The 144,179-nt window shown below is 43.2% G+C and overlaps 2 protein-coding genes and 3 pseudogenes across 2 annotated transcripts; 1 reads left to right on the top strand and 4 right to left on the bottom strand.

Moving 5' to 3' along the window:
- Positions 1-29,636: 29,636 nt before the first annotated feature.
- Positions 29,637-99,747, bottom strand: LOC147641396 (5'-adenylylsulfate reductase-like 3). The gene is made up of 4 exons (XM_086820996.1): positions 99,258-99,747; positions 98,954-99,141; positions 30,633-30,757; positions 29,637-30,555 (listed from the first exon to the last, which is right to left on the bottom strand). Exons 1-4 carry the CDS (start codon positions 99,528-99,530, stop codon positions 30,059-30,061), a joined length of 1,083 nt encoding a protein of 360 aa, XP_086677122.1. The 5' UTR covers positions 99,531-99,747; the 3' UTR covers positions 29,637-30,058.
- Positions 41,593-42,411, bottom strand: LOC147641400 (uncharacterized). Its single transcript, XM_086821022.1, has 2 exons — positions 42,067-42,411; positions 41,593-41,953 (listed from the first exon to the last, which is right to left on the bottom strand). Exons 1-2 carry the CDS (start codon positions 42,176-42,178, stop codon positions 41,742-41,744), a joined length of 324 nt encoding a protein of 107 aa, XP_086677148.1. The 5' UTR covers positions 42,179-42,411; the 3' UTR covers positions 41,593-41,741.
- LOC147641399 (phytosulfokine receptor 1 pseudogene) lies at positions 54,402-55,754 on the bottom strand (annotated as a pseudogene).
- LOC147641398 (uncharacterized) lies at positions 60,016-61,425 on the top strand (annotated as a pseudogene).
- Positions 62,134-64,635, bottom strand: LOC147641397 (uncharacterized; annotated as a pseudogene).
- Positions 99,748-144,179: the final 44,432 nt, after the last annotated feature.

Genomic DNA, 144,179 nt, shown 5'->3' with positions numbered 1-144,179 from the left:
ACCAGTGCCTCAAGTCCCTAAACTCCATAGTCCTTGACACTCTCTCTCTCAATGTGTCCAAGGCTACTATAAGTGCCCGCGACCTTGACTAAAGTGCTCACACATACATCTACCACGTGGCCTACATCATCGGTGGCTCAGAGGTGGTTTTACTTTGTTGGGGCAGGTTACATTGGGTTGTGGGGTCTCTCTCTCGCTCTCTCTCAGAAAAGATGATCCGACTCCACTTCCCTTGGAGCCTCCATGAAGTTTGCCGATGTCGTTCCTTCTTCACTGGGTTTGCTGTAGCAGTCTCTCGCCATGTGTCCTGGCTTTCCACATTTGTGGCAAGTGAAGGTCCTCCCTCCTACTCTGCCTCTTCCTCGTCCTCGTCCTCGAGAGAATCCTCCTCGGGTGAAGAATGCTTTTTCCTCTCCTGCTGTTGAGTCGAGCCCTTTCTTCTCTTTGCCTCTGCTCTCTTGCTCTAGTAGAGCTGCTTCTATCTCGTGTATCTTCAGTTCAGGTACATTCTTTAGTGTTGCTACAATGTTTTCATAATCTCCTTTGTCCACACTCTTCAAAAGTACAGCTAATGCTTCATCATCTTCTACCTTTTTGCCAATAGCTGCTTAATGCTTTTATATTTGTTCAAGTGTGTGATTAAAGGTTCACTTTCCTTCATGTCCAATTTGTAGAATTGCCTTAACAGATTTATCTTGGAATTTTTTGCTTGTGTACCAAATAATTTATTGAGTTCATCCCATGCATCTTTTCCCCAATGTATCCCTGTGATATGATGAATGATTTCATCATTTAAACTGAGTGCAATAAGTCCCAATGCTTTTTCATTCCTACTCTTCCACTCATTTTCTCCTCTCTCTGGGCATTCATCTCTCCCTTCAACTAATCCCCACAGATTTTTCCTCATCAGCAAATACATGGTTTTTGTCTGCCATGTATAAAACTGTTCCCCATTAAATTTGGCTATTTCCTGTGCTGAATTCATGGTGATGTGAAGGGGGTCTTACCTCTTGATCCAAATTCAAGATTCAAGGGCAGTGTCTACCCTTTTACAACTCAATCTGGTGTTTAATAGATGATTACAACAATTTTATCAGCATAAAATCACCAGAAATTACATTAAATTGAGGGTAACCAATTTGTACGGGATGGTTGGAGTATCAAACCAACTCCGATTTGAAATCTGAAGTTATAGGGATCTGTATCAGATACCTAATGGTTAATTTGAACCCTCAATTGCACCAAAGTACAGTGATTAGCATTGATTAATCATTGATTAGCAAATTAATGCTCTGGTTTGTGTGCAGAAAACAGAGTATGCGAGGAGCCCAGATCTGGTGCCTTCCACTTCAAATGAGCTCAAATGCTTTCAAAGGCATCAATAGCAATGAGTCTAGTAGAGGATTAAGCCAAGAAACACAAGATTTGACCAAATAATGAAAGCTTAATCTCTGTTTTACCAAAGTCACCTGCAGATTTGATGAAGAGCTTGGATCTCACTGTAGACTTGATGAAACTCAATTCTGTCTTCACCAGCTTGTAGAGCATGCTTGATTACCCCTTGGGCTAGGAGGAATTGAATCAATTTGAACTGATGAAATGGAGATCTGTAATTTACTCAGAAAAATCAGCGCTGGAAAAAACGTGAAGTTCTCCTGAACCCGCCCCGGCGGTTTGTTGCGTTTTCTTGATGGGCTTGAAGCCAAGGATGTTAGCTAGCTATGGTTAGAAGCTTTTGCCCTAATTTGATGTGTGCATGGTGCTAGAGATCCTCCACTGGCTGGGGGTGAAGGGGAAGATGAAAAACTCACTAAAAATTGAATTTTTTTGCTAATTACCTACTAATCCTAATTAATTCACTAATGGGCTCATAAATCTGATTGATTCTAGGCATGGCTCTAATACCATGTTGAAATTTGAGCATAATGATGAGCTATGGTGGATCAAACACTAGAATCAACATAATTAACAAAGTGATTAAGAAATGATTAAGATATAATTAGTGAATAATTAGCAAATAGATTAATGTAGGCATGGATACTCAAAAACCAGCAAATTCTTATTAGGGCTATGCCTCAATTTATAGAGTTTACATCAAGCATCAAATCCCATTGATTTCTCCATGATTCACTCCCAGAATATCTCCACCTTTTGCCTGATTCTCTCCACCTCTTCTCTTTTCCCTGAATATCTCCCAGAATATCTCCACACTCCTAAATTCTCTCATGCTACCCTTTATTCTCTCCCAGTAGATTCTTCTCACCTTTTCACAGGTTCTTTCACAATTACATCTTCTCTTTTACAGCCTCTATCCAAGAGCTTGTTCCCACACACACCCTATTCACTTGTATATTTCAACACTTATGTCCTTTCCTTAGCCTTATTTTTCCTAATGGAGTGTTGGAATTAGGGTTAGGGTTGCAACAATGCACACACACAAGATAGAGAAGCTTGAGAGCACACAAACTCACTAGATTAGAATGAACAAATGTGGCCAGCTGCAAGATAAGTACACATCCCAAAATGAGTAGATAAGAGGTGTACATAGGCACGAGGGAAAAAATCTCCTAGTGAGGGAAAAAGTGCCCCGACGGTCCTAAGTTTGCTCATCTCTTTACATCACATCACATTCTTTCACATACACATCTATATCCATTCTTTCACATACATCCACATCCATTCTTTCACATACTCATTCACATCCATTCTTCTCATACACATTCCTCACATCTCATATCGTTCATTTACATTCCTCACATCTCATATTGTTCATTTACATTCTGATTCACATGACATCACATCTCATCCATTCATTCACATTTATCTGATTCACATTACATCTCATCACATCTATTCACATCACATCTCATAACCTCTATTCACCTCACATCTCATCACCTCTATTCACATCCATCCATCCATTCATTCCCATCTATCTGATTCACATCACATCTCATCATATCTATTCACCTCACATTCTCATCATCTCTATTCACATCACATCCATCCATTCATTTATTCCCATCTATCTAATTCACATCACATCTCACATCTATTCACCTCACATCTCATCACCTCTATTCACATCACATCCATCCATCCATTCACATCTATCTAATTCACATCACATCTATTTACCTCTCATCTCATCACCTCTATTCACATCACACCCATCCATCCATTCATTCACATCTATCTAATTCACATCACATCCATCCATCCATCCAATCATCATGTATCTGATTCACATCTTTTCTCACATCACATCTATTCACCTCATATTCTCATCACTTCTATTCACATCACATCTATCCAATCATCTATCTGATTCACATCTTATCTCATCACATCTATTCACCTCACATCTCATCAACCTCTATTCACATCACACCCATCCCCATCCAATCATCTATTTTATTAACATCTTATCTCATCACAGCTATTCGCCTCACATCTCATCACCTCTATTCACATCACACCCATCCATCCAATCATCTATCTGATTCACATCTTATCTCATCACATCTATTTGTCTCATATTCTCATCACTTCTTTTCACATCACATCTATCCAATCATCTATCTGATTCACATCTATTCACCTCACATTCTCATCACTCCTATTCATAGAATTTAAACATAGAATTTAAGAGGATTCTAATTTTTTATATAAAGATTCTTTACGCATCTATTTATGCATAATTCAATTTTAAGGAAAATAACACTTTTAAAATAAAAATAAATCCTTTATGCATCTTTCTATGCATAAATTTAATTTTAATGAGAATAACTCTTTTGAAATAAAAATAAATCTTTTATGCATCTTCCTATACATAAATTCAATTTTAATGAGAATGATACTTTTGAAATAAAAATAAATCTTTTATACATCTTCCTATGCATAAATTTAATTTTAATGAGAATAGAATGTTTTATATAAAAATAAATCTTTTAGAATGCACAAACGGAGGGAATTACTCTTTTAAAATAACCTAATGATAAACTTTAGTTCTATAAAATTTAAGAAAATTTTACCATAACCTCCTTTGTATGGCTGACCATTTCTCAATTTTATCATTCAATTTATGACTTGAATTAATCCAATTTGAATTCTAATATCTCTAATCTACTCCATTTTCTAAAAATCAAGAGAGTAAACAATGAAAAGAGTTTAATCAATCTTTTAATTAAACTTTCTAGGATTGAGAAGGGCTGAATTGTAAAGAAGAGAAGGGGGTGGCCTTTTCATCAAGACACAGCATCAGATTTTAATTCAACATTTACAAATTATAAAATTTGAGAAAACCATAGATTTAAAAATTCACAATAAGTAAGAATTAAGCTTACATGGAGCTTGTAAGCTTTCCTTTGGCTTGAGGGATTGAGGGTTCTACTCTTGTTTGCAGAGCAAGAGTGGCCACCAAATTTACTTGGAAAGGATTAGGGCAATAAAACAATTGAATTATCAAGAAATTCAATGTTAAATGGCTCAAGACGACAGAAGAAGTAGAGTAACAGTGCATAAACACCATTAAGCTTTTACATAGGGGGAGGCTTCTATTTATAGGAAAAAGTGAGCCTCTGACCAAGCAAACCGATTCTAGAATTTTCCAGATCAATTTGGTCACTTTTTGACCATTTTTAGGTCAGTTTAGCTTACTTTTTGGATCTAGTTGAAAAAGGAGAGAAGAGAGATGAAAATATCTCATTATTTGTGAGTTTAAAACTCATCCACACATGTGAAATAGGTGCCTCCTTCATGAGGGGAATTCCCCACACTGAGGTGTCAAAAATGCATCATTTCCTCTAAATATCTCTTCTTTTTTAACTAATAACCTTGTCCTTAGTCAACTCTTCATCTTATGTGAGTATTTACTCATTTTTGGGAGATTTTCTTTTATTCTTCAATTTATCTCCTCCCTACATTTGGATTAATCTTATTGGTCCATAGGAACCTTAATCCAAAATTTTCAGAAAATCTGGACCCTCAAGATAAGGTCCTTTTACCTATTTTCAATTAATTCCAATTGCACATTGGAAAGTTCTTTTTGAATTTTTGTTTTAGAGAAAATCATTTTAAACAATAGGAGGATTTTTATATCCAAAAATAACTCAATTTTGAATTACCTTTCTCTAGACATTTTCTCTCTCTAGGCCAAAATAGGGTAAAACAGGATCTTTCTTTTATTTCAGAGAGGGGAATAATTATAAGATAAAAAGAGGAGGTTCTTACACCTTTACACCTCAAAAGTTGGAGGGAGGAATCTTACATCCTATCCCACTTAAAAAATGTGAGATGTCCTCATCTTTCAAAATTAGAGGATAACTCTTTTCCTTAAGATCCAACTGATTCTAGGATTCCTTATAGTCTGGTGAACCCAACAAAATCCTGGGATAAAGATCCCTTATATAGAACTCATTTCATTAGATAACAATTTACTCAGATTATAACATTCAAATCCTTATCACAATAATGGTCCATTAGACCGAACTTTCTATCTAAACAGTCCTCCATGGGAATTTTTAATTATACAAATTTTTAATTTGACATCCCTTAACTTGATCTACTGGGTCAAGTGTTAACAGCAACAATCTGTCAGCACAATCCACTAATCTCATAGTGATTTGCTAAAGTCATTAACGTCATTCCAGTTATGAACATCATCACAGGGACTCGTCCCATTCATCCTCATTATGGTTTTGCTCAGCTTATTACATTTCAATCAAAATTCAGGAATCATTATTTTTCAATCAGAATCCAAATCAACTTATCAGTTCTCAACCAAAATTTAAAAATCATATCAATTACATTCGAATTCATCATCTGGATAGCATTTATGCTTATAATTTCAAGTCTTAGATTTACTCGTATATACTGCCAGTAAAGAGCTGCAGTTATACCCTTGGTATATATGGGTAATCACAATCCTTGGAATTATAAGGTAAATACCATCATGTCTAGGCCTCAAGCAAGTCAGGGATTCCATGCAATTGCGGTACTTCCATTTGAAGACCAAATTACTAATTTATGAATTTCAGTCTGAATAACAATTTGTATGAATTTTATCACGCAATTACAATCTTTTACTGCTTCATAAATTTTTGACATTTTTGGCATCTCGGTTGATTCTCATTAGCCAATTCGCTCTGATACCAACTGTGAGATCCCTATCCCCACCGTGCAACGAATTCAGGGATGCTAGCACCGAACGTAGCACTTCTTGCGCGGGGCAGGGTCCCACACTCGAGGCCTCGCCCACCACACAGATACCTAGACAAGAGACTAATCCATCGGTTCTTCCAAAATTGAACTCAGAAAAACTTCCCTTGCCCGGAAAGCATGGGCGATTCCTCCAGGATAAATTTATCTCTAACGTAGTCAAAAGCCTTAACTTACTGAACTGATCTGACCGAACCCGTAAGTCCCATAGTTAGATCAGGAAAAAGATTGCACTTGGATCATAGAGACCAACGCTTTTTCCTCATTGAGAGGCACATCCATTGATTCTTTTCCATAGAACAATTTTTGTCCGAGATTTACTTCATCTATCGTACCATAACATAATTGAGTCTCAATTTAGGGATCCATCAGTCCAGCCTAATCCCATCCAGTCCCGTGGGTTAGCCAACCATCCAACCACTGTAGTGATGGGATCCAATTAAGAATTTGGTTAGGTTTTATCTCGGGTACTAGGGAAAAGAGTTCCCAGACCCCCTAGCCAGATATTCATGCAAACTTAAAACTAGTCATACCACTTACACACCCAATATGAAATTGCCTTTTTCACAGAATCAGCTATATTTAAAAAATAATCTTTTAATGAAACCATTGTGTCACTGATCATAATCCTCAAAATCTTCGGTTGAATCCTTATTTCTAATCATTCCTTCATCGGTGTACCTATGGCATCATTGGCAACCATCTTCCTATGCATAAATTCAATTTTAATGAGAATGACACTTTTGAAATAAAAATAAATCTTTTATGCATCTTCCTATGCATAAATTCAATTTTAATGAGAATGACACTTTTGAAAAAAAATCTTTTATGCATCTTCCTATGCATAAATTCAATTTTAATGAGAATAGAACTTTTGATATAAAAATAAATCTTTTAGAATGCACAAACGGAGGAAATTACTCTTTTAGAATAACGTAATGATAAACTTTAGTTCTACAAAATTTAAGAAAATTTTGCCATAACCTCCTTTGTATGGCTGACCATTTCTCAATTTTATCATTCAATTTATGACTTTGAATTAATCCAATTTGAATTCTAATATCTCTAATCTACTCCATTTTCCAAAAATCAAGAGAGTAAACAATGAAAAGAGTTTAATCAATCTTTTAATTGAACTTTCTAGGATTGAGAAGGGCTGAATTGTAAAGAAGAGAAGGGGGTGGCCTTTCCATCAAGGCATAGCATCAGATTTTAATTCAACATTTACAAAGCATACATCAAGGCATAGCATCAGATTTTAATTCAACATTTACAAAGCATAAAATTTGAGAAAACCATAGATTTAAAAATTCACAAGTAAGAATTAAGCTTACATGGAGCTTGTAAGCTTTCCTTTGGCTTGAGGGATTGAGGGTTCTACTCTTGTTTGCAGCAAGAGTGGCCACCAAATTCACTTGGAGAGGATTAGGGCAAAAAAACAATTGAATTATCAAGAAATTCAATGTTAAATGGCTTAGGAGGAGACGATAGAAGCAAAGTAACAGTGCATAAACACCATTAAGCTTTTACATAGGGGGAGGATTCTATTTATAGAAAAAAGTGAGCCTCTAACCAAGCAAACTGATTCTAGAATTTGCCACATTAGTTTGGTCGCTTTTTGACCATTTTTTAGGTCAGTTTAGCTTACTTTTTGGATCTAGTTGAAACAGGAGAGAGAAGAGATGAAAATATCTCATTATTTGTGAGTTTAAAACTCATCCACACATGTGAAATAGGTGCCTCCTTCATGAGGGAAATTTCCCACACTGAGGTGTCAAAAATGCATCATTTCCTCTAAATATCTCTTCTTTTTTAACTAATAACCTTGTCCTTAGTCAACTCTTCATCTTATGTGAGTATTTACTCATTTTTGGGAGATTATCTTTTATTCTTCAATTTATCTCCTCCCTACATTTGGATTAATCTTATTGGTCCATAGGAACCTTAATCCAAAATTTTCAAAAAATCTGGATCCTCAAGATAAGGTTCTTTTTACCTATTTTCAATTAATTCCAATTGTACATTGGAAAGTTCTTTTTGAATTTCTGTTTCAAGGAAAATCATTTTAAACACTAGGAGGATTTTTATATCCAAAAATATCTCAATTTTGAATTACCTCCCTCTAGACATTTTCTCTCTCTAGGCCAAAATAGGGTAAAACAGGATCTTTCTTTTATTTCAGAGAGGGGAATAATTATAAGATCAAAAGGGGAGATTCTTACACCTGTACACCTCAAAAGCTAGAAGGAGGAATCTTATAGTAGATGATGCTGCACAGCCCAAGCACCCAAAATTGAGCAGAACCAATCCAAAATGACGCCTCTATAGAGAACGTATGTAGAAACTTTGTGGGTGTTGAAAACGTGCCCGAATCGTGTCCGATGTAAGGTTACCCCTTCTAAAATAGGAGAAACACTTAAGATAGTCCACTAAGTCTTAACTTGGAGAAAATTTCCTATTTATCGACACCTTAACCATGTAGAGATTCAAGGATACGATTCATAGGTAAGACCTAGTCCTATCCCACAGGGGAAGTGTGATCTTCTAAAAGTCAAATCACCCATAGGGTAATTTATCATAAATTGGGTAGCTACTAGACTTGATTTTTAGAGGCAACGCTTTTTTCCTCATCCATGCAAGGCACAGCCGCCGTGCTGACCTAGTCTTCTAGAATAGAGTTACCCAAGAACCTAATTATCTAGCGTAGGGATTTCACTTAATCTATTGGAAAGCTACCCGACTAATCGGGTCCACCTGTCCGTAGGATGGTGCCATCGGGGCATTCTATCCTCCCACTTTCTACCCTACTCACGTGTCAATTTGTTTTCTAATTAATCCTATCACACTGTTTGACATAAATAAACATGTTCCTTAATTACGGCCCTTTTCACAAGGTTTGTTAAAACAACCTTTTTACACAATACAATCATGCCAAAGACAAGATATATATATAAAAGTTTATACATGAATCAATTCCATACAAGCCAAACCGGCTCTCTTATTCTTTTTCCTTTATTCTGCCGATGATCTAGAATTCGGCCTTCCAGCCTCTACATGCTAGGCAAAACCCTACGGGACCATACACCTCATCGTCGGCACCGGCGAGGACTCAAGCCGCGTCCTGTCGCCCTCTCAGGCTCCATCGCTCGATCCTCCCGCCCCTTAGAGGGATGTCTGCACACTAGGGTGGGCTTATTTACCGCACTAGCCTGGGCCCTCAAAACTAGGCAGCATCATAACCTCTCATCTCAATCGGTGAACCTTATTCTCCCAATGGTACGAGGGATACCTTGGGCCATTCTCGAGCTTTACTAACGACGACGCCCGGCTACACAAGCACGAAACGGAGTTAGCGTTGAAGCCAGGAAAACTTGCACTCTTTAAAGATAACAATTTCAATGCAATTTATTGAATACAGCATCACACAATTCGTAACTTCATACAATTTTATGTCATTATTTCAAAAAGAAAAAGATACACATTTATTAGCAATATATAAAAAAAACTTTTCTTTAAAATATAACCAAGCTAACCTGGCCACCATTTCCTTGAGGAGCTTGAAGAGGGAGGGTTGGAGCCGCATCGGGAGCATCTTCCCTAATTTCATTGTTGCGTGCTCCTCTCGGGGCAATATTCTGACGTTTTCGGGATGGGGCCATCTTGGACGTCGACTTGTAGGGCTCGCTGTCGCGGTCGGAACGCTTCAGTCGGATCTCAATTCTGAGATCGTTTGCTCACCGTATGAGCAAAAGACTATAGCATATGAACCTTTTCTAAAGGCAAAAATCCCTTATTAAAGTCTACGCAAATGGGGGGGGATTGTGAGATGTCCTTAAGACAAAAACGTTTTGCAAAAAGGGGAGAAGGGCTGAGGGCTGCTGTAAGTCTATTCACACAGAGGGGGAGAAGGGCTGAGGGCTGCTGTAAGTCTATTCACACAGGGGGGGGAGAAGAGTTGACACTGCCTCCTAGCAAGAGAAGGATGGAGATTGGCTTATCTGAAAAGAGGCAAATGAGGGGGTGTGAGAGGGGTGGCTGTACTACAGCAAGTACACTGCATAGGGACGGACGGCGGTACGGACGACGATACAACAAGGCATACGCTGCACAGAAATGCGTGCTGCCTGTGGAGCACCCCGGGGGTTTATATAGTTGAGGGGTAAGGGTACAAGTGCTGCGCAAAGCAAGGACGAAAGGACGGTGTACCAACAAAGGCTATGGATCAGTGGCCTGCATGGGTCTAGGGGAAAGGTACGGTGTCAGTTGCCAGCGAAAGGGGTGGTACGCATGTACCTTATCTGGTCTGGGACAGCATGGGTGTCCACGTAGGGGTACGTGTGGACCACACAGTGGACGGCCATCCTTTGATTCTTGTGTGGCCATCATACGAGCGCCCTAGTAAGTGTAGGGCCCAAATTTTGGGGTGGGGTCCTCAAATTTGGGACGCCCACCTCGATTTACATGCCGGACCGCCCCGAGGGCGAAAATTTTTTTGTCCGGGAGGTTCTCCTGGTCGTTGGGGTTCAGACCGTTCGTCAATCGGACGCCCGATCATGCATTTATTAAGGTTTAAAGGTCATCGCTTTTTAACTAAAATGACTGAAATTTGCATATAAGCTTGATCCGGTGTCCGTTTTGGATGCTGTAAAATCCTATATTATGGTAAAATTGTGCACAGATTCTAAATTTAGGCTTAGATTTTGAAGATTCTAAGTAGAAATGACTAAAATAATAAAATCATTATTTTTATACCATAAAAACTCATAAATTTATCTATTACATGAACATTTCTTTATTAGTGAAGATGGGTATGTTACATCCTTCCCCCCTTAAAGAAATCGAGATGTCCTCATCTTGTCATGAATTGGGGATAATCCTTTAAGATGTAGCTTCATCTTCCCAAGTTGCATCCTCTTCAGGGTAATCTTTTCACTGTACTAGATGTTCTACAAGAGTTCTATTTCGGAGTTGCCTTTCCCTAGAATCTATGATGCTACTGGGCTGTAATTCAAGGACTCCTTGAGTAGGGATTACAACTTGTTCATCATCAAGAATATGATCGAGACTGGGTACATATGGTTTTAACAAACTTACATGAAATACATTGTGGACTTTGATATGGGCTGGGAGCTGGAGTTTATAGGCACTTTTACCTAGATACTTGATAACTGTATAGGGAACACAATACCTAGGGCTGAGTTTCTTATATTTCCCAAGTGATAGAGAACTTCGTTTGGGTCACACTCGTAGAAGAACTCTGTCTCCTTCCTTGAAGATCCTTTCAGACCTCTTGGTGTCAGCATAATGCTTTTGTCGATCTTGGGCAGCTTTAATATCCTTTTGGATTACCTTGGTTTGTTCCTCCATCTCTTCGAGCATTTTCCTGGATACCTCAACTCTTATGGTCAGATCAGAGAAATTTAGAGGAGACAAGCATCAAGAATATGATCGAGACAAACTTACATGAAATACATTGTGGACTTTGATATGGGCTGGGAGCTGGAGTTTATAGGCACTTTTACCTAGACACTTGATAACTGTATAGGGACCACAATACCTAGGGCTGAGTTTCTTATATTTCCCAAGTGATAGAGAACTTCGTTTGGGTCACACTCGTAGAAGAACTCTGTCTCCTTTCTTGAAGATCCTTTCAGACCTCTTGGTGTCAGCATAATGCTTTTGTCGATCTTGGGCAGCTTTAATATCCTTTTGGATTACCTTGGTTTGTTCCTCCATCTCTTCGAGTATTTTCCTAGATGCCTCAACTCTTATGGTCGGATCAGAGAAATTTAGAGGAGACAAGCATTCTTGCCCATAGAGTGCTTTGATGAATGGTGACATTCCTATGCTCTGATGATAAGATGTATTGTAGGCAAATTCTACCAGAGGAAGGTATTGAATCCACCTTCTTGGTTCCCATCCACAATATGCTTTGAGAATGTCTTCAATTACTTGATTGACTCTCTCAGTCTGGCCATCGGTCTCTGGATGACAAAGTTGAGTTCCCAAGGCTTGAAATAAGGACTGCCAAAACTTTGAAGTGAAAATCTGGATCATGAGATGAGACTTCTTCCACCTTGACCAGTATGGGGTTATTTGGCATTGAAATTGCACTCAAGAAAAATTTGCGGCCAAGTGCATCTGCTACCACATTATCTTTCCCAGGGCGGAATTTGATGTCGAAGTCATATTCTTGTAGAATTTCAATCCATCTCCTTTGCCGCATGTTGAGGTTAGGCTGGGTGAAGATCCACTTTAGACTTTTGTGGTCAGTTACAAGCTGGAATTTGCCCCCCAAGAGATAATGTCTCCATAATTTGATGCAATGATAAGAGCTCCAAATCATGGGTGGCATAATTTGCTTCATATTGCTTCAGCTTGCGGGAAGTATAAGCGACTGGTCTTCCTTCTTGGCCTAAGACACCACCAAGTGCTCTACTAGCATCAGTAACTACTTTAAATACCTTGGCAAAATCAGGAAGTTTCAGGACTGGGGCAGAAGTAATAATGACCTTGAGCTAATCAAAACTGTTTTGATGGATTGGCAGTCACACTGTTTTGCAATCCTTCTTAAGAAGATCCGTCAAAGGTACAGCTACCAAGGCATAATCTTTGATAAAAATCCTATACCATCCCATGATTCCCAAAAACCCACGAACTTCACGAACTGATTTAGGGGGTGGCCACTCCAGAATATCCTTGACCTTGGCGGGGTCTACTGAAATGCCATCTTTGGAGACGATGAATCCAAGATACTCAATTTGATGAGTAAAAAGGTACATTTGCTCTTCTTGGCATAGAGTTTGTGTTTGCGCAATAATTGCAGAACTCTATGCACATGCTCCTCATGCTCTTCCATTGATTTGGAGTAGATTAAGATGTCATCAAAGAAAACAAGCACAAATTCATCCAAGTAAGGACGGAATATATCTTGCATTAGGTTGCAGGAGTATTGGTTAACTCGAATGACATTACAGTAAACTCATAGTGGCCATAACGGGTATTGAAGGCTGTCTTAGGTATATCTGCTTCCTTGACTTTGATCTGATAGTAACCAGACCTCAAATCTATTTTTGAGAAGATTTTGGTACCATGAAGCTTGTCAAGAAGTTCGTCGATGTGAGGGATAGGATACTTATTCTTGACAGAGACTTGATTTAGTCCTCGATAATCTATGCAGAGGCGGAGAGTTCCGTCCTTCTTTTTTTGGAAAAGAACAGGTGCCCCCCAAGGAGAGCTACTGGGGCGTATAAATCCTTGCTCAATGAGTTGGGAAAGTTGCTCTTTAAGTTCAATGGCTTTAGGAAGGGACATTTTATAGGGCATTTTTGAGACGGGTTGAGCTCCAGGGATCACCTCAATTTCATGATCAACTTCTCGAGGAGGCGGTAGCCCTGTAAGCTCGTCAGGGAAGATGTCAAAGAATTCTTGGAGCCAAGAGGGTTCTGTCTCCATACTAGGTTCAATGGCTTTGTTGAGCTTGACTAAGAAAACTTGCTGACCCTTACGTGTTCCCTTGAGAAGATGTTTTGCCTTAACTACCCTAGGTTTAGGTTTTCCTGTTGTCCCCTGAACAGATATTACTTGGCCATGCTCATTTTCAAAAGTGATACTCCCCTGCTGGTTACAATGAATGCTAGCTTTGTTTGCAATTAACCAATCCATCCCAAGGATTCCATCATAAATTCCTAATGGCAAGACTCTAAAGTGGCCATGAGTTTGCTCATTACCTAGCTCAAAATCAAGGTTTTCTATAGAGTGGCAAGATACTACTTCTTTCCCACTGGCTAACTCTACAGTCATTCTTCTAGCTGTTTTTTGACTCAAGTTTAATTTTTGCAAGCACCTAGGAGAAAGAAATGAATGGGTACTGCCACAATCAATCAAAAACTGAAATGGCTTACCGTGATGGGAGTGGCTAGGGTTTGGATTACACCAAATTGTTTATTCGGACCTTAGTGTTCTAATGCCACATGGACGGTGGCGTGCTCTTCTTCAGCCATTTCCAAGGTTGATTCTTCACTTATAATACAGGCGGTTCTAGCAACTGCTCCTCTGCGGCCTCTGCCACGTCCACCACCGCCTCTTGCACCTTGGTGGATATGGGCTCCACGGCCTTGATTTCCTTTGTTACCTTAGGGAAATGATGTTGCCATCTTGGGACAGTTGGCTCTAAAGTGTTCCAGCTCATTGCACTCAAAACACAGAGGGCCTTCTCTGGAAGAAGTAGCATACGAGTGGGGGACAAAAGAGTTGCCTTGTCGCCCTCTGTTGTAGTAGGGAAAATTCTGTTGGGGTTTCTTGTAGGTTTGATCTTTAGGATTTGCCTCAGGGTGGTAAGATCTCTTTTTATGCTTAGGTTTGTCAGTCTTCATTTCTTTCACAAGGGACTTTGCTCGTATGAGAGCATCCTGTGATGTGCTTGGCCTCATTGCTTCAAGGCGGGAATCTAAGGGTTCATTTAACCCTTGGCAGAGACGAGCCACTTGCTAGGAAGTAGTCATAGCTGGGGCATACTTCCGAAGAGTGATAAATTTGGAATAGTAGTCCTCAAGAGTTAAGCTGCACTGCCTAAGACTAAAAAACTCATTCATCTTTATGGATTCATGGGATGGGGGAAGATATATTTCCTTTACTGCCTACTTGATGTCTTCCCACGTTTGAGAATGCTCGGTGACTTCCTTGTCACGGCACCACTGTTTCCACCAGAGTTTAGCATCTCCAATGAGGCAAAACTGTGTAAGCATAGATTGATTTGCTACTCTAGTGCCGACGGCGACAAGAAATAATCGTCCATCGCCTCAATCTAGACCTTCTCAACCTTTGAACCTTCTCCTTTAAAGGAGGGAGGTTGCATTTGCTTGAGCAGGAGCTTCTTCTCCTGGGTATCAGTGTAAAGCGCATTGGGAAGTGGAGGGTGATCGTCCTGGCCATCATTGTAAAAACAATTTTAAGATTACAAGATTCATAATTGCACATCGCTTATTTTTGGAGAGTAAAACATTGAAATTATTTTATTTCCAAATATTTACAAGAACAAGTTCTATTACAAAGATCTGAGACTAATATAATTAGTCTTATTTGCCATCAAGGAAAATTCCTAAGCTTGACTATGACATAAGGGTAGAGCGGTCCACATAGGTGAAATATGGGGGTTCCACTGTAGTTTCTAAGACTCTAAAAACTGATGGTAAGGGTGGTAGACTCTAGATTGGGGTAGATCCCAACACAGCTACTCTATCAGCAACAACAGGTAAGATCTGCATCACTTAGTCATACACCCAGCGATCCTGAGGTATGCGAATCCCATCTATAGTCACAGAGGTGTCAGCCCTGGGGGTACCGACGAACAAAAATAAACGGATCATCTTCAACTTTTCAATCCAACAAATCCGCTTTAGGTCGGTGGTGAGGTTTCCAATTCGATCTGCTCAGATGAAGAAATATCTCGGCCCACGACTCCAGAAATCTCTACCCCATCCTCTTTCAATACGAGAGAAATGAGGGAGGGACATCTTCTCTAGTATCTGCACCATGGTGTCACGAAACTCAAAATTTGAGGAGTGACTAGTAGTCTCGAAGATGCATTGGAAGACTAGAAACTTCGAGTAGGCATCTTCCTCTTCCTACAATCATTCAAACATCAATTCAACTTGTTTGTTTTAGTAGGATGTTTTTTATTAATTAGCATTATGTTAGATAAAATATTCATTACAAAACAGTCCTTAAATGGCAATTCCTAGGAGCCAACTTGGCTCTGATACCAATTGTAAGGTTCCCCCTTCTAAAATAGGAGAAACACTTAAGATAGTCCACTAAGTCTTAACTTGGAGAAAATTTCCTATTTATCGACACCTTGACCATGTAGAGATTCAAGGATACGATTCATAGGTAAGACCTAGTCCTATCCCATAGGGGAAGCGTGATCTTCTAAAAGTCAAATCACCCATAGGGTAATTTATCATAAATTGGGCAACTACTAGATTTGATTTCTAGAGGCAACGCTTTTTTCCTCATTTATCCATGCAAGGCACAGCCGCCCCGCCGCGCTGACCTAGTCTTCTAGAATAGAGTTGCCCAAGAACCTAATTGTCTAGCGTAGGGCTTTCACTTAATCTGTTGGAAAGCTACCCGACTAATCAGGTCCACCCGTCCGTAGGATGGTGCCATCGGGGCATTCCATCCTCCCACTTTCCACCCTACTCACGCGTCAATTTGTTTTCTAATTAATCCTACCACACTGTTTGACATAAATAAACATGTTTCTTAATTATGGCCCTTTTCACAAGGTTTGTTAAAACAGTCTTTTTACACAATACAATCATACCAAAGACAAGATATATATATAAAAGTTGATACATGAATCAATTCCATACAAGCCAAACCGGCTCTCTTATTCTTTTTTCTTTATTCTGCCGATGATCTAGAATTCAGTCTTCCTGCCTCTACATGCTGGGCAAAACCCTACGAGACCATACACCTCATCGTCTAGCGAGGACTCAAGTCGCGGCCTGTCGCCCTCTCAGGCTCCATCGCTCGATCCTCTCGCCCCTCAGAGGGATGTCTGCAACTAGGGTGGGCTTATTTACCGCACTAGCCTAGGCCCTCAGAACTAGGCAGCGTCATAACCTCTCGCCTCAATCGGCGAACCTTATTCTCCCAATGGTACAAGGGATACCTTGGGCCATTCCCGGGCTTTGCTAACGACGTCGCCGCCTGGCTACACAAACATGGAACGGAGTTAGCGTTGAAGCCAGGAAAACTTGCACTCTTTAAAGATAACAATTTCAATGCAATTTATTGAATACAGCATCACACAATTCGTAACTTCATACAATTTTATGTCATTATTTCAAAAAGAAAAAGATACACATTTATTAGCAATATATAAAAAAACTTTTCTTTAAAATATAACCAAGCTAACTTGGCCACCATTTCCTTGAGGAGCTTGAAGAGGGAGGGTTGGAGCTGCATTGGAAGCATCTTCCCTAATTTCGTTGTTGCGTGCTCCTCTCGGGGCAATATTCTGACGTTTTCGGGATGGGGCCATCTTGGACGTCGACTTGTAGGGCTCACTGCCGCGGTCAGAATGCTTCAGTCGGATCTCAATTCTGAGATCGTTTGCTCACCGTATGAGCAAAAGACTATAGCGTATGAACCCTTTCTAAAGGCAAAAATCCCTTATTAAAGTCTACGCAAATGGGGGGGATTGTGAGATGTCCTTAAGACAAAAACGTTTTGCAAAAAGGAGAGAAGGACTGAGGGCTATTGTAAGTCTATTCACACGAGGGGGGGGAGAAGAGTTAAGGACACTGCCTCCTAGCAAGAGGGGGATGGAGAAAAATTGGCTTATCTAAAAAGAGGCAAATGAGGGGGTGTGAGAGGGGTGGCTGCAAGGGGCGGCTGTACTACAGCAAGTACACTGCACAGGGATGAACGGTGGTACGGACGACGGTACAACAGGGCATACACTGCACAAAAATGCGTGCTGCCTGTGGAGCACCCCGGGTTTATATAGCTGAGAGGTAAGGATACGGGCGCTGCGCAAAGCAAGGATGAAAGGACGGTGTACCAGCAAAGGCTATGGATCAGTGGCCTGCATGGATCTATGCATGGGTCTAGGGGAAAGGTACGGTGTCAGTTGCCAGGGAAAGGGGTGGTACACATGTACCTTATCTGGTCTGGGACAGCATGGGTGTCCACATAGGGGTACGTGTGGACCACACAATGGGCGGCCGTCCTTTGATTCTTGTGTGGCCATCGTACGGGAGCCCTAGTAAGTGTGTACGGCCCAAATTTTAGGGTGGGGTTCCCAAATTTGGGATGCCCGCCCTCGATTTGCGTGACAGACTGCCCCGGGGGTGAAATGTTTTTTATCCGAGAGATTCTCCTGGTCGTTGGGGTTCAGACCGTTCGTCAATCGGACGCCCGGTCGTGCATTTATTAAGGTTTAAAGGTCGTCTCGCTAAAATGACTGAAATTTGCATATAAGCTTGATCTGGTGTCCGTTTTGGATGCTGTAAATTCCTATATTAGGGCAAAATCATGCGTAGATTCTAAATTTGGGCTCAGAATTTGAAGATTCTAAGTAGAAATTACTCAAATAATAAAATCATTGATTTTTATACCATAAAAACTCATAAATTTATCTATTACATGAACATTTCTTTATTAGTGAAGATGGGTATGTTACATCCGCGGACCCCAAGAATGTTGTATACTTCATATATAGCACCCTACAGTATATACCTTCTTGTCCTAAGAGGGTATCTCAATCGAAGACAGAAAAACAGGGTTGTGAGGAGGGAGGCAGACTACTAGATCAAGTGTCAACAAGGAAGCTAGCTCTAATACTAATTGTTGGAATTAGGGTTAGGTTTGTAACAATGCACACACACAAGATAGAGAAGCTTGAGAGGACACAAACTCACTAGATTAGAATGAAAAAATGTGTGCCATATACAAAAGATAAGTACACACCCCAAAATGAGTAGATAAGAGGCTGTACATATGCATGGGAGAAAAAACCTCCTAGTGAGGCAAAAAGTACCCTGGCAGTCCTAAGTATGTTTACACACATCACTACCATATAATGCTACATTGAGCAGCTCAAAGAAATCATGCTATGATACTAGTTGTAATACCCCTGATATGGTAAGATCCCTACCCAATTCATTTCATTATTATTATTGGCAGTGGAATATACTTTAGAGGGGTAGAGTATCTTACTCGAGGCCTTTCTTAGCATTTTCTTGACAAATAGCTATGGCTATTAGCATTTTTGGAAAAATCCTTGTCAAGCAAGTAAGAAGATTCCTCCAATTTATTCATAATTTTCCTTAAATTTTTTGATCTATTTGTTGGTCTTGGAGAGCATGATTCCAGTAGTTTTCATCTTCATTAGATCTCATAAGAAAATTCATCATCACTGGCTTCATGAGGCGCAACTTAAGGAGTTGTACTCCTTGTTTAATACAATTAACTACTATTGATTTCCTACGTCCTTATATTATAACTAGGCTATTCCCCATTTTCATAAACGATCTCACTTTTTAGGATCTTGACTCAGCCCATTCGACACCATGGGCTAGCCTACCTCCCGTCATTGAATCTTAAATTCTTCAAGTACTCACCCATCCATAGTTGATAATTCAATTTTACTTTTAAGCGTGCGCGCACAGACACACACCGAAAATAGATTTCAAACATTCTATAAAGAAAACAGTCCTTCAAAGATCAATTTACTTTCCATAGCTTCCAAATTCTAAAAATATCATGCGTAACCAAAAACCAAGTCCCATGGACCTTACATGGCATATCTTATAGATGATATGCTAGCCTCTTAATGGCACCCTTTATCTAGTTTGGGACTTGTAGAGTAGGAGAACCATCAAGAATTTAAAAAAAGAGCACATTGTATAGTCGATGGTAGCGTCTTAATGGTACCCCATGAGATGGGCATAACCATTAGGAATAAAAAGCACATTGTATAGTCGATGGGCAGCCTCTCAATGGTATGCCATGATGGGCATGACCATTAGGAATAATATCTCCCTCCACTAGGATATTTGATGGGAACACCCACCTTTGAGTCACTTCTTCTCGCTAGGCATTTAGCATATGGAGCACAATACACTCCAGAGGGTGCTTTACACACCCTTCCCATAGTCACACTAGGAGCAGACCCTTACCTTGCTTGTTTTTGAGGTGGGTCCCGACCTCATAAGGTAACTCCTCCAAGGCACCATGTGGATAACCATGGAGGGTCAATCTCAGTGGGCTACACTACCCCAGTGCACTAATCTTAATTGCCACTTTTTTTTTGGGATCTCCATGCATAATGAAGAAATGACCTATGGTCCTCACAATGCTTCGGTGTATTAAAAAATCCATTTTATTGATCAAAGGTAATTCTTTCTCAAACACATTTTTAACAACACTTCTCATATGAAACCATTCACTTAGAACTTAAACATGAATTCTTAACTTGAAATTTATAATGGAGTTTGTTTGTTGATTCAAGGATGTATTTATCTTAATTTAATCTTGAAATAAAGATCATTTCTTTACATAAACTCTTATCCCGTGTGAAGGTATTATAGGGATGCTTTGCACCACCCGAGGAGTACTCACTCACACGAGGACGAGGAAGAGGAAGAGGCAGGGGAGGAGGAAGGACCTTCACTTGCCACAACTGTGGGAAGCTAGAACACATGGCTAGAGACTTGCCACAACTGTGGGAAGCCAAGACACATGGCTAGAGACTGCTACAGCAAACCAAATGAAGAAGGATTGACATCGGCAAACTTCATGGAGACTCCTAATAAGGAAGAGGAGTCAGGACATCTTTTCTGTGAGAGAAAGAGAGAGAAACCCCACAACCTAATGTAACCTACCCCAATAGAGTAAAACCACCTTTGAGACACCGATGATGTAGTCCATGTGGTAGATATATGTGTGAGCACTTTAGTCAAGGTTACGGGCACTTGCAGTAGCCTTGGACACATAGAGAGAGTGTGTCAAGGACTATGAGTTCGGGACTTGAGGCACTAGTCGCGGGCTACCAAGTAAGAGGGAAACTTGGTATAGGGTCCAGGTGTGCTAGAGTTATTCACTTGAGAGGAGGTGTTAAAATATGCAAGTGAATGCGTGTGTGCGGGAACAAGCCCTTAGCAAGAGACTATAAAAGGGAGTCTATAATTGACTGGGTAGCAATGAAAAGGTGAGAGGAATCTACTGATGAGAGAATCAAGGATAGAATGAGTGAATATAGGGGTGTGGAAAGATTCTAGGAAAAGGTGCCCCCAGATGTAGGGGAGGTGACACAAATCAAGGAGAAATCAATGGGATTAGATGCTTGGCATCTTGTGATGTAAAACCTATAAATTGAGGCATTGGCCTAATGAGAAGTTGCTGGTTTTTGAGTATCCATGCTTACATTATCCTATTAGATTAATTGCTCACTAATCTCATCTTAATCATCATCTAGTCACTTGCTAGTTATGTTGATTCTTGCATTTGATCCACCATAGCCCACTCTTGCTTGCATTTCAACAACCCACACTTGTTGACTTAGTGGAGTTCTTTGATGAGGAACTCGCATAGGCTTTTGTGGACAGTGTTGTGGAGTACTTTTCTTTTTCCTTGGCCTTTGAGTGCTGCATTGAGAACCTTTAATTTAACCTTGGTTTCGATAGTTTGGTGTTCCTTGGTTTTCCTGGGTTTAGAAGGTTTTGTTTTCTCTTCTAGTTTCTGCTTTAAGACATGTTCTTCCCCATTTCGAAGTGTTATCTTTTGTATTCTTTTTCACACTCTCTTGTGCCTTGGCTTGTAAGCGTTTAAGCACATTCAAGGGTACCATGGACAATTTCCCGTTTTGTACACTTAAGATGTTAAGAGTTGTATTTTTTGTGAGACAAGCTACATTGAAGCAACTCATCTTGGGCAATCTTGGAACATGTGATCAATGCCACATCGTTCACACATGGATTGCAAAGTGTCAGTGGCTATGGGCATGGAAGTATTCCAAACTATGCAATCTACCACCTTGTGAGGTCCACGACAATAGAAACACTGAAGTGTTCGATTCACTGCCTCTTGAGCGGTTTCTACCCTTTTGGACTATTTCTCTTTGGTGCACGGGAGATGGGATTTTAAGTTATTTGTTGAGAATTGGGACACTTTGTAGTATCATGACTAAAGGATTTACAATATATGCAATACAGAAAAATAGGTGCCTTGTATGCACAATGGGGATTGGGATGGTCATAGTGATTGCACTTAACACAAGGCATTTCACTCCTCACATTAAGGATGTTTGACTTTGAAGGATTTCATCCTCACTAGAGATGTCATTGAAAGCTTTTAAGTAAGACTGCATAGAATTCTGGGCATGACAATTCCAAGATTGATCTTTCTTTTACCATTGCTTTGCTTGGTTTAGATGAGGAACATCTCGTAGCATGATCATCTTCCATTATGTTGTCATCTAAACGTACTGCTTCTTTATAACATTGATCGAATGTTTCCGGGTTGGATACACTAATCAAGTTGTGTAAGCTGTTATTCTTTGAGCCCATCATAAAACATCTCTTCAATTGAGAATCGTTTAATTTTTCCCATGACTCGCATCATGAGTCCAAGAGTTTTATCTGTTAGGATAACTCTTGGACTCACATCATGAGTCCAAGAGTTTTATCCGTTAGGATAACGTCTCTAATGGTTTCGTTTGGTTTACGCTCAATTGAATAGAGTTCTTTTGCTACACTCCACCGATCACCTTGTCTTGAAAAACTATGGATAAAGGTTGTTTTCAAGGTTCTAAATTTGGTTTTGATCGTCGGCATCAATGTGATGAACCATCGACTAGATTTTTCCTCTAAGAATAAGTTCAACACATGTACTTTGGTGGGGCAAATTGGATTTCCAAAGGCCTCACATCGCTATTCAAACATTTATATATGAATTGAACACGATCTATCGTTCCGTCGTATTTGCCTATAATTCTGGAAATCTGTACGGTCGTATTTCTGTATGTCACTGAGGCCGTATGTGAGTGCTTTTGTGGTGGGTAGGGACTCACTGAGTCCTTGGGCAACCCCCCTTCCTAGACTAGTCAGTATGTCTAAGGTGTGGGCATCCATGAGTTGCAAAAGGGTTAGTACCTATAAGATTGGTGGGAACGTTAGGTAAAGAACCAAAGGCCGGTGAGATTGAAGTGACAGGGGGTGTAAAACCCAATGACATGCTTGTTGTAGGCATGCCCAATGGTATTGGGAGGTGTATTTGGGGCATAGATCTCAATGGCTCGAAGATGTTAGCCATTGGGTTCAGTCCTTGTGTGATCCCTGGCAATCCCTCTATCGTTACCATGTCTGATTGCCTAATGTCTCCTTAATGAGCAAGCACACATGTGCGTGTTTTTTTTTCAATAATTTCTCACAGCTCATTAGAGCCTCAAGAGGTTTGTCATACTCTTCGTTGGGTCAAACGAGTTTTTGTTTGCCCTAATTAACTTAGGTGCTAAATGCATGTGAACAACCTTAGGGATATTTTTCTAGAAAAAGTGCATGCTAGTAACTTCCTAAATGGAAGAGGAGGTCCTAAAACCTATTTTCCATCATTGTCTCAACATGAAAAAAATTTCTGAAAATTTTTCCCCTGCTTTCGTAACATTTTTTAGGGTGTTCCAAAAGAAGTTTGGAAAAACTCTATATGAGAGAGTTGTAGTATTCTTGGAGAACTACAACTTTGTCTACCTGAATCGTTTAGACTCTCAAAAAGTAGCTCGAGTATGGTTTAAAGTCATTTTCATGCTGTTTTTTACGATTTTTCGTGCTTTTCGAGCTGTTTTTGCCTCGATTTTCAAGTCGAATTGAGGGTGCTAGTCAAAGGCCAAAACGATTGATTTTGACTTCTGACAACTGAGACCAAAGTTGAAGAGCTCGATGTCAGCTTTGCGTGAACCTTTAGGTCGTTAAACCTTAAGGCGTGAGTGCAGAAAATGGTTCATGCCGTGAACCGGACTTCACAGTAAAAATTAAATCTATTTTTTTTGCGTGAATCTTTAGACCGTGAAACCTTAAGGCGCGTGAAAGTGCAGAAAATGGTTCAAGCGTGAACCTTTTTTTTTAATTCTAGTGGAAAATACGAATTTCCTTATTTGGGAGGATATTTTTTGAATTTAAAATTAAGGAGATATTGGCATTTTCCCTAAAAGATAAGTGGGAATCAAAAAAGTCAACCTTTTTATGACACCCCTTATACCCTTCATAAATGACCCCCAAAATAGACAATTTGACAACTCATGAGCATCTACTCATTGAATGCTCATTAGTCTTAATGAGTTATGTAAAAAAATATAATTAAGAATTAATTAAAGATTAATCTTTTCACTAATCTTTCTCTAATCAAGAACTCTAATCTTTTTCTCTTGTACACTAATCAAAGACTCTAATTAACCACTAATCTATAATTAATTCACACAATTGAGCACATCATTGGATAGAGCAAAGGAATGCTAATCTATATGCATCAACAAATGTGTAAATTAATCTAAAATAGGAGATTAATTAGACTCTTAATTTTGGTCTCTTCTGTTAAGACAAAATTAAGCAAAGAGAGTCAAATTCCTCCAATCGATGAAGAAATTGATGTAATTAGGTGTTTTGATATATCTCAATGCTCTCAAAACACTTAAAAACACTAATTTCAACTACTCACATGATCAATTTAGACTCCAAATAATATATTTTTTAAAATTTTTGGTCTCTTGAAGTGGATTAATTACTCTTAATGATAAAAATCAATCCATTAAGAGAAATTAGTCGAATTCAATGATTTTTTATGGTTTTGAGAAATTTTTTAAATGATTAAGCTACTCCTAATGCTTGCTAACAATCTAATGATTAAGCTACTCCTAATGCTTGCTAACAATCTAATGCAAAATATTTCAACAAAAAATATAAATTAAGCTAAAATTAATGATTTTAATTCTATGTTTAACACTTAAAGAGAGCTAACATTCACTAACAATTGCATTAATAAGAACAAGTGCGCTAAGGAAATTTCTCACTTCCATGTATGCATCCTCTTCCAAACCAAAGGCAACCATAGGCAAGACATTGTAAAACTCTTCCTCAAAGTCTAATAATGCATTTTTTAAGGCAATGCAGCTACTCCTCCTTTTATCACTTTGACATAAAAATCAAACTCTATAAAGATTTGGTTCCATTTGACAAACCTTCCACAAGGGAACCCCCCTAGAATTCTCCTTTTCAAAGCACCATTTTCTACCAATAGTATAGTGAATGGTCTTCCCAACAAATAGTGTCTAAATTTCCTTTTAGGCCAAAGACTAATGAGTAACCTAGCTTTTCTTCCTCTTCATACTTAGTTTATGTGGTGAGCATCAACCTAGAGGTGAAGGAAATGGGAAACATTATGTTTTTCTCACCTTTTTCCAATAAGATTCCTACAAGTGCAACCTACATTTAAATAGAACCTTTCATGCCACTTTGGATTCCTCAAAATTGGTACACTAGTTAATGCTTATTTTAAGATTCAAAGATAAACTGACACTCTTCTCGTCGCCACGCCAATAGAGTTCATTGTTTTTGTGAAGGATTAATATGAGAGGTCTAGAGATATATACAAAGTTAAAAACAAATGTGTGGTAATATCATGCTAATCCAAGAAAGCCTCTTACCACACATTGTGAGGTGGACTCCACACCTGGATCTTTGCACTCTTCTATTTATCAATCTTTATACCGCTTTTTGAGATGATATGACCAATCATTTTTCCTTTCTCTATAGAAATCTTGTATCATTCAAGCATCCCCATGCATCATTCATCTTGGTAAAGCCAACTTTCACTCTTTCTAAGTGTTCCTTTTTGGAAACTATAAATTAGAAAATCATCCATATAAACCCATATAAAGATACCCAAGTATGGTGCAAAGATATTTCCCATAACATTAGAAAATCATCCATATAAACCCATATAAAGATACCCAAGTATGGTGCAAAGATATTTCCCATAACATTTGAAAAGGTAGATGGTGCATTAGTAAGGCCAAAAGGTGTAACTTTAAAATCAAAAGTACCCCAAGGAGTGGTGAAAGTGGTTTTTTTTACATGTTCATGAGCTACCTTCACCTGGTAGTATCCTAAATATCCATCACAAAAGGTGAACATTTCATTACCTGTTATTTTATCCAAGATCGCATCTTGAAAAGGAATAGGGTAATGATTCTTCTTTGTTGCCTTGTTGCTCACCTTCTTAAAGTCTATGCAGACCCTTCTTGAAAAGGAATAGGGTAATGCTTCTTCTTTGATGCCTTGCTCAACTTCTAAGTCTATACAAACCCTTTATTTACCAATTTTATTTGGTGTCACCACTACAAGAGATACCCATTATAGGAACAATAAATCCTACCCTACAAAGTTTTATCACCTCCTCTTGTAATACTTGTTTGAAGAGGCTTTAACCATCTTAGCTTTTGAACCACTGCTTTGTAACCATCTTCTAGTTCTATCTTATGTTATACACCATGAATTTGCTTCAATTCTTTGTAAGAAGTGGCAAATAATTGTGGGAACCCTACTAGCATATCCTCATACTCACATGATTCTTTCTTGGGGGGTTAAAGTTTTATCAAGCATGAGATTGCTTGAGGGAGAGGATTTATCTTTTCATGACTAATTGGATTCTCCATACAAATTGTGTAAACCTCTACATCTACATCACTAAAATCACTTTCTTGAGACGTGTCCTCAAAAAATAAATAATTCAAGAGGTGCATGCTAATCTATCCATGTCAGGGAAAATGCCATGTGGCCATGATATCTTGTTAACAAAGAGATGCAGGGAATTTGAAGATGATTCCTTATGTGCCAGACAAGGCAACAAGATTAGACTAGGATTTGACTATGACTTTCAATAATTGGAATCATGGGATGGAAGATGATACTCATAGCATAACCACCTTTGCAAGCACATAATGTAGAAAAGGACCCAATGAGTTATAATCTCTTTGACCACCAACACCTGACAATATTCACGAAAAATCATATACTTGTTTGCAAGAATTCAATATTTGGAGACATTCAAGATGCGAGCCTTTGAGAAGATATTATTTTAGAGTTCATTCTCTCTGCTACAATTTTGTTTGTATTCACACCGTAATAATGGAAAACCACTCTAATATGCAAAGGTAGTGTAACACTTCCACATGATGCGGTCTCATTCGTGAAGATCCTCACATCGATGTACCCATCATCTTTCATAGTTTTTGAGGTAGAAGTAGGTCTAGATAAGGGATTGTTAACTCTTTTCCATACACCCAAAATTTCCACCTCTACCCTAAGATGTATTCATATTATATATAGGCAATGGACCAATAATGTATAAAAAGCCAATCATAGCCTCCACAAGCCTTGTATATATGGGTAGAGATAAGAACTGGGCATCCACTTAAGTTTTCTAGTGGGGTAAGAGTAGAGGAAGGTCTTAAACACGAGGGATTGACACACCTCTTAGCCTGTCCAATAGGGACTTCCATGATCCAAAACAAGTGGTCTAACAACTAGCACTATGGTTCCTTGCTAGAGAGCAAGAAGGTTCTTAGCATGAACAATCATTATTGTGGGCTTATGATTAATCACTTGTGCTTAATCTTAATCTCCAATAAGAACTTCCATGATCCAAGACCAATGATCTAACAACTAGCACTATGGTTCCTTGCTAGAGAGCAAGAAGGTTCTTAACATGAATAATCATTATGATGGGCTTATGATTAATCACTTATGCTTAACCTTAATCTCTTTGCTTCATTAGTCATCATGCTTAAACCTCATGATTAGTCTCTTGTTTAAGCCACCATGAATTTCTAACAACACTTGGTTCTACTTGTCACTTTTTTTATCATCCTTAATGCCTTTTTTGTATATAGATCTTATTGTTATGAGGACAATCATCTACCTTTTTATCATCCTTCATGCTTTTTTGTGTATATAGATCTTGTTGTTATGAGAACAATCATCTAACTTTAGAATTCCCAAACTCTCATTACCAAGAAATTTTTATTGGGCTTCAAGCAATTTTTCACATACCCACAAAACTTAAGAGTACGAGATTGTGGACCCCTAAAACTTATGGTTGAGCTTAACTCTCCATGCTTAGTTACTAGATTTAAGTCAAATAGTGTGATGAGATTTTAAATTTCTTTGACATTATTTTCTTTGATTGAAGAAGAGAATAAGGGGTTATCTAATGATAAGATTTGGTTAGGTGCAAAAGGTAAGGGGACTTATTGAGGTAAAGTGGCTATATGACAATTCCAACTTACTAGCCATTGTTTGAACAGTTACCAATTATTCATCCTAGTGGATGTTGAATTTCTTCCCATCCACCGTCTTACCTCATATTTCTGTTGTGGATGGGTGAAGAAGAGTAAGGGGTTATCTAATATTAGGTAGAAAAGTTGTGGGGACTCATTGAGGCAAAGAGGCCATATGACACTTCCACCTTACTAGCCATTGTTTGATTGCTCCTAGTGGATGTGGAATGTCTTTCCATCCACCCTCTTACCATAAGTAAATCTTCATTCATCATTCTACCATCATGACAGAGAATTTACCTTTCGACGAGGTTAATTTTAATGTGGAAAGAAAGAGTTACATAACCCTTCATCTCCATAGTCATGGCATTAAAGGATATGGCTCATAAACCCTTAATCTCCATAGTCTTGGCATTAAAGCATACAGCACATGCCTTTGTGCCCATTAGCTGAGGTTTTACTACCTTACACTAGATCCAAAAGACATGAGGATGTGACTAGCTTTTGTGTCTCAAAGACAAAGAGGACTTGTCTTTGTGTGTGTGCCCGCGTGCATGCGTGCGTGCGTGCGTGCATGAGAGAGAGAGAGAGAGAGAGAGAGAGAGAGAGAGAGAGAGAGAATATATATATATATTATATTGCCATCTTCAAAAGATCCAAAGGGTCTATGAGACCAAAATGATGTATACACAGTGTCCCTGAAATCTCGTCGTGGAAAAAAGAAGAAAAAGCAACAATAAACTAAAACTGAAAGCTAAGATCTCAAACTCTAGATTATACAAGATGCCAAGCATAAGATACAATAAGTGATGGGATACGGGAGAGCTGAATAAACACAATCAATCAACCCTGTGTGTTGGGTCCTTTATGTTGGGCAATAGCCCATCCTCATACTAGAGAGAGAGAGAAGAGAGAAGAAGAAGAAGAAGATTTAATTAACATATTACACATGTTTAAGGTCTACAAGCCCTAAAAAGATGCTATGCATGATCCACATGTACACTAGCAGTTTGAACACAAAAAAGAAAAAGACAAGGCCTACAAATCACATAGGCTCCTGTGTGAACAATAATATGAATAAAGCTCTAACTTCCTGGCAGAGTAGAGCACGAGATGTCCTCTCTCCTGGCAGCACCTCCCTATGAGAGAGAGAGAGAGAGAGAGAGAGAGAGAGAGAGAGGTTGATTTTTAGTAATGTAATCTCTTGTTTGGGAACGATAAGAAATGGGAGAAAATACACAAGATTTTCTAGTGTTGTGTTAGACAAGATTACAAAATATCACCAAGGCTTGCAAAGGCAATAACCAAAAAAAAAAAAGTATTCATGAAAATCACCTCGCTAAAACAGCACAACACTTGAATTGGACTAGGTATTGTGCCATCGATTAAATGCCGTCAATGTAAATCAGAGGCTTGAATTGCTGTAAGGCACCTTTGATCATGTTTACTTAATCTCTTTCAGCTGTGCAGTCGATTAGTAGATCAGTGCACAATTAATTGCAATACTACATCACATTGAGAAAGTTCTTTGAGAAGCAATACATCACGCCACCATAATCAGAATTGAACAAGCATGTACGAGTGTCACCACCATAATTCAATTTCAAATAGCAAAAGTAACATAAAATCAAACTGCAACCCACCCAAAAAAACCAAAAAAACCCCCCCAAAAAAAAAAGTTGACATATTCCATACAACCAACATGCTTTTGATCATAGCAGGGCCTTTCCACATGCCTCAGCCTATCATGCTACTGTAATCTACACTATAGGTATGTACCACCTGGTGCTTGTCAGCTCTTGATAAAACAACCCATGAGTCCATCAGACTCAAGCTACTGGATGAATCCATGGCATATCAGGATACACTCCACGAAAAAGTTGAAATTTAAGATAGTTGTTTCACCCCATCCTCCCCCCACCCACCCCCGAACCAAAGAAAAAAAAAAACTGATATTGCAGAGAAAAGGAAAGGCAGACATAAGGCATCTACGCAACATCAGCCCCAAAGGTGGCTTCTGAAAGCTTGTCCATTTTCACGAGCATCATCCATACCTCCAGTTCTGCTTGAGCTGCCTTCTGCAAGTGTAACAGCAGCAAGGGAGGAGGATGACCATCCAGGTACAGATAATACTCCTTTCCTTTTCCTCGGACCATTACCTTCAAAGGTTTTGCTAGAACTGCTGATATCCAGGTCTTGCTCCCGCAAAAGCACTCTTCTCAACAAACCTTTGTGAGCTTCCAAAGAGGTTTCCTTCTGAATCCAATAATACTTGACACTGGTCAACAATCTAGGCATCAGGTATATCAAAACCCTCAAAACTAGAAAAATTGTCGCTAGTGTTAGATACATGTCATCATGCAGCCACTTCTCTGGAGACTTTGCCCAGGGATAAGGACAATTGACCTTGCTTTGGACCACCCCCTTTATGGAAAGCTTTTCAATGAAGGCTATTCCATCACTATCTCTTTTGCTATGATTGATGGGCCCGATACCTGCCAGAAGCACAGTTACAGAAACCGAAGAAGAGAAAAAGATTGGAGTTTAGAGAAAGTGATCTATGGAAACAGACCTGTGATGTCCTTATAAAATCCACCAATTGCTTCGTCTGTACGAGGACCTTGGTAACGTAATTTCACTGTCTTGTTTTGTATAAATAGGACCGGAAAACTGTGAACACCATATTGAGAAAGGGCACTGCAATTATAGACACCAATATTCTTAGATGCTAACCACAGTTTATTCCTAACAAAGGGGAATAAAATGGTATTAGAGTAAACACCCTACTGGTACAAGCATCATGGGAAACGTGACGGAACTGCTTGTCACCAGCTCACCTCTTTGGGTGGGCGACTACCTCTCTAGGCCTTTCTTGATCTAGGCCATGCGTATGCATGCATAGAAGAAGGGAGAGGAGTTAGAACCTAAAAAGAGGTGTGAGAAGGTGAAGCTATGGCTGTTTTCGTAAAAAAACAAAAAAGCAGGCCAATATTTTGTTAAGCAGGCAGTACCTTGTTTTTTCCCTCTATTCATCAATGCAGTGTTACAGCCATGTGTAGTATAGTCTATACGACTGGAACAGAGGAGGCCGTATGACGGCTGCTAGCAACCTGGCCGTACAGGTGTCACAAGCGGAAGAACTGCCTACGCGTCTTAAGAAGAGTACAAAACACAAATATGAACAGAGAAAAGAGAGAGAGATGTTGCTGTAACAGTGTTTTCTGTATATATGTATCCATATGCACATAGATCCTAGCCAACATGGCCTCCAAAAGGAAACACCTAAGCCTATGCCAAGATAGTAGTGTAAAGGCCAGCCTTGAAATCTGAAATTTCTTCTTCACAAGTCCCTGTTATGAGCATGTCATCTACATACAAGATGACAATGAGAATCTGGCACTAGTTTTCTTCACATACTCGGACAGTCCTTGGCCATATGACTGGATTGTGAACACTAAAAACACTCTCCGTTCCTCTTTGCTTCTGCTACCAAGCCGCTTTTTTGGTTGCCCCCTTCCCAAGTTGTCGGATGAGCTTTTATGGGATCTCTTGTTACCTGATGCCTCTTGGGGTAAACATGGATACTGCATGTTGCCAGTCCACTTCGCACAGCGATAAGGAGTCCTTAGATTCTTGGACAAACCTATCAAAGGTTTTGCCTTTTACGTACAAATCATAGTTAAAAGAAATGCTAGAAACGGCACTATGCCTGAGCTGAAAAGTCGTTCCGGGCATGGAACGTGCCAGAAATGCATTTCTAGAGCTGAAACGTCTCCAGGAAATAGAAACGGCCCGTTTCCAGTGTTTCTCGCCGGTGAGAAATGTTTAGAAACTTTTCTTACCATAGCCTCTGCACATTCTCCCCTTTTCTTTTTTTCGTGTTTGCCCCTTTTCTTTTCCATCCCCATTCTTGTAGGCATTTCTTTTTTTTCTCTCTCATGGCATCTAGGTAGCCACATCTTGAGAAATGAAATGAAATGAAATGAAATGATATATTAACGTCTTCAAAAGGCCAAAATGACCTATGAGACCAAAAAGGTTACAACAATTGGTGGATCTGATACAATGTCTGTGTAAGGAAAGCTAAAAACAATTAAACAACTAACTGAAACTGAAACAACTATGAGGAAAAGTACGGTACCAGGAGCTCCTAATGGATAACATGTGGGAGGAAAACTCCAGCAACAAAGGTAAGCATCATACACATCACTATCCAAAGATGTCTCTCATCGGTCGATGGCGGATATCCTCAATGTCCTCCATGGTGAGTACTCTGACTGGACGTCTCCCATGCCGTGCTAGTATGGTCCTGATCCTCTGTTGTAGTCTCCGCCGGTGTCGAGATGGACCTCTCATCTTGGGGCGCCTGGACCGCCCCAGCTCTATAGCCCGATCAATCAGTGTACCTCTGGTGCGGCTGTACTCTGGGGCTAGCTGCAATGCCTGCTGACCTGACTGCTCAATCTCTGGTCGAAAGAAGTCTGTAATCTGCCTCTGTAGGTGTCTCTCCCTCTCTGATCCCCTCCCTCTCAGGAGACCCTCTCTATGTCTACGCAGCTCTAGCAAGTACAATCCGAGGCATCTCTGATCCTGGTATCTCATGACTCTAGAAAGTGGTCCAAAGCCCTCTCTGAACAGGCAGTGAAAACGGCCTCGTATCTCATAATATACCGGACAGTGACATATGTAATGTAACTCTGTCTCTGGCTCCATCTGGCACAGCTGACAAATCCTGGCCTCAGCTGGTACTCCTCTGAATCTGCCAGTCTCAATCTCTAGCTGGTGTGAGGATGTGCGCATCTGACCAATAGCACACCGTACCCCATGAGAAAGATGAGTATCCATGTAGCTGGGTCTAATCACAAACCCATCCTCCGTGAGCTGGAGAAGATGATCTCTATAGAAAGCCATCTTCGTACCAAGCTCGTGTGTCGGCTGTATCCATGTCCTCCTAGTGTCCAGCTGAGTCAAGTCTAGCCTGATAAGTCTGGTAATCTCTGCCCGTGTGAGAGAGAGGGAGGGTGCATCCAGGGAGTACTGAAATGGAGGTAGCCTGTCCATACTAAAGCCATGCAGTTGGAACCAAGCTGTCATCTGTGCATACCAACATGATCCGTCTCCCTGTGATGCCAACTGTCGTGAAGACTCCAGGGCTAAGCGAGCATATCTGTCTCTAGGGAGAGCCCAAGTGCTATGTATAAAGGAGACTGATCGAGTGAGTGCCTCTACTACCAATGGGGGGACAGCCATCTCTGCACGGATAATATCATGTGGTACGGAGGCCTTGGCCCTAATCATCCGGGAAATCATAGAAACCAAGGACCTCTCCATACGTCTCCATCCATCAGTGCTACCAGCTCGGCTGTGGTGATCCACTGAGGGTCCCCATATCTCCACTCCATACAGCATGGCTGAAGTGACCAAAGTGTCAAAGAGCCAGAGCTTTGTTCGAGGTTCCTGAAACTGAACCTGCGAACACATCCTCTCTAGTCTCCCCAATGCTGCATAAGCTCTGGTCAATCTGGTCTCCGCTGCTCTCCTCAAGGAAAATAGTGGGCCACTAAAAACCACACCAAGGTAAGTATATGCATCTGTATACTCCACTGTCTCCTGACCATATGTAAAGGTGGGCATTGACCTCCTAACCCACTGTGCTGTGGTGTTAAACACCATCACCTTGGTTTTACCAAGGTTAACAGACAATCCACTGTCCTCTGCAAACATGTGCAATGCATCCAAATGACGCTGCATCCCCTCTGGAGAATCTGAGATCAGCACAATATCATCAGCATACAATAACAGCGGAATCCATGTCCCTGCTAGCTGTGCTCCTCTGTCACCCTCCCGCTCTACATAGTCCGAAACCTCATCCACATACATCCCAAATAAGGTGGGGGAAAGGGGGCAGCCCTGTTTCACCCCAATAGTGGAGTGAACCATCTCAGATACACCCTGGGTAGTACGTACCTGCCCCACAACTGTCCTGTATAAAGCCATGATTCCCCAAATCAGCTCTGTGGGCACTCCCATCTCCTGTAGTCTGCGCATCAGTCTGGCTCTCGGTACCGAGTCAAAAGCTTTGCGGAAATCCACAAAGCAACAGTAAATCCTCCTGTCATATAATCTACCCTCCTCAATAATAGCTCTGAGTGTCAAGATATGGTCAAGAGTGGAGAAACCTCTCCTGAACCCTGCCTGCCCTGATGCACGTATGCCCTCTCTCTCTGCCCATCTACTCAACTCCTGCTCAAGAATAGATGCATATAATCTAGCCAATGTGTGACCAATCATGATGGTACGATAATTCCCAAGAAGCATAGGATCCCCTGACTTGAAGATAGGCACAATCGTGGACATATTCCAAGTCTCAGGAAAACCCTCACACATGGCTCGGTTAAACATCATAGCAATAAGCTCTGCAAGCATATCTCTGGCATGAATAAAGTGCTCTGCTACCAAACCATCATGATCATATGCTCTCCCAGTCCTCATCCTGTCAATAGCTTTCCTTACCATCTCAGCAGTAAAGAAAGCACACGTCTCTGGGCATGGCTCCGATGGGTCTGGCAGGGGCGGCTGTCCTGGTGCTGTGTACAGGGATGCTGCATACTCGCCCCAAATCTCTGTGGAGGTAATGGCTGGTGATGGTGAATGCTCATGGAATAGTCTCCATGCCTCGCCTGAGTCCTGACTCATAAACAACTGGTACAAATCCCTCTCTAACTGAGCAAGATAAGCCCTCTTCTTCCGTCGCACTAGGTGCCGGAAGGTAATCCGTGACTGTCTGTGAGTGGTAACACCCATGAGCACCTCTCTCTGTAATCTGATCCTCATCTCTCTGCACTCCTCATCATACCAACTGTTCTGGGGCATGTTCCCAGATCGTCTCTGTGTAGGCTGACTATGAGGATATGCCTCTGATGCTGCAGCATGAAGCGTCTCTATCAATATCTGAGTGAGCTCGTCTAATGGCCGTCCCGGCTCCTCGGCACATAGGCGTCTGTATATCTCATCCGTGTATACGGTGTCAGTCTCTCTCGTAAAGGTATAACGAGTGTGTGTGTGGAGACCTGTCCCAATGGAGCGGTGCTGAACTGAAATGTGAGAGTGAAGGACAAGATAGCATGATCCACTGCTATTCCAACCGGCCTAGTGCCTACCATAAAATCCTGAAAAGAGGAAATGAGACTGGGCTGAGCCATAACATAGTCCACTGTACTAGCACCATGCCGATGTGGAAAGCTAGTGAAACCGCCCGATGTCGGGAATCTCTGTAGGCCATTCAGGATGGCCAATCCATGTGCAGTCCCCATGTCTATCAAATACCGCCCATACACTGTATGTTCCTCATCCTGTGAGAGTCTAGATAGGCCCATATCCCTAACATCAAGCTCCCTCAACATCTCCTCTGAGGTATCATAAAATACTGTCTGGCTATGGGCGGTCCTGGCATTGAAGTCCCCCAAGAGAATGATGTCACCATCCCTGGAGAACTCCCAAATGTCATCATCCAAAATAGAAAAGGGAGACTGCCCGCTAGGTGATGCATACACTGATGTACTAGGAGCAAAATAGCATATAGCAATGTAGAGATATCTGCCGGTCTCTGCCCTCAGTCTAACCCACATGTACCTAGCCTGCTCATCTCTGCGGACTATATGTATCAGTGGCTGTAGCTCCTCTCTAAACAATACTGCCACTCCTCCTGAGCCCCGTCCTCTATGCTCTGAACGAGTCTCCTGTCTACAAGCTGTCTCCCATCGGTATCCACTAACATGTGGCATGGACTGTCCAGGAGCCTGATGCGTCTCACAGTAGAAGATGATGTCCCTCCCAGTGAAACTATCCTCAAAAGCCCCTACATCAAGGCGTAGAGATCCATTACAATTCCAAGTAGCAACTTTGAGTGTAGTCCCATAGGTCTCGCGCCGTCATGAAGAGCGCCTCTCCATAATCACCACTCTACCATCTCTATAGAAGGCCACTTTCCCTTTCTCTCGGGCTGCCCTTATCTCGGGCATAACTTCTTTCATGTGGGCAAGTTGCGAGAGTGTGAGGTCATCTCCAAGAAATATTCCCGTTTGCTTGAGTGTAGGACGTCTCTTCAAGAAGTCCTTCTTCGCTTCCATGGAGGGGAAACGGATGATAAGTGCTCTCTCCTTAGAAGAAGATTCGCCACTACCTTCCCTCTTCTTTCCCACTCTCCATGCCTTTGTGTGCGTGGCTTCAATGCCCATCATAGAGAAGAGCTCCTTGGTTTCCCCTTCCGCATCATCACGGTCTTTTAGACCGGACACTCGTACATGTAAGGCCCGGGTCTTCCTCCTTTGCTCCTCTTCAAGGGTCATGTTGATGATGGTGGGAGTGGGGATGGGTGGCGATTCTTTACCTTTCCCTTTCTTGGCGACCTCGATCCATTTCTCGGCCTCGTCCATCTTCTTTTGTGTCTTTGTGATCACCTCCACCCATGAAGATGTCTTCTCTTTATGTTGCTCCTCCTCCTCTCGAATGATCCTCATTTGTTCCTTGATGGTATTCAGCTCTTCAATCAAGGAGGGCTGAAATTCTCCATCCTCAAGCTTGCTTTTTGAAGTGGCTTCCAACTCCTTTTTGAGGGCTGAGATTTCAGCCGCTTGACTTTTAGCATGCAGTTTGGCCTCCACTAGTTCCTCCTTTAAGGCTGAAATCTCAGCCTCTTGCTTGGAAGATCTCTCTTCGAGCTCTTGGATTTTGTCAAATCCCTTCTCGAGTTTGGAGAGGCGGTTTATGATTGCGGTAACAGAAGAGTCGACCATCTTCTTGTTTTCTTTGATAATTGTGCCGAGCTTGTCCTCCACCTTCACGAGCTCCTCTTTAAACCCGGTCTTGGCCATGACTTTTTGCAGAACTTCCCACAGCCAATGGACTGAAAATTAATCCATGGCAGCAGCACGAAACAGCAGCAACAGGGAGGGGGGGGGGAGAGAATTATGTTCCTGCCTTGGGGGCCTGAGGAAGGGTGGGTGGGAACAGGGGGCGGAACAGTGAGGAACGCTGGGCGCAGAGCAGGCAGCGAAGAGAGATAGAGAGATAAAGCGTGGAGAGAGAGAGAGAGAGAGAGAGAGAGAGAGAGAGAGAGAGAGAGAGAGATGGCGAAGGCAGGCAGGCGAAATGGGTGGGAAACGGGGGCAGGCAGAGAGGCGAAATGGGTGGGAAACGGGGGCAGGCAGAGAGGCGGAGGAATTCACCCAGAGTGACTACTGGTGGCTGCAAGTCGATATTGTTAGTAAATATGACTCCAAGAGAGGTGGGGCAAAAAGATTTCATTGCCGACATTGTGGTCTAGAAAGAGATGGCCGTCCAAAGCGGGTTGAAGCTCTTGCCTTGCCAGGGTTTGGCATAGGTAAATGCAAGAAGATTGCTCAAGTAGATGCACTAAAAATCATAGTTCGGGGAAACTCGGAAACAGAAACGGAAGCGGGAGCAGAAACGGAAACGGGAATTTTAGGAGGAACTGAAACAGAAACAGAAATGCCACATCATAGGGGGGTCAAGGATAATGCATAATATCCATGAACACTATGATCTCAGATTTTATCTTTCAACTTTCAAGTTTCGGCTTGTGTTTTTGAGACTTAATATTTGGAGTTTTGAGTTATCTATGTTTCACATCTTGAAGCATGTGATGTTGTTATTCATGTTTATCTTTGGAAACTTTGAGTTAATTATGATGTATGTTTTTTACTAGAAGCATATAATTGTATTATCTGTATTTAAATTTTGAACTTACAGAGGAGAGTTCATGTAAACTTGTGCATTTTTGAGAGCAGGAAGGCAAGAAGACTAGCTTCTATTGTTCCACCAGGTTTTTTCGCTCACTGAAGCTTTCGCGCCCCCCCCCCCCCCCCCCCCCGCCTGCTCGAGCTGCCTTCGCCCTTCCCCGCCTGCTCGCACCCCCCCTCCCCGCCTTCGAGCCTTCGCCTCTCCCCGCCTGCTCGCAACCCCCCCTCCGCGCCCCTGTGCTCTTCGCGCCCCCCGCCCCCCCCCCCTTTCGCGCACGTCGCCCCTGCCTGCCTACCCCCGTCTCCTTCACGCCCCCCACTCCCCCCTTCCTCCGTGTATCGCCCCCTGCCTACCCCCGCCCCCCTTTCGCGCTTTTCCCGCCCCCTTTCGCTCCTCGCTGCCCGTTTCCCGCCTCTGTCTTCCGCCCCTCCCCCCCTGTCTTCCGCCCTTCCCCCTCTTCCCCTCCCCGCTCCGCTTTTTCGTGCACCTTGGTTCTTGCAAGACCCCCCGTCTTCGCTTCGCCCTCGACTCAGCTTCAGACTCTGATGGGCCCCACCTTAGAGGGACTCTTCCGCAGCCCCCTCACCCGCCCCTGAGGATACCCCCATCAGGCTTTCTCTTTCGCCAGAAGAGGAAACGAGCCTCGCCGCAGAGGTGAAACGCCTCCAGGCACATTCCACCATTTGCTGTATAGTTAGCACTCGCCCCAGCAGAGGGGAGATCCGGGATCTTCTCCATGCCCGCCTTCTTGTAGATGTGGACAAGATCCTGGACGTTCAGTTACTGGGCCGCGACACTACCAGATTGAGCCTAGAGCGTGGCCCAGGTCCTAGCCATGAGTCCCCTTGACTTCAGGGGCGCTCGGGCCTTCTTCAAACATTGGCAGCATGGTTTCGACCCAGCAACGGCCGAGCAGGGAGAGCGCCTATTCCATGTCACAGTTTGCTTTCCTGGACTTCGCCACGAGTACCTTCCGCTCCTTTCTAGGATAGGATCATTGGTGGGCTCGGTGCTTGAGACCGGCCCCACAGCAACTTCAGTGGTGGCTAGAGCAGCTGGCCTTCCTTCGGTCAGAGTTTTGGTTCCTGACATCTCCTCTCTTTCAAGGTCATTCAGTTACCTAGGATAGGGGGGGGATGGATCGATCAGAGAGAGGAGTTTTCGGGGCTCCCGAACCAGTGTTTTATATGCAGGCAGGTCGGCCACCTGGCCAAGGCCTGCCCTCGCAGGAGACCCCAACCTTCACCGCAGCAACAGACCTCCGATGGCCCGCCCACAGATGCGGCTCGGCAGGCAGCCTCCGGGACACCTGCTCAGCCCACAGAGACCTCTGATTGGCAGCCTGGACAGGGGCGCCGTAGAGGGAGACAGCCACAGCAGCATGCGCAGAGACCGACGCAGCAGCAGACAGCCTCAGCATCATTGGGTTCGAGTGAGGAATTGCTTTGCTCCCCTCCAGGAGGAGACCCCAGCGCAAACTGAGGATCAGGAGATGCAGCACCCCCCCCCTCCCCCCCCTCACCCGCCCCCCCTCCCGCCTCGCTTCCACCCTCGCCTCCTCCCGTTCCCGCTCCCGCATTTTCAACATCTCCTTCCCCACCCCCCTCTCCCCCCCCTCCTCCCCCTCCGCTCGCCTCAGCTCCCCGGGAGGCACTGGCAGTACCCTGGCGCTCACCTGCAGTCCGACGGGCACTGAGCACTGACCTTGCTCGTGCACCGCAGAGGAGACCTACCATGCCGATTCGTGCTTCACGGATATCCTCTATCCGTAGTCGGCTGAGTAGTCTCGACACTAGACAGCACTCGGAGGCTTTCGACTACTCCTTTACATGCCTTTTTGGAGCGGAGGGCCCCCATGAGCCAACACCCATCAGAGTTAATGTAGTGATACCTCCGGCCCGAGGGGAGGAGACACTTGATTCAGCTGTGGTCTTCTCCTTCCCTCTTTGCGGCACTAGCGACCGGGAGTGGACTCTGGATCTCGCTCTTAGTATTTTGAGGACACAGGCCGTTGAGCTTTCTCACCATGTGAGCGATTTGGAGATGACAGACGTGATAGGCCGACTCTGGGAGTTGGCACATTTCTTTGATATCGGGAGTGCGGATGCCTCCGGGAATCAACACTTGGTGGTTCGCATAGTGGCAGACCTAGCGCGAGACCTTGGCTATGTATGCATACATGAGGTTTCTCTCTCTGAGCGGGAGGCAGTCGCTATGGGACACAGCCACTGGCGCCTAGTCCGAGACTCTTGCAGCACACCGGGTGGGCAGAATCGTAGCCGCTCGGATGGGGATTACTCTCCATCCAAGCCGGTTGCGAAGGCCCGCCGTATGGCTGAGACAGCCTCCACCTTAGCAGGTCATCCATGAGGATCATCTCATGGAATGTACAGGGCCTTGGTGGCGCACACTATGTACGTTATCGTGGTTGTTTGAGGCAAGAGCTTCAGAGATGCTTGGTTTGGGACAGTATTGATATTCTGATGATGCAGGAGCACCATTTGAGTGAGAGTAGGATTCGGAGATATGGTTCGGTGATGCCTGGTAGATGGGACACATTTTGGTCTGTAGGTTTTGGCCCCTTGGGTGGGCAGGGAGGAGTATATATTTTCAGAGGATACGGGTCGCGGCCGCCGCTTCTCGGAAGTGGCATATTGATCCAGACCCTGCAGATGTGGACTCCGATTGGCGCATATGGGTATATGCTGCGCGCCCCTTGGCCCGGCTCCAGTGGGACCCTGGCGAGTACGAGTGGCATGATCCTTATGCGTCCCACGAGGCCACAGAGATCACCTTTTTCCAATACATTGTTCCTTTGGGGAGGGCATATTTTGACTGCGAGGAGGACGGGCATCGGAGCACTGGCGGCTTCAAGGACTCTCACAGGAGTTCCTAGAGGATTTTTGGACCAGGCTCTGGGCTAGCAGACAAGCACGCAGGATCTCAGCTTTCCAGTGGCTTGTTGCCCACAGGAGCCCTGCAGTTGGCACCTGGCTTGTCTACAGTGGCCTTCCGCCGGCCTGCGTCCGATGCGGCCACCCATTGGAGACACAGAGACATTGCCTATGGGACTGTCCACAGGCGCAGCAGATTTGGCTGAGGATGCTGCGCATTTTGTCCCCCCTCTCTCCAGAGGGCATGTATACGTGGGGAGCCGCTGCTTGGTCGACTTCGTCAGGGCCAACTCTGGGATACGAGACGGAGCAGGACAGCCAGGCCATCAGATTCATTGGGGGCCAGCCTCGCCTTGTTCCTTCACCGGATTTCTCAACAGCCGGATGGACACAGGAGAGGGATATACGATGGGAGCTCCTCAACAGCCTCACCATATGGTTCACCTGGAGAGCCCGTTGTTTCAGGGCCTTTGAGGGGAGACTGGAGCCACCAACAGAGACTGTTTGGGCTACCTGGCAGGAGTTGATTCACACCCTGCGAGGACAGTATGACCGCATCCGGGGCAACTCGGATCGAGCAATCTTGCGGCGCCAAGCCTTCCACACCACTTGGCGCAGCGGCCCTTTCTATACTCTACACGCGGGTACCCCCCGCTGGCACTACAGGCCACCTGTTTGGATTTTCCCCCCTCCTATTGTATGATATAGCCTCTCAGCTATTTGTACTTTTCTGCACCTAGGAAGAGTCTCCCTAGCTGCCTTGATTGGATCTCTGCTCTGCCTTCTTATGAGCAAGAGAGGGGTTTTGTAGCCCAGTGGGTTTTTTTATAACTAATGAAAGGATCTTTTCTCAGAAAAAAAAAATTTTTGAACTTACATTTACATTAGTTGTCTCTAGATGCTTTTCTTTGTTAGTCTCTAGATGTTTTTCCATATTTCTCGTTCACATTCTCATGCTCTTGCAGCTCAGGTGCCTCATCAATAGCTTCATCAATCTCCTCCAAAACAGCCTCAAAAACAGATCCTCAGTCGGTCTCAGACTTGTGAAAGCCAACATACATGTCTTCAGTATACTCATGCTTCATCTTTGTCAGCCGATTTCTTTTCTTTGTGTGTATGTAGTTGAATGTACTCCATAAGCACTCCAAAGCTGATGAGGAACACACTTGTCCAACAATTCGTATGGCAAGTGTTTGCAGCTCGGAAGTATCAGCTCCGTAGTCTTCCCACCATGTTACTGCACCAACACGGAATATGCATGCAAATGAAACACAAGAAACCCTTTTCTTTCCCCATGTTTCATGAACTAGAAGTACTATGCATTTGCTATGCTTCAACGAAAGAACATACCTATCAAGCTGAGATCTCGCCAGCTAAAGATGCCTTCTTTGTTACGATACTTTGCAAGTTGATCTTTCACCTTTCTACGCTCATCATGCATCATGACCAGCCTTTGAAGCATGGTATTCCAACCACCCGTGATCTCAACATCACTTCGTATGGCAGCTCCCTTGTGCTAAAACTCCGGGTCAAGTACAAAGGTTGCTACATGGAGGGGAGAACTATATTGATTCCACCTACTGATTGCAAGATCCTCCAACTCTTGAAGCTTCTCCTTATCGGTTTCAAGCACATGGATATGCTCAATCATTCTATCTGTGGCCTCGTAGATTTTGCCAATGTATGGCACATCCCCATCCACACACCGAAGAAGCTTGACAATTGGCAGGCATACAAGAAGAATATGCTCTACCTCAGGCCAAAAATCTTATTGTAGAATAGTATCAAAACACAACTTTCAAAATGTTGTTTTGGAAGGGGGCCAAGATGCCCAATCTGGACTCGCCACCATCTGCTTCAAGTAAGGTCTCACAGAAACGACGCATCATCAAAAAATTATAAGCAAATCTAGTATCATAGTACTCATAGTTGTTTCTCGTACCGGTACAAATGGGTTCGTACGGCACGATACCGTACGATATCGTACGGTACGAGTTTTTTTTTTCCAAAAAATTATTCTTCCCTGAAAAAAAAAATTCCAAATGCTTAAAAAAATATAGAAACCCTGCTTTACGAAGATCCCAAATGTTCGCAATACTTCGCAACTTTTGTGTCCACTTAGTATTCCATATGGGGTTGTTGAGAGACCCTAAAAATCTGGCGAGGTAGACTGGTAGTGTACACTTGATTGGTAGGATGAGAGAATCTTGCTACATCACTTGGGGATCCCTGGTATAGGTAGGCTAGACAATTAGATTCTCAAGTTATGTACGAGGGAGAAGATTTGGACATGGCCATTTTGATCTAGAGAGGAGTCCCTAAACTTATCACCCTAGATGCACTCCTCGTATTTGTGCAAGGACGGTCCCTTAGTCATAAACGCTACATTGGGAGACCTTTGGTATTGCATTACCCATCCAGGTTCTTTTTTGGAGACAATCGGGAGATCCAACCGGGAGAGACACATATCCATGTTCTGGTTCCTCAAGCACTGTAGAGTCCTCCCCTCCCAACCTTCCCTCACATTCAAGCTTGAAGCTCCATAGGCTGTAAGTGTAAAAAATAAAAACCGTATTTTATCGTACGGTATCCGAAAATTTCATATCGTACCAAAAATTCCCGTACGGTATCGTATCGTACGGTATCGTATTTTCGTACCGTGACAACCATGATAGTACTTGAGGAGTTCTTTCTTTGCATACCTTCGGTAAAGAGCATGAGAAAAGTGATGACCGGTTACAAAGGTAATCACCTCTTTAATTGTGTCAATCTTATTTTTCACCCAAGTCAACTTACCAATATCTTTAAGTTGAGGCCATGAGCCATGCAGGGACTCCAAGTGATATGAGAATATCTCTCCTCCAATAAGGTTCCAACTGCCTTGTTTGTGCTTTCTAAATCTGACACAAACTGAACCACCTTATGTGGTCCCACATACTCCACAGCCTCACTCCACATCTCAACAAGGACGAGTGCGGTCTTTTGCCTAACCCCAATCTTAGTAGAATTGATATACAATGATTTTGCTGCAACAATTCCCTCCAAGAGACGGCTACGAGTGTCCGTCCATCCATCGCCCATAAAGGAAATTCCATAAGTGCTCCATCTCTCTTTCACTGGAGCTATGGCTTCATTGATTGAAGTCAACTCTTGCTCCAATAGCTTTTCTTTCAAAGCATTATAGCTTGGTGGTGTGTAGGTGGGACCAAAAGAAGCTATTTCCGACACCATTTCCGTAAAAAATTCAGTGTTTGCCACATTGAAAGATATGCCGCAAGAGTAAAAGAATCGAGCAACTGTTGCATCGACCTGAGCCTTTCTTTGTGGATGCCAAGATGTGAGCAATGTCTGTTGGTTTCCCTTTGCTTAATGCTGAGAGGGCAGAAATGGAGGGGGGGGAGACGTTGCACTAACTCCACTTCCTGCAGATGAAGTTTGTGGCATAGAAAATAGAGAGCGGGTTGCAGCGGGTTGCAGCAGTGGGAGGAGCACCTACTGCAGCACTAATAGAAGAGCCACAACTCGTGGTTTTTCACTTAGAAGAAAGAGGTAAACCAGCAGCCTCCAATGGAATGAGGGAAGGCTGCAAATCTGAGGCTGAGGCAGGGGCTGATTGGGACTGTTTCTAGGCTGTGAATGAATGCTGAAATGAATATGAATGCTGAATTTTACCTTCACCAAAGTGAAGTAGCAAAACGATGAAGATAGGTATGCTGAAAACTGCTCCTATGCAAAAAACGCAAGGTAATCTAAAGGCTGAATGCTGTATGCTGATGCATTTAGGTTGATGAAGGGTTGAATGCTCATGCGTTGATGCTCCTAGATGCTGAAAGATGAAACGCTGAGGACTGAGGTGATGAATGCTTCAATCACTTATGCTCCTTGTGCTGAAGGCTCCAATCGTTGAAGGCTTGATTGCTGAATTATAATATGAATGATGGAATGATGCAAAGCATGTCTATTTATATGCACAAGTTGCTAGTCGACTAGCATTTAATGCTGGCCAACTGTAGCATAAAATGCTACACGACTTGTTCATGTAAAATAATGATTTTAAATGCTGTGAATTATGGGAAAAATACTGGAATAATACTGAATAATATTCAGATGCTTCTGCCATGGTCTATGTGGTCTTATGTGCCTATGGGATGGATGATATGCAAAATGCAACCACGAGTTGATGCAAACCCTAATGCTTCTACTGACTCTACATGCATGAATTAATCTCTTCACGTGGGTTAAGGGACTTGACTGACTGACTAACTTGCTATGGCTGAGGAATGACCTACGTAGCTCGTGCCTGACTTATCCTAGACTGAGGATTACAATGGGATCACGGCGTGCGACAAATATCATCCTAAAAGGGTACTAATACTGTACAATGTTGCACTAATGATGATGAGTCATCTTGTTACCATGCACTACAGTGCAGAGTGCATGTGACATTCCCTCCTGCTTAACTTGGCGGCAAGTTTAGGGCTTCCAAGTAGTCCGCCAACAACTGGGGGGTACTCTTGAAAGAACTCCTCGTCTAGCCAAACAACTTCGTGGGTACCTCGATCTCGGAACTTCGTATAGAACTGACGTATTCGTCGACCGGAACCATGCTTCCAACGATATCCCTCTGGCTCTCTCTTCTATTTTCCCTCTTGAGATTGATGCCTGGGAAGACTTCTAGTTTCATTTGTCTGTGATGGATGCTTGGCACTTACCATCCTTTGGATTGCGGCCAGATTCCCTACAGTTTTCTTGGGGTTTTCATCGTTAGCAGGGCAGGCTTTTGGAGAGATTAGACCGGTTTTATGTAGGCCAATGGGATGTTGATTTGGGTGGATATAGATCGTGGGACAGCTCTAACATGGAATAACATGGAATAAAATGTAATCACCAGGGTCCAGAAGAACCTTATAATTTGAACCCTTATCAAGTTAGATCTGAATCCACTCTTCTTTTCCTTTTTTTTTGGCCTGCCATAGGTAGGACTTAGTCTTTTAGACATACACTTCTCACAAGAAGGATATGAAGTCCTTATATATGGTTCTAGACATACTACATATAGTGTTAACCTTTTAAGCAGACATACTAACACCATAGAAACTCAAAGCAAAATATTAGCTTTATCATATGAAAATCAAGAATTGTGTCCGTCTACATGAAACTTATAGTGTTAAGCCATAAGTATATATAGAGTTGACATACAAGCGATCCATCCACTATAAAATGAGTCAACCCCCTCTTTAGTGTATCCATCCTACACCATATAAACCCTATCCAATTGGTAGACCCCTGTAAAACTCGCGAACCCCTCTATCAAGGTTGGACACTTGTAGAATAGGTGGACCTGTGTAAAAAGGGTTTACAGCAAAGACCCAGGTTAGAACCGCAGAAACTCATGTAAACATAGGAAAGCCCCACGTTAGAGTAGTAGACATCCATGTAACAATACCAAAGACCCATCTAACCATAGTAGAGACCCATATAATCCTGAAAGAGACCCATATAAAGATAGCAAATACCCATGTTAGAATAGAAGAGACCCATGTAAACATAGCAAAGACTCGTGTTAGAACAGTAGAGGCCCATGTCATCTTGGCAAAGTCTCATGTTAGAATAACGAAGACCCATCTCAACAAACTGGTCATCACACAAACATAGCAAAGACTCGTGTTAGAACAACAAAGGTCCATGTCATCTTGGCAAAGTCTCATGTTAGAACAATAAAGACCCATCTCAACAAACTGGTCATCAAACAAATAAAGTCTCTCTACTACGAGACCGAAGGAATGGAGATCTATGCAACAATCACATTCGAGACTTGCGTAATTATAAAATCTCTCCCCAAGAGACGAGAGTAATAAAGGTCTATGCCATAATCATATTAGAGACTCGTGTAATCATGAACAAATGCAGTTCCATGGAACAATTATATTCCAGTCCAGGTAACAATCATAGTAGAGACCCATGTAAGAATAGCAAAAATCCATCTAACCATAGTGGAGATCCATGTAATCATTAAGGAGACCCATGTAAACATAGCAAAGACCCATGTTAGAATCGCAGAGACCCACTCGATATTAGCGTACACTCCTCGAACCATAGCGACGATCCATGGAACAATCATAGTGGAGATCAATCTATTCCTATATCCATGTATTTATGGCGCAGATCCTCATAGAAATCATATGTAATTATGGAAGACATCCATTTCAACAAAGCGAACACCTGTGTTAGAGTAGTAAAGAACCATGTGTGATAATCTTAATGGAGACCCATATAATCATATTGGAGACCCATGTAGTCAAGGAAGACACCTATCTAAGCGTGGCCTGACTCATGTTAGAATCACAAAGTCCCATCTAAACATAGTGGTGACAAACAAAATCACTTTGATAGACGGAATGGAGATCCATGCAATAATCATATTAGAGACCTGTGAGCATTGCCAAGACCCGTGTTCGACCAGAAGAGACCCGTGTACTTATAGCCAAGACTAATCTAACTAGAGTGGTGATCCATTGAACAATCATCATAGATACAAATCTATTCCTGTGGATATGCATTTGTCTATGGAGCAGCTCTACATAATAATCGCAGTTGACAGCCATGTAAGTAAACAGATCCTATAAAAATATGGCAAACACCTCTGCCATAGTAGTAGAGACCTTATGCAGCGGATCTGCATAATCATCACAGTTGACAACCATGTAAGCACAGAGATGTATATAAATATATAGCAAACACCTCTGTCAGAGCAATAGAGACCCATGTGATGATGGCGGAGATGATTATGCAAGTACGTCAAAGACCCATGTAAGCAGGAAGGGAAACCATTTAATAATCTTACTATGGACCCATGTACTCATTGTGAAGACCCATGTGGTCAATGAAGGCACCAATTCCAAGCGTGGCAAAGACTCATGGTAGAGTTAAGCAGATTGTATAAGAACTGGACAATTGTATAAAGGCTTAAACCATTGTATAAAGGCTGGACCGTTTGTCAAAGGGATGGCTCATTTTATAAGAGCCCATTGTATAAGGATCCAATGTATAAGCCATGGACCCATCAGGGTGGCCTCATTGTCTAAGGCAATGGACCCATTGTATGAGGAGTGGACCGTTTGTGTAAGGGATGACCCATTGTATAAAGGGATGGACCGCTTTTATATGGGGTGGACCCTTGTATAAGGGATGAACCCATTGTATAAGGGGATGGACCGCTTTTATACGGGATGGACCCCTTGTATAAGGGATGGACCTATTGTATAAGCCATCGACCCACTTGGGTGGCGTCGTTGTATAAGGTAGTGGATCCAATGTGTAAGCCATTAGGGTGACCTCATTGTATAAGGCAATGGACCCATTAGGGTGGCCTCATTGTATAAGGCAATGGACCCATTGTATAAGCCATGGACCGTTTCTCAAGGGATTGGACCCATTGTATAACGACTGGGCCCATTGTATAAGGATTGGACCCATTGTATAAGGACTAGACCCATTGTATAATGCGCTCTTGAATGCCAAATCCAAAGTAGCCTATGTCGCTAAAGTTCTTCCTATAATCAGCTCATATGGGATGTATGGATTTGTCGGACAAAGCTAGTATTCCAAAGATATGTCCTTGAGAGGGTGAATCCTTTTGTCGATACAAACGCCGGTGACCTCATATATATAGGTAGTGGATCGTGTGACATGCAATCTTATCCAAATGCCATTGTATGGGGTGGGTCCATTAGATGAGGTGCACCCATAGTATAAAGTGGACCCATAATATGAGGAGGACCTATTGTATGGGTGGACCCATAATATGAGGCCGACCTATTGTTTGGGATGGACCCAATGTATGGGGTGGACCCATTATATGAGGTCCACCCCTTTTGAAATGGTTATGGACGCACTGTATGGGGTGGATCCATTAGATGAGGTGCGCCCATTGTATGGAGTGGACCCATACAATATGAAGCCGACCTATTGTATGGAGTGGACCCATTATATCATGTCCTACACTTATACAATGGATCCTGCATCCACGTATATGATGGCAATTGGATAACATTGCAGATCAAAACACATGGGTACATAAATGGGTCGACTACCTATATAAATGGGTCTACTATCTAATTGCTTGTGGGTAGAATCAGTGTGTTCTGAGGTATGAATGTACAAGTAAGCACATGCCACCTGTCACAACCTCTGGGGTTAGGGTTAACTTGGGTTGTGCTACTAATATGCCATACACTCTGCAGAGGTAGCTACCCTTTAGCTACCAGTGGCGGCTTGTGGGTATTGAAGTGTGTTCTGAGGCTGCACTGTCTCATGTATAGGAGAAACACATGCCACCTGTCATGGTACACATGGTAGGGTTCACTTAGGGGTGCTACCATAATGCAACACAGCATGGACCCCACTTTAATACACGAAACACTATTATTCAGCGAACAAACAAATTTAATAGAAACACTTATGAAAGACTGGACATTACACTTGAAACAATAAACTCTTGCAAATAGATAAATAATACAAAATTTAAAGTGGAGCCAGGTCGAGAAGAAGAGAAAGCAAGAGCGAGGAGGGTAAGGGAAGATGGTAAAGTTCCTGAAGCCCAACAAAGTGGTGGTGCTGCTGCAAGGCCGTTTTGCCGGCTACAAGGCTGTGATTGTCAAGAATTTTGACGATGGCAAGCAGGTCCACCCCTACGGTCACGCCCTGGTTGCTCGCATTGGCACCTACCCCCACAAGGCGATCAAAAATCTCTCTCAAAAGAAAATTGCCAAGCGGTCGCACTTGAAGCCATTCATTAGAGTTGTTAACTACAATCACATAGTGCCCACCACCAGATACAGCTTGGATGTGGACGAGGTGGCCGCATTGTATATAAAGAAGAGAGAGCAGGAGCAAGGAGGGTAAGGGAAGATGGTAAAGTTCCTGAAGCCCAACAAAGTGGTGGTGTTGCTGCAAGGCCGTTTTGCCGGCTACAAGGCTGTGATTGTCAAGAATTTTGACGATGGCACACAGGTCCACCCCTACGGTCACGCCCTGGTTGCTCGCATTGGCACCTACCCCCACAAGGTGATCAAAAATCTCTCTCAAAAGAAAATTGCCAAGCGGTCGCACTTGAAGCCGTTCATTAGAGTTGTTAACTACAATCACATAACCTCATTTTATAAGGTAGTGGACCCATTGTATAAGGACTGGGACCATTTGTCTAAGGGATGACCCATTTCATAAGGGCCCATTGTATAAGGACTCAACCCATTGTATAAGGGCTAGACCGTTTGTCTAATTCTTCCTTTTACCATTTACCAACCTCTTGTCACAGTGGCCATTTTGGAAACACACACAAGGATGTGCACATACACTTGGTTGTGCCTTGTAACTTGGACGTATAGCTAATTTAATGGACACATCCAAGCCAACAAGAACATCAAAACAAGTGCCATCCAAGCCATTGTACACATCTAAGCAAGTCGGATCTAAGCTAGTGGGCACATTCAAGCTACTTGCTAGAACTACTGACACGAAGGAGGCCAGTCAATATCTGTAAGGGAAGAGGGGCTGGTGATCTTGTCGCTTGGGTGCTGCAATGGCGACCCACTGGTAAATAAGAGGAAATATTTGATAGTTTTTTCTCAACAAGGGGCATGACCAGCAGATGTTGCAAGTCTTAGATGTGGCTTGCCCATGCATAAGCCCGGATCTACCATAGGGGATAAGGGATGACCCATTTCATTGTATAAGGACTGGACCATTGCCTCATATAATAATCCTTATACAATGGGTCCACTGCTTCATTGTATAAGGCAATGGACCCATTGTATAAGGTTTAAACCGTTTGTCTAAGGGATGATCCATTTCATAAGGGCCCATTGTATAAGGATTGGACCCATTGTATAAGGGCTGGATCCATTGTATAAGGGCTAGACCCATTGTATAAGATCTCGACCCATTGTATAAGGGCTGAAGGATTGGACCCATTGTATAAGGGCTTGACCGTTTGTCTAAGGGATGACCCATTTCACGAATAGAGAGAGAGGGAGATTGGACCATTTGTGTAGGGAATGACCCATTTCATAAGAGCCCATTGTATAAGGACTGGACCCATTGTATAAGGGTTGGAAAACCATTAGAATAGACCCAGTATACATAGTGGACCCTATGTGAACCCTACCCTGACAGGTGGCATGTGTTGCTCCTATACATGAGACAGTGTAGCCTTAGAACACACTTCAATACCCACAAGCCACTGGTAGCTAAAGGGTAGCTACCTCTGTAGTGTGCATGGCATATTAGTAGCACAGCCCAAGTTAACCCTAACCCCAGAGGTTGTGAGACAGGTGGCATGTTCATGTACGTTCATACCTCAAAACACAGTGATTCTACCCACAAGCAATTATATAGTGGACCCATTTATATAGGTAGTCGACCCATTTATATACCCATGTTTTTTGATCTACAATGTTATCCAATTGCCATTATATACGTGGATGCATTCTATCAGGTTTCCAATAGGGCAGACCCATTGTATATTGGGATGGACCCCTTGTGTATGGGATGGACCCATTCTATAAGGGTAGTGGAGCCAATAGTGGACCCATATGAGAGAGATTCAATGAAGCCATTACCTTAAGGATTTCTCGTTTCCCTTGTTGTGCCTTGGCTGGAAACAAAGAGAGGTTACAGGTTTTGTAACCCAAGCTTTTGGTGCCCTTTACTTTCCACTGTAAATATGCCTCCCTTTAGAAGGAAGAATCCAACATTTCCTTCAGTTACTTTGTGAATGGATAGCCGGGATACTCAATCTTGGGTTATTATATAAGGGGATGCACCCATTGTATAAGCTATTGTATAAGGGAATGGACCCATTGTATACGGAGATGGACCACTTTTATATGGGGATGGACCCATTGTATAAGACAATGGACCTATTTTATAGGGTGTCCACATTGTATAAGACACTGGATCCATTGTATAAGCCACGGACCCACTTGGGTGGCCTCATTGTATAAGGCAATGGACCCATTTGTAAAAGGACTGGACCGTTTGTCTAAGGGATGATCCATTTCATAAGGGCCCATTGTATAAGGATTGGACCCATTGTATAAGGACTGGACCCATTATATAAGGACTGGACCGTTTGTCTAAGGGATCACACATTTCATAAGGGCCCATTGTATAAGGATTGGACCCATTGTATAAGGGCTAGGGACCCATACACAAGTGGATATATATATGTGTAAAGTGGACCTATATAAGGGTAGTGGAGCTGTTTTAAGTAGTGGACCGACTTTTATAGGTAATGGACCCATATGTATATATAATGAACCCAATGTATAAATGGATATATATATGTATAGGTAGTGAATCTTCTCAGACCTTCTTAATTTTTGACCTCCTTATGCCCTACCTTTTGACCTGAATGTGGTATTATGGGTGTGTGAGATTGGTACCAGAGTATATACAAGGATGGAAGTGTGTCATGTGGTTATACCCATACACTCATTTGTATATAACAACAAAACTCGACACCATTGTGCGACACCATTGTTGGTGTGTCCGCTAAATAAATTTCTTATATGCATGTCATAATAATAATGTAGACAAGGATACGTATTGTAGGAGGGGTGGACCCAGTATACATATGTGGACCCATCATATAAGGGCTGGAAAACCATTATATAAACAACATGAGAAACCTGAACATAATTTAAAGAGCCATGTGGAAGATTTGAAGTATTAGAGGGCTTTAGCCACATGGGGTGGATGCATTCTATGGGGTTTCCAATAGGGCAGACCCATTGTATAATGGGATGGACCCCTTGTGTATGGGGTGGACCCAATGTATAAGGGTAGTGGAGCCAGTAGTGGACCCATATTTATGGGTAGTGGACCCATACACAAGTGGATATATATATCTGTAAAGTGGACCTATATAAGGGTAGTGGAGCCGTTTTAAGTAGTGGATCCATTTATATAGGTAATGGACCCATATGTATAGATATTGAACCCAATGTTTAAATGGATATATATATGTATAGGTAGTGGATCTTGTCAGACCTTCTTAATTTTTGACCTCGTTATGGCCTGCCTTTTGACCTGCATGTGGCATTATGGGTGTGTGAGATTGGAACCAGAGTATATACAAGGATGGAAATGTGTCATGTGGTTCTCGTATGCATGTACATCATCAATATAATGTAGACAAGGATACATATTGTAGAAGAAGTGGACCCAGTATACATATGTCGACCCATTATACAACGGTTGGAAAAACATTATATATACAACATGAGAAACCTAAACACAATTTAAAGAGCCATGTGGAAGACTGGACCCATTGTATAAGGGCTGGACCCTTTGTCTACGAGATGATCCATTTCATAAGGGCCCATTGTATTAGGCGGTGGACCCATTGTATAAGGGTTGGACCATTTGTCTAATGGATGACCCATTTTATAACCATTTCACAAGGGGTGGACCTCATATAATGGGTCCACCCCATACAATGCGTCCACCGCAAACAATGGGTCCACCCCATACAATAGGTCGGCCTCAAACAATGGGTCCATCCCATACAATGCGCCCAGTGCATACAATGGGTCCACCCAATACAATATGTTGGCCTCATACAATGGGTCCACCCCATACAATAGATCCACCTCAAATTATGGGTCCACTCCATATAATGGATGCACCTCATCTAGTGGGTCCACCCCATACAATGGCATTTGGATGGGATTGCATCTCAACATACAAGGAGGTCTCACCAGATCCACTACCTATACATATGAGGTCACGAGCATTTGCATCGACAAAAGGATTCACCCTCTCAAGGACATATCTTTGGAACACTAGCCTTGTCCGACAAATCCATACATCCCATATGAGTTGATTACGAAGCGACATAGGCTACTTTGGATTTGGCATTCAAGAGCACATTATACAATGGGTCCAGTCCTTATACAATGGGTCCACAGCTGGCAAATGAGAGAGGAAAATAATATGTATAGGTAGATGGCACATATGTAGAGTGGAGCCATGTATATAGATAGAGGACGCATATAGATAGGTAGTGGAACCATTTATCGATAATGGACACATTGACATAGGTAGTTGACCCATATTTATAGGTAGTTTTGACCTTATGCTCTGTGGTTTGACCTACAATCTCATCCAATTGCTATTGTAAGGGATTGGTCCACCACCCCTTAACGATGGGTCCATTATTTTGGCTCCACAATATGTTCCATTGGGTCCACCCTTTTGGTGCACAATGTATCAGTTGTAGATAATGTATAGTATCTGGATTCCAAGCGCATTTTACAATGGGCCCTTATGAAATGGATCATCCCTTAGACAAATGGTTTAATTCTTATACAATGGGTCCATTGCCTTATACAATGAGGCAATGGACCCATTGTATAAGGATCATTGTATGAGGCAATGGTCCAGTCCTTATACAATGAAATGGGTCATCCCTTAGACAAATTGTCCAGCCCTTATACAATGGGTCCAATCCTTATACAATGGGCCCTTATGAAATGGATCATCCCTTAGACAAACGGTCCAGTCCTTTTACAAATGGGTCCATTGCCTTATACAATGAGGCCACCCAAGTGGGTCCGTGGCTTATACAATGGATCCAGTGTCTTATACAATGTGGACACCCTATAAAATAGGTCCATTGCCTTATACAATGGGTCCATCCCCATATAAAAGTGGTCCATCCCCGTATACAATGGGTCCATTCCCTTATACAATAGCTTATACAATGGGTGCATCCCCTTATATAATAACCCAAGATTGAGTATCCCGGCTATCCATTCACAAAGTAACTGAAGGAAATGTTGGATTCTTCCTTCTAAAGGGAGGCATATTTACAGTGGAAAGTAAAGGGCACCAAAAGCTTGGGTTACAAAACCTGTAACCTCTCTTTGTTTCCAGCCAAGGCACAACAAGGGAAACGAGAAATCCTTAAGGTAATGGCTTCATTGAATCTCTCTCTTGCCCAATCTGATCCAACAAATTCACTACATCCCCTATGGTGGGTCTCTTCACAAGATCCGGGCTTATGCATGGGCAAGCCACATCAAAGACTTGCAACATCTGCTGGTCATGCCCCTTGTTGAGCAAAAGACTATCAAATATTTCCTCTGATTTACCAGTGGGTCGCCATTGCAGCACCCAAGCGACAAGATCACCAGCCCCTCTTCCCTTACAGATATCGACTGGCCTCCTTCGTGTCAGCAATTCTAGCAGAACTACCCAATTCCCTTACAGATATCGACTAGCCTTGGTGTTGCATTCAATGCATGGCCGTACTTTGGCGGAATGTATCCCAGCATACCGACCACATCTGTTGTCACATGTGTATCTGTTGACATCATCAGCCTTGCCAACCCAAAATTGGTTAAATGTGCTTGGAACTTCTCATCCAATAATATATTGTTGGATTTAATATCTCTATGAACAACATGAGGATCACAAACCTGGTGAAGGTATGCCAGCCCATGTGCTGAACCTTGTGCTATCTTCAACCGTGTTGGCCAGTCCAGGCAGGTGCCACACTCATGAAGCCAAGAATCAAGGCTACCATTCTCTATGTATGAGTACAATAGCAGCCTGTCGTTCCCGACTTGTAGATAGCCTTGTAAAGGGACTAGATTCTTATGATGAGCTTTGGATAGAGTCTCCACTTCAACTTGAAACTCCCGCTCCATCTGTCCACAGTCACCAGTAACTTTCTTGATTGCAAGCTTTGAACCATCTGTCAAGTCTGCCCTGTACAATGAGCAAGTTCGAACAAGGATGGCAATCCTGCTAGTTGATGCCCTCTTTGAGAAAGGGGCAAGAGCTGTTGCCCTGCTTTTGTTTTGGCATGGATTAGATAAGGGTGGCCCACACAGACCACCATTGCCTTCATAGCTTTTGCTAGAAAATGTTGAGAACTGATAACCCTGAGGTATTGTGCCCACCAATTGATTGTGTGACACATTGAACTCAGAAAGGAAGGTGAGGTTTGAGAGAGACAGGAATACTGCCATTCAACCTGTTCCTTGACAAATCTAGAAGCTCAAGGTCTGTCATGCTTGCCATTGTCTCAGGAATATTCCCCGACAAATTATTGAACTGAGATCCATATTGAGGAGCATTTGCAATGCACCCACCTGGGGAGGTATGGACCCTGCCAGCATGTCGTGGGAGAGAGAGATCGAGGGAGGAAATGCAAATATTTGAGCGTACTTCAGCTCCAGAGAATCCTGTTTATGCTTGATCGCAAGGTTGTTCACCATTGTCTGCAATCGTGTCAAGCTCTTGTCTCCATGCGTCAAAGTGGGCAGCAAGTCCTTGGCCTCTAGAGGTCTTGCGCTTCTTCTAGTCCTCGTCCTCTACTTCTTTCGCTAAGCTGGTAGCTGCTGTGCTGATGAATTGTACCAGCTAGGTTTTTTTTAGGGTTAGGGTTTCGGGGGGAGAGAGAGAGAGAGAGAGAGAGAGAGAGAGAGACAGAGAAGGCACGATGCTCAATTCTTTCCCTCGTTGTCTCTGCATGCACCTGTACCTCTTCGTTTACTACCACCTGGTCATGATTGAACTGCCATGTGCTACCTCGCCTATGAAACTAGGAGTAATATTGGAAACCAGGACCCTTAGCTATTTCTTAGGCTAAGGTTTGGATTCGAAAATGTAATGTGCCGACCCCTCCCAAGGCTACCTGGCCCTAATAAGTGCAAGCCAAATATTTATTCCCAGAAAGGAGACCCAATTTTTTAAATATTTAATTGTTCAATGGATAAATTAGGTAGATTCGTTTTTAAATTTTGTTGTTAGTAATCACCCGGACAGTAGTCGAGTGGATTTCGACGTCTCATTTGAAACCCAAGGTTACGGGTTCGAGCGTCGCTGGCTACGTGTGGGATGATACCTAGCCCTTAGGGACTGTTCCTGTGTTTCCCCAAGATGGCTGCCTCTACCATACGAGGTTGGGTGTGTGTGCGCGTTGTAATTTCAAAGTTCAAGTCTTCTACCAACAAAAAATAATAATAATAATAATTTGTTGTTAGGAGAAAGGGAAACGGAGGGGGTTTGCTAAAATCATTTCTTTGGGGTGCGCTTAAAATACGTGGCCTACGTGAGGGGAAAAGCGGCAGGCCAGGTGTCATCCCCCCCCCTCCTCTCTCTCTCTCTCTCTCTCTCTCTCTCTCTCTCAACTCAGGACGCCGTCGCCCATCTCTGCAGAGCTTCTGAGGCGCTTCTACAACAGCCCTAATGGTCCTACCTAGTCCTTGTAGGGCAGCCCTTTGAGGCGCATGGTCCTACCTAGTCCTTGTAGGGCAGCCCTCTGAGGCGCATGAGCCACCCTTAGAACACTAATCGCCGTGTCAGAATAACTTCCATGCTTGGAGGTTCAGGTTCTCACAAATTTCCTGATGGGAAAGGGTTACTGCTGGGACTACAAAGAAGGTAAGCATGAAGAGGCACCGGAGATACCGAAGATCAATCCGACTCCTGCAGACGTGAAAGAGTTCAAGGATTAGAACCAAGGAGCCAGAAAAGTTATGTATTGGCTCTCTATCAGTATACAAGACACCATGATTGGGCACATACAGGATGCCAAGTCCCCCAAGGAGGCGTGGAACACCTTAGTAAAACTCTATGAAACGAGACTAGATCCAAAAAGTGAGCAAAACTGACCCAAAAATGGTCAAAAATTGACCAAACTGATCTGGAAAATTCTAGAATCCTCACAGAGCGAGCGTTGCTTCTTGGAACACTAATCAGCTGCCTGGACCATCTGTGTGTATGGTGTGCTGGCTCGAAATCTTGCGTTCATTGGCAGCCCCTCACCGTGGTGTTTCTTCTTCTCTATCTTATGCACTCAGGTTACTAGTGTGTCTGAAGGCCGATATAATGCAGTTGCTAGCTGGTTTTCTGGATCATGCATGCCCCATTTGGTCTGCTCATTGTATGCCAGTACTCCGTTGCAATCGAGTCTATTTACTACTCTCTTTGGTGGCCGGTATGCATTACACAAATACCTTCCTGAGAATGGTGGCATTGTTTGGTAGGCAATATATTTGGTGGTTAAATAGGATTTCTCTCTCTGTCTTGTGCTTCTTCGGCTTGTTGCCGCCGTACTCAGTCATTGTGACTGATGCGCAGGCATATTCTGTTCTATGAATAGCAGCGTACTCGGTCTCTGCGCGGGTGCATAGGGCAGCCCTAATGAGAAACTCGAGATCCGACCTGGACTCTTTATCTGAAATGGAGAAGGGAATGCTCTACGAGCTGCACATCCTTCTCTGAACGAATCGGGAGCATGGCAAAGGGCAGTTCAGGTGCAGGTATCGTAACTGCATCCCCCGCAATGGCAAAAGGTATCGTGACGTAACGAAGATAAACACCCACATGGCAAATGGTCATGGATGGGTGCAGCTTTACCCGAAGTTAAGCACCCACAGGCCCGATGGATTAAAGAACTGGAAGCGGCATTATCTCGAGTGGATTAAAGATATGCCTGTAGATGTCGAAAAAGATATGCCTGAAGATGTCGACGAAAAATATATGCCTGACAGTACAGGTGCATTTAAAGATGAACAGGTGCATGTGCCCACAAACAGGGCCAGGCGAAGTGAGATGCCTTCAAAAAAGTATAAAATTAGTGAAGCAAGGCAAAGGGTAAGATTTTCGGATAAGATGCCTTCAAAAAAGGCCAAACCAAGTGAAGCAATTGACATCCAAAGGGTGTGAAGTCTCTTCTTGACAACATCAGTTTGAGGTTTACTGAAGTGGTTAAGGATATGCAAGCCGACTTAGAAACTGTGAAGGGTTTGCTTTCTGATATGCGAGCCGACACGGAATCTGTGAAGGCATCTAATATGGTTCCTCCCGACATGGAAACTGCGAAGGCATCTAATACGGTTCCTCGTATGCGAGCCGACATAAGAAGGATGGTGGGACAGGACCAGCATGAAAAGACACCTTGGGCAGGGACGCATGTGGAAAGCCCTCTTGGGCAGGGAAATGCTCTGATTTCAGCATGTGCAAAGAAGCACTTAGATGCTTTTGGCAGATGCGACTTGAAGGTTTTACACCAACAGTTGTTACATTGGTTTGCTGCTTAAAAGCCTGTAGTGGTCTAGGAGACCCAGATCAAAGCCAAATATTAGATGCAGAGGTGACCAGACATGGATTAGAGGAGGACCTTTTTGTTGGGAGTGCCTTAATTGACTTGCATGTCCAATGCGGTTTTCTTGAGAAAGCAGAGGAAGTGTTTCATAAGCTTCCCACTCGAAATGTAGTTTCTTGGACTGCACTGATTAGAGGATACATAGAGCAGGGTCGTGCTGAGGAGGCACTTGGCCATTTTGAGCAGATGCAGGAGGAGGGCATCTTTCCAGATGCAGTAGCATTTCTTTGTGCGCTAAAAGCTTGTATCTTACTAGGGACTTTGGACAAAGGCCAGAAACTACATGGTGACATATCAAGAGAGGGACTTGACAAGGATCTTCTCCTCGGTTGCACCTTGATTGACATGTACAATAGATTCAGCTTGCTAGATAAAGCACATGACGCTTCTGACAAACTTCCGAACAATGTGGAATACATTAATGCGAGCATTTGCAGACCGTGAGCAGGGGACAAAAGCCATAAAACTAAATTAATTATAGATGGTTTTTAACATTTAGTAGAAATTCTAGAAAGCTATGTGCCATTGCAAAAATTAGACAGCATGAACGATCGTCCATGAGATTCAATCAAAGAAAAATTGAGACAAGAAAGACCAACAGAAGGCTGATAAGTAACAATCGAAAGAACAATCCAAGTATACGACTTTGAAGAACTAAGAGAGAGAGAAAGAGAGAGAGAGAGGGGAGACAATTCTATCTAGTCACAAAGCACGCAACTCCAGTATGAGAAGAGAGAGCACTTATCCAAATTACCCGAGAGCGCACAGCACAACTATTGCAGGTTGGTTGATGACAGTATTGAGTTGTGTGGGTAGAAGCTGAGGCACAAACAATTTTAAAGAAAGAGAGAGTGATATATATATGTATACATATATATATATATAGAGAGAGAGAGAGAGGGAGAAGAATAGTCGACACGGAAGTAGAAATTCTAAACTTGGAGAGTATCTTCGTAAAGTTTGTCATTTTTTAACAAGCACTTGAAATCTCTCTCTCTCTCTCTCTCTCTCTCTCTCTCTCTCTCTCTCTCTCTTTTTAAATTAAGAAACCACCGGGCTTTGACCCATTCATATTACTCAAAATGCCAAAATGGCAATTACATAGTATCACGGCTGAAAAACGGGGGGAAAAACCCCTCAGGGTACAACAATAGGCACAAAAGGAGGGGAAAAGTGTCCCGTCCCATCAAACATAAAAGAACTGCAGAGTGACGACCAAAGCCCTAGAGGGCTCTTGTGTAAAGCTGCTACAGGCGGCACAGATCTGCCGAACACCATTCCCGCAGGGGCATCCAACGATGTCGCAATGGAGCACTTGAAACTCTTCACACAGCCCACCGTTTCGGGCTTTGCTTGAACACATTGGCCCAGCCAATCACACCGCGGCGGGAAGTGACTGCCGAGTAGAGACGAGGTCACAGCATGGAGGTAGAGGCTCAGCTAGGGTCGCAGTCCTGTTTCGGGAGGAGCTACAGCCACTACTGCACATTGCCCGGAGAGATGAGCAGGCCAGATACATGTGGGTGAGACTGAGAGCGGAGATCGGCAGATTCCTCTACATTGCCATTTGCTACTTTGCTCCTAGCACATCAGTCTACGCTGCACCTTGAGGGGAGTCCCCATTTTCAGTGTTAGATGAGAATATATGGAAGTTTTCCAAGGATGGAGATATCATCCTTCTTGGAGACTTCAATGCATGCACGGGCAACTGCCAGACAGTTTTTTATGACACCTCAGAGGAGATGCTGAGAGAGCTAGACATCAGTGACATGGGGCTTGACAGAGATTCACAGGATGAGCAGTGCACTGAGTATGGACGACACCTGATAGATATGAGGACTACGCATGGTCTAGCCATCTTGAATGGCATACACAGCTTCCCTGCAGCGAGAGGTTTTACATGCTTTCCACACAGACATGGGGCTAGTACAGTGGATTATGTCATGGCTCAGCCGAGCTTTATCTCTAGTATTTGGGACCTCACAGTTGGACCTAGACCTGTTGGAGTGGCAGTTGATCATGCCCTTGTGACATTGACCATCTCTTTCCAGTTGAGTACAGTGCAACTGCCACAAGCAGTAGTTCCTACCCGCTACACCTTTACCCGAGAGACAGACTCTGTTTACATAGGTGGGATCTACAGATGCCTGTGCAATGAGGAGCCAGGACGACCTCTAGAGGAGCTTACTTCTATACTGACATAGACATTAGATGATGCAGCAGTAGAGGCATATCCACACACCCATCCTAGGCAGAGACGACGTTCTGGGAGCATGCCCCAAAACAGATGGTATGATGAGGAGTGCCGCGAGACGAGAGCCAAACTTCAGAGAGAGGTGCTTATGAGAGATATCACTCATAGACAGTCACAGATTGCCTTCCGACGCATAGTGCGGCAGAAGAAGAGGGCATTTTTGGCTCGACTAGAGCAGGATCTATATCAGCTTTTTTTGAGCCAGGATTTAGGCGAGGCATGGCGACTCTTCCATGAGCACTCTTCTCCTCCGGCCATTACTTCTACAGAGGATTGGGGCAGATCAAGGAGAAGCATACACATCTCTCTCTCTCTCTCTCTCTCTCTCTCTCTCTCTCTCACACACACACACACATCCTGCATGCCTGCATCTTAATGCCATATCCAAAAAAAAGTGAGAAAATAAAAAGAAAGCAGTTACCTTCTTTGTAATCCTGCCCCGTTTTAGAGAGGCCCGCAGCCACATTAAAAGCCAAACGCTTGTCAAATTCCGGAAAAACGGTTGACATAGCCTTGACATTGTGGTCGTCCTCAAACCACACCGCGGTCGGTAATCCTTCGCCACTCGGACCCCCTGCACAACTACCTCGTTGTTATTTGGAAAGAACTCAAGGAGATTGCTCCTGACGTCTGCTACGACCGCCCTTGTCCTATCCTCTGATGCGGAGGATGACCTTTTTCCCCTGTCAGAGGATAGAGAGACACCTGATGACCTTTTCCGGTGACCCTTTGTGGGCGTATCCATCATGTTCGCTCCTGACAAAGCTCTTGTGACTGAATCCAACCCCGCTCGGTTCTGCTGCTCTGCAATTCTCTTCGAGAAAATGGACCCATTTGTATAAGGAAATCAGAGCAGTAAACATAGGAAAGCCCCACGTTAGAGTAGTAGACATCCATGTAACAATACCAAAGACCTATCTAACCATAGTAGAGACCCATATAATCCTGAAAGAGACCCATATAAAGATAGCAAATACCCATGTTAGAATAGTAGAGACCCATATAATCCTGAAAGAGACCCATACCCATGTTAGAATAGAAGAGACCCATGTAAACATAGCAAAGACTCGTGTTAGAACAGTATAGGCCCATGTCATCTTGGCAAAGTGGACCCATATTTATGGGTAGTGGACCCATTTCTATTGGTAAGGGACCATACACAAGTGGATATATATATGTGTAAAGTAGGGTAGTGGAGCTGTTTTAAGTAGTGGACTGATTTTTATCGGTAATATGTATATATAATGAACCCAATGTATAAATGGATATATATATGTATAGGTAGTGGATCTTCTCAGACCTTCTTAATTTTTAACCTTCTTATATATATAAGAAGGTCTGAGAAGATCCACTACCTATACATATATATATCCATTTATACATTGGGTTCATTATATATACATATGGGTCCATTACCTATAAAAATCGGTGCACTACTTAAAACAGCTCCACTACCCTTATATAGGTCCACTTTACACATATATATATCCACTTGTGTATGGGTCCCTTACCAATAGAAATGGGTCCACTACCCATAAATATGGGTCCACTTTGCCAAGATGACATGGGCCTCTCTTGTTCTAACACGAGTCTTTGCTATGTTTACATGGGTCTCTTCTATTCTAACATGGGTATTTGCTATCTTTATATGGGTCTCTTTCAGGATTATATGGGTCTCTACTATGGTTAGATGGGTCTTTGGTATTGTTACATGGATGTCTACTACTCTAACATGGGGCTTTCCTATGTTTACTGCTCTGATTTCCTTATACAAATGGATCTATTTCCTTGAAGAGAATTGCAGAGCAGCAGAACCGAGCGGGGTTGGATTCAGTCACAAGAGCTTTGTCAGGAGCGAACATGATGGATACGCCCACAAAGGGTCACCGGAAAAGGTCATCAGATGTCTCTCTATCCTCTGACAGGGGAAAAAGGTCATCCTCCACATCAGAGGATAGGACAAGGGCGGTCGTAGCAGACGTCAGGAGCAATCTCCTTGAGTTCTTTCCAAATAACAACGAGGTAGTTGTGCAAGGGGTCCGAGTGGCAAAGGATTTATTGACCGCGGTGTGGTTTCAGGTCGACCACAATGTCAAGGCTATTTCAACCGTTTTCCCGGAATTTGATAAGCGTTTGGCTTTTAATGTGGCTGCGGGCCTCTCTAAAACGGGACAGGATTACAAAGAAGGTAACTGCTTTCTTTTTATTTTCTCACTTGTTTTTGGATATGGCATTAAGATGCAGGCATGCAGGATGTGTGTGTGTGTGTGTGTGTGTGTGTGTGTGTGTGAGAGAGAGAGAGAGAGAGAGAGAGAGAGAGAGAGAGAGAGAGAGAGATGTGTATGCTTCTCCCTGATCTGCCCCAATCCTCTGTAGAAGTAATGTCCGCAGGAGAGGAGTGCTCATGGAAGAGTCGCCATGCCTCGCCTAAATCCTGGCTCAAAAAAAGCTGATATAGATCCTGCTCTAGTCGAGCCAAAAATGCCCTCTTCTTCCGCCGCACTATGCGTCGGAAGACAATCTGTGACTGTCTATGAGTGATATCTCCCATAAGCACCTCTCTCTGAAGTCTGGCTCTCGTCTCGCGGCACTCCTCATCATACCATCTGTTCTGGGGCATGCTCCCAGAACGTCGTCTCTGCCTAGGATGGGTGTGTGGATATGCCTCTGTTGCTGCATCATCTAATGTTTGTCAATATAGAAGTAAGCTCCTCTAGAGGTCGTCCTGGCTCCTCATGGCACAGGCATCTGTAGATCCCATCTATGTAAACAGAGTCTGTCTCTCGGGTAAAGGTGTAGCGGGTAGGAACTACTGCCTGTGGCATATGCACTGTACTAAACTGGAAAGAGATGGTCAATGTCACAAGGGCATGATCAATTGCCACTCCAACAGGTCTAGGTCCAACTGTGAGCTCCCAAATACTAGAGATAAAGCTCGGCTGAGCCATGACAGAATCCACTGTACTAGCCCCATGTCTGTGTGGAAAGCATGTAAAACCTCTCGCTGCAGGGAATCTGTGTATGCCATTCAAGATGGCTAGACCATGCGTAGTCCCCATATCTATCAGGTGTCGTCCATACTCAGTGCACTGCTCATCCTGTGAATCTCTGTCAAGCCCCATGTCACTAGTGTCTAGCTCTCTCAGCATCTCCTCTGAGGTGTCATAAAAAACCGTCTGGCAGTTGCCCGTGCGGGCATTGAAGTCTCCAAGAAGGATCATATCTCCATCCCTGGAAAACTTCCATATATTCTCATCTAACACTGAAAATGGGGACTCCCCTCGAGGTGCAGCGTAGGCTGATGTGCTAGGAGCAAAGTAGCAAATGGCAATGTAGAGGAATCTGTCGATCTCCGCTCTCAGTCTCACCCACATGTATCTGGCCTGCTCATCTCTCCAGACAATGTGCAGTAGTGGCTGTAGCTCCTCCCGAAACAGGACTGCGACCCTAGCTGAGCCTCTACCTCCATGCTGTGACCTCGTCTCTACTCGGCAGTCACTTCCTACCGCAGTGTGATTGGCTGGGCCAATGTGTTCAAGCAAAGCCCGAAACGGTGGCCTGTGTGAAGAGTTTCAAGTGCTCCATTGCGACATCGTTGGATGCCCCTGCGGGAATGGTGTTCGGCATATCTGTGCCGCCTGTAGCAGCTTTACACAAGAGCCCTCTAGGGCTTTGGTCGTCACTCTGCAGTTCTTTTATGTTTGATGGGACGAGACACTTTTCCCCTCCTTTTGTGCCTATTGTTGTACCCTGAGGGGTTTTTCCCCCCGTTTTTCAGCCGTGATACTATGTAATTGCCATTTTGGCATTTTGAGTAATATGAATGGGTCAAAGCCCGGTGGTTTCTTAATTTATTTATTTTTAAAAAAAAAGAGAGAGAGAAAGAAAGAAAGAAAGAAAGATTTTATTAACGTCTTCCAAAAGACCGAACTCGGCCTATGAGAAATCGGAGTACCTGTATGGGGTATCCTCTGTCATCCCAACAAAATAAAAAAGTACTGAACAAAAAAGCTGAATCTCAGTGTGTAGGGGATAGAGCTCTACTACTAGGAGAATGCAAAGCTATATGCATGGAGTATACCATCATGATATGCAACCTAGCTAGCTCCATCCTGTACCATACTGGGGGTATAAAATGGTTTACATCAGTGAAGAGGGCGTCCACAGCTCCCTGAAGAACATGCCTAGGTGTGCTCTGAAGCGAGCCAGTCGCTCCGCACCCTCTCTGTGAAACTGAGCTCTGATCTCTGTCATCTCTCTCTGGTATAGGCGTGGTGTCCGAAAGCCAGGTGTCCTCTGTCTCCTGCGGGCTCTAAGTGTCTCTGCTCTCTGGAGAGTAATTCCCTGCAGTTTAGGGGCTGGGAGGGGGATGGATCTCTGAAAAAATGTAGTAATCTGTCTGTGTCGCCCCCCCTCTGGAGCTGTCTGCTGTAATAATGTCTCTCTGTGGCGTTGTATGTCTAGAATGTATCTCCCCAGTATGCGCTGGTCTGCTGCCTCAAAGATCTGGCGTAGGGAATGTGGCTCTCTGAATAAAATGGGATCTCTCTCTCTCATGGTTGTATATGCTCTGCATCTGCATACATAATGATCCTCACTCTCCACCTCCTCTCTGCACAATCTGCATACCCTCTCCTCTCGGGGGATCCGTGCTGCTCTGCCAATCTCAATCTCCAATCGGTGTGATGAAACTCTGAGCTGACCAATAGCCACTCGGGAGCCGTGTGGTAAAAAGCCCTCCATGTATCTAGGCCTCTCTATAAATCCATCATCAGTGATACTCATGAAGTGATCTCTGTAGTATAGCATCTTCGGTGGAAGAGGCTGTGTAGGCGATATCCATGTCTCTCATGTATAGAGCTGCCATAGATCCTGTCTCAATACTCTGTTCCTCTCACTATGAGAGAGACGGATATGTGGTGCATCCTTGTCATACTGGAATGGTGGTAGATGATCCATGTCTAGGCCATGCTGTGAGAACCAATGTGTGACCTGTGCATACCATGATCCTCTGTCTCCTGCCTCAGTCAGCTGTCTAGATGCCTCAAAAGCTCTGTATGATAATCTGTCCTGTGGCATCTCTTTGAATCTGTCTAGCAGGCATATAGTCTGAAATATGGCCTCTACCATCATAGGAGGCGCAACAAACTCTGCTCGGATAATGTCATGAGGTACTGACAGTTTGCTGCGTATCATGCGTGCCATCATGAGGGCCTATGGTCTCTCTATCTGTGTCCACCAATGGGTAGCAAGGCCTGGCGCCCATACTGCTGCTCCATACATCAATGCCGGTGTGACTAATGTGTCAAATAGCCACCCCTTCGTCTGGGGCTCCTGAAAATGCGCCTGGTGGCACTGTCTCTCTAGCATAGCCAATGCTGCATATCCCCGTGTCAATCCAGCTCTGGCTGCTGAACCCATGGTGAAGCGTGCGGCTGCTGCAGAGAAGGTAACCCCTAGGTACACGTATGATGTCACCACCTCCACCTGGCATCCTGCGAGAGTGAATGTCAGCCGACTCCTGCCCTGTCTCGATGTATGAAAGACCATAACCTTGGTTTTCCCAAGGTTCACAGTAAGACCCCTCTGTGTGCAGAAATCATCGAGTGCATGTAGATGCTACTGTAGACCACCTAGAGACTCAGACACTAATACAATATCATCAGCATAGAGCATAATATGTACTGAGGTACCTGCTAAATCAACTCCATCTCCGCCTCCCCGTGTAATGAAGTCAGCCACCTCATCAATGTATAACCCAAATAGCGTGGGGGAAAGTGGGCATCCTTGCTTCACACCAATGGTGCTAGCAATAGTCTCGGACATACCTCCTGGACATCTGACTCGCCCAAAAACCTGCTCATATAATGCATAGATGCCCCATGTCATATCTGCTGGTATGCCAAGAGACTGCAGGCACTGAAAGAGCCTCTCTCGTGGTACTGTGTCAAATGCCTTGCGGAAATCCACAAAGCAGCAATAGAGCTTTCTCTTCCTCACTCTGGCCTGATCAATCATACATCTCAAAGTGAATACATGGTCAGTGGTAGAGAAAGCTCTCCTGAAGCCCCTGCCCTTATGAGCGTAAACCTGCTCGCTCAGCATAACTGCACCATAGAGTTTGGCCAGCACGTGGCCAACCATAACCGTCCTGTAGTTGCTCGGATCGAGCATATCCCCTGTTTTGTGAATCGGCACAATGATGTGCATCGTCCACTCCGCAGGCAAACCCTCTGCTAGTGCCCTGTTAAACAGGTGTGCAAGAAAAGGAGCTAAAGAATCTACTGCATATATGAGATGCTCACCCTGCAGGCCCATATGGTCGGCGGCCCGTCCATGCTGTAGGCGGCGGATAGCTTCCTGTACCATCGAGTGGGTAAAGAAGCTAGCTGTGGTAGGTTGAGGCTCCTGTGGCCGAGGTATAGGTGGCTGCTGTGGGGCATGGTATAGACCCTCTGCATATGTGTGCCATGTCTGTGGGTCTGCAATAGGTGTCGGGGTCCGGGGCTCTCTGAAGTGCCGCCATGAGACAGGGCTATCTCTACTCATGAAGAAATGAAAGATCTCTAGCTCCTGTATCTCTGCGAAGGCTCGCCTTTTGCGGCGAGTAAGTCTCCTCATCTCTCTCCTCGACTCCTGCTCTGTGATGGCTCCCAAGGCTCTCTGTATGCGGACCCGTGAGTATAGGACTTAGGAGTGATGCCAGCTGGGCTGTAATGGTATCCATAGATGCCAGGGGATCCATGAGTAGGAGCCCATCCTCTACTCTGCCAGTGTATATGTCTGCCATGTCATGTGTGAAGTAGATGGTAGTGTGTGGCGTCGGTATGTGGGGGGCTGGTGCTACTGGTGATCCGGCTAGTGAAAATGCCAAGTATGTATGATCTGCCCCAATAGGACGAGGTGGAATGGAGAATGAGGTGACAAGCTGTGATGCCTCCAAAGACCCCATAATGTAGTCTACCACCGTGCCTCCGGTCCGTGTATGACCCCCATGTGGGAAGCATGTCAGCCCTCCTGATCCCGGCCACTGTAGCATCCCGTTATAAATAACGAGATGATGCCTGGCTCCCAACTCTAGTAAGTGGTCCCCATAATGTCCTCTGTCTGGTCCAGTGTCCTCTGATGCCCGACTAGCCCCTATCTCCTCTGGATCCACAGGGTGGAGGATCTCCATGTCATTTACACCTCACACTGTCTGCTCTGTGTGTGGGCATTGAAGTCGACCGTAAGAAATACTTCCCCTAGTGTAGAATAATGCATAATCTCCTCTGACAGACAAGTGTATGGCGAGGCTCCTGTCTCCTCCTCCTGTGGCATGTCCTCTGTAATGACATAGGAGGATCCTGATGGAGAAAAGTAACATAGAGCTATGTATATAACCCTGTCCTATCAGAGCTGTAAGCTGATCCACATGTATCTGGCCTCTGGATCCTGTGCTACCACTCTCAGTCTCCCCTATAGCTCCCGTCTGAATAGGACTGCTACTCCCCTCGACCCTCTCGAGGTACCCTGGCGTGTGGTCCTCCTGTATGGTGACTCCCACTGGAATCCCTCTACTCGAGGTAGCCCTCTCTCTGGGCTCTGATGTGTCTCTGTCAGAAGTATGATGTCTCTCCCCACCATAACATGCTCCAGTCGTCCAGGCTGCACCCATAGTGAACCATTTCAGTTCCATACTGCTATATGTATCTCTGTCAGTGGCCTGGTCTGTGTCCCATAGGCCCCAAACCGCTAATCCATGGGCCAGCCATCAATGATGACCCGACCATCTCGATAGAAGGTCTTCTTGCCTTCTCTCCTCGCGTGTAAGACTCGTGGCATGCAAGTTCTCCTATGCTCAAGCTGCATCCTCGTGAGATCATCATCCAAGAAAATAGAAGCTCCCTCTAAACCCCGTAGTATGACCCTCTTCCTCATGAAGGTGACCCTCTCCATCTCTCCTACAAACTGTAGGATGAGGGCTCGCTTGCGTGTTGAGTCTTTCCTGGCTCTCCATGCTAGGAGGGTGCTCTTCCTTGTAGCCGAGCTTCATGCATAGAAGCTGTCCATCTTTCTCGGGAGTGGAGAGTCGGGTGTCTCGGCTATACCTGTGACTCGAATGTTGAGGCGGCGGGCATGCCTCATCTTCTCCTCCTCAATGGTGGTGTGAATGATTTGGTGTTCTTCCCTTTGAGTCTCCTCCCTCACTTCTTTACGGATGTTCTTCTTCACCACCTCGACCCATCCTGACTGCTTGGCTTCAAGCTTTCCCTCCATGTCCTTTGTGATCTCCTTGGAGATCTCTTCTTTCATGGCCGTGAGAGTATTGTCATTGATCTCTCCTTCTTCCTTCTCAGCATTCTTGATGGCTACCATTTCCACTTTCAATGCACTCACCTCCTCCTTGAGTGCCGTGTTCTCTTGTTCGAGGTTCGTGACCCGTGCTCTGAGAGAGAGAGGGAGAGAGAGAGAGAGAGAGAAATGAAATGAAATGATATATTAACGTCTTCAGAAGGCCAAAATGACCTATGAGACCAAAAAGGTTACAACAATTGGTGGATCTGAAACAATGTCTGTGTAAGAAAAGCTAAAAACAACTAAACAACTAACTGAAACTGAAACAACTATGAGGAAAAGTACGGTACTAGGAGCTCCTAATGGATAACATCTGGGAGGAAAACTCCAGCAACAAAGGTAAGCATCATACACATCACTATCCAAAGATGTCTCTCATCGATCGATGGCGGATATCCTCAATGTCCTCCATGGTGAGTACTTTGACTGGATGTCTCCCATGCCGTGCTAGCATGGTCCTGATCCTCTGTTGTAGTCTCCGCCGATGTCGAGATGGACCTCTCATCTTGGGGCGCCTGGACCGCCCCAGCTCTATAGCCCGATCAATCAGTGTACCTTTGGTGCGGCTATACTCTGGGGCTATCTGCAATGCCTGCTGGCCTGACTGCTCAATCTCTGGTCGAAAGAAGAGAGAGAGAGAGAGAGAGAGATTTCAAGTGTTTGTTAAAAAATGACAAACTTTACGAAGATACTCTCCAAGTTTAGAATTTCTACTTCCGTGTCGACTATTCTTCTCCCTCTCTCTCTCTATATATATATATGTATACATATATATATCACTCTCTTTCTTTAAAATTGTTTGTGCCTCAGCTTCTACCCACACAACTCAATACTGTCAGCAACCAACTTGCAATAGCTGTGCTGTGCGCTCTCGGGTAATTTGGATAAGTGCTCTCTCTTCTCATACTAGAGTTGCGTGCTTTGTGACTAGATAGAATTGTCTCCCCTCTCTCTCTCTCTTTCTCTCTCTCTCAGTTCTTCGAAGTCGTATACTTGGATTGTTCTTTTGATTGTTACTTATCACCCTTCTCCTAGTCTTTCTTGTCTCAATTTTTCTTTGATTGAACCCCATGGACAACTGTTCATGCTGTCTAATTTTTGCGATGGCACATAGCTTTCTAGAATTTCTGCTAAATGTTAAAAACCGTCTACAATTAATTTAGTTTTATGGCTTTTGTCCCCTGCTCACGGTCTGCAAATCCTCGCATTAATGTAAATGGCTGCTTTGACAAGCATAGAAGGGACATGCAAGTCAAAGAAGGTGATTGGGTTTTGCTGAAATTTGAGAAGGCTAGGCTTCCGAAGAGGCCAGGACGAGAAGGATCATATCCTAAGCTTTCTCCTCACTATTATGGACCCTTCAAGGTGATTCAAAAGATCAATGAAGTGTCCTACAGGCTTGCTTTACCTAGTCATTGGAAGATTCACAATGCATTTCATGTGAGTCTTTTCTGGAAATATGTCGGGCCAGATCCTGACGAGCCTGTCACAGAAGATCCGCCAGAGATTGATGAGCTTGAGGAGATCCTCCAGCCAGAACATATTGTCTTTCACAAGGAGCGAAAGCTACCTGCAAGAAAGCTTTCCAGGAGATACCTTGTGAAGTTCAAAAATTGTTTGCCCATTGATGCAAAGTGGGTAAATGAGGATTATTTTGTTGACTACCCACAGTTCTTGCAGGCATATCTTGAGGCTTTCAATTGAGGACAACTCTTTAGAAGCCCGAGGGGATGTCACCAATTGGCCGACCATTTGGTCCATCTCCAGATTTGTGTCTCGTTCACTTGAGGCCATGCCAGTGTCTCATGTGAAGGGGCCAATATTTTTGCATAACATGGACGGGAGCCAGACTGGTGCCACCCGTGTATGACCCGGACTGTGTTCTATCCATGGGATTGTCACGCCATGGAAGAGCCAGTATTTGTGTCGTGTCTTGCCTATGGAATTGTCACTCCATAGGGAGGCTCGTGCCTGGATCTGTGTCTTACCTATGGGACTGTCACTCCATAGGAAGACCGGGATTTATGTTTTCTGTCGTGCCATCGTTGTGCCCGACAGATGTTTAGTACTTGTTCCATGAACGGGAGATATGTCCATGATACTGCTTGCACATGCATTCATGTTTTGCATGTTTGGAACTATTTTCGCATGACTTGTATTTTTGTGTTTGCCTGTTTGACGTGTCACTTACTAAGCAGGGACGCCTAGTCGTGCAGTTTGCTCTGTCTTCTGACGAGTTTTGTTCCGTGTGAACAGGTGGTAAGTATATTGCACTTGTTTATTTTATAGCATTCTTTTTAACCTTTGTTTTTATAAGGTTGCAGGTTCACACTCATTAATGAGTGGACACCCTCCCCAAATCTTACTTGGTGTCCTTGGTAGGGTGGGCACCCACGTTTGAGTCATGAAGGGTAAAGGGAACCTCTTATGTGTGGGGGTGGGTGCATGGCCACCTACCCACCCCCCACCTTGGAACTCGCCGCCTCCATGCAAGCTAGGGGGGCTGGCCAGCTGTTGGACGTATGCCCTCTCCAACACCTACATGTGGACGACCACCTCACCAGCTTGGGGATAGGACTGTGCAGGCAATCATCTCTTCTCCGCTTGCCCTCAGGTTGCTGCACTTCCCTCCACAGGCGGCTGCGCCAGATAGCAGGCGGCTGCACACACCCCTCTGCAGGCGGCTACGCCCCCCCCTCCTCAGGCGGCTGCGCTCCCCTCTACAGGCGACTACTCCCCCCCCCTCCCTCAGGCGACTGCTCTCCCCTCTACAGGCGGCTATGCCCCCCCTCCTCAAGCGGCTGCGCTCCCCTCTACAAGCGGCTGCACAGGCGGCTACGCCCTCCTCCACAGGCGGCTGCGCTCCCCTCTACAAGCGGCTGCACAGGCGGCTGCGCCCTCCTCCATAGGCGGAGGCACAGGCGGCTGCGCCCAGGCCTCCTCTCCACTCTGCTGGCGGCTGCGCTCAGATCTCCAGGCGGCTACGTACTCTTCTCTCTTGCCAGTAGGCTGCTGCGCCCTGGTGTCCATCTCTAGTAGCTGCACTTAGACACCTCAGGTATTTGTCTTCCACTAGCGAGCTACAGGTAAGTGGATTGAGATTTAAGTAAAGGACTTTGATGTAAATCTGATAAGGGTTACTCTCTGCTGCTAACACCCGTTCCGTGCCGGGTAGTCCAAGCTTCGGGAGAACCACGGTCCATGGGTGCCGAGATCAGGAGAGCTAGGCGTTAGTACGGGAGCGCCTGTTTGTGCGTGGTCCTGGAACACCAGTGGGGCGCTCTCTGCGGATTACAATGAAGGCACAGGACCGTAGAGACTAGACTACTCAAGTGGACTGCTCCCCTTCGAACATCTACTTTGAGTCTCTTGTTTGGTAACTGTATTCATCTCAGTTGTACATGTACATCATCTGGTTCATTGAACCCATGGAGCATTGTATCTTTTAAATACTCCCAATATTCTTTTTGGCTCCCTTTATTTGGGATGCATTGGACTTATGGAACTCATGGTTCACTTACCTTGTGTAGTGTTCTCTTGTCCTACGTGCTCTCTTGAAGATTGTTTCTACCATGTGTGGGTGGAACAATAGAGAGCAGATGGAAGGGAACATGGGCACTTCAAAGGCTAGTGTCGAGCAGAACATGCCGTGTGTAGTGTTCTCTTGTCCTACATGCTCTCTTGAAGATTGTTTCTACCATATCTGGGTGGAACAATAGAGAGCAGATGGAAGGGAACATGGGCACTTGAGAGGGTAGTGTCAGTTGGTGGCCGAAATGCCTACAAACTATTGGTGGCCGAAATGCCTATAAACTATGTGTAGCAGAAATGCTTATGGAACACCAAGTTATCTATGCCTGCGAGTGATTGTTTTATCTTGTTACTTGAGCCCACCTCTCATCCAAGGTGTGTAGTCAGAGTACCAACACGGAGTGCAAGTCGTAAAGTGGACATGACGCCTGGTTGGCACGGGACTTATCTCTGTTGCCAAGGGTCATGTGGACCGATGCCTTGTTGGCAGGAGACTTACTTTGTCTCGCCCATTTACTTGGGACATGGATTATGATATCTGGACTTATGGAGACTTATTTAGTCTAACCCATTTCTTTGGGACATGGATTCTTCAGTTATATTGGATTTTTGAGACTGTCTCGTCTCGCCCACTCAATGGGACATGATTATAACTTGAATATATAGCTTGAAGCTTAAAGTTGCGGACAACTTTTAAGAAGCTGGGGAGGGGACATAAAGAATAAGTACCCACACGGAGGTATATGGATTATATTGTTGGCTCGGCATTTCTACAGCCTGTGTTCCGGCTTGGTTGCCTCGTGTTGGGCTGTGTTATGGCATTTGTATATAGATAATCCGGCATCTCCCGTGCGGAGAGTAAGGCCCTCAAAGCTTGTACATGATATTATTCTCCTTGGGTAATAAAATACTCCAAAGGGGGAGGGGGGGGGGGGGGAGTCGGCCCATTCCGGCCTCTATGCGGTGTCACACGTGCAAGCTCCATTTTCAGCATTTGTGGATGTTTTATCGCTTTTATGTTTTATGCAAAGTGATGATGGATATGTGTTAAGGCTGTGGCCATGTTTAAATGTTTTAATATGCATTGATTGTATCAACAAGTGTGTCAAAGGCCCTAGTCCCCCGGGCACTGCCGCCGCGAGTTACAGTGGGAGCTAGGCTCACCACGGAAGCTGTGGAGGCTGCAGCGGCGGTCTTTGGAGTCTTCTTAGGACACTCCCGAGAAGTATGTCCTTGTGTATGACAAAAGAAACATCTACCCTCCTTGTACTGAGAAATCTCCTCGGCACTCAACTTGCCACCTGTCTTGCCTGCCTCCGCTTTCTGGTCTGGAGTAAGCTTAGACGCATTGTTCAAGTTCTTGGAGCCAGAGGCTCCCGTGCTCTGTCCTTTTCCCCCCGAGGCGGTGGCCTTGGGAGTAGCCGGTGGGAAGTCTTGGGCTTACCACCATTATGCTTCATTTCTGCACTCTGCGCAAGCGAGAGTGCGTCTTCGAAGGTGGCTGGCCTAAACATACACACCTCCCATTGGATTTGCGTGTCAAGGCCATACAAAAACTGCTCTTTCTTGTTCGAATCAAATAAGCCTAATTGCAAACACAAAGTCGAAATTATATTGGCAAACTGAAGGGCTGCTTGCGAGTTCTGACGCGCTCCCCTGAACTCGTCTTCGAGTTGCTCAAGGTAGTGGGGCGGTAGAAACCGCTGCTTAAGGTCGCGGACAAACTCGTCCCACACATAAGCTGCCATACCTAATCTGGTGTGGGCATGAGCCCACTGAGTCCACCAAGGAATGGCCTCACCTTCTAAGTACCAACTGGCTAAGATCCATAGTTACCGCGGAACGGCGTTCCGCCTTCCTGGAACGCCGCTCCGAAGCGCAAGGCGTGCCCGGAACGTGGAAACGGGAGCCGGAACAGAGCGCTTGCCGGGGAACGTGGCGGAATGCGTGTCGGAACGCCGGAACGCTAGGGCGGAACGCACGTTCCGAGCGTTCCGAAAAAGTGTACTTTCGCTAAGTCGCCGGCGGCCGTTTTTTCCCAGCGTAGGGCTCTTTTTCGCTTCTGCGCCTGCTGCTTGAGTGCTCTCCCTACCACTCCACCCTTCCCCTTGGCTGCCCCACACTCTCCATTCCACCTCCTACCCCACCCTTCCTCTTCGCTGCCCCACACTCTCCCTACCTTGAGCCTTGGCTGCCCCACAGTGCACACTCTCCCTACCTCCTCTTGGCCCCTCCTCTAGGCTCTTGGGCCTTGGCAAGTTGGCCCCTTCTTTTGCTCGGGTGGCACTCGTGACTCGAGTCTTGAGCACTCAGCAGGTAAGATTTAAAATTTACGCAATGAACATTGGATTTTGGAGATTCTAGTTTGCTGCGTTTTTTTCCACTTTGTGGACACTTTACTTATGTCTCATGCAAGGGCATTTTGCATGTTTTTTTAATTTTCAGCCATTTATCAATTTCAATGGCACCTCCTCGTGGCATAGATGCAGAAAACAGATCCCCTTGGTGGAATGAGGTGGATCTTGTGTCCAAATATGATAGTGCAAGAGGAGGAGGGTCACGCAAGTGGAAGTGCCACTTTTGTGGATCCATTAAGACTGGAGGCACGGATCGTGTGCGAGCCCATTTGTTGGGGGTTAGAGGCAAAGGCATTTCGGTTTGCCCTACAGTGTCAGGAGCAGATATCATACGATTGCAGGCACTTGCAGATAGACTTGATGCAGCAGGGAGTCGGCCCTCTGTTCTTGATCCTCGAGGTACATCATCATCAGCTACACCTGCAGGCGTGGCATCTTCAGCGAGTGCATCTACCCCATTATTTGGGGCTGCTCCACAGCCATCCGCACATGGAACAAATGCTTCCCAGACCCAGGCTTCACGAGGTCTAGTGCAGGCTAGTCTTGTGGCATCATGGCACCCTGGGAGGAGGGCACAAGTAGATGCATCAGTGGCACGGTTTTTTTTATGCTGCAGATGTTCCTTTGGTAAAGGCCCGCAACCCATACTTTGCAGATATGGTGAAGGAGATTGCTTCTTTCGGACCTGGCTATGCTCCACCTTCATCCGAGACATTGCGCACTACACTTCTAGCCACAGAGAGGACGGCCATAGAGGATGCCTTGGGACCCATTCAGGATGTATGGCGTAGATGTGGCGTCACTATCATGGGTGATGGTTGGAGTGACACCAAGAGCCGCTCCATTCAGGGTATCCTTGCCTACTCCAGAGGATGTAGCTTTTTTATTAAAGCTATTGACAATTCAGAGGCGGGCAAAACTGCAGAGAGATTGGCAAATATTTGGAGTGAAGCCATTGAGTACATGGGTCCCAATAATGTCATCCAGTTTGTTTCTGATGGAGAGAACTCAAACAGGGCAGCAAGGAGGATCATTGAGGATAGGTACCCACATATTTGCTTCACTCCTTGCATGTCACATGGGCTCAACAATCTCCTCAAAGATATTGGTAAGATGCAGTGGGTGGAGCCTTCTATTGAAATGGGCAATCACATTGTTTCATTTATCACTCGCCACCACTACATTTTGGCTGTATTTCGACAGAGATCCCCAAAGGATCTCTTAAAGTATTCAGATACACGCTTTGCATATAATTTCCTTATGCTAAAGCGTCTTTTTGAAGTGAAGAATCATTTGAGGCAGCTTGTAGTTTGTGAGGAGTGGGATGCATGGCGAGAGCGTACCTCAGTGGCAGGTATTCGATGCAGGTCCATTGTTCTTGATGACACTTTTTGGGACATTGTTGAGGTATTGTTGCAGGTTGTGCGGCCAATTATTCTTATGTTGAGGCTTCTTGATGGAGATGAGCCTTGCATTGGCAAGGTGTATGAGGGGATGGACAGGATGATTGAGAGAATCCTATCTCTACAGACTTTGGATGGGGGTAGGAGACAGGAGCTATCTCGTCTTGCAAAAGGCAGGTGGACAGAGTATCACTCTACATTAGAGGCTGCTGCATTTGTGGTGGATCCAGAATTTCAAGGCAAAGGACAAGAGACAGATGCAGAGGTTGTGCAGGGTTGGGAGGATATCTTGAGGAAGCTTGTACCCAGTGCAGATGATAGCAGGAGGGTTCGTGAAGACCTTTCCTTCTATCGAAAAAAGAGAGGCCTCTTCGCTTTGCAGGATGCACAGAATGATAGGTTCAAGATATCCAGTGCACGGTGGTGGGAGGATTATGGGGCAGATACACCATTGTTGCAAAGATTGGCCATTCGAGTGCTTAGCCAGGGTGCTAGCTCCTCGCCATGTGAGCGCTTATGGAGCAGTTTTGGGAACATTGCAAGCAAGAAGAGGAACAGGCTTGGTGTCCAGAAGGCAAATGACCTTGTATTTGTTAATGCAAACTTGCATTTGCTTAACAAGTTCAGGGTTGAGTGTACTCCAGAGCCATTTATTGGATTTTGCCTTGATCTTGATGACAATGATGGTGAGGATCAGCCAGAGGGAGAGGATGATGTGGAGCAGCATGAGGATGAGCAGATTGAGGGACAGCTTGGACAGGAGGATGAGATCTCACTTGCTGATGACTAGTCTTTGACTCACCAGTTACCTTGGCCCTTGAGGCTAGTTTTGTACTTGTCATGCGATGTAGTTTCTTTTTCAGTTTCTATATATCCACATGTGATGTACTTTCTTTTCAGTTTCTATTTGGAGTCTGGACTCTTCAAATTTTTAATGTTTAAGACTTTAAAGTTTAATCTTGGATATTTTAAATGTTTTGTCATTTTAGTCCTAAATGCCGACATGTCATATGACGTGGCGTTCCGCGACGTTCCCGATCCGCCCCCGTTCCCGTTCCCACTCCTGTTCCAGCATCCGACGTTCCCGGAACGTTCCCGTTCCGTGGTAACTATGCTAAGATCACTCTGTCAGTATCTGTCTTTCTAACTGCGGCAAAGTAAGCTTCAAACTGATGCAACCATGAATAAAGAGTTGTGGGGTCGAGTTTACCATTATACTTACTAAAGTTCATTTTCTTGGAAAAATGATTCGAGAGCGCCGCCGGTGTTCCACGCGTCGCATGGCTTCGTCTTCACGTTGTTGGATCTCCAATGCACGCATCTGCAACTCAAGCAAAGAGCTCGGCTGCGGTCGTGACCCCGCGAGAGAGTCCCTGTGTCGAGGATCTGGATTCTGGGATACGGAAGGAGAGGGAGGAGATGGAAAACGTGACGCTCGAGAACGGATACGCTCTTCCAGAGCCTGGATCTGCGCCTTCTGCTCTTCCAACTTGGTCGTCTGGGTCAACAATTACTCGCATCGTCTACTGGAACATCTCTGTAACACTCAAGCTTGGTGCCCTAGCTGGGCTGCCCGGTGCACTCTGGTCCCAAGGTTCTTGGTCTCTCGTCATCGAAGCTCGCCATAGCAGGAAAACGCACTTCCTTTCCAGAGCGCAATCTGACCATCCACATTGTGTGTGGGAGACGTCCGGAGGCTTCCGGAGGCTGAAAACCAACCGTCCTTCGAGGGACAGGAGTCACTCCGAAAGGGGTAGTCCACCGGCGTCTGAAAACCAACCACACGAGAGAGAGAAAATTCTGGTTTCTTTGCTAAATCTTTGCACATTTTGGGCTCCACCAACACCTCCCCAATAGTACGCATGGCCAATGGTAATAATTCCCACATAGTTGATGCAAAATCTGATTAGCTTGTGCAACTCAAAAGTCAAAAGCCACCTCATGGTTCTCTTCCTGAGGTGCATCAAGAATCAAGGTATCCTGAAGCATCTGACTAGCCTCCTTCCCTCCATGTTCACCTTCGATCAATCTCTGCCTTTTAGCCTAATCTTCAGTCTGTGGCTCTGGCCCTCCACCCTCAAACTTCTCTGCATATTCTGTTGAGACATGTGCCTCTACAAAATCCATATCTATGGTTCCTTGACTCATTTCCCTTGCTCAACACCAAAAATTAATGCTTCCACCAAAAGAAGGAGAAGAGTTATGTTTTAGCCCTGCAAACAAAGAGGAGAAGATCCACTGCCCGGATGGAAAATTTGTTTACATAAATGGCTCCAAAATAAATCAGTCCACGACTGGAAAAACAGCATTAAATGCTTAATAAATCTGCGCATATTTCCCTTGTTGGCTGGGCACTAGGCACATGGTCTTCTAGAGGCTTGGGCACTGTATACTTGCTATTTGGAGATTGGGCAGCCTGTATGGGCAGCCCCATACTTGCCCTACAGCCAACACAAGGCTGGATGACCTGTCGGCTACCCCTGGCATGCCCCTAGGGCTGTCCTACAGCCCTCCATGGCCTACCCATGGCTGGTGGGTACAGCCAGGACCTGCCTGGCCCTCATGGGGGTGGTTTTACACTATCCCCATGCCCACACAAGTACTTGGGGTAGCCCTATGGGCTGGCCCCTTTCCTATATGCAAACCCTAACTATCTACACAATGATTTGGCATCAAGTACCATACCAAATACCCAAAATCACTGACATCATTCCAGAGGGAGACTCACAGTGCAAACTGGCACTGTTTCATGTGCAGGACAATGCACACCTGACCTTGGACTTATTTGCAGGACAATGCACACCTGACCTCGGACGACTGGGATGGAACCCTGGCTGACTCGTCTCGGACTAGGCTCACATGGGACCAGTTTACCATCCCAAGTCCTGCACCTTCTGTACAGATATGTCTACGTGGCATCCAAGTGCAGGATGCACGTGACACACTGCTCATATTTGTGTAAGGACGGTCCCTTAGTCATAAACGCTACACTGGGAGACCTTTTGGTATTGCATTACCCATGTAGGTTCTTTTTTGGAGACAATTGGGAGATCCAACTGGGAGAGACACATCTCCATGTTCTGGTACCTCAAGCACTGTAGACTCCTCCCTCCCCAACCTTCCCTCACGTTCAAGCTTGAAGCTCCATAACTTGTAAGTGTTTTTTTAAAAAAAAACCATATTTTATCGTACAGTATCCGAAAATTTCATATCGCACCAAAAATTCCCGTACGGTATCGTATTTTCGTACCGTGACAACTATGCACATCATCATATGTCCGTACGACTGCATGGATCTGTACAGTCATACGGAACTATACGGCCATAACATTTCAAAAACCCTAAAAACTGCGTTTTGGAGGTTTTTATCGCCTGAAAAACATTAAAACAAGTTTTATATCAGTTTTCTTGCGATAAAGAGCTTTTCCATGGTTTTCTTCATCAACAAGGCTATAAGATGTCAGAATATGCAGCGGAGATGATGACAAAATCTGGAAACACAAGAGCAAGTGCAAAAAATAGACAGCAATGGAGAGAGATAGAGGGTGTAACTCTGCTCTATATACACAAGAAGATCCGCAAATACAAGATACAAATGACAAGGGGTTGTGGGGCCATTTTATATGGCCCCCAAGTAGCAGTCATCAGCCTGCTCCAAAGGCAGCCGACAGGCACAAAACTCCACGACCAGCCCTAAAGACCAATCGGCTAGCATTCACGAGTCAGCCAGCTGTTTGGGTAAAGGCATTATGCCCACCCTTATAGTGTGTACAAGCCCATAAGTTATAGTACATAGTACACTTAGTACTTTTAATGTACTAAGTGCACTATGTGTACTAGTGCAATATACATGTGTGATAGGGGAGTCACACACTCATCTTTGGTGAGTTGACTTATCCCCACAACTCTCTCTCTCTCTCTCTCTCTCTCCCTTGCTTCTCTCTGTGTATGTCTCCCACATGAATAACCTAACCCTAATTCTCTCTCACATTCAACTCGTATCAGAGCTGAGGCAAACAGAACTGCAGAGACCTGCTGAGCACAGCCTTCGAATCTCTCTGCTGCAGTAGCTTTCGTTTCACACAGCCTTCGAATCTCTGTGCAGTAGCTTTCGTTTCAGCACTGTAGTAACCTGCAGAAGCTGAGGTAGCGAGGAGGCCAGCGCATTCAACCTTAGCTACCTGTGCTAGGCGAAGCAGGCGGACACGTAACTGGCTGTGAACCAGAACGAGGCGCATACCTGGTGCGGTGAGCATGGACACGTAACTGGCTGTGAACCAGAACCAGGCGCATACCTCGCTACCCCGCTACCAGCGATAAGGAGCGTAAGGCTGCAACGCCTACGTGGTGGTGGTCCGCGTAAGTAGGCGAAGGCGACACGGGTCAGGCGAACACACAAAGCTTTTGTCGATGGCTGGCTACGAGGGGAACCCAGGCATTCAGGCGCATACCCAGGCGGGCACCCGTCAACAGCACATTCAACGGGCTTCTGGGCGCAGCGCTCATAGAAGGCCCCAGGAAATTCCTTTTTGTCGTGAATGGGCGGCCAATCAAGAGTTTTCGCTCCCACAACGCCTCGTTGCCCAACCATCCGTACAGCAGCAGGAGCAACAGCATCAACATCAACAAGAAGTGCCCCCCCCCCCCCCTTTTCTGCAACAGCATCAAAACAAAGAAATTCAGCCTGCAGATCAGAGAAATTCAAAAAATTAAGAGGTATTTGCCTTCAATTTTGGGAATTTCTTATCAATTCAATCAATTGAGCAGGTACAAGTGCCCAATTGCTCAATTTTAAGCAAAATTGGCAAAATTGGGTGACATTGGTCACAATCAGGATCAATTTGCAGGAAATTGGATGCTGAAATTTGGGGCTTTTGATGTAATTGTGCAATTAAGCAGTCATACATGCTGTATGATGTGAGAAATCGCACATTCGGGCAAAATTGCAGTGCAAATCAAGGGGCTTTTGTGCCGATTTGGTTGATTTGCATGCAGGCACTCGCAGTTGATGCTTTGGGCAATGTGTTGATGCCTGACAAGCACTCAATGTGCCTGTAAATCAAGGGGCTTTCATGTATTGGATGTATATGTGGCCAGGGGGAAGCATCGCGAAGACTCTGGATGCCTTCATGTGCATCAATGTACCATGTATGATCAGCAATTGATCTTAAATCAAGGGGCTTTTCAAGATTTTATGCTTGTTGAGCTTGGCAAAGCAGCAGGCAAGACTTTTATGTCTTGAATCCTCAAAAATCAGCTTGCAGTCAAGGGGCTTTTGCCCAATTTCTGTTCGGGACTGCTTTATGCAGTGTTCGGGACTGTAAAAGTCTGATTTTTACTCATTTGGACAGCCAGGAGAGCATTTATTGCTACTGTACCTGCAGGTATAGATTTGGCACAGCTTTGTGCAAGTTTTGGCATGGCTGCACATTGATTTGAGTGAGCAAAAGGTTCAATTTCAGCTGCTGTACTTGCCGGTACAGGTTTGGTACATCATTGGTGAGCACTTAGTAGTGCTGTACAGTACTTTGGAAGGGGAATAGAGCACATTTAAGATGCTGTCCTAAATCTACAGCAACCAGATTTTTGGTGATTTCATGACATAAAGTGGGAGTAGAGTTGCATTTGTGCTTCTGCAGTGGGAGATAAAGCTTGGGAGAATAACTGTGAGCACTTTGTGTGCTTTTGGTGCAGTGTTTGCACTTGCAGGGAGTCAGGCATTGACAGGTTGCATATTGCTATGGCAACCACAGGTGAGAGCTCTTCATTGCTTCACATCAAGAAGCTTGAAGGCTCACATAACTATGATATTTGGCAAACCCAGTGCTATAATGTGTTAGCACAAGCCTATCAAAGAAAGGGGTGTAATGCCCGCTTCTCTTACTGCTGAAGAGTGGGAAGATACGGATGAGCTGGCAAGATCTACTATCATGTTATCTGTGTCAGACTCTTTACTTTTCAGCATTCGTGAAGAGAAGACAGCTTGGGGAATGTGGCAGAGATTGCAGGACTTGTATGCCCAGCAAAGTGCCTCAAGCAAAGTGTATTGGTTGAAGAAACTCATAGGTCTTCAGATGAAGGAAGGGGCGTCTATGACAGCCCATCTAAATGAGTTTAATGGTATTGTCAACCAAGTTATAAATCAAAAGTTGACAATGGACGATGAGTTCAAAGCCACTTTTCTGTTATGCACTTTGCCAGAGAGTTGGGACACATTCAGGACAGCCACTAGCAATTCGAATGCTATGCTGTCATATGCAGATGTTGAGGGTGCTCTCCTTCAAGAGGAGATGAACAGGAAAAACAACTCTGTTGGAAAGTCCAATGCAATGAATGCACGTGGGAGATCCCAGCAAAGGGGTAAAAGCCAAGAACGGGAAAGGAGCAAGTCCCGCTCCAAAAAGGACTTGGAATGCCATTATTGTGGCAAGAAGGGACACATCAAAAAGCAATGCTACAAATGGAAAAATGATCAAAAGGAAAAGGGGAAAGGCAAAGACAAAGACAAAGATGAAGCCAAAGATGTAAAGCCAAAGGGCAAAAGTGGAGTCAAGATTGAAGAAATCAATGTGTCACATGCAGGTGACAGTGAAGATGAGGTCCTATTTACGTCTTCACTTGATGCCCATTCACTTCTTACAGGTGGTCATGGTATGCACTCATGGATCATTGATTCAGGTGCCTCCTTTCATGTCACAGGTTGCAGAGACTTGTTTGTCAATGAAGGAGTAGTTTATTTGGGTGATAACCATGCATGCAAGATTCTTGGCAGAGGTGATGTGAGGCTTGTGTTTTCAGATGGCTCACAGCTTATGCTCCATGATGTCAGGCATGTGCCTGAGATCAAGAAGAACCTGCTTTCTACTGGACAGCTTGATGATGCTGATTATGTTACCACATTTGGTCGTGGAAAGTGGAAGATTAGTAAGGGCTCACTGGTTGTTGCCAGAGGCTCTAAGGTGGACACTCTTTACTTCATGCATGCAGGTGTTTGTCACCATGCTAATGTAAATGCAACCGAGCTGCCGGAAATATCTATATGGCATAGCCGGTTGGGACACATGAGTGTCAAAGGAATGGAGCAATTGTCTCGTTTGGGTTACTTGCCTTCTCTAAAGTTTTCAAGTTTTCAGTTTTGTGAGCATTGTATATATGGTAGGCAACTACAGTGCCCCCACAAGAAAGCTCTTGGACAGAAAGATGCTCAGTTAGAGCTTGTGCATACAGATGTATGTGAGATGCCTCAGCTTTCTTTGGGAGGGGCAAAATATTTTGTGTCTTTTATTGATGATGCCACACGCAAGGTGTGGGTTTATCCTCTTCGTTTGAAGAGTGATACATTCTCAGTGTTTCAGAAGTTTGTCGCTCTTGTTGAGAATCAAATTGGCAAAACACTGAAGACTTTGCGTTCCGACAATGGTGAAGAGTATATGTCCAAACAGTTTCAGGACTTTTGTGATGCTAAAGGCATCAAGAGGGAGCTCTCTACTCCTTATGATCCTCCACAAAACGGGACAGCAGAGAGGATGAACAGGACCATTCAGGAGAAGGTCCGTTCTATGTTGTCACATGCTGCATTACCTCATGGTTTTTGGGCTGAAGCTGTTATGACAGCCGTTCATCTTATAAACAGGTCACCTAACACGAGGCTTGGTGGGAAAGTGCAAGAGGAAGTATGGACAGGGAAGCCTCCGTCATACAAGCACTTGAGAGGTTTGGTTGCGTTGCGTACATGCACATACGCAGGGAAATGCGCACCAAACTTGATCCTAAGTCTCACAAATGCATATTCCTAGGATATGGTGACAGAGGTGAAATGGGGTATAGACTTTGGGATCCCGTGAATAGAAAGATCATACGCAGCAATGATGTCATTTTTTATGAAACATGCATGTATAAGGAGCCTGCAAGGCAACAGGAGCCTAGCAGAGTCATCTTTGATGATGATGGACATCATGGACAACAACCAAGGGCTGTAAATCAGCCATTACAGCAGCAAAACCAGCCCTTAAATGGTGCTGAAAATGGTCCAAATGGACAGCCAGAGATGGCAGAAGATATCCCTATGGATATACCACAGTTAGAGGAGATACCGGGCATGATATTTCAGCCTTATGGCATGGAACAGGAGCCACCAATGGGTGATATGCAGGCTGGACAGCAACCTGCAAATGATGGTCATTGGGTACGGAGGTCCACAAGACCCTCCAGAGCCCCTGACAGGTTTGTTCCAGGGGTTGACTACTTGATGCTCACTGACTGTGGGGAGCCCTCATGTTATAAGGAGGCTTTACAGAGGGCAGACAAGGCTCTTTGGGAGCGTGCCATGAAGTCAGAGATGGATTCTCTGCACAAAAATGGAACATGGAAGTTGGTGCATTTGCCTGCAGGCAAGAAGGTTTTGCCATGCAAATGGGTATACAGGCTCAAAGTTGCACCAGATGCAAAGCCAAGATACAAAGCCAGGTTAGTGGCTAAGGGCTTCAAGCAGGAATATGGTGTGGACTTTGAGTAGATCTTCTCTCCAGTGGTCAAAATGACCACACTTAGAGCTGTGTTAGCTTTGGTTGCACATGATGATCTGGACTTGATTCAGATGGAAGTGAAGACTGCTTTTCTTCACGGTGATCTCCATGAGGAGATATATATGCAACAGCCAGAGGGTTATGCAGTGAGTGGAAAGGAGAAGCTTGTATGCAAGCTGAAAAAGAGTCTTTATGGGCTCAAACAGGCACCAAGGGAATGGTATCACAAATTTGATACATTCATGAAATCCCAGAAATTCAGGAGAAGTGACATAGATCACTGCTTATACACCAAGAAAGCTTTGGATGGCAGTCTATTGATCCTCATCTTGTATGTTGATGATATGTTGATTGCCGGGAAATCTCGTAAGGAGATGGATACCTTGAAGCAGAGGCTGCATCAAACCTTTGATATGAAGGATTTGGGTGATGCAAATCACATTTTGGGTATGCGGATACTTCGGGACAGAAATCACCATGTGTTGTATTTGTCTCAGAAGGAATACATTGGCAAAGTTTTGCAGAGGTTCAATATGGACGGGGGGAAGAAGACTAGTACTCCTTTGCCTCCATATGTGAAACTCAGTGCTATGGACAGCCCACAGTCAGATAGTGGCAGGGCTGATATGGCCAAGATTCCGTATGCTTCAGCTTGTGGCAGTCTCATGTATGCCATGGTTGCTACTAGGCCGGACATTGCATTTGCAGTGGGAGTGGTTTCTAGATACATGGCCAACCCTGGCAAGAAGCATTGGGAAGCAGTGAAAGGTGTCATGAGATACCTGAAGGGCACACAGGATATGTGCATATGTTTTGGCAAACACGATGCATTAGTGCATGGTTACACGGATTCGGATTCTACAGGTCATCCAGATAACCGGAAGTCTACTACCGGTTATGTGTTTACATTCACAGGAGGTGCTGTGTCATGGATATCCAGGATGCAGAAGTGCACAGCCTTATCTACTACAGAGGCCGAGTATATTGCAGCCACAGAGGCTTGCAAGGAGGCATTATGGCTATCTCGGTTAGTGGTTGATTTGGGTTATATAGGGGATATTCCATTGTTGCATTGTGACAGTCAGAGTGCCATCCAGTTGGCAAAGAACCCTGTCTTTCATGCAAAGACGAAGCATGTGGATGTGAAGTATCACTTCATCAGAGAGGTGATAGAGAACAAGCAAATTCAGCTTGTTAAGATTCATACGGATGACAACCCGGCTGATCTGTTGACAAAGAGTTTACCTCCGGAGCGGTTTGCTCATTGCAGACACTTGATGGGCATTGGATGAGGCCAGTTTCAGCCTTGATATGGCCTTGTATATTATCATGTACATGCTGATTTTTTCTTTTCCTTCATTTAAGGGCACTTTGCCTTTAAGTGGGAGGTTGTTGAGGTAAAGGCATTATGCCCACCCTTATAGTGTGTACAAGCCCATAAGTTATAGTACATAGTACACTTAGTACTTTTAATGTACTAAGTGCACTATGTGTACTAGTGCAATATACATGTGTGATAGGGGAGTCACACACTCATCTTTGGTGAGTTGACTTATCCCCACAACTCTCTCTCTCTCTCTCTCTCTCTCTCTCTCTCTCTCTCTCCCTTGCTTCTCTCTGTGTATGTCTCCCACATGAATAACCTAACCCTAATTCTCTCTCCCATTCACCAGCTCTGTACAGAAGTCAGGTACAGGCGGCCAGATAATAAATGCGCCCGCCAGCTCATGACTACCCCCCATTGTCACAAGGGACAGGGGACAACGAGGGACGGGGACGGGAACGACACTCAAAAAATACTTTTTTTTTTGTTTTTCTACTCTACACTTTTTCTACTTTGGAAGTACATCAAAATGAGCACAAATTTACACTAAAATGGTAAGCTTTTGAGTCATATTAACAAAATACGCCAATCAAAGAGTGAAGGCGTTCACGGTTGATTGTATTAATAATTAAGTAGATACAAAATGAGTCATGACTCAAGAGTCGGGACTAAGCTAAGGAGGCAGAATACATGAAAGGACTCAAATGAGTCAATGACAAAAAAGTGCTAAAGACTAGCGGCTAGAGGCTAGAGCTAACTAGTAAACTGTAAGGCCCATGAATCATGATCCATGAATGATCATCCACGTTAAGTGCTTGCCTCATGGTCATGGGTAGCTTGTGCCAAAGAAGCATCAAGCTCATCCTCAATCTCATCCTCACTGGCATGCTGCTCCTACACCTCATCCTCTTGTTGCTCTTCTTGTTGACTCATCTCCCACTCGGTGAAGGAATCTGCCTTCTTGGTCACGCTCTTGCAAAGCATTCGCAAGTTCACGCTGACGAAGACAAGGTCACTGGCACGCTCTACCCTGAGTCGGTTCCTCTTCCTAGAGGTAATGTGGCTGTAGGTACTCCAAAGTTGCTCCAAGCAAGAGGAACTGACGGCCTAGCTAAGTATGCGGATGGCAAGCTGCTGCAGCTCCGGTCCATCCGAACCAAAGTGCTCCCACTATAGAGCAACACCAACTTTGGAGCGGTCAACTTGTGCATCATGACAGCCATAGGAGCCATGAAATGACATGTACATCGAAAGCTGGTCCCTGATCTTGCGCCTAACCGATGCATCAGGCACAAGACGATCCAAGACGATCCAAGATGTCCTCTATCCGCGGTCAACCTGTGCATCATGACAGCCATAGGAGCCATGAAATGACCTGTACATCGAAAGCTGGTCCCTGATCTTACGCCTAACCGATGCATCAGGCACAAGACGATCCAAGATGATCCTCCATCCAGCGCTCACCTCCCAATCGCTCTCCTGCTAGTTGCCTTGGAATTCTAGGTCCACCACATAAGCTGCTGCATGCAATGGAGAGTAGTAGGAATTCCACCTTCCTAGACACAAGGCATGGATCTCCTCGTATCAGTCTTCGTCACGCACGAAGTCTTTCAACTTCTCTATCATGCGATCCATGGCCTCGTAGACCTTGCCTATGCATGGTTGCATAGCGTCTACAATCCTCAATAGGTGGACTATCACCATAGCATCTGTGGTCTTCACACGCTCCCACCAAGAGGCGTCATCCGCCCGTAGCCTATACTCTTGGCCAGTGTTTGTACGGGACTCTTGCATGGCGACAAACTCGTCGCTAAGGAAAAGCCCTCTCAAAGCACCGCTACAATCCTTCAACAGGCCCAACATGAGAAAGTTGTAGGCAAACCGGGTGTCGGAATATTTGAGGAGAGAGAGAGAGAGACAGGACCTCTTGTTGAACTCATGCCGAAGTCTTTGGTGGTTGAGGACAAAGGAGACCATGGTGTTCGCCTCCTCGATGAGCGGGCTGATCCATGGCAATGTCCCGATGTCCTTGAGGAGGTTGTTTAGGCAATGAGCCATACAAAAGGACACCGTGACATGTCCATACATACCTTGGAGAATAGCTCCCGCCGCCCTCCCTATTGGAAGGCTCCCCATCCGCAACAAAGCCCATTACATGCTCGGGGCCAACGATCTCCATGGTGGTAGCCCACTCCGCCACAAGCACATCCGCGCTCTTCCCGGTGCCGGATGCATCATGAGATGAGATGAAGTACATCTCTCCGCGGGAATATGCAACCATGCCGTGAATACTCCTCTTGCGGGATTTATCTAAAATTTATCTTTGAATTTAAATAAAATATCTAAAAATTCCAATATGCTAGGAATTTCTCTTTTCCCATATAAATGATGGAATTCCAAATGTCATAGGAATTCCTCTTTCATCATAAAAATGAATTACTAGAAATTCCTTTTTGATAATTAACTATTTATGCATAAACATTAAAATTAATTTTTACATGGTTATGATGATGAGAATTTTTCAATTAACCTAGAATGATTAATCCTAGAATATGGTAGGAAGTCCTCTTTTCATATTATAAATGAAAATGATTTATGTGTTAATCTTTCAGAAATTTTACCATATCTTCGCTGCTATTTTACTGATATATTTCAATAATATTGAAAGCATAAAGTTTAGTAATACCATATGATAGAATGACTATCATTAGGATCAATATCCAATTATGGACTTGATTTCACTCCATCCATCCACAATGAGGGAGACTTCGTTCCTCTCCCATTGCCGCTTTGTGTTGTCGGCCGCTTGCTCTACAATGCGCTTCTCCTTCTCAAGCAATATAGTGCGCAAGCTCTCAGATGAGGGGAACGTATAGGTTGAGCCATACTCCCCAATCTTCTTAACCATGACCTTGAAGTATTCCGACCTATTTAAGAAAGTAATTTACTAATGAGAAGGGGACTAGGATGATGAAAACATGAATGATGAATTGGCAATGATCGATTGCACTTACTTAGCCACTTGAAAGGCAATGTGGTCATGGAAGAAGAAGCAGGCCACCGCCATATCCACCTCCTCCTTCAACTTGGGGTTCCAATTCTCCCCAAGTGTAGATTGTCGTTGTGGGCCACGTAATGGTTGAGAGGCCGTTGAGATGGAGGGTGCCGACGTCATGGATGGAGTAACATTCCGACTTGATGGTGAAGGTGATGATGTGCATGATCCCGATCCACCACATGACTCCATTGTAGAGGCTTGAGTTCCTCTCCCTATCGTCGCGGGATCCACGGCCACTCGTGGTGTCCTTCTTGCCGCTTCGACCGCCTCGTAGACGCTAAGCTTGTCAAGAAGTTCCCATCTCTTCTCGGGCGTGACATTCGTGCAAAACCTCACCTCAAGCCCACTCTCATGCAAGAGGTGGGCTCACACTTTGTCGGCGCCACCCGTTCGCCTGTACGGGCAAAGCTTGCATGCCCATGGCCGAGAACCACCTCCATGAGCGGATGGGGTGTAGTTAACCTCCTCCCACCATGTCCATCCCGTTGTCCTTCTACGGGAAGCCCCGGCACGTGAGGAGGATGCCATGGTTGAAGATGGCTTGACTCGAGCCTTGAGGAATGAGAAAGGGAGAGAGAGAGAGGCCTAGAGCCTAGAGGCTTGGAAGTTGGAAGACTCAAGAGGCTTGAGAGAGAGAGAGACAGAGAGAGAGAGAGAGAGAGAGAGAGAGAAGAGAGAGAGAGAGAGAGAGAGTCTAGATAGTAGACTCTAGAGAGTAGGGCGGCGGCTAGAAACGGGCAAAAAATCGCACAACGGCTCCCTATTGTCCCCCCACATAGCCGTCCCCCATCCGGCGTCCCCGTCCCTGTCCCCTATGAGTGACAATTCCTAGGGGACATCCGTCTGTCCCTGTCCCCTATGAGTGACAATTCCTAGGGGACGTCCATCCCCTGCCGTCCCCGTCGCCGGTCTGTCCTGTTTCGGAGTCCCTCCGTTCCAAGCCCTTGTCCCTTCCATCCCCTATGACTATGCTGCCTCCCCAAGCCATGGAAAAATGGAAACAATATGGGGAAAAATACGCGGAGTGAGGAAAAATGAGAAAAGCACCTACAAGGGCAGGCACACCCACAACAGAGGCCCTGGTGTCTCAGTAAAGACAGGAGATGACTTCTAACACCCCCTCTTAGCTCCTAGCTGTGAGACCAACCCCACAGGGAGCTGGGGTGCCGCCTGAGCAAAGCCTGAGATAGCGACTTCGTGAGGAGGTCTACCGTACTGTCCTCCGTCGAGCAGAACTCTAGCAAGATGTCATCAACAACGATCTGTTCACGAACAAAGTGCCTCTGGATGACCGTGGGTTCCTCCAGTGGAAGCCCAATCCTGCCATGCAACCTCTGCAACCTCACCACCTCGCAAGTAGCATCACAAGCAACCCGATACTCGGCCTCTGTCGACGACAAGGCAAAAGATGACTGCCTCTTACTGCTCCATAAAACTGCTCCTTGGCCTAAAGTAGATCTCCTCGTGTCTAGATCTCCTCCCCACTCCAACCGTGGAGTCGGACTCCATCCATCAATCCCCCTCCTGTGTAAGAGAGTCCATGATCCTTCCCACGCTACAGAAACCACAAGATACAAAATCCTACCTCCCAAAGAGTCATCTGCAACCATGAGCTCAACTGCCTCATCAGGAAGCTCCCGTCCAATCTGGTAACCATCAACCAAATCAATGAACCATTCTGCTTCCGAGTCAAAGAGGCATCACACTGCTCACAAGGATCAACACCTGTTACGGTGGAAAGCCAAGTCCTAGAAACCTGCTGAAGACCACGCAAGACTGTTGGGTGTTGGACTCACACACTCACACACACAAACCTGCACATTAGGGTTAGGTGCAGGGTAGAGAAGCTCACACACAGAAATGAGAGAGAGAGAGAGAGAGCCAAAAGTGTGGTATCCACAAAATGCAAGTCAACCCTTGCATGTGTGCCACATCCATATAATATAGAAGTACAAAATATATTATGTGTCCTTTCACACTTGATGTCCAAGGGAAAAAACCACATGGGAAAAAGTGCCCTCCGCCCTGTAGTGGAAGTGTGAACCTGTACAAGGTAGCAGATCACTCTCTGTATGAGAGTAAGCCCAAAGCTTTGCGAAAAGCTTCAAACTTTTCTCGAGGTAAAGCCTTTGTGAATAGATCGGCAACATTATCCTGTGTAGGGCGATAAGATAAACTGATCTCCCCTGCATGTAGCCTCTCTCTGACATAGTGATAATGAATCTCTATGTGCTTGGTACGTGCATGAAATACTGGATTTCGTGCCACGGCCATAGCACTCTGGCTATTAGTGAGAATGGTGGTGGGTGTCTGCTAACACTCACGAAGATCAGCCAATAGTCTCCTCAACCATACACAATCTACTGTAGCTGTAAAGACTGCCCTGTACTCAGCCTCACAAGTAGATGTAGCAACAGTGGATTGCTTTTTACTCAACCAAGATATGCATGAACTGCCAAGAAAAAAACAATTCCCACTTGTGGATTGCCTGGTATCATAATCACCAGCCCAATCTGAATCACTATATGCATAAAGCTGCAAGCTGCCCCCCCTGGGATAAAACAAACCAAGATCCAGGGTACCCTTAAGATAACGAAAGATGCGTTTGACTGCTTGCCAATGCTTTGTGCCTGGGCTGTGCATGAATTTGCTCAACAAAGACACCCCAAAAGATATGTCTGGCCTCGTGTTACACAAGTAAATGAGGCATCCCACTGCCTGGCTGTAAATGCCGGCCTCAAAAGGCTCTCCAATATCATGCATAGTAAGCCGTACACCTGGTTCTATCGGAGTAGAAATGGGCTTACATTCATCCATGTGAAACCTTTTTAGCAAACTTTTTATGTACTTAGTTTGCTGCATAACAATGCCATTATCTGTATGCATAAACTGTATGCCGAGATAGTAGTGTAAAGGCCCCAAATCTGACATATCAAATTCAGCTTTCAAATCAGTTTTGAAATCTGAAATTTGTGCTTTGCTTGTACCTGTAATGAGCATGTCATCTACATACAAGATGACTATGAGAATATCGGCATCGGTTTTCTTCACATACAATGTGCTTTCAGCTGGACTATTCTCATAACCTTGGCTGGTTAGATGAGCATGTATCTTATCATACCAAGCTCTTGGAGCTTGCTTTAACCCATACAATGCTTTGTGCAACCTGCATACTTTATGTTCCTCACCAGGAACTACAAAACCAATGGGCTGATTTACATATACTTCCTCCTGTAAATCCCCATTTAAGAATGCAGTTTTGATATCCAATTGATGCACTTTCCATCCTTTATGGGCAGCCAATGCAATCACTGATCTTATTGTGGTCATTCTCGAAGTAGGAGCAAAAGTCTCTTCATAATCTATTCCCTTTTTCTGGGAGTAGCCACAAGTCTTGCTTTGTACCTGTCAATAGTACCATCAGACTTTCTTTTGACTTTGTACACCCACTTTGTTCCAATTACATGCTTGCCTTTAGGCAATTCCACAAGATCCCATGTATTGTTCTTCATGATAGAAGAAATTTCAGCTTGCATAGCTTGCAACCAATGCTCATTCTCATGTGCTTCTTCATAAGAAGAAGGCCCTTCTGAATCAAAGAGACCACCCATTGCGAATGCAGACTCCCCACGATGTACATTTAAAGCATGGCTGGAACTAGCCCTTGTTCTACCTGTGAGTGGAGCTGCAAGTTTGCTTTCTTGCAAAGTTTTCAGCAACCATCTTGGCACTGACTTGGCTGTGTCTATGGCTGTTTGCTCTTCCCTGACAAGATCTTCCACTTCTTCCATAGAAGGGGGCTGAATGGCTGGCTGTTCCACATGTTCTACATGAGGATTTTCTTGTGTAGGGGCTGGCTGATCTGAATACCCCCTAATTGCAATGGGTAAAAGTCCATCAAACATGTCCTGTAAGCCTGTATCATTGCTTTTATACAAGCTGTACATGGGCTGTTCTGAATTTTCAGCAAATACCACATCTCTACTGACAAAAATCCTTCGTGTAGTTGGATTATAAAGACGGTATCCTTTGCTCTCATTGCTGTAGCCCACAAAAATGCATTTAATTGCTTTGTCATCTAGCTTTGTTCGGAGTTGTTCTGGCACATGTGCATATGCCAAACACCCAAATGTACGCATATAATCCACTGTTGGCTTTCGGCTATACCAAGCCTCAAATGGTGTTATGGTTTTCAAAGCTTTTGTTGGACACCTGTTCAACACATGAGCTACACACATTATAGCTTCCATCCAAAATTTGTGAGGCAACTTTTGTGCTTTTACCATGCATCTTGCCATCTCCATGAGAGATCTATTTTTCCTTTCAGCTGCACCATTCTGTTGCGGTGTATAAGGCACACTACATTGGTGTTTGATGCCCTTTTGAAGCATATAATCCTTGAATGCATTTGACATGTATTCTCCACCTCTATCTGAGCGGAGTGTTTGGACTTTACATCCACACATATTTTCAGCCATTGCTACAAAGTGTCGAAAGCATGTAAACACATCTACTTTCGCTTTCAAAGGGTAAGCCCAAGCAAACCTGGAGTAGTCATCAATGAATGTGACAAAGTAAAGATGCCCCCCTATGGATGGTGTTCTCATCGGACCACATACATCACTATGTATGAGCTGTAATTTACTTTCAGCTCTAACCGCTCCATCTTTGGGGAATGGTTTTCGTTGCATCTTTCCCAAAATACACCCCTCACATACATGTCTTGGTGGAGACTCAAGAGGCGGCATATTATCAACCATATGATGCTTCTGTAAAAGCATCAAACTCTGAAAATTTACATGCCCAAAACGAGCATGCCATAGCTCTGCATCATGCATAGCAGGAGTGTGGGCAGCCACTGTATTTACATCATAAGTGCGCTTGTCATAGCTGTCCAGCTTATACAAGCCTCTGTATCGTGTTCCAGAACTGACTATTTCATAACCCTTTGATGGGTCTTTTACCAAACACTTCCCATCTTCACTCATCCATAGAAAGAAGATCCAATTGCCTCTTCAAGTAGGCAACTCTTGCCTCGTTGCGTACCTGATACATTGCTTCCAATGTGTCTCATGCAAGCTTCGATGTCTTGCAAGAACGAATGTGCGGAATAATAGTGCTTTTCACTGAAAGGGCTATCAATGACATGGCCTGTGCATCTCTAGAGTCCCATCTCTTCTGCTCTTGTGTGGGAGCAAGATCTACATCAGGAGCTCTTTGAGCACCTCCCCTTTGAGGCGTGGCTGGCTGTATGGTAAGTGGGCGTGTGTCATCACCACACACGATGCCCCAAAGCCCTTTGGCTACCAGTAAATTACGGATCATGAAACTCCAGAGGGAGTAGTTAGATCTATCCAACTTGTCCTCCTGGGTGAGCACACCAAATACTTCCGTAGCATTCTGTGCCATGTCAACAAAATATATCTGCAAGCAAACCAAGCACCAATGTGCACTGCCAAGCAACCAAATGTCATGTGCAAATGTATGCCTGCAAACCAAAGCAAGTGTAAACCTGCACCAAATTGTCCAATTACACACAATGTGTATACATACGCGACAAATCGTAGCTCTAATGCCCAATTACATGCTCCAATCAGAAAATCCCCAATTTTTATGCACTCCAATCGCTTCAATGTGCATCTAATTGGCCAATTTTCACAAAAGCCCCAAATTTCTGCAAGTGAAAGAGGTTCAATTTGCTGATTTTGACTCAATTTTGAAACCCCCCAAATTTCTGCAAATAAGAGAGGTTCAATTTGCTGATTTTGACCTCAATTTCAAAAACCCCCAAATTGCAGGCAAAGCAAAATGCCCAATTTTTTCAATTTGTCCTGAAATTGGTAAATTCCCCAAATTGGACCTGCAATTTTCCTGTGAATTTGATTTGCATAGAAGTGTCTGCTAAATCTGCATATGACCTACACTCGAATGGCTGCAAAATATTGTATTTCACCCAAAATGTGCACAGAGAAATACCTTCCTGCAAGGGCAGCAGGCTTGGAGCAGACATTCGAATAGAGGGAGCCAGCAGGCTGGGCAAGTCGTTGCAGCTTGAGAATCAACGTTGAAGGCTGGTGCGTGTAGCGGGTAGCCAGGTGGAACCGGGTGCGTGTAGCTGCAGGTGTTGAGTAGGTGTCGAGGAGAGCTGCAGTCGACGAAGAGGCCTGCAGAGCGCTGGTGTCGGGCAGGACCCGCCGGCGGCCTTGCACTAGCACGGAGGGCTCAGGACGACGGCGGCTGCTGTAGACATCCAGAGGGTACCAGCCACGGGCGCGTTGGGCAACGGGCACGCACGGGAGGCAACGGCGGGCGTGGTTAGTCGGAGCGGAAGGGAAAGTGCGGCCTGAGCTGAACGGCAAGCGAGGTCAAGGTCGATGCTGGGCGACGACGACAAAGCCGTGATGGAGGAGAATTACGCGGGCGCCGTGGGAACGGAACAGCAACGGGCGACTGGAACGAAACCGATGGGCGACGCGCCGGGCGTGGCCGACCGGAACTGAATGGCAAGGGCGGGTGGTCGACCGGAACTGAACTGAACGGCGACGGCGGGCGGTCGGGACGGCTCGTCTGTGAGCGGCCGGACAGGAGCGCCGCCCGATGCTGGAGTATACCCGCCGGCTACAGAGGCGGCGCCACCCGCTAGGCTGGGCGGAGGTGGTGGGCTCCCCACTAGTGCCGCCCGTTATTGGCGGCCGGACGGTGGAGCAACGGAACCCGACGGACGAACGACAACAGAAAAACACAACGTCGACGAAAAAACGCAGGCGACGGACGAAACACCAGATTTGACGGAATTTCTTCCGGTTGCAGATTTCCAGGGCCAGCTCCCAGCTCTGATACCAAATGTTGGGTGTTGGACTCACACACTCACACACACAAACCTGCACATTAGGGTTAGGTGCAGGGTGGAGAAGCTCACACACAAAAATGATAGAGAGAGAGAGAGAGAGAGAGAGAGAGAGCCAAAAGTGTGGTATCCACAAAATGCAAGTCAACCCTTGCATGTGTGCCACATCCATATAATATAGAAGTACAAAATATTATGTGTCCTTTCACACTAGATGTCCAAGGGGAAAAACCACACCACCTCGTAAAGCAGCCCGGTACTCTACCTCTGTCAACGACAAGGCAATAGATGGTTGCAGGTGATGGCCGACTGCCCCTACTGCTCCACGACTCCCTCTGTGTGCTGGCCGACTGGAGTTGCAGCAGGTCGGCTGTCTTTATGAGTGCTGTCCACTGGTTTTCTACTGGCCGACTGGATCATATGGGCCATATCAAATGGCCCCTAGTCCCCACACACATTGTATTCAGGATTCCGGGATTTTCTTGTGTATATAGTAGAGTTACACGCCTCTGCACTTGCTCTTGTGTTTTCAGATCTTGTCTTCATCTCCGCTGCATATTCTAACACCTATTCCCCACTCAATGTGGTTTATTGTGCAAGATCCCTATTCCCCTCTCTCTATATATATACCTAGATGAATCCAAGAACATGCTCAAATTCACCTTTTAGTAACGTGCATGTTATATACTCATGGTAGTCAACCCACAAGACTATATAACTATCAACTCCATTATGCATAGTATGGACTAGATACTACGACATCCCCACTAACGTCATCAGTGCCCAATAATAGTGGGTGTAGAGTGTGGTTGAGTCTGTCACTGCCACTGCCACTGCCACGCCCCACTGGCCTTACATGTTGCACTTGGAGACGAGCTTGTCCACCCAAGGTCTGTTGAACCAATGTCCCAAGGTTCGAAAGACGAGTAATCAAATGGTTCATACCTTCCTTGATACACTACTGCAAGACGTACGTGAAGATGAGTGCTTGATTCAAATCAGTTTGCAATGATGCGGAGACTTGGTTTTGAGGTTGAGAGTTGTAGAATTTGTAGTAGGAAAAGGGTTGTTCTCCGGTTCCATGGGCATACAGAAGTAGAAGGTTGAGAGAAAAGGTTGTTGGGTGGATGAGAAGTGTGTGGTGAGGCTAAACTCGTTTGCAAAGATTGCCCTGGGAGGAGTCATTGACCAGCCCCAAGTATGCGTTGTGTAGATACAAGAAGATGAGAGCAAATCGATTTTTAAATAGGGCGATTATATAGGGACCAGGGTGCCCTTCTTTTTAGCTTCCTTGCCGGAAAAAAGGTCGAGCTTTAAATAAGCTCCCTGTTCAACGCGCTTTCCCCCCCCCCCCCAAAAAAACGCTGGCTGCCTCTGATATCAACACGGGTCCTCCTTTATTGGCGGGTTCACATCCATGTGCCCCCCCTTCTGCTGCTCTGTAAACATGAACTACCCCATGCTTTTTCTTGCACACACAGCCCTTTCTGGCCGTGCTTCTTAACCCCATAGCTGGTCAATTTTAAAACTGTTGGTCTTCTTCTGGGTCCCCCTGTGCGCCTACTGGTTGCCCCACTTCTGGCTGCCCGTGCCTTGCTTCAAGTCTGTAATGGAATTGTACATGGCCAGCCTAAGGGCTGTAGTTGTATAAGACACATGATCATTGTGGATCTTCAAAGTGGAAGAGGCTGCAACCTAAAAGCTCTACTTCTCTAGTACAGTATCTAACAAAAGTCAAGGGCCCAAAACTACAGTATCCAATAAAGAGAGTACGGGACTGACATACCAGCAAATAAAGAGGATGAAAGGCACATTTGACTCACCCAGTACCTATAACTTCTGTGCAATGAAACAAACTTTCTAATGGATTTAACCTCTAGAATTTATTTGTACACATTTTAATTTACTTGTATCTCATACTATGGCTCTAGACAAAGTCATCTTATGTTACCAAAAAAATTTAATCATGAATGAGTTTGGGTCTTAAAAGTTCGAACACCTTCAGTTACCAAAAACAAGCAGTTTACTTGGTTTGTTCTAAACATGGCCTCATGGGCAACAGCTCCTCACCTCAAACACGCACAAGGCCTCAACTGTGCTGCTGTGATTGTTTTCAAGACATCAAACATTGCATGGTAGGACAAATTGCAAGCCTTGACATCAACTTAATGCTGCACATTAGTAATTTTCGTGTTCCTAGAAATACCATCAAACTACCACTCATCCAATACATCAAATCTAAATTGCTATATGATCAGACCCAGTGAAATACAATATCCGACATGCCTAAACAACACATTCTGTAAGGGCAAAGTAATTTGCTCCTTACCATCTTTAAAAAAAACCTAGGGCAATAAAACCATGCTGGCAAACAACAAAATCCGTTAACCTACAACCTTATGTTTGTGTGATGTGCGTACCTTGGCTGGATTGCAGAATCCTCCACGGCAAAATGATAGATGGCAGGAAAAGTTGAAGAAAGAGTATCCAGCAGCGGCCTTAAGGTACTGGAGAAGAGACACCAACTTGCATAGAAGAGGATGACAGCATAGGCATCCTCTTTGGTTTGCAGTATGCTCAGGGCTCTTTCTAGAGTTGTGCCATTAACCTGGAAAAAGAAAAAGAGCAAATGGAAGCTCTGTAAGAAGGGAGTCAGGCAACGAAAGAAAAAGGCCACACGTACCTCTGCAACAACTTTGAATGCAAAGAAAAATCCACGGTTACCTCTGCAACTCTGGACGCTATGCCGCTGTAAACCGGATTTCCACCATCGTCATAAAGGCACTGATCCTCTTGAAACCAGAGGGCCTCGTCAAGGTGGAGTTTCGGGCACAGATTAAAAGAAAACGATGAAGCACTAGAGCTCTTACAGACAGCCAACAGCAGCAGCAGTAGCACGCACCCCGTGGAACAGACCACAGGTTTTGCTCTTCTTACCCCCATGAGAGAGGTTCCCTTCAGAGCTTCTTCTGATAAAGAAATCTCACATTCAGACATATACAGTAAAGCGAGCCTGTGAGGTAGAATTGCCGCGACCTCTGCAAATCACTCCGCAGGAAGGGACCATAGACAGACGGCAGAGGCGAACAAAGGAACAACCTTCCGGATCGCGTTTGCCGTTGAAATCGCGTCAGAGATGGGCATTGAAGAAAGGTGGGAAAAGCGCCGTCAATATAGACGGCCACGCCATTGACACCGAATGTTTTATTCACCAAAAAATCTATCTTTTCCTCAATAATATAATAAATACGTTTTTTACATTACCTTATGATAAAGCTGGAATCATAAACCTTATGATAAGGTGCCTTCTAGATTCGTGCACCACTTCAAGTGGTATAAAAGAGGATTGAGACGAAGAGGGAGGCCTTGGCAAGGCAAGGAGAGGGAGGCTCGGGTGAACGAAATGAGAGGGAGGTTGGGGCGAGGGGGAGGGGGAGGGGGAGAGAGAAAGAGAGAGTGTGGTCGGGGCGAGGGGGAGGGGGAGGGGGAGAGAGAAAGAGAGAGTGTGGTCGGGGCGAGGGCGAGAGAGATAAAGGCTAGCCGCTAAGGCAAGGCAAGGAGAGGGAGGCTAGGGCGAGGGGGAGAGGGAGAGGGTGAGAGAGAGGGATAGAGGCTGGCCGCTAGGGCAAGGAGACGGAGAGAGAGGGTGTTACGCGAAGACATACGGAGACGTGGTAAGGTTTAACCTTACCTCATTAATTAATTAATGGGGTTCATTAGAGCCCCATTAATTAATTAATGGGTAGTAGAGTGAATATGTCTAGTAAATATTGACTACTACCTTTGTGGCCCCAATGTCAAAATCTACTGAATTAGCAAAAAATATGCTTAGATGGAGGAAGGGAATTTAACATTATGATACCGTGCAGCATGTGCTTTAACCAAAGAGCTCACAAGGACCACATAATACACATAATTTCACCACACTTGCTATGAATGCACAGTTACAAAGACGATCACATTGAATGATGACGCGAAGTCAATGATGTCCCCATAAAGTCAATGAATATGCCATTGTGATGTGTCAATGTAGCCTAAGATGCCTTGGAAGGAGCTTGCATAGACACATGACCCTATCAGAGTGCCTATGTTGATATGCCAACCAACAAATGTTGAGGTAGATACACCACACAAACATGTTGATGCTTATCCACTAAAGAAGAAAGTTGACTCCCACTCCACCCTTTCCATGCACAACTTATGTGCCCACAAAGGTTTTTATTTTTCCTTTTTATGCTTCTTTTACTTTTCCATTAAAATGATTTTGCAAGGATTTCCTTAGGAATTTACACAAATGATGCCTTTAAGGCAGTTCACACAAAGCCTTAAAGCTCATACACTTAGCCTTGATAACCTTTAAAGGGCTACAGGCTTTTAACCACAGTAAACTTTATATTGGCTACCATCAAAACAATGCTCAAAAAATACCCATTCTTAGTGTAAGTCCACCTTCATATTTCAAAAAAAACTCTGATTTTGAATCCAAAGTTTGGAAATTTGAAGATCTTAAGGAAGTTTACTTATGGATTTCCACATGTATTTTCTAATTAACCGAAAGAAAGCAACCGAAATGACGAAAGTAGATGTGTCAGAAGATATGGGAAAGAGCTAATGTCATGAACCGAAGAGAGAATACACTCCCCCATCTCACACAACCCATGCCCACCATCATCTGCTTAACCCACTAAGGCCTTAGAATTCGTCACCCCTAGTTGGTGCACTCCTTACCACAAAGGCTTCACTGAGTGAGGAACAAGGATCAATCTATGAGCATGTCTTAATTCAACGTATGCATGTACCCTAAAGGATAAAGTCATGCATGAACCTTGAAGGCGGCTCAAGCATGCACGTACTCTAAAGGTTCAAGCCCAACATGTACCTTGAAGGTTCAAGTTATGCACATGAGTGGAGGTGTTCTAGATGGAGATGAATTGTAAGCATAGAGAGAGGTTGGGTCCCCAATGTGGGAGAGTGCCAATCCATCAAGGCCAAGATGCTCCATGTGCAGTAGCACACCTAGTCTTTTGGAGACTTTGTATATGGTAGGTGACCTTATGTTCCCCTTTAGATGTATTCTTCATCCTTTGGAGCTAGTGTGGAGGATGTCTACTCCTAGTGGGCAAGAAGTCAATATGGGTGATCTTGTACTCCTCTAAACTCTACACCTTGGGTGTCATCATTCTCTTCTTGATGGGGGGTATGAACAAAGGTCTATGTCTCTAAGATAGACGTGATGACATCTATGAGAGTAAAGTGGTAAAATGATTGTGGGTACATTGAAAATGTGGAATTTGAAGAGATGTGTCTAGATTAAAGTTAAAGGATATAATATGTATGGTTTGAAGCTTTAGGGTACATGTGTAACATGAACCTTTAGGGTACACACAGACGATCAAGATGGCCAATGGCACCAATATGCATCTCTCTTGTTAACATCATTTTGTATCTCTCTTAAGATACATTTAATGTGTTCAGCCAAAGGTCTTAGCCAAGTGTTTATCTTACTTGCAACTCACGAGTGATATATAACCTTTTTGCTCCAAAGCATAACCAATGGATATACATTTCTCTACTTTTGGATCCAACTTTGTTCTCACTTCATCAAGACATGCATGTATGCAATACACCCAAAACACTCTCAAGTGAGATACATCCGGTTTTATGCCTCTAAACTTCTGTTCAGGCTTCATACCATGAATAGCTATAGTGGAGGTCCTGTTCATAATGCTACTGCTTCTACCTAAAAATAATGTGGCATATTCTTTTTAGACATCAAGGCATGTGCCACTTCTGCAATGTATCGGGTGTATTTTTATGGCGAGCATTTTTGAGCAAGCGATTTTTGGTGTTGAGGCAAGTGGTTTCTCTCTCTACACTTCTTGTATTCGTCTACTCCTCTCGCTCTACTGTCACACCTACAAGAAGTTGAGCACTACACACCATGGGCCACTATCATTGCAACTCATTTACAAAGACACCATATTATGATCTAAAACTTCCATTATATTCCAAAACAAATTTACAAGACCATAGCATTACATGACAAACACCTAACGAGATATTGTACACACGCAACAATACATGAAAGCATGTCTATACACAATGTTCTTTACTTCCATGAGCCACTATCATTGCAACTCATTTACAAAGACTCCATATCTATGAATATGTTGAAAACATGCAACAATATATGAACGCATTTTGGGCCTTAACTATCGTCTCAGCCTTCTCCGTCTACCCTAAATTTGCAATGAAGGTTGCAACTTCTACTCGAAGAGGAGCATCCTTTGCCTCTTCGATGATGCCAAAAGCTCTCCATATCCCAATGAATGTTGCTGCTTTCACCTCTATCATGCTCTCGTCTACAAGGTCTATCGTTTTCTCTGTTGTTGTGAGCTTCTTGTAGAGCTCCTGCACTTTAGATGTTGTTGTCCATGCTTCCATAAGAGCATCCGATCTAGGCTCCTTCTCTTTGAGGTGCATGAAAGATTGAAGAGCTTTGATTAAGATGCTTGTAAACATAGTAGTATTAGAGGGATTACCAGAAGAAGCCATGATAAAAGAGTTTACAAAGAGCCTATTGCAATATGAAGATATAAGGGGAGGGTGGTGTGGAATGTGTGCCTAGAAGAAGAGTATTGGAACATGGCAATCTCTACTGTATTTACAACTTTGAAAGAAATAAAAATTACTATTTTAAGCACAAATGTAATTATTTTAATGTCTCGCTCAAACTCTCTTTCTCTCTTTCACTCACACTCTCTCTCGTGTCGTTGAGATATCTTTGCAATTGCTCCATCTCTCTCAATTGTCAATTTAATTACCTACACGGTCACAGAAAAATCTAAAAACAATGCCATTGACATAATTTGAGTGTATAACAATAATGTCTAAACCAATATATTTCTTTCATTATTACAAGTGAGTGAAATACATTAGTACGGACGTCGCGGGTGCTCTTGTAAGAAGGAAGGTGGTATGGGGTAGGGAGCTCTACCAAATGGTGCAGATTTAGGTGGGAATAGCTGCCTCGCAAGTTCAGGCCATGGTGCCCATGATGAGGGCATTGTGAAAGAACCCATGGGCGATATGTGTGGCATGACATGTCAATAAGAGGAAACTCCCCCTTTGGAAAGTCTATCCACCATGGGCACAATTGTTGATTTCTTACCCTTTTTCTTCTCGGGGGCCAATTGTTGCTCGATGCCAGGCTTCTTGCTCTTCTTGGCTACTATATTCAACCACCATTGGAACTTTAAATTCCCAAAAAACAAGCTACATATTTCATTTAAATAATCTACCATACACAATGAAACATACTTTGAAACTGATCTATCTCCTTGGGAGGAGACTCCCCCTCTGGGTAGTCTATCCACCATGGGCACAATATCCATGTGTCCTTGTCTCGAAGCTTGTTGATCCGCTCTTCGAGGTACAATCCTGTTTCCTCTGTCTCAAACAGCACCCATGCATCTGAAGGGTGCTCGGGAATATATACCCGATCACACACACTACTTCTCCACCACCTAATATAGAACCATTACAGAAGTCTGAGAAACCAATATAATAAGAATAACAACTTCTCCACCACATAAGGCGAAAAAATAAAAATAATAGTACTGTGGAATGCTACTACATACCTATACAAGTGGCGTCGTGTTGTGCACGATAGGTGTGGTGGTTGGTCCGAATCCAAGGTGGTATGCATTTGTCCTTTCCACCTTCTCAAAGTGAGTCTTCCTATAAGATTTATGGACATCCATGTGATACCTACCCTAAAGTCCACTATGGCTCTCTCTTGCCATGTCGGCTACTACAACCGATGAGCCCATCTCCAACTTCGCATACAACTGTATCGTGTACTCGATCAATTGGAACCAGTACACATGACGATGGATCCACACGAAGAACACTTTGTTGGATGGCAGAATCTGGGCGTCCCTCATAGAGAACTCTCCACCAACCAATATATCAAGGAGCCTACATTTCCTACATTGTGAACAAGAGTTATATTTCTACCTACATTTTAAATAATAATAATGCGTCAAGAGAGGTAGGTAGAGATCTTACTCTCCATCTAGAATATGTGCTCGATCAATCTCCTCTAGCTTGGGAGTACTGAATTCGCTAGCCTTTTCACCCTAGCCCTGGTACGAGATCACTTTTTTGAAAAACTCTTTTCCATAATCGGGGTTGGAAATTTGTGCCAGCTCATGTTCCCTCTTAGTAAATAGTGCATCCGTCTCCTTCAAGGCATCTCTAAAGTTCTTGTCAAACATTTCTACATTCAAAAGGTATTCTCTACTCCCTCACTCACGCAAGCTACTGATCTTGGCTTGGGACTGCAATGCTTTTTATTTTAAGAAACATATTTCGAAGTCAAAACATGGCTTTACTGTGGTTTGAAACGAGGCATGTACATGCCTTGAAAACTAATTGTGAGAGGAGTGCCATGGGAAGCTTCAACCACTTCAATTTGTTAGGTCCCCGATGAGTAATAGCTTTCTTAGCCCATGCACAATTAGTGAACTTTGACAACAAGGATTGTGGATCGGCAAGACCCACACACGGCATCACAAATATATCATGTGCCGTTGTGTTCCAACACATGAATGGTAGTGATCTTGGAAATTTTGCATGCATCTAAACAAGGTAAATGATGACATATACAATTTTTGTTCATTTGATACACAAAAAAATAATGTTCAATCCACTTACTCGTTGATCATGCGTAACACCAACAAGAACTCTGACTCTTCCTCCTCCTCCTCCTTAAGGAATCGGACCACTATGTAGTTCACCTTGGTAATCTTCTCTCTTTTAACTCAATTGGTTTTTGCCCATTCTTGCCAAGCTTTGAGTCGATCATTACCATCCCAAACGACAAACATCTTCCCAACCATGTTTTTCCATCCTTCTGTCTCCTTTAGTATCATGTCAAACTCAACTGAGAATAATAGGTTGTGACAGAATGCACTTCGACGGTCAAATGAAAAAGGCTCTTTGCTAGGGAATCCCTCAGAGACAATGAATGCCACCATTGTTGATTGGTATGTGCTCTCCTCCATGCTTTTGATCAACCCGTCTCGATGGAATTCTCATTCGTACGGATTCCCAGGTTTACAAGGAGGCGACAAAGTGGCACTCTAGGAAGGCAGTCAAAAGTGATCATCATGATTAGACTACACTTTTTGCGTGTTAGAACATGTGCCAGATTCTCAGTCTCATGGATTTCCTAGAATTTTGTGCATTCAATGTGCATATCCCGTTAATATTCTCTATATCAGATTGATTTGGTTGGTTATAGTTGGCATAACTCCACATTTAGATTTTATGTGAGTAAACTAGCATAACTCCACATTTAGTAGATTCTTTAACTATTATAGATCTGCAAACCAAAAAATACTAGCAATTGTTGGACTTGCACTCCATGCTTGCTTATATTTGGGTGATTGAGCCCTAGACCCAACGATTGGACTTTCCAGAGAGCAGTTTTCACTTGGTTTTTCCTATAGAGTCTTGATTTTTCCCTTCCTTGTAGGCCTGGTTTATCCCTCTATCACTTATTGAATAGTTCGAGGCTCTACTTCATAGCACAATGCCATTAATTAATCACTAAACACAAAAGAACAAGAATTTTTACAAAAAATAAAAGTTTCTAATTAGCCTAAGTAAGCAAAAAATGGATGGAATTGAAGTAATTGATGATGAAATTGGTACCTAGGGAGGTCATGGGTCTTTAACTTAAGAACTTGGAGGGTTGCCCTTCCTTCTTCCATCACCCATTGATCAAAATCAAGAATTTAAAAGAAAAGAAGATGATTAAAGTTAGCAAAAATCACACAAAACTCCTACTCTAATCACACTTTCACCACTCCCTAGCAAAAAACAACTGTGCTTCTTGTTCAGGGAAGTTGTAGCTTCACAACAAGCATTGTCTTCACCAAGGAGTATAACCCATCTAGAGCATGAAAGCAAATTGAACATGGGAATGTAAACCTTGAGGGGTGTCAATAAACCCTTAAGCTCTATCAATCCTGTTTGGACGTCTGTAATCTAATGATTTATAAGGGAGACGCTAGGAAGCTTCCTCGCTTCTCTCTCTCTCTCTCTCTCTCTCTCTCTCTCTCTCTCTCTCTCTCTCTCTCTCTCTCTCTCTCTCTCTCTATCTCTCTCTCAAATCACACTCTATACTTGGTTAATCACAAGCAAGAATCAAGCAAACTTAGTTCAAGCACACACACATACTCAAGCACTCGCACATGCAAGCAAGTAACTCAACAAGCCTCCATAGCTAATGACATACACATACTCATACACTCGCACAAGCAACTCAACAAGCCTCCATTTCATGGTGAATATAATAACCCATTGAAGGCCAACTTTCACCGAGGGGATTCTTCTAATGGGGTTGAAATAAAGCCATCATCAATCACCTTTGAGAAAAATTTATGGTGAATATAATAACCTATTGAAGGCTAACTTTCACCTCCCACTCAATCCTCTTTCATTGTATCTAGCAATACAGGGTCTAGTTAGATTGGTTCCAAAGGCAGACGCTTTGAAATTGGCTCTTTTTGTAGCCTCTTAAGAAAATACAAATGAGTAGCATAGAAAACCATCAAGCATGCAAGATAAAACACAAGAAAGAAAGAGAGTATCGAAGAGAGGGACAACTCACAAGTATTATATTACAAGAGAATGAATGTCTATTGCGTAATGTAAAAATCATCTTATATACAAATGAGTGGCTTTCACACTAGGCTAGACAAAACTTTAAAATAGTTAATACTGACGAACCATTAGTTCTAGTCTTAAGCAAGTATGCACACGAAGTTGGTAACTTCTTTATTTGGCATTAAGCTCAGGGTGAGGTCACTTTTTAAAGCCCAGAGCACCTCTTACAAAAGATGGGCTCTCGATCCATGTTACCTGTAGAGGTAAGATGGCAAAGTGCCTTAGAATAGGTCAAGCAAGTGAAACCATAGTTGATATAATGAAAGAATGGGAGACATGATTAGAAAAAGAAGAGGATAAGGAGAAGAAAGAACGAAAGAAGTAGAGCGGGAAGAAGGAGAAGAAGAAAATAAGAGAAGTGAAGGAGATAGGGAGAGAAGAAGAACGAGAGAAGAGAGCAGAAAGAAGGAGAAGAAAAAAATAGGAGAAGTGAATGAGATAGGGAGAGAAGAAGAACGGGAGAAGTAAAGGAGATAGGGAGAGAAGAAGAAGAGAAGTAGAGAGCAGGAAAGGACAAACCAGATAGGAAAGCGGGAAGATGAGGCAAAAGCAAAAATAAAGAAAGAGAAGAGAAAACCAAGAAATAAAGAGAAGAGAAAAACCAAGAAAATTTAGAAAATCTAGGTAAAAAGAAGGTAGAAGAAGAAAAAGGGGGAGTGCATGATTACAAGCAACACCTAGGGGAAAACAAAGCAAGAAGACATTAAAAATACATGCGCAATCAACCCCAAATTTGTAAGACACAAGCACTACGATAACCCACCCGTCAAGAGACAAACCTAACCTCCCACCAAATCAAGCAAACCTCAAAGTGATGCTACGTTCAACCCTCCTTCGGCAAACACGTTTAAGCTGTAATTTTCCTACCCCTTCATTTTACTGCTTATTTGGATTCCCACTAATGAGTAGGTAGAGCAGCTCCCCCCAACACTGAGTGGGTAATTGAGTCAATAGGGAAGGTATAATTGGGATTTCCCCTTGTAGGTAACCAACTAGAAAGTCCAACCACATATACTTGAGTAGTCAAATACACACATCAAAAAAGACCACACACATAACCTTAGATTTTAATCTACACATATCAATCACTCTTGGACACGTGTCGTACACGACATCATGTACAAATTGTTCCTTCGAAGACCACACATTTTCCATGTCACCTTTTTTTAAAAAAACTTTTGATGTAGCGTCATAGCAAATGCTCTAAGTCAATCACCCATGATAAATGAGTTAAGTTTTACTTAACTAGAAGGTGAGTTGCTGGCTCACTTAAAAGGAAAATGTGCTAATGACTCTGGCTACTATCAAGTAGTTCGGAATTACTTGATTTAAAAACATAACTCTCAAATAGAGAGTAAAGAAAATGTAGCTGCTGCTAGTGATAAAAGTGTGTCATTTAAAAAAGATAGTGGTTCAGAGGAATCACTTAAAGAAGGGTCAATAAGCGAGAAAGATTGTTGGAAATTTTTTTCCATCGATAATGGATACTTGTTATATAAAGCTCGCATTTGTGTACCCAAAGAAGAAAATATTCGTGAGAATATTTTACTAGAATGTCATGATAATTCAAGTGTGCGGGGTATCCGAGAATTTCTAAGACCTATGCACTTGTTAAAAGACAATTTTGTTGGGTAAGTTTAAAGAAGGACATCCAGAATTATGTTATAAAATTCCCTAAGTGCCAAGTCAATAAAGCTGAGTGCCTAAAAGTAGGTGGAATATTACAACCACTACAAATACCTGAGGGTAAGTGGAAAGTATTTCTATGGATTTCATAGTAGGACTACCCCGAACAAGTAGAGAACATGATTCAGTGTGGGTAGTAGTGGATAGGTTAACTAAGTTATTACAATTTATACACCAACTAAAAAAGAAGTAAAAACACTAGAATTGGCTAGAATGTTTATCCATCATCTATACATATTGTATGGATTGCCAGTAGATATAGTAAGCGACCAAGATACAAAATTTACAATCCATTTTTGAAAAGAAGTGTTCAGAAAGTTGGACACCAAACTTAGTATGAGTATGTCTGAACATCCACAAAGCGATGGATAGACAAAAGGGTTAATCAAGTCTTCGAAGATATGCTTCGAGCATGTATTAACCATAAGGAAAACAATTGGGATTAATCAAGTCTTAGAAGATATGCTTCGAGCATGTATTAATCATAAGCAAAACAATTGGGATGAGTATCTTCCATTATTAGAATTTGCTTATAATAGTGCTAAAGATTATGTAACTGGTTTTAGCTAATGTATGGATTTTAACCTAGAGCACCCATAGCTATTGGGTTACAAAAAGAAAAATTGCAGAGTGTAAAAGACTTTCTCAAAGATAGGGAAGACATGTTAAACTTTGCAAGAAGCAATGTTAAAAGAGCGCAAGATCGTTCTATTAGTTATGAGAAAGGTAAAAGAAGAACAATTAATTTTGAGAAAGGTGATTTAGTATATGTAATGCTTCTGAAAAGTCAAAAACTTTAAAAAGAGGAAAAGTTCCAAAGTTAAGTCCAAGGTATTGTTGTTCTTATACAATGCTTGAAAAAAATTGGAAATGTAGCTTACAATGTAGCTTTACTTGAAGGATCCATAGTGCAGCCTGTGTTTCATGTAGTTGACTGAAACATAAGATGGGAAACAATGACAACATCATTGGAAAAGAAGCAATAGTTGATTTCATAGAACCACCTATTCTTCCACATGATCTTGAAAAGATTCTCGAATATCGAGAAAAGAAAACTAGATATTCTGTGCTTAAAGAATGTTTAGTGAAGTGGAAAGATAGTCTAGAAGAAGTATCAACTTGGGAAAGAGTGGCTACACTGAAGAAAAGGTTTCCTGAGTTTGTTATCGAGGATGAAAAAATTTCTTTTAAGGGAGAGGAAATGCTATGAGATTGACAGGAAACATTATAAGGTAAGTTTATATGTAGAAGGTTTGCATATAAATAAGGTTCAGCGGATTTCAAATTGAAAATACCTAAAGCAATGGTTAATAGGTATTAAGGTTAAAGTAAAAAGGATGTAGATGATGCACAAGGGAAGCCCAAAGGCCACAGAAGTAGGCCTTCTAGGGATAGTTAAGGAGGCATTGGAGAGTGAAAAGCCCATGCCTAGCCAATGAAAGATCAAGGAAGGTCATTCATCACTTAGGTCTATATAACCATGCGTTTAGGGTCCATTTGAGATATGGTTGGGTGGAGAATCAAAGTTCTAGTCTTACAAGTCCTCAAGCTTATAATGCAAGAAGCATTATAGTTCTATAAACCCTTTGTCATCATGCGGTGGTGGCAATCCAGTAGATGGTTTTCTTGCATGCCCTTCATCACTTACTTTTGCAAGACCGGCAGTATCTTTGAAACCAATGCAGACTCATAAGTCTCATTGCAATGTCAAGACCAACCTATTGCTTTCCTTTTTTTTAAATGCACCCATGGGAGCCGATACAAAACCTTCATCAACTCAAATAGGGATGCCCATATGGCCACCAATGGAAGATATTCATCATATCAAATAGGGATGCCCATATGGCCACCAATGGAAGACATTCATCAACTCAAATATGGATGCGGACTTCGCACTTCACAAGGTAAATGAAGAACAAAGCAACAAAATAAGGTCAAAGAAAGTGTGGGTTAGAGTTTTCACACATAGAGGAAAATGCACAGGGACACACCTTGAGATCCTCTACATGATACCTGCATTACTCGCATGAGATTTTCACTTCCTAACAAGCACATCTTGCATACATAGATATTCACAATAGCTAACACCTACATGAAGCCTCATCATCAATCACCAACCATATATGCCATAGTGAGCGAAAGCCTGGTCCATGGTATGATGGATCCTCTTCAATGGTGTGTAGAAACCTCCAAAGATCTTCAAAGAAAACCACCATTCGACCATTTTCTCTTCTTTGATTCTCTCCATTGTCTCAACAACCTCACCACACAAAAGATGCAATAAGCTACAAGAAGCCTAAGCTCTAGTACCACCGTGGGATCTCGAAATCGTACTTTACCTCGCAAAACAATTTTGGCCGACAATCAATCATTGCTAATCAAATGAAGGTGGTGTTGCGCATGAATCCATAAGCAAGTCTTTACGGGCCCAAACTCCTCATAGCCCTAGAGATGAGGCCTCATGTATTGAGTATTTCTTACATCACATGTAGCCTCGACATACTTCCTAATTCAAGCGCCAACCAAACTCTATCTCCAACATCCCCCCAAGCACAATGATTGATATCTTCAACAACTACATCTTTGACCATCCACACCTCTCCGGAACTGACAACTTCACAACTTGAGATTGGTGACATAAGGAGGTGGTCACTATTAGGACCATGGGTATAACCACTTCGCTGGATTAACATAGTCATGCCTGCCTATCCTACCATAATATAGGCTTTGCCGTCTCTCCCGCTTGTAGTAGCAACAAGTAGAAGCCTATCTCTTGTAAGATGGTGCTCGAATCTATGAAGTGACCTTACCCATATCTTAATTTCAAATATAGAAGTCACAAACTTCATTTATGTTTTTGCTTATTAAGACTAGAACTAGTGCCAATGAACCTTTTATAAGTTTTGTTCGGCCTAGTGTGAAAGCTAGCCATTAAGCAATATCCATTGATTCCCTTGAACTTTTGAGCTCTCCCTATACTTCCAACCCTCTTGTGTTATATAGGAATCTTGCTTGCTTAAACATGTTTGATTGTAGAATCTCTCTTCCATGAGCTTTTCCTCTCTATCCACCTCTTGTGTGATTGATCCTCAATGTAGGCACAACCTTCTTCTCACCTCCATCAAGGTGATTGAATCTCTACCTACACAACCCATAGCCATGGAAGCATTGCAGTGTGCCAACGAAGTGAGGACGCGATGAATGGTCTAGTATGCCTACATCTGGAAATTGCATTGGCAACTCTACGAGAAGAGAAGTCCAAATGATACTAGTTTTGGCAAGACTAGGGTAACCTATTAACTTGAACACACATGAAATCAACATTTTTTGTCGAGAAGATACTTATTAAAAGAATACACCATGCGTAGAGCCTCATGATCCGTGGTGGAATAATTGCAAAACATCATCCTGCTTGCATAATATACTAGTCGAGACCATCCTTCCTATGATTCTTGCATCAACACACTACCAATATCACCACATCAAAGATGCATCCACAAACACATGAAAAGGTAAAGACCAATCGGGACATTGCCGATGATGATCGATCACTCTCGGGAATTTTGTGCCCACTGATACTTCCATGTCTATACCATCAATTTTGGAGCTCCTTGCCTTCCTTTGACATCTACGATGCTCTTTTTCTCAAGCTAGTCCATCATCGTTTCCTCAAACTGACAACTTGTTGGGTTGAAGCCGCATGTTTGTTTTGGACACTTCCACAACCGTCCACCAAGAAGCTCCTTGCAGCCCAAGGATATTATGAAGGTGCTACAACTCTGTGGATCCCTTGCCCATTGATCCACTTCCCAAACTCAAGCACTGACAAAACCAACTCCTCATACCTCTCGCGACGACGACACTCAATTTGACAACCCCAAGCCCACAAGGTACATGAAAATTGCCAACAAAAACGTTCCCCAAGGTCGAACCATCATCAACCATAGCCCTAGCCTTGCCCAATGACTACTTATAGGTGGATCCCTAAGCTTCTACTCCAAGCTCAGAACTTCTATGAAGGCAATCAGAAAATTTGGGTCCCCCAACAACTGAGGTACACCATTCCTGACCCTGGTCATCCCAAAGTTACCCACCCTTTAATGGAAACCCAAGATAGCCTCCACCACTACCACCACTACCGCATGGGACAAAGGGAAAGAAAAGCTTCAAGAATACCCCTTGACCATGCAACCGTAGTCCACTATCCACGATAGTGATATACCCTCAACGTCAGCTACTCCCCCACCACGTATCATCCGACTCCCTTGGATTCTCCCACTCAACCCCACTTGCATCTCCAACCCCCACTACTCCCTCCATGGAAGCCTCCACACTTCCAATGGAGCTACCAACCTCGCCAAAACTAGATTAGAGCTGCCTTTCACTCTAGCAAACTTGGCAAGGAGTCAGTACAAAATTCGCAATGAGGCACTAGCTATATAGCCTTATGGTACAAAACCTCTTTACAAGGTGCCAAAAAAATTAAGACATGGCCATACCATCCTAAAGACATGGCCATACCTTCTTCCTCTCCCTAAGACATAGTTATTTCCTTGTCAACAATCGGAGCCATGCTCGTATGCTTCTGAAGACACGACCGTATCCTTCTCAGCTCAAGACATGGCCATTCCATTGTGAAGACACGGCCGTTCCATTGTGAAGATGCGGCCATACCATCTTGAAGCCACAGCCGTGCCCTTCCTGGAAATCTACAAAAAGGGGCCCACCACTTTCATTTCCCTGACTCTTTTCTCTCTTCATAACCAAACTCTTTCCCCTCGACCTCTCACCTTTCCCCACCAGCCTCCTATTCTTAGCAACATGGCCGAGCACTTTGACTCCTCTTACAAGGTCCTCACCCATACCCCCTAGAAGAAGAAGAAGTGCCCAGTAGGGGGCCGTTTCAAGGAATACGAAAAGCACCCCACCCAGCTGTTGCACCTGGGTGAGACTCTTATGTGCCACGTCAGCGGCCACAGTCCATAGCCTTATGAAGAATAATCATAAGGTGGAGCACAAGCTCCTTTATTATACAGGGCCATGCTATATGGCCATCACAAATCTAGCCATCATGGTCCATCTGGAGTAAATCAAGCTCGATGGCCTACCCACATTGGAACCTTGGAGCTCGGACTTGCTGAATTGCCTCTACTTCACAGAGAGATATGATGCTAATGCGGTTACAGGATAGGGGCTGGACAACAAGGTTTACACCCAAACAATCCACCTTAGTCTGGACCTCGTTTGGGAGGCACTCCATCTCCCACACGCGTGGAGCAGCCTTATGTCCACCTTACCAATGTGTTATGCCACGTTCTGTTGAAATTTGAGCATAATGATGAGCTATGGTGGATCATACACTAGAATCAACATGATTAACAAAGTGATTAAGAAATGATTAAGACGTAATTAGTGAATAATTAGCAGATAGATTAATGTAGGCATGGATACTCAAAAACCAGCAAATTCTCATTAGGGCTATGCCTCAATTTATAGTGTTTACATCAAGCATCAAATCCCATTGATTTCTCCATGATTCACTCCCTGAATATCTCCACCTTTTGCCTGATTCTCTCCACCTCTTCTCTTTTCCCTGATTATCTCCCAGAATAACTCCACACTCCTAAATTCCCTCATGCTACCCATTATTCTCTCCCAGTAGATTCTCCTAACCTTTTCACAGGTTCTTTCACAATTACATCTCCTCTTTTACAGCCTCTATCCAAGAGCTTGTTCCCACACACACCCTATTCACTTGTATATTTCAACACCTCCCCTCAAGTGAATAATCCTAACACACCTGGACCCTGTATCAAGTTTCCCTCTTACTTGATAGCCCGCGACCAGTGCCTCAAGTCCCTAAACTCCATAGTCCTTGACACTCTCTCTCTCTATGTGTCCAAGGCTACTATAAGTGCCCGTGACCTTGACTAAAGTGCTCACACATACATCTACCACTTGGCCTACATCATCGGTGGCTCAGAGGTGGTTTTACTTTATTGGGGCAGGTTACATTGGGTTGTGGGTTCTCTCTCTCTCTCTCTCTCAGAAAAGATGATCCGACTCCACTTCTCTTGGAGCCTCCATGAAGTTTGCCGATGTCGTTCCTTCTTCACTGGGTTTGCTGTAGCAGTCTCTCGCCATGTGTCCTGGCTTTCCACATTTGTGGCAAGTGAAGGTCCTCCCTCCTACTCTGCCTCTTCCTCGTCCTCGTCCTCGAGAGAATCCTCCTCGGGTGAAGAATGCTTTTTCCTCTCCTGCTGTTGAGTCGAGCTCTTTCTTTTCTTTGCCTCTGCTCTCTTGCTCCAGTAGAGCTGCTTCTATCTCGTGTATCTTCAGTTCAGGCACATTCTTTAGTGTTGCTACAATGTTTTCATAATCTCCCAGAATAACTCCACACTCCTAAATTCCCTCATGCTACCCATTATTCTCTCCCAGTAGATTCTCCTAACCTTTTCACAGGTTAGCTAAGGAGCTTAGCTAGCTATGGCTAGAAGCTTTTGGCCTAATTTGATGTGTGCTAGATGCTAGAGACCCTCCACTGGCTGGGGGTGAAGGGGAAGAGTGAAAGCTTACTAAAAACTGATTTTTTTGCTAATTATTTTACTAATCCTGATTAATTCACTAATGGGCTCATAAATCTGGTTGATTCTAGGCATGGCTCTGATACCATGTTGAAATTTGAGCATAATGATGAGCTATGGTGGATCATACACTAGAATCAACATGATTAACAAAGTGATTAAGAAATGATTAAGACGTAATTAGTGAATAATTAGCAGATAGATTAATGTAGGCATGGATACTCAAAAACCAGCAAATTCTCATTAGGGCTATGCCTCAATTTATAGTGTTTACATCAAGCATCAAATCCCATTGATTTCTCCATGATTCACTCCCTGAATATCTCCACCTTTTGCCTGATTCTCTCCACCTCTTCTCTTTTCCCTGATTATCTCCCAGAATAACTCCACACTCCTAAATTCCCTCATGCTACCCATTATTCTCTCCCAGTAGATTCTCCTAACCTTTTCACAGGTTCTTTCACAATTACATCTCCTCTTTTACAGCCTCTATCCAAGAGCTTGTTCCCACACACACCCTATTCACTTGTATATTTCAACACGTTCGTGGCACTTACAAAGGGATCCACCACTAAGGATGGGGTCGAGTGGCAAAACATCACCCAACAGGGAGAGCTAGTCATGCTCGCCCGTGTCGTCTCTTTCCTTCTCACAACCTGTTGGATCGACTATTTCAGTCGGTGCCACCTCTCTATCCTCGCTCGTGTCCAACAAGGAGTGCCTGTGAATTGGGCCGACCGTTTCAGTTAGTGCCACCTCTCTACCCTCGCCTGTGTCCAGCAACAAGGAGTTCCTGTGAATTAGGCTAAGTACCTGCACAAAGAGCTGCACGCCGTCTGTGTGCGAACCCACAAGGGGAGCTTGCAGGCGGCGGTAGTCTCACTCCTCACCAAAGTCCTTTATCATGCTGTAGGCTGGACCGACCTCCCTCGTGCTGTTCAATTGGAGGGTCCCAATGCCATCCCCATCTCTCTTCATCTGCCTCGCTCCTCTTCAACCTCTCCACCCTCCAAGCTCCATTACCTTGACACTCAGCAACAACAACAGGAGCCTGCAACCATGCCATAGCTGGATTAGCCTCAGCAGCACAGGAGGAGGCCCTCCATGAGGCCACCTTGGCTAACGATCACCTCTAAAGGGCGCTCGAGGATCGCGAAATCATCATCCCAATACATTGGACTCCCTTATAGAGCTTCAACACCATTTGTAGGTTGGCGAAGATGTCGAGCAGCAGCAGGCCCTCCATGCCCTCTCCCTTGCCCAAACAACAGCCCATAACGTTCAATAGAGAGTGGCCCATGTAGAGAAGATGATAACCGCACCATCAGCCTCGCCTTCCATTAGTACAAGGAAGTCGATCGCAAGGGTTCCCTGCGTGACACAGAGTCCCAGCTCTCCAAGTTGCTGAGGCTCGGGGGTGCTAACGCTTCTATGTGTTGTGCTTGGCATCCAAGTAAGGCCACAAGACATGGACATCCACACAGTCTATCACCCTGTGGGGGCTTCTTGGAGTTATCGACCAAGTAGGATGTTGATTGCTTGCTCAAACTCCATGTGATCCAAGGGATCCAAGGGATCATGCCAGTTGAGGGGGTTGAGGGGTGGGTCCACCTCTTCATTCTGTTGTGGTGGGAGTGGGGGGATTTCACCTTCCTCCAAAGGTGTGGGGGAAGGGAAGTTGGGGGGCAGCTGTGAGGAGGGTGGAGGGGTTGTCAAAACGGAGAGGGTACTGGGGAGCGTTGCGATAAAGAGAGGGGGGGCCTTGTCGATGTCGAGGGAATGTCTTTGACGTTTAGGGGAAGGCCCAATTGGAGATGGAGGGTGGGCGATGAGGGGGGTGTTGGTGATGGAGTCAGAGTAGGTAGGTGAGGGGGTGTAGAGGACTGTGAGGGAAAGAGAGAAAGGGTGGTTCTTGGGGGTGGTGGTAGTTGGGAGCTAGTACTGGGTTGGGATGGGTGAGGGGGGGGGAGGTTGATGCGGAGGAGACGAGGGTGGGGGTGGCTCAATGGGGGAGTGGCCAGGAGCCGCTCCTCCATTTTGATCATCGTCATTATCGTCAGAGGAGGAGGAGGTATTGTCGAGGCCCTTATAGTGGAAGAATTGACAAGCGTCGTCGACCTCTTGGGGGAGAAATCCAAGGGAAAGGCCACATGGGAGTCATCAAATTACATGATCCCAGTGGCCTATATTACTTGGAGTTGGAGATGATGGTGGTAGAGGATGAGAAGGCCTTTGGGGGTGCAAGGGGGGAACTTAACGGCGGAGGGACTTGTATGATGTGTAAATGATCTCCCACCCCGTGTGGAGGGCTTCGGCAGTGCAGGAGGAGGAAGTGGAGGGCTTTGGCAGTGCAGGAGGGGGAGTAGGGATCCATATGGGCAGAGCCTGTCGAGGACGGCATGGTTGATGGCGTCTTCAGTGGCAGTGGGTTACTCGAACCGGAGCATGTGGGCCAAGTTGAGGAGATTGGCTTGGAGGTTGGTGGATGGGGAAATCAAAGAGGGTGGTGGGTTGGGTGAAGGAAAGTTGGCCTTGAAAGAAAATAGTGGCAAGAAAGGAGATGGAGGCAAAGAGGAGCTTGGTGAGGATGTATGAGAATGTGGAGGGGGAGATGGGTTTGTCGAGGAAGATATTACACTAGAGGAGGTTGAGCTGGATGGTTCGGAAGTTAAGATCGAGGAGTTGGGTAGGGTTTTGGGGAGGGATGGCGAGGGTGGGGAGCTCGGTGGTGGCAGTGTCCAACAGCGTGTCTACCTTCTTCTCAACCATTCTAGGGATAAGTCCAAGGGGGTGGGTGGGGGTTGGATGGCCCATCGTAAACAAGGAGGTTACCAGTGATCCCCCTCTTGCTCAGCCCATCATGTTCAAACTTATGGGCGAGTAGCCTACCTGGCGTTTACCCTTTCTTCTCAAGCCTTTTATTTGGGAACAATATTGCAAGGTGCACATCATCTCCAAATCGATCCTGCCTATTTTCCCATCCGCCAACACTAGGCTTGGGACCTCTTCCGTAAAGAGTAAGAAATGAACCCTAAACTTTGCTACAACCATGGTTCACCCCATCGACAACCCAAAGCCTCTGCATTGAGGCCACCATGCTCATAAAGATCCACACCTTCATCTCGATAGATATGAGCAAGTACCCAATCTCGTAATTGTGGCTACCATCCGCTTCTTCCACCTCATCATTACCATTTTGGAATCCTTCCTGGATTGGAACCACTACCACAAGGGCAACCAAGGCATCACCTTCCACCTCAACAAAGGCCTCACTTTGAAGCAGTTATTCGGCTACTATAAGTGCATCCAATGGATGCTCGCTTGGCACCTGCTACTGCATACCTTTCTGCAGACCTTTGAAGACATGATGGAGACCACTTTTTGGATGAGCTATGAGGTATTCCATCGATCCCCCCCCGTATCTCAAGTGACGGCTTGACTTCATTCGCACCTACTTCATCTACTATCGCTAAGTACTCTTGCAAGCTTCGAGGACAGATGTGAATTAGGGTAGGGGGTATGTTAACCACACTGGTCAACATCATTTTTCAAGCGTGGTTATGCTTCTTGTAATCCATTGTTATGTAACCACGCTTAATGAAAAAGATATATGGGATGACTGAGCTTACAACTTGTGTAATGCCAGTCACATAGGAATGAGCCTAGATGTACACAAAGCTAGGAAGTTAGTTTTGGGCCCCCAATTGTAAACGGGTGGCTAGCCATTATTAAAAGAGAGCTCATGTATATAAGTGATTTATGAAATATGAAAAGGGACAATCCCATTATCACAATTGAGCCTTGCCTTCTCTCTCTCTCTCTCTCTCTCTCTCTCTCTCTCTCTCTCTCTCGTGGCTATGGTGGGTGGTAAGCTTGTATTTGTTGATGCATGCATGCTTGATTGTGGTGTGTGCATGTAGGAGATGATTCTTGCCTTGTCTTCTCTCCCCCCCTTCTTCTTATCTCTTGCTCAAGATCCCTCTTGTATACACAAAGTCATGCAATAGAGGTAGAGCTTTCCATAGCTCCCTTCCACTTTTCTCTCTACTACCTAGCTTGTTGGAAGCTCCATTTGAGTGACACAAGTGGAGGTGGACTGAGCCCCTAGTGACCTCACATCAGGGAGTTACACCTTATTAGGGTTGGCTAAGTGCTAGTCTCCAAACCGACCCTTGCATGGCATCTTTCTCTTCTTCTCTCCCTCTCTTATGCAAGGTAGCATGTTGATTTGGTTAATAGTAAGCTATTTTTTGAACATATTTGGGGCCGCCAATGGGGGGACTAAGCCTTAGCTCTATTTTTCCATCCATTCCAAGCTATTAGGATAACCCAATATTGCTCATTGTTTATTAGGAGGTCACACTTAAAAAAAAACATATGGTTTTGGAGCTTTGGATGTGTTAGTTTTGTTACTTTTAATTTTGTTTTGAAGCTTTTTGGTATCAAGTCATTTTGTTTACATATTGGAAGGGGAAAACCCTTATTCTTTGGTTATTTACATGATTTTGAAGCTCACATGAAGGCTTTAATCTTGTTGCATTGAGCTAATAATACCTAATAATACCTTAGAATTTACGATTAAGAAATACAAAAACATAATCTTTGAGCTATAGTTAGTGTGAATTAGAGCGAGAAAGTTGTGATTTTTATGCATCATTGAAAGTGGTTCAAGATGAGAGCTCCAAAGCTTCCTTCCTTTTGGAGACAACAAGATATCTCCTGCTTAAAATAGCTCTTCCCAAAGAAAAGAACCCCAGTGACTACATAAACCTTCCAAATAAACTCAAAGCATACCCCAATCCTGCATGGATAAGGAGTGAATGAAACAAGCCCAAGAGCTTGTGAAGAAGGTGAAGGCTACTATTCTTGAGCAAGTGATGGGGTCAAGTAAAAATCACTGACCCTACCTCCTAAGCATATTCCAAACCTTATCTTGGAGCCAATCATAGAACCAGTGAGGATCCTTAGAGTGCATCAAATACTGAATAGGTAACCTTTCTTATTAAGAGGTTGCAAAAAGCGCCAATTTCAAAGCCTCTGCCTTTGGAACCAATTCAACCATACCCCGCATTGCTAGATGCAATGAAGGAGGACTCAGTAGGAGACGTGAAAGTTGGCCTTTAATGGGTAATTATAGTCACCATACAATTTTGTTAAAGGTAATTGATGATGGCTTCATTTTGACCCCATTAGAGGCATCGCCTTGATGCACATCCTTTATTATAGAGGCATCGCCTCGTAGATCCAAGCCCACCTCCAGTGAGGTAGGAAGTTTGAATCATCCCATATAGGTTCTCTGGTACAAGGAATTTTGGAGAGACTTATCCAATTAGATGAGACCATATAGCGTAACTTGAAGAGGAAGAGGATGAACCATGCAACACTCTTTTTCCTTACCTAAGACCAAAGGACATGCAAAAGTGAATGGGAGTTTAAAAGCACATATAGCAAAACTTGAAGAGGAAGAGGATGAGCCATACCATATTGAGTGCTCTCCTTCCTTATCCAAAACCAAAGGATAAGCAAAAAAGTGTCCATGGAACAAGCAAGGACACAACTTCAAAAGCAATGAAATGAATGTTGTGTTACCTATCTTTTTCTGAGGGGAACAACAATCTCCACAATCTTGGCTGGTGTCTTAGCATAATGACCAAGGATTATTGGGAGGCCTTTGGGGGAACAAGGACACAACTTCAAAAGTAGTGAAATTAATGTTGTGCTACTTATTTTTTTATAAGGGGAACAACAATCTCCACAATCTTGGATGGTGTCTTAGCATAATGACCAAGGATTATTGGGAGGCCTTTGGGGAAAGCCCACCACTTTTAGGCACAAATCTCGTTGGTCAAGCACAATAGGAACACATCTAAACCATTGGGTATCCTGTAAAAAAAAATGTGTGCTTGCTCACATGAAGGAGAAATTGGCAATGTTAAGATATGGCAATGATAGAGGGATTACGTGGGCTCACATCTAGACCGAACCCAATGGCTGATATCTTCGAGCCATTGAGATCCATGCCCCAAATACATCTCCCAATACCACTTGCCATGCCGACAACAAGCGTGTCATCGGGTTTTACATCTGTGAGATCCCTTTGCCCCCTCCACGCGCCGGATTCTCGGTAGCTGAAGCGGAAGCAACCCCCTCATGCGTCTGGCAGGGTTTCTCACTCAGGGCCTCGCCCACGAATATCCGGGCATGAGACTAGGCTGGTGGTCACTCCGAAAACCGAAACCGGGAAAATTTTCCATGCCCGGAAAGCGGGGACGATTCCACCTTTTTGAATTTTTCTTAACGAGTTTTCTAACGAGATCAAAATCTAAACTATCCTCCACCTAAATAAACCAGATAGAAGGAAACTAACACTGATATAATTTGATCATCTGAGCAATTCAACGCTTTTTTTCTAATCAAGATTAGGCATAGCCGTTGATCCACTCAATCGAGAAATTTATCAGGGCATTAACTATCTACTCGAAGCCTAGCGTAATCCTAAGATTTTTCAGTTTGATTATTAAAACTCCATGATTCCAACCTAACCCCATCCGGTCCATGGGTTAGCCACCACCCTACCACTGGAATCGGTGGAACCAAACAAGTACTCACCCACCCATAATTGAAATGCCTTTCTTAACTTTAGCCTTAGAAAATAGATACGCACACATTCCTCTTTAAAACTTTAATAAAAACAATCCATTGACAAACAATTTACTGGTTACACATGTCATACTTCAAAATTTCCATTGAGTCTGTTTCTCACAAAACAGTATCACCCTGGACTCTCCGTTGAGACCAGCGAGTCAACAACGAGATCCAGTGATAGATTACAATAACATTGGTCTGTCATACAATATCTTCCTCGACATACGAATGGGTGTCCTCGGCACCGCGAGCCCGTGCATCGCCTAGTCAGAACCCTCCAGGATCCTCCTTAGGTGTCCTGGCACTCCGCTTCGTCGGCCCTCGCCCATCGTACCGGAAGCGCAGCATTTTAACCATACCGAGGCTGGTCAAGACCTCGGCAGGCTTTGCCGCGTGAGCTGTCCCTCGAACACTCCATGCCAGCTATTGCAACCGAACTTCCCTTAGATAAACATATATGCCAAATGCTCCCTCCAACATTCTGGTGTAAGACAGTCTTTTAAGAAAACAGGGTTTCTATGCAAGTTTTGTTTTGATTTTTGTTTGAAAACCATGAATAATCTTAAATCCGTATCCCAATAGTTCTAGATCCAGGTCTGAATTCCAAGCAGAATTCCTCGAATTCTGTTAACTTGATCCTCACATCAAAATCAAAAGTCTTAACTTAGTTTCAGATTCGGTGGGTGTTTTGAGTGCATTTTTCCTGAACTGAGCACATCGTCATTGACGAAGGAATTAGATCTTGGTCAATAATCAGAATCAGAGTTTGGGTCTGGAAAGGTTCTTCCTAAACTCTCTCTCTCGAAAGGTACTATTTCAATTTCTCTTTTTCTAAATTTCGTTCGACGAATATTTGCTTACAGGTTTCTAAAACATGAATTTCTTATGAGGACTAAGATAGTCATTTATCTTGATCTTTGACTTCGATAGTTTTATTGAATTTTTTTCATTACGGTAGCATTTCTTCTCACAGATTATCTACTTATTCATTTTTCTAATTTTTGTGAAAATTAAATAGAGGATTAAGGAGAACCCTTATTTAATTATAAAGATTCTATATGCATCTAATTATGCATACAATCCGATTCTCATGAAAGTCACACTTTTATCATAAAAAAAATCATTTATGGTAAAAATCACTCTTTTAAAAAATATCTTTTATGCATCCATTTATGCATAAAAACCATTTATGATGAAAATCACACTTTTAATATTAAAAAAATATCTTTTATGCATACTTCTATGCATGAAAATCAAATATGATAAAAGTAGCACTTTTATAATAAAAATTAATCTTTTATGCATACTTCTATGCATGAAAATCAAATATGGTAAGAGTAAAATAATCTTTTATGCATAAAAATCAAATATGATAAAAGTAACACTTTTATAATAAAAATTAATCTTTTATGCATACTTCTATACATGAAAATCAAATATGATAAAAGTAACACTTTTATAATAAAAATTAATCTTTTATGCATACTTCTATGCATGAAAATCAAATATGATAAAAGTAACACTTTTATAATAAAAAAATAATCTTTTATGCATACTTCTATGCATGAAAATCAAATATGATAAAAGTAACACTTTTATAATAAAAAAAAAATCTTTTATGCATACTTCTATGCATGAAAATCAATTATGACAGAAGTAACACTTTTATAATAATCTTTTATGCATAAAAATCAAATATGACAAAAGTAACACTTTTATAATAAAAATTAATCTTTTATGCATACTTCTATGCATGAAAATCAAATATGATAAAAGTAACACTTTTATAATAAAAAAAAAATCTTTTATGCATAAAAATCAAATATAATGAAAGTAATAATACTAATTTTCTTTTATACAAATAATCAAAATGCATCTTTTATGCATGAAAATGATACTTTAGAATATAGAAACCATAAGGATTACTCTTTTAGAATAATAAAAGATGAAATTTATTTCACTAATTTTCAAAAATTTTACCATAATCTCCTTTGTATGGCTGACCATTTTTTAAATTTTAAGTCTCTAAAATTAATTAAAAGTGCACCAAGAGTATTGAGATTATTCTAAAGTAAATATTTTTCTACTTATTTAAGATAAACATTATAAAAACTTGACTTTAATCATTAATCATTCACCTAGGATAGAGAATGGTTGGATTTACTAGAGAAGAGAGGAGAATGCCTTTTGCAATGAGGCATAACATCACTTGCAATTTTAGAGAAGACAAAAAGCATAAAAAATCATAAAAACCATAAAATAAATGGAAAAGAGAAGAATCACCAACTTACTAATGAATTTGAGAGCTTTCCTTGGGCTTGATGGTTTGAGGGTTCAACTCTTGTTTGAGACAAGAGTGGCCACCAATCTTCTAGAAGAAGGAAGGTCAAAAACTAATGAATTATGAATACAATTTACTGTTTTTGGCACTTGGGAGAGACAGGGTAACAGTGCAAAACACTATTGAGTTTCAACAAAGGGGAGGGCTTCTATTTATAGGAAAAAATGAGCTTCTAACCAAGCCAACTGATTCTAGAATTTTCCAGATTAGTTTGGTCAATTTTTGACCATTTTTAGGTCAATTTTGCTCACTTTTTGGATCTAGTTGAAACAGGAGAGAGGAGAGATAAAAATATCCCATTATTTGGGATTTTAAAACTCATTCAAGCATGTGAAATAGGCGCCTCCTTCATGAGGGGAATTCCCCCATGCAGAGGTGTCAAAAATGCATCATTACTTCTAAATATCTCCCTTTTTTAACTATTAACCTTGTCCTTAGTCAGCTCTTCATCTTATGTGAGTATTTACTCATTTTTGGGGGATTTTTCTTTTATTTCTTCATTTATCTCCTCCCTACATTTGGATGAATCTTATTGGTCCATAGGAACCTTAATTTAAAATTTTGAAAAAATCTTCACCTCCAGGATAATGCCTCTTGAACATATTATACTTAATTTCTAATGCACCTTCTGAAAATCTTTTTGAACTTCTGTTTCAGGGAAACTTATTTTAATAAGATGAGATATGTTTCTATCCAAAAATATTGAGAAACTGAATTACCACTCTCTAGAAGATTTTCTCTCTCTAGGCCAAAACTGGTAGAAACAAGATCTTATATATTTTTGAAGAAGGATTTGATTACAGGGAAAGATGCTAGACATCTTGAGAGGCTGGAGAGGAATCTTACATTCTCTTCCACTTGAAAAACGCGAGATGTCCTCATCTCGCAAACTGGGGGTAATCCCGCAACAAATCGACTTCATTCTCCCAGGTGGCATCTTCAAAAGGATAGAACTTCCATTTTACTAATAATTCTCTGAGAATTCTGTTCCTGAGAATCTTTTCTCGAACATCAAGAATTTCTTCAGGTTGGAGTTCCATCTACCCTTGGGTTGAAGAGGTTAGGATTTCATCAAGCACATGATTTGGGCTTGGCACATATTTCTTTAGAAGGCTTACATGAAATACATTATGAACTTTGATATGAGGAGGCAGAAGAAGCTTGTATGCTAAGTCACCTACTTTCTTTGTAATCAGATATGGCCCACAATATCTGGGAGATAATTTCTTGTACTTCCCAAGAGATAGAGAACTTCTTTTGGGCCGTACTTGAATGAAGACCATATCTACTTCTTTGAATTCTCTGTCTGTCCTCTTCTTATCTGCATACTGCTTCTGTTGATCCTGGGCAGCTTTTATATCTTTACGAATTTCCTGCATCTGTTGCTCCATGTCATCAAGCATCTGTCTGGACATCTCAACCCTAATCAACCATTTCTTAATTTTTAAGTCTCTAAAATTAATTAAAAGTGTACCAAGAGTATTGAGATTATTCTAAAGTAAACATTTTTCTACTTATTTAAGACAAACATTATAAAAAACTTGACTTTAATCATTAATCATTCACCTAGGATAGAGAATGGTTGGATTTACTAGAGAAGAGAGGAGAATGCCTTTTGCAATGAGGCATAACATCACTTGCAATTTTAGAGAAGACAAAAAGCATAAAAAATCATAAAAACCATAAAATAAATGGAAAAGAGAAGAATCACCAACTTACTAATGAATTTGAGAGCTTTCCTTTGGCTTGATGGTTTGAGGGTTCAACTCTTGTTTGAGACAAGAGTGGCCACCAATCTTCTAGAAGAAGGAAGGTCAAAAACTAATGAATTATGAATACAATTCACTGTTTTTGGCACTTGGGAGAGACAGGGTAACAGTGCAAAACACTATTGAGTTTCAATAAAGGGGAGGGCTTCTATTTATAGGAAAAAATGAGCTTCTAACCAAGCCAACTGATTCTAGAATTTTCCAGATTAGTTTGGTCAATTTTTGACCATTTTTAGGTCAGTTTTGCTCACTTTTTGGATCTAGTTGAAACAGGAGAGAGGAGAGATAAAAATATCCCATTATTTGGGATTTTAAAACTCATTCAAGCATGTGAAATAGGCGCCTCCTTCATGAGGGGAATTCCCCCATGCAGAGGTGTCAAAAATGCATCATTACTTCTAAATATCTCCCTTTTTTAACTATTAACCTTGTCCTTAGTCAACTCTTCATCTTATGTGAGTATTTACTCATTTTTGGGGGATTTTTCTTTTATTTCTTCATTTATCTCCTCCCTACATTTGGATGAATCTTATTGGTCCATAGGAACCTTAATTTAAAATTTTGAAAAAATCTTCACCTCCAGGATAATGCCTCTTGAACAGATTATACTTAATTTCTAATGCACCTTCTGCTGAAAATCTTTTTGAACTTCTGTTTCAGGGAAACTTATTTTAATAAGATGAGATATTTTTCTATCCAAAAATATTTAGAAACTGAATTATCACTCTCTAGAAGATTTTATCTCTCTAGGCCAAAACTGGTAGAAACAAGATCTTTTATATTTCTGAAGAAGGATTTGATTACAGTGGAAGATGTGGGACATCTTGAGAGGCTGGGTACCAACCCTTTGTAGCCCCTAGATGCCCACACCTTGGACATATTGAATAATCTAGGAAGGGGGTTGCCCAAGGGCTAAATGAGTCCTATAACCACAAGAGCACCCACACACGGCCTAAGTGACTCATCAAACAACACGGCCATACAGATTTCCAAAATCATGGGCAAGTACGATTGAACGACTGATTTTGCTCAATTTATAATGTTTGAACAAAGATGTGAAGCCTTTGGAAATCCAAACTGCACCACCAAGGTATATGTGTTGAACCCTTGCTTTTAGTGGGAAAGGCTAGTCGATGGCTCATCACATTGATGCCAGCCCCATTAAAACGAATTTCAGGACCTTGACAATAGCCTTTATCCATGGCTTTTCAAGACAAGGTTATCGGTGGAGTGCAGTAAGAGAACTCTATTTTTTTTGATTGAGTGAAAACCAAACGAAACCATTAGAGATTTTATATTCGGATAAAAATCTTGGACACATAATGTGAGCCATGGGAGAAACTAAATGATGCTTAATTGAAAAGATGTTTCATGATGGGATGTTGATATATCGAGCTCAACTAGTGCTACGGCGAACATTGATGACCTGCTTGGGGGTGATAGCTTCCGCATAAACACCACTAGCATGGTTGGTGAGATTATGGGTAATATGCGGCTAATGGGATGACAGGTTGTGTGACAGCCATTTTGGATTACTAGAGATTGGCATCGTTATAGCGCCAGCTCATTTAGTCGGATTCACATTATGGACCGACCCTTGTATATTGTAGTAGTTGAGTACTAACCCATATAGTGTGTACTCTTATCTTTATGTTATGTTGGTTGAGTAGAGAAGAAGAAGATAGAAGAAAATTCAGCTATCCATCACTCTCTTGTATCTTGCTCTCTCTTGTGTGTGTGTGTGTTTGCTTGCTAGGGTTTGAAGCTCTCCCTCTCCCCCACATTCTCTTTATGGTATCAGAGCCTGGTTTGTGTGAGAGCTAAGAAGGCAAGCAAGAGGAAAGAACAAGCAAGGAAGTACCGCAATTGCATGGAAGTACCGCAATTGCATGGAAGTACTGACTTGCTTGAGGCTTAGACATGATGGTATTTACCTTATAATTCCAAGGACCGTGACTACCCGTATATACAGAGGGTATAACTGCAGCTCTTTAACTGACAGTATATACGAGTAAATCTAAGACCTTGAAATTATAAGCAAAAATGCTATCCAGATGATGAATTCAAATGTGGTTGATATGATTTTAAAATTTTGGTTGAGAACTGATGAGTTGAATTGGATTATGATTGAAAAAAATGATGATTTTTGAATTTTGGTTGAAAAGTGATAAGCTGAGTAAAACCACAATGAGGATGAGTCCCTGTGATGATGTTCGTAACTGGAATGACGATAATGACTTCAACAAATCACTATGAGATTAGTGGATTGTGCTGACAGATTGCTACTGTTAACACTTGACCCAGTGGATCAAGTTAAGGGATGACAAATTAAAAACCTGTATAATTGAAATTCCCACAGAGGAATGTTCAAATGGAAATTTCGGTCTAATGGACCATTATTGTGTTAAGGATATGAATAATAAGATCAGAAAGAATTGTTATCTGATGATGAGTTCTGTATAAGGGATCTTTATCCTAGGATTCTGTTGGGTTGACCAGACTATAAGGAACCCCAAAATCAATTGGATCTTAAGGGAAAGAGTTGTCCTCTAGTTTGCGAGATGAGGACATCTCGAGTTTTTTAAGGGGGGTAGGATGTAAGATTCCTCCCTCCAGCTTTTGAGGTGTACAGGCGTAAGAACCTTCCCTTCTGATCTTAAAATTATTCCCCTCTCTGAAATAAAAGAAAGATCATGTTTTACCCTGTTTTGGCCTGGAGAGAGAAAATGTCTAGAGGGAGGTAATTCAAAATTGAGATATTCTTGGATATAAAAATCTTCCTAGTGTCAAATGATTTCCCCTGAAACAGAAATTCAAAAAGAACTTTCCAATGTGCCATTGGAATTAATTGAAAATAGGTATAAAGGACCTTAGCCTAAGGGTCCAGATTTTTAAAATTTTTTGGATTATGGTCTAATTAAGGCTCCTATGGACCAATAAGATTAATCCAAATGTAGGGAGGAGATAAATTGAAGAATAAAAGAAAAACCCCCTAAAAATGAGTAAATGCTCACATAAGATGAAGAGTGGACTATGGACCAAAGAAACAATTAAAAAATTAAATTTTGACACCTCAGTGTGGGGATCTCCCCTCATGAAGTAGCCACCTTTTTCTCATCATTACCCCCAATTTTTAATCAATAAAATGAGATATTTTCATCTCTCCTCTCTCCTATTTCAAAACTAGATCCAAAAAGTAAGCTGAACTGACCCAAAAATGGTAAAAAATTGACCAAATTGATCTGGAAAATTCTAGAATCAGTTTGCTTGGTTAGAGACTTACTTTTTCCTATAAATAGAAGCCTCCCCCTTTGTAAAAGCTTAATAGTATTTATGCACTGTTACTCTGCTCATGTCGTCTTGAGCCATCTACATTGAATTTTTTAATAATTCAATTGTTTTTGGCCTAATCCTCTCCAAAGTGAATTGGTGGCCACTCTTGCTTCAAACAAGAGTAGAACCCTCAATCCCTCAAGCCAAAGGAGAGCTTACAAGCTTTATGTAAGCTAATTTTCTTACATAGAATCTATGGTTTTCTTAATTTTTATGTTTTGCAGATGTTGAAGTAAATTCAAATGCTATGCCTTTGATAAAAAGGCCACCTCCTTATCCTCTTTACATTCCAACCTTTCTCAATCCTAGAAAGATTAACTAAATGATTAATTAAACTCTTTTTATTGTTTACTCTCTTGAATTTAGAAAATTGTGTAGATTAGATAAATCTAATTTGGGTTAATTTAAGTTAAATAAAGAATGAAAAAAAATGAGAAATGGTCAGCCATACAAAGGAGGTTATGGCAAACTTTCCAGAATTTTGTGGAAAAGAAAGTTTACTTTTATGTTATTCCAAAAGAGTAATTCTCACCATTTTTGCATCTAAAAGAAATATTATAATTACTCCATGTACATATTCACCTATGAATATGCATGGATATCACTGATATTAATTATTAAATTTGATTTTTATGCATAGAAAGATGCATAAAGGAATTTGTTTTATTACAAAAGTGTTATTCTCATTAAGATTGATTTTTATGCATAGAAAGATTTATAAAGGAATTTGTTTTATTACAAAAGTGTTATTCTCATTAAATTTGATTTTTATGTAGCATAGAAAGATGCATAAAGGAAAATTTTTTATTACAAAAGTGTTATTCTCATTAAATTTGATTTTTATGCATAGAAAGATGCATAAAGGAAATTTTTTATTACAAAAGTGTTATTCTCATTAAATTTGATTTTTACGCATAGAAAGATTTATAAAGGAATTTGTTTTATTACAAAAGTGTTATTCTCATTAAATTTGATTTTTATGCATAGAAAGATGCATAAAGGAATTTTTTTATTACAAAAGTGTTATTCTCATTAAATTTGATTTTTATGCATAGAAAGATGCATAAAGGATTTTTTAAAATATAAAAACGTTATTTTTATAAAATTTAATTTTTATGCATAAATAGATGCATAAAGAAATTCTTTTTATTTTAAAAGTGTTATTCCTATTAAATTTGATTTTATGCATAAATAGATGCATAAAAGGTTTTTTTTATAAAAGAGTTATTCCCACTCAAGTTGATTTTTATGCATAAATATATGTATAAAGAATTTTTATATCAAAATTAGAATTCTCTTAAATTCTATATTTAAATTTTATGAGTATTTGATAAATGAATAATTAAATACTCTAAGAGAGAAATTTCTATCGTTTTATACTCACACGGATTGTAAAAAGAGAATTTAGGAAATCTATCGAGATCGAAATATTCAGATAAATGATTAATCTATTTTCTCATTGGAATTCGTAACTAATTTAGAAATCAGTTAAGTGAACATTCAAAGGAAGAAATTTAGTAAAACAGTAATTGAATTATCAAACCTTTTCGAGAAAGATAGATCAGGAATAATCTTATCCGACTCGAACCTTGAATCAGACTATGACCAAGATCAAACTCTTTCGTCAGTTTTGAGAAAAGAAGGTGTGACCAGTTTAGAAAAATACACTCAAAACTCCCGCCAAATCTGAAACTAAGTTTGAAACCCTTCGAATTGATTTGTGGATCAAGGTTATAGAATTTGAGGAATTCTGGTATGAAATTCAGAACTCCGTTCAAGAAGTTTTGGGGATACTGATTCAAGAAATACTCCTTGTATTCAAAAGAAAAATCAAACTGAAAACTTGCATAGAATAGCTGTAATGATATGCGATGTGAATCAGATAGATGTGAATGAATGGATGGATGTAATGTGATGTGAATAGATGTGATGTGAATCAGATAGATGTGAATGAATGGATGGATGTGGATGTGTAATGTGATGTGAATAGATGTGATGAGATGTGATGTGAATCAGATAGATGTGAATGAATGGATGGATGTGGATGTGTATGTGATGAAAATGGATGTGAAGAATGGATGTGGATGAGTATGTGAAAGAATGGATGTGGATGTATGTGAAAGAATGGATTTGGATGTGTATGTGAAAGAATGTGATGTGACATGAATATATGTGGATGTGAAGTGATAGATATGAATGTATGGATAGATGTGAGTAGTCGTACATGTGAACGATTGGATGGATGTGGATGAATGAGATGAGATGTGTATGAATGAGATATGATGTGGATAAAAGTGATGTGATATAATGTGGATAGAATGCATGTGATGGGATGGTTATGAGAATGAATGTGGTGGAGATGAATGAATGAATGTGATGGATATGAATGAATGTGATGTGATGTAAATGAATGTGATGGACGTGAATAGATGTGAATCGGGATGTGAATGAATGAGATGCGATGTCATGTGAATCGGGATGTGAGTGAATGAGATGTGATGTAAATTGGGATAGATGTGATATGTGATGTGAATGAATATGATGTGATATGTGATGTGAATGAATATGATGTGATGAGATGTGGATATGGGTAGATGCGAGTGATGAGATCTGATGCGGATAATTGAGAAAAGATGTGATGAGATGAAAAATGATGTGATGTGAATGGGAATACATATGAAATAAATGAGGATTGATGTGGAACAATGTCAAAAGACGAGAGTTCGTTATAGAAACTATATTTATGACCTGTTTTTAAATGATTATTTTATGTCAAAAATGTTGGGAAAACATTTTGACTGTCTTGTGAATGAGGTCGTGGAGACCTATCTGATAAAGTTTGCAACAGCTGACGGAGAGTCAACGGAGGACGTCTCATGTAGCAAGGTCGGTCGAGGTCTTGACCAGCCTCAGTTCGATTTAAATGGTGAGCTTCCGGTACGATGGATGAGGGACCAAGGAAGCGGTCTATGAGTGAAGTGCCAGGTGATCTGCGAAGGATCTTAGAGGGTGCTGACCATACGGTGCTCGAGCTTTGGGTCACCGAAGGTACCCACACGTACATTGTGGAAGATATTGGAACAAGGAGTAAAAGTTGTTTTTTGAATTCGGGCATGGATCGGGTTGATTGACCTTGTTGGTCTTCAACAGATGAGTCCATGGCTCTTTTATATGGATCTGTTGGTTGATCTTGCTTATCTTCGACGGAGATTCCATTTTGATTTCTATAAGTGAATATATTGCCGGGTACTATGAGCTAGGAACTATTAAAAAGGCCCCTGCTAGGTGGTGAGCGTTCTGGTTGCCAATGATGCCATAAGTACATCGATGAAGGAAAAATTAGAAATTAGGATTCAATCGGATATTTTGGAAGATTATGATCAATGATACTATAGTTTCATTAAAAGATTGTTTTAAAGACAACTAAATCTGTGAGAACGGCAATTTCATATTGGGTGTGTAAGTGGTGTGACTAGTTTTAAGTTTGCATGAATATCTGGCTAGGGGGCCTGGGAACTCTTTTCCCTGGTACCCGGGACAAAACCTAACCAAATTCTTAAATGGATCCCATCACCACAGTTGTTGGGCGATTGGCTAACCCACAGGACTGGATGGGGTTAGGCTAGACTGATGGATCCCTAAAATGAGACTCAATTCTATTATGGTACGATAGATGAAGTAAATCTCGAATAAAAATTGTTCTATGGAAAAGAATCAACGGCTGTGCCTCTTAATGAGGAAAAAAGTGTTGGTCTCTATGATCCAAGTGCAAGTTTTTTCTTTGATCTGACTATGGGACTTACGGGTTCCGTCAGATCAGTTCAGTTAGCTAAGGCTCTTGACTACGTTAGAGTAAAAATATCTTGGAGGAATCACCCGTGCTTTCTAGGCGAAGGAAGTTTTTTCGGGTTCGGCTTTAGAAGAACCGAGAGATTAGTCTCTTGTCCGGATATACGTGGGCAAGGCCCCGAGTGATGGATCCTGCCCCATGCAAGAAGTGCTACTTCTGCTGCTAGCACCCCAGAATTCATTGCGCGGAGGGGACAAGGATCTTTCAAGTACTTTCTTTAGCTTATCGTATGCATTTTGACATTTCTCAGTCCATTCAAAGATGATCAGTAGTATATACAATGTCCTTGCGATTTCAACATAGAATATGATGAATCGTCGATAGTACCCAACTTGTCCCATAAACTGTTGTACACCCTTGTAGTTGACAACCCATCTAAGAAGCTGTAGGCTTCCTCGCTTGCTACCTGTTCTAACACATGTTCCTTGTATGGCAGTGGGGGGTAGTGGTCTTTCTTGGTGGGGCTACATTGACTTTTTGAGATCAACACAGACTCTTAGCTTCCCATTCTTCTTGGTACAATCACGATTGGTGAAAGCCAATCTGTGTGCTCAATCTCATAGATGAAATCTACAGTGGATGAGTTTATCAATTTCTTTCTTTATAATCGTCGCATATTTTGGATTCATCTAATACAGTTTTTGTCTGGATGGTCTCAGTCCTTCCATGATCAAGATAGTGTGTTGAACCACCTCGGGTGGTACACCCTTTATTTCTGTGTATTTCCAAGAAAAACAATCCGTGTACTCTTTGAGGAGAGCAATGAGTTCTTCTTCTTCAGTAGTAGTTAAGCCTTTATTAATGTAGACATGTTTGGTATCCTCACCTTTGAGGAGAGCAATGAGTTCTTCTTCTTTAGTAGTAGTTAAGTCTAATACAGTTTCTGTCTGGATGGTCTTAGTCCTTCCATGATCAGGATAGTGTGTTGAACCACCTTGGGTGGTACACCCTTCATTTCTATGTATTTCCAAGAAAAACAATCCATGTACTCTTTGAGGAGAGCAACGAGTTCTTCTTCTTTAGTAGTAGTTAAGTCTTTATCAATGTAGACATGTTTGGTATCCTCCCTCGCTCTACAATGTCTACCTCCTTAACTTTCGCTAGATTGTAGGATGTGGATTGGCCGTTTTCCTTAACCCTTTTGGCTGTTAATTGGACCACTTTTTTTTCATCAATGGTGTAGGTTTTGAAATGGTCCGGCATTGAGAGCAGGCTAAGCTTGTCGTTCTCATCATCTTATGTGCTAGCCACCCCCATCACGTTCTTTGCCTCGCTCGGCTTCAGCTAGAGCCTTATTTCGTTTTCTTCATCCTACCTTTGAGAGTTTCGGCATATTCGGCTCTTGAGGCGTGGCTTTCTACTCTTGTTTTCCTGCTAAGGTTATCTTACTCAATTCCTCACCCCAGTTCTTCGAAAACTCCTCATGCACCTTAGTGACTTCGAGATATCTTAGCTACTACTGGGGGTGTCCGTGGGTTTACTGCTAACATGTTATTTCGTCGAGCGATATAGCTCTTTTGTTTTTGCCACTTCCTGAGGCATTGGGTGTGCTGTTTGCGACCTTGCAATCTAGACTCTTCTGTGCTAGAGGTGTCTTCCTTTGTTTCCTCTTCTCTTGATTGCACATCTACCATGCACACTGAGGTGGTGGGAATGGTTCCTGATTTAATGAATTTGGTTCCTTTGGTGGGGAGGTAACACATCTATGGTGGCTAGTACATGCATCTAGTTTCATTAAAGTCCGGAGGTGGAAGTGAAGTGTACATTTCGGCATCTTCCTCTTCCCATGAATTCTTCCTATCTGGTTGACAGACTTACAAGGATGTGGTTCATTCTGTGGTGACCGAATCATCTCCAAACAATTTCCCTTCCATGGGCTGTGCCTTCCATGTATGGAGATGGATTTTTAGGATTTGCAAATCCCTTTGAATATACACTTGGTCTAATGCCCAATCATGCACCACCTTAGCTTCCCTCATGAAGGGTCTGCCTAAGATAATATCGTAAGAATCTGGCTGGCACAGAAAGTCCATTACAATAGATGTATGATGGTAACGGAATGAAAAGACCTTAAGTTGAACGTTTTTCAATAGCCCCATAAGTCTTGAAGATGTCCCATCCACCATCTTGACGATTAGATCCGCCCTTTTTAATTCTGGATTTCCCCAGTTATCCCAAAATCTCTTGGTGATGATGCTCACACCTGCACCTCCATCCAGGATAGAAAGTTCTTGGTACCCGTTATGGTGGATTGGGATTGTGGCACTTGTGTCATCACTCTCATAATACCGGCCCAATTGTTGATAGGTATTTTGATGAATCTAGGTGCTCCCATTTCCTCAGGAACTAGGTTTTTTTCTGCTAGAGGTGACTGACTCTCTTCTGTGTTGGACATTGGGTTCATTCTTCCTTCTACCTAGTCCTTGACATCTGCCCACAATGCTAGTGTGCTGCATAGCAATGGTCCTAGTGGCATTTTGATAGTTGTGGACAGTATGGCTACGAGACTACCTATGTCTCTAGGTTCTTTGGCAAGTGAGGGCTCCTTCCACGTGTTTATTACATATTCAACCCTAGGGAATGAACGGATTGATAAATATTGATCTGCCTCCTCAAACATTCTTGCTACTATGAGGTCACCATGAGTCCCTTCTTTGGACTCTTCTGGAATTGGAGTAGTAGGCACATCCAAGTTCCTTTCTTTAAATAGCTCATTTTGTGGATACACTGTATCCTTAGCCTTGTTAGCCCTCAATTTGGCTTCATGGCTATGTTGACATTCCTCAGCTTCCTCTAGCTTCCTTATTTCTTCTTCAGCAGCATTAGGGTATTCTCCAACACCTTTGGGGGTTGCTGGTCCCTCTTTTGGCTGCTCATTTGGTTTTGGCACTTGGTCATCTCCTTTCTTTGATTGGGTGGATCCGGTGTCAATGGTATCTTCCTCGGATCCATTATGAATTATGACCATGGTATCACCCTTGCCCACCTTTTTCACTCTTCTTCTTCTTCCTATCTTAGAGGTTGTAACACCTCCTGAGTTTTTTCCTTTGTCTGCTTGTTTCGCTTCGGCACGTGTCAGGACATTCAGTGGCGTGATGTTTCCAGGCTGCACACTTATAGTTCTGATGGTGGCATGGTTAGAAGTAGAAGCAGATCCATTGACACGATATGGGCAGTCCTTGATCAAATGATCAACACCACACTTAACACATGAAAGTGTAGGCATGACGTTGGTCTATGCTACGATTAGCTGGGTTTGGCGAGCATTAGCCACATTTTTTAGAGGACACTCCGCTACTCGATGAGGTCCATTCCAATGAAAACATTGTATGGGTTCCCTTCTCATAGTTGAGTTTATGTCTTTTCCTTTCCATTGTACAGTGGTTTGAAACATTGTACCGTAGTTCAAAACGCTGGTACTGGCGTGTTGTTTTGCAAGACATAGTACTCCGGTGTGATCTCCATGGGCTCCTCGTAGTAGTCGTTATTGACTTCTATCTCGTGCATGATTTCTCCCTCTTCCAAGGATTCATCGATCAATACCTGGTTGATCTTGGTCTATGGAGGCTGTGGTGTTAGGACAGGTGGCGAAAATGGCGACATGTCCTGCATTTTGAACATCCCCCTTGGTAAGTAGGAGATATTCGGCTGCCCTATAGCCGCATTGGTCTACCTCAAATGGGCTGGTAAGGCTAGAGGCACTATGGGGTGCTGGTAGTTGTACTAGAGGTTGGATCCTTTGATATCTGCACATGGCAGTGTCATGGTTCCCTAGTCTCTGACAATGAGCACAATAAAGTAATTGCTTGGTCTTAGGTGAGGGCATTCAGTGCTCGTGTGATTTTGTCTACAAATAGAGTACCAAATCAACTCTCTATGGGGGTAGAGATGGGCATTCCCTGATGCTTCTCTCCTATCTCTAACCTTTAGCTTCTCCAAGATGGCATTACTAAGTTCCTTGACTATCATGTTGCCAACTTGCTTGTTCTTGGATCATGTGTCCTGATGACTAGATACTCATGATGTTGCCACTACCGAAGTTGCCTTGGCATCTTCTGGTTGTTTGCAGCAACTCGAGCATGTTATCCTCATATTAAATCGCCAACTTACAGCACGTATCTAGAGTGGTCGGTTGGGCTAACACCATATAATCATGCATCTTATGATCTCGGAATCCTCTCCAGAAGCAGGGTAATAATTGATCATATTAGTTAGCCTTTCCCTCAATTTACATCTCAATTTACATCTTGAGTTCAAGGGTTTGAGCCGAGAAGCATAATCTCGCATGGACTCATTGTCTTTTTTCTTGATGTTGTGGAGCTGTGCCACATGACTCCACCTATCACCACACTTGGAGCAAAGATCGGTATATGAACACATTCTTAAGCCGAGTGAAATTGACTTTATCCTCAGGCTTTAGGGTTTGATACCATTGGTGGGATTTCCCTTCTAGGGTTAGACAAAAAGCATGTATCATGGTTACATCGCTCATTAGCCCACATGTTTTGCAGGTTGACTCAAAGACCTCTATGTGTTGGATAGGGTTCCCATCTCTTGAAAACTTTTGCACTAGCTTTGAAATGATGTGTGGCTTCATCTAAGATGGTCTGGATTCAAGGGCAGTGCCTAGATACTCGTGATGCTGCCACTACTAAAGCTGCCTTGGTGTCTTCTGGTTACAGAAACTCGAGCATGTTATCCTCATATTAAACTGCCAACTTACAACACGTATCTAGAGTGCTCGGTTGGGCTAACACCATATAATCATGCATCTTATGATCTCGGACTCCTCTTCGGAAGCATGGTAAAAACTGATCATATCAGCTAGCCTTTTCCTCACTTTACATCTTGAGTTCAAGTGTTTGAGCCGAGAAACATAATCTCGCATGGACTCATTGTCTTTTTACTTGATGTTGTAGAACTATGCCACATGACTCCACCTATCACCACTTCGAGCAAAGATTGGTATGAACACATTTTTAAGCCGTGTGAAATTGACTTCCTCCTCAAGCTTTAGGGTTTGATACCATTGGTGGGATTTCCCTTCTAGGGTTAGAGAAAAATCATGTATCATGGTTACATCGCTGGCGCACATGTTTTGCAGGTTGACTTAAAGACTTCTATGTGTTGGATAGGGTCCCCATCTCCTGAAACTTTTGCACCAGCTTTGAAATGATGTGTGGCTTCATCTAAGATGGTCTGGATTCAAGGACAGTTCCTAGTTACCTAACCATACCTTCATTTATGTAGCCATATTCAAGAGATCCGCCCTTGTGGCCACATTTAGATCTGTGTTAGGATCCACAATTAGCCTTCGAGGAGCTTACCCCCTCCCCCCTCCTACCTAGACCTCGTCCTCTTCCAGCATTGGTTCTTCTATTCAATTTGGGTCTATGACTGGGTCTAGGTAATTCTTCATCACCTGGCTCATTGTGAGCAGCCTCAGCCCGCCTTTGTTGGATTAAAAGTTTCATGCTCTGCATGAAGGTGGGATCATTGATCATTTCTTGTATATCCTCTCTTGTGTAGAGTCGATCCTCTCCTTCTGTAGATGCCCTAGGTAGATTGTCCACCTCTTCTTGTGTTTCAAGGCTTTCATTAGCCTTTGGTTTCTCATTGATGGGTTCTAGGGCTGGATTCCCCCTTTTGTCATCCCCATCCATAAGTTATCAGTGACATTTCCAGATGTTTCTATATCCTTGCCGCATGGTCAAAATAGATTCACATTATCCATTTCCCTTTGTTCTGCCATTGTTCTTCGCGTGTGGAGCTCTTGCCTTTTTAAGCTAAGTAGCTGCCATTGTCGCTCTACTTCGGCCACCTTCAAGTCTACTTCCACTTCCTTAGATGTGGGGAAGAAGATTTGACCTATTTTGGCAGCATTTTTCTTATCCCTCCTAACCCTAGGGGTCATCCCACTAACCCTAGGGGTCATCCCACTAATCCTCACTATGTTAGCATTCCTGGGGCCAGAAGGTTAGGTTAGTAAATCTGGTCTTAGACCATGTCCTGTGCTATTGATGGGCTTGTGTCCACAGATTGCACTTCATCTTCCATGTTGCACTGGAGACCAAAAAATCCCCTGGCCATATCAAAGATTCCGTTGGACTTCGTAGTAGGAGAAGCTGGTTTTTCTTCCTCTCTAGAGCCAGATAATTTAGCCCTTCTTCCATGGATTCCGTTGGACTTCGTAGTAGGAGAAGTTGGTTTTTCTTCCTCTCTAAAGCCAGATAATTTAGCCCTTCTTCCATGGATTCCTCACTACTTGTTTCTATAGCGGTCGAATTTCTCCAAGAAGCTGTAACACTCAATTGACTGCTTGCCGAGTGACCTGAACTAACACTTCTTTGGTAGGAAGAACCTGGGTGATTTGATGTACTGTCGTCGGGGTTAAGGTCATCTCTAATGAGTTTCCCTGATCTCAAGTGCATGAGAATGTGTTTAACAGGCTAAATCTCAACTCTAACCACTACGATTGGTTTCCTGTCAAGTCGACTCTTGTTGTTTGTGAAACATCATATCTCTGTGAAACAGCAGACTACAGTTCACGTCGTGAATTAGCAGTTTGTGTCTCACGTCGTGAACTATGTTTCACATAGTGGACCCCTTGTGTTTCATGCTTCGAAATTTCAGCTTGGAATTGTAGTAATGCGAGTCGGGGGGACTCTTATAGTGTACTTATAAACTTATCTCACCGTTGGTTTGACAACCCTTACTCCGTGAACTAGCAGTCCGTGCACGTCATAAATTAGATGGTGCTTCACTTCGTGAAATAGAATATATTTCACGTTGTGAACTATTTTGCCGCACTTTCACGAGATAAGATTTTTGGCTTTTCTTTATGTCAGACGTGCCAGGATAAGGTGCCCTAACTTTAGTAATGCAATCCTGAAATTTTTGGCACTAATTACGGAGAGTGTTTCACGTCGTGAAGGAAAAGTAGCAGACCACGGTTCACGTCGTGAACTGTTTCTTGATCGTTCAAACAAAATGATGATTTTAGTGTGATTTTCCTATTCAAAAGTTCCAGAAAGGTTGTGCCAAGCATTTGGAGTGCAATGCAAGTCACCAACACAACCAATGACTCTTTGTTTTTGTAGTTTTCATGATTTTTAGAAAAAACGGTACAAGGCGTGTCACCAAATGCTAGCTCACGCTTTAGAAATTGGTGATGAAAACATCATAAGTAAAAGTAAAACCAAGTGTAGTTTTTCTCTAGGTACTACCAAGTACTCACACACACTTCCAAACACATGATTTTCCACAACTACTATAATTCCTTCTTTTCCACAAACCTTATCTACAAAGTTTTATCAGCACCTTCAAAATGCAAAGGCAATAGTGAATCTTACATAATAGGAGTTGGAGCTCTAAGAGGATGGAAGAAGCAATGGTGTTTCCCTGGAAATGGTGCCAAAAATGTTGTGGGCTACTGCACCTCCCAAGAGAGAACTCTACCCATTCACAGTCAGAAGAAGCAATAGTAGACAAAAACTATCATTGGATACTACCAATGCTTTGAGCTCACGTCCCTTGAGGCTCTCCAAGCTTGCTTTGGGAAGCTCCACTCCTCCAATCTCCACCTCCACACTATTACCACGGAGTTGCTCACACCACAATGCAAGGCAATATTCCTCTCACTCTCCAATACACATGCATAGAAGAGGAACATGCACTAGAGTACACTCCTCTCTCTCTCTCTCTCACACACACAGAGAGGATAAAGCAAGAGCTCCCATAGCACAAAGGGGGATTGTGTTCTTTCATTATGAGAAATTGCCTTTTATACTTCTGGTCCTTATTCACACTTGGGCGTCCAAAATTTACTAACTAAGGCCTTGGGTGGCCAGTATCTCAAAATGTACAACTTTTATAGTGCCTTTACATAACACTTATTAATTTCCTCAATTGGAGGAGCATCTTTGTTAATCCAAAATGGGATTAACACTAGCCTTTATCATGGCTGAGTTTTCTCTTCACCCTCTGGAGTATTGATAGAAACTTTTGTAAAGAAATTGTGCCCTTTTATTTTGGGTAACTTTTATGTATGAATTTGCACCTACTCTTGGGCATTGATGATGTGAGGTGGGATGTCATAGCACCTAGTCCATGACATGCATGATGAAGTTGATGATATGATTGGACAATCTTTGAGGTACTAGTGACATAAAATTTGTAACTTTTTCATAGAATTTCTTTGTCTTTGTTTGTTTTGTCATAATTAATTAATCATTTAAAATCTCTTGATCGAAATCAATTTTTTATTTTTGCATTTCTAGTTGCTCCAATAAAGACATTGTTTTTTGGTTTTGTAATGTTCACGTCTATTTTGCAACTATTGTATTTAAATCTATTCTTAAAAAATTTGACATGACCAAGTAATCAATGTATTTGTAGTATGTTTAGTCCCTTAACATTGTATGATTTGGTCTTGTTTCTTTCATTACTATTTTTTTCCTAAGGAAAAATAAGGCTCACTATTTTCCTTATAACCAATACAGATTTGCTTGAGCAATTTTTGGGGTTAAAATATAGCATCTGTAGTGCTTTTAGGATACAAATTGTTTTGGAAAATCACATCCCATTTAAAATATGTACAAGCCTCTTAAGGTGGGTGAGGTGGGATGGGAGCTAATGACCAATCAGGGGGAGCATAAACCTGTCCAGGTGTACTGTCCAAGAGAGTAAAGAAGATCTCGCATTGGCTCATGGCACATTGAATGTTGGTGATTTACCTGGATGATAGGTGCACACACCAATGTTCGCAGAAAACATTTTTTCCAACAATTCAAAAAACCTTCAACGTCAAATTTTTGTAGGTTTTTTTCCTAAATTTTAAAGGTTTTTAGCAAAATTATAACTAAAATCCCTTAAAATTTATAGGTTTTTGTGAATTGTTAATTTAAAATTTGAAGGTTATTTTTCAAAATTTACCATTCACCTGACACTAAACCTCGGTTTTTTGCACACACACAATAGAAACGTAGGACATTTTTAACAGTCATCGTACACCACATCAACGAGTTGTCGTCGCAGTGTGACAACGTTGCATGAGCATGCAGCATCCAGACACAAGTTTTGGAACTCAATTTTGAGTCGGACGACCATTTCAGATGAATTTCTAGTTGGACATTTTTAACATTAGAAAAACCTAAACTAAATGGTGCATATTGAGACTGTTGTTGTCCTTGATTCTATCTAAATCGGTCACCAGCTTGGCCTTAACCGTGACCTCTACCTCTACCAGAATTAGAGTAGAGAGCCTATTCTGAAGTGTTCTTATTCTGTGGAGAAGGATCTTCACCCAAGGACTTCTCCTCAATAATTAACATGGAAACCAGATCTGTAAAATTGGGTATGTTCTCTCGAGTCTGAATGGAGGTCTTGGATTGCTTGTACGATGGCCCCAGACCATGCAAACATACTTCGACCTTGTCATCATCATCCACAGTGACACTAATAGATGCAAGGGACTCCACAATGCCCTTGATCTTCAATGATGCATAATCATTGACTGATAGGTTCTTCTTTTCAAATGTATGCAGCTTTTGCTTTAGCTGCAACTTCCTAGCTTTGGTGTTTGTTTTATACAAACTCTTCAAAGTGTCCCAAGCTTCCTTGGGTATCTTTTTGCATCATGTATATGACCTATCTCATGGTGTCCTGTATACTGACAGAAAGCCAATATAAGACTTTCCTTGCTCCCTGGTTCCACTCTTTGAATGCCTTTTGCTGCTCTGGAGTCGGGTCTACAGTAGGCATTTCCGAAGCCTTCTCGTATTCTCTTTCAATATACTCCTAGTAGCCTTTTACCATAAGGAAATTTATTAATCTCAAGCTCCAAGCATGGTAGCTATGCCTGTCAAGCTTCTCTGACAATCTGGTTGATTCCATCACCAGACATCTTGTCTTCAACACACGAACACACAAAAAACAACACTCTTATTATGTGACTTGCACAAAATGTTATTTTCTCTGCAGAGTGGTACTAACTACACCCAACTATCACAAGCAATGATCTCAATGTGCATACATACACCCAATGGCCTCTTTAACAAATTTGTGTAGTACACACAATGTTTGCACAGCCAGAATTTCTTCCTGTAGTTCACAAAATAGACTTTTGCAGAAAACCGAAACTTACCCGCAATATATGCGAACACTTGCTAACTCTAGAACGGAGGTCAAGATGACCTCGAAATGCAGTTTCGGCCCCAATTTGTAGTCGTAAAGACTGTATAGAAACCCTGCAGGTCCGCTCTTGTGAAGACAGCTTCTCGATACAAGTTCATTGTCGGTGCCTCTCCCGAAGAGTTCTCGACGACAAGGGTGTAGTAGCCAACACAAAGGGGGAAGAGATGGTGAAGCTCTTACCCTCGTACCGCTTCTTGTGGCTCTGTAGCTTGCCATCTAGCCTCTTAGCTGGCACCAGGCTCTGGTACCATGAAAAGATTGGAGGAGAGAGAGCTAGAACACTTGCAAGCACACACACACAACAATGGAGGAGACACACAGAGATGGAAGGCTGAAAATCTTCTTCTTCTTCACCAAATGTGGTCTTCTAAAAGATAAGAGAACTACAACATAAGTAGTACAATAGTCTGTACATGCGGTCCATAATGTGAACACACTAGAGAGGTGAGCTGGCAAGATAAGTATGCCATAACTCAAAGTGGACGAAGTGGGTGTAGTCAGCTATAG

The sequence above is a fragment of the Cibotium barometz genome, chromosome 2, assembly GCF_041138505.1.
Source record: "Cibotium barometz isolate CiBa-2024 chromosome 2, ASM4113850v1, whole genome shotgun sequence".
Classification (NCBI taxonomy): Eukaryota; Viridiplantae; Streptophyta; class Polypodiopsida; order Cyatheales; family Cibotiaceae; genus Cibotium; species Cibotium barometz.
The sequence above is the reverse complement of the archived record's forward strand: the minus strand, read 5'-3'. Positions and strand labels throughout refer to the sequence as shown.

What these genes read in the sequence shown, in the direction of transcription:
- LOC147641400 (XM_086821022.1), bottom strand. Translation starts at nt 42,178, where the DNA reads ATGCTTCAAAGGCTGGTCATGATGCATGATGAGCGTAGAAAGGTGAAA. An exon ending in GCGAGATCTCAGCTTGATAG is followed by an intron (nt 41,954 to 42,066) that starts GTATGTTCTTTC and finishes GTGTTGGTGCAG; the next exon opens with TAACATGGTGGGAAGACTAC.
- LOC147641396 (XM_086820996.1), bottom strand. Translation starts at nt 99,530, where the DNA reads ATGTCTGAATGTGAGATTTCTTTATCAGAAGAAGCTCTGAAGGGAACC. An exon ending in TAGCGTCCAGAGTTGCAGAG is followed by an intron (nt 99,142 to 99,257) that starts GTAACCGTGGAT and finishes TTCTTTTTCCAG; the next exon opens with GTTAATGGCACAACTCTAGA. An exon ending in ATTTTATAAGGACATCACAG is followed by an intron (nt 30,556 to 30,632) that starts GTCTGTTTCCAT and finishes TGCTTCTGGCAG; the next exon opens with GTATCGGGCCCATCAATCAT.